This window comes from Pinus tabuliformis, chromosome 6 (assembly GCF_031772625.1).
Source record: "Pinus tabuliformis cultivar Carrire ecotype Pingquan chromosome 6, CPIR1, whole genome shotgun sequence".
NCBI classification, from domain to species: Eukaryota; Viridiplantae; Streptophyta; class Pinopsida; order Pinales; family Pinaceae; genus Pinus; species Pinus tabuliformis.
Genome location: NC_142292.1, coordinates 1284532600 through 1284676778, shown reverse-complemented (window position 1 = coordinate 1284676778; position 144179 = coordinate 1284532600). Strand labels below are relative to the sequence as shown.

The 144179-nt window shown below is 34.6% G+C and overlaps 1 long non-coding RNA gene and 1 pseudogene across 3 annotated transcripts; both read right to left on the bottom strand.

The window, feature by feature from the left end:
- Window positions 1–52161: 52161 nt before the first annotated feature.
- Window positions 52162–132953, bottom strand: LOC149263326 (uncharacterized). Of its 3 annotated transcripts, XR_016259253.1 has the most exons (5): window positions 132031–132953; window positions 131553–131859; window positions 131300–131369; window positions 128778–128910; window positions 52163–52528 (listed from the first exon to the last, which is right to left on the bottom strand). It is a non-coding gene; the product is annotated as an uncharacterized LOC149263326 (long non-coding RNA). The 3 variants fall into 3 exon arrangements; XR_016259251.1 differs by having other exon boundaries at window positions 52162–52528; window positions 131300–131859; XR_016259252.1 differs by lacking the exon at window positions 52163–52528 and having other exon boundaries at window positions 128468–128910; window positions 131300–131859.
- Window positions 75972–76994, bottom strand: LOC149263327 (uncharacterized; annotated as a pseudogene).
- Window positions 132954–144179: the final 11226 nt, after the last annotated feature.

The window sequence follows — 144179 nt, the reverse complement described above, 5'->3', positions numbered from 1 at the left end:
TAGGAGAGCACCAACAACAATAGCAGTAGAGGGTAACACACCTACAAAGGCAGAAAAAAGGCAGAACAAAGCTACAAGTTCAAAGCAAACCCACTTGTGGAGAAAGCATCTTTAGAGATAGAGGCGATGAGGAAACAACACGACTAGAGGAATGTGCTAAGGTAGAGAGATAAACAGAGGATGGAGGAAACAGTGAATGAGTTGCAAGAGTTAAAGGAGCAACTACGGAAAGAACATGAGTTGCGCAGATAGGAGAAGGAAGCATAGCAGGGACAGACACAACAGGGGACACAACATGCACAAATTGATGAATTTTCACCCATACAGGTAGTAGACTCATTTGATCAACTGGCACAAAGCAGATAGGGTGAGCAGTCGCAGGAGTAGGAATTTGCTGAAGAGATTGAATGAGTACTTGAGTAGATGGATACATAGATGGAGCAGCCAGAGTTAGAACAAGACATTGACCTCATGCCTTACCACCAAGAGGTCGACCCATTGGCTTTACCGAATCCAGAAGCAAAGCAAGTCTTGAGTGACCAAGGATATACTAAGATCCTTGGAGACAATCCGAAAGAAGAGATGCACAACATATCATTCAACAAGTCACATCATAGAGTTGTGCACTCGTGCAAAGTGTCTACTTCGGATGTCCACACATCTCCTGCATAGTTTGAGGAACGAGTGATCGTATCCGATGTGCGCATGCATCCAACAATATTGTTTAATGCTACCAGGGCATATGCGGAAGCCACTAGCTTGAGTGTTCACTTCTTGATAGCAGAGAATGAGCGAATGGCTAAGGAGTTATAGATGACCAAGCAAGGAGGAGAACTAGTTAAAACATCCACCTGAGCAGAGTTGAAGAAGGTGATATTAGATGAACTATCATCTCTTGAGACAGTCATGCAGATGTTGTATTCCATATTTGGTACCGTGTATAAGGCAGTTGTCCATCTCAATGGTTGCCAGTAGTGTTGTGCTAGAAGAGCATGTATCTTGTTGAATCTGCATACTATCGTCGACTGCATGAAAACATGGACAATGAGATACAAGGGAGCCTCATTACACTTGCCTAAGATGATGAAGCCCATGCCAGTTGAGTTGAAGGCACGCATCCGGAGTCAAATCCGGAACTATGAAGAACTCCTGCAACTCATCACTAGTTTGTAGCCTTCCCATGTGCGGGTGTTTAGAAGCATGGATGTTGTTGTGCGTGCACATGTGATCCAATCTATTGGGAAATTCACTGAGGCAAAGACAAAGAGTCAAGTCCTACCGGAGTTGGACATGTACTTTGACGAGTTGATGCGCATAGCCACCAGTGTAGACTTGGCGATCAGTGCAAACACAATGCATCAATATGTCGTTGGTCTAGACACACTCAAGACAATGATGTGCATGTTATCAGATGAGTTGGATAGAGGATCCAAATAAGTGTACCCGGATGCAACAGAGGCAAGAGTTTGTTAGGAGAAAGATGTCACCACAGAGTACACAGACACCATCGTGGACTACCAAGCTTGGTATCAGTTCGCCACCATCAACCATCATGAGGATGTCGAAGAGTTCATCTTCCCACACTTGTCCGAGTCATAGTGATGTCTTACACAAATTTCTCAAGCCTATTTTGTCTCACATGGGTACATGTGTAGATTGTATGTAACATCTTGTATGGTGGAAGTTCAAGTGTCAATAGTTCAATATAATAGTCATAGAGTAGTTGAAGAGTCATGAGGGTAGGTGAACAGTCACAAAGGGGAATGTCAAGGGTCACCCCACCCATTTCTATTTATAGTACCTCATAACTCATTATAGAGGCTTTTGATCAACCAAGCTTCTAATAGTAGTATCTAAGAGAAAGCTTGGAGACTATTGTAATGAGCCTTGGCTTCTCCACAGTGCAGAGCTAGTACATCTCTTAGGAGGAGCAGGCGGCAATGACTGTAACGTTCCATTATCGGGACTAGTGGTTGGTCATGGTTGTACTTTATGATTGGAACTTTCACTTCTTAACATAACAGAAGCAAAATGTTTCATGCATATGTTGTTATTGTATCTCAGTTAACTTGTTTACTCTAATGATATATGTATCTATTTTCTTACTCATGTATGTATAGACTCTTTCACTATATGTATGTATGAATCTTACTAAAATGTGATGTTGGTTTAACCATCACTTTGGATTGTTGGTTCACCTTCCTTCCAGTTTGTGATGCATCTTTGCTCGTGTGTTCCCTTCCAAGTTCCATGTTTACACAGGTTTCCAAGGGGCACACTCATTCCACCTTCAATGTGTTAGAACCATTCATGCACCTTCCTTGGCTTGCTTCGCATGCCACACCCTTGCTACCAACAAGGACATATCACTTACCTCTACGTGTAACCGTGGTCAAGATGATATCGTACGACCCACTGTTAGGACTCCTACACCAAACGATCTGAGGTCTAGTTTGGACTTCTTACCGGGGAGATCCCCTGACATGTTGGTGGGTCCAGCACCATCATCACTCTCCAAGTCACATAATCCACCTAGGTTAACTTGAGTATGTCCTCCACAGGACCATTTCCTACTTGTCACAAGGAAATTTCAGCCATTGAACCATTCTTTGACCGATTCCATGTACTTGACATACGATTGTTAGTCATGGCCATAGTGTATGACTCAAGAATGTATGTCCAAGATGCTTATCCAATCCACCATTATCCCTAATTGTGCCCATGTATTATACTTTTGGCTACCAGTCCTAGTCACAGTACATGACACATGGAGAAGCAAATGTCCAACCTCACTCCCTCTCATCCTAAGAGGAGTAATCCACAAGTCCAAGCTTATCTTGGAAGTCCTCATACTTGCCTTACATTAGCTACTTGTTCATCCATGGAGATGTGTTGTAGCATCTTGGCTATGATCTACATCACATCTCAAACCGCAATGTGCTTTGACCTTCGATGAAAAACCAAGTTCTTTGGAAATATTCAAACAACTTCGATCATTACAAAATAGCATGATCGACTTCATCAAACAACCCATCGAATATTTTACAGAGCCAAACTCCTTAACTGCACAAAGTTACATATCTTCTTCCTCCTCATTGCTTAGTTCAATAACATCTTGCTTCATATTCTTCCAAGAAACAACCACCAATAGTACTTCTTTCATCACTAGTACTTCCATCCTAGTAATTCAATCAAATACATTAGAGAACCAATCAACTCCTATCATTCAAATTCTAGGAAAATCTTGATCTCATTCTTCCTTTTACTGTGGAATTTTTTACCAAGTTTCTACCAAACCTCAAGTCTCAAGTAGTAGTGTATCAATCCAATATTCTTTATATTGAGTTCTGCTCTTAGCTCTCTCTGAAGGCAACATCTTTTCCTCTAACTCTTATCCTCAAAAAAAAAATCATTAAGATAATTCTTAATCAATCAATCTCAAGAAAAGAAGTATTATTCAGTCATGAGGTGCTCTCAAAATCCATGGGTGGCTCTTCCGACTGAGATGAACATCTTATCATGAACCTCTCCATCTTATTGGGAGAACCTTCTAACTTTCATACTTCCATTTTTTTCATGCTAGATTTTTTACTTCTCTAATGCATACTTCAAACTGCTTGCTCTTTTTTCATTCTCGTTCTTCCATAATTCAGGAAATTCTTTTTTTCTACATTCTTCCATTTCTTTCTTCTTGCTTCCAAATCTTAGGTAGATCTTGCCATTGACCTACAATCCTCACTAAGAGGTCATAAAATAACAAATACAATTAAGCAAAGTATATATAAATAAGAGACTATTCAAATTTACAAACAACAATAGTAATCAAAGAGTAGGGTCTATAAAATACTTACCTTTTGAGAAAATTCAGCTCCTTAATATGTGGCCTTCTTGCATACATCTGCAACTTTGTCATCTCCATCCAGCATCCATCTTGTAAGACAACTTCATTTGCATCCTCATGCATAAGCTAGGGTTTCTTATTCTTTCAATAAAAGTAGTCAATCCTACAGTACAAACCCTAGACATTTCTTGTTCAAACTCTCACTAGGTTTTATAGACGAACACATTGATTGTATATTTTTCTCTTCAGATTTTTCTCAACTTGTTAAGGTTTTGTAAAACCTAGACTCTCAATCATTAGGGGAAAGAACTTGATACTATGCAAACCATGTCACAACTAAGCTTCAAAAGAATTACGATCAATTTGACATATATGCCACACTTTAAGTTGTATTGTAATTCAAGTCAAACCAATCTAATAATTTTTTCACATTGTTTACTCATTAGAGGAAATTTAAGCCTAAAAGTTCCCATTAAACTTTCATGTACATAATATGTAAACCAATCAAAATCCTTTAAATTTAAAAAATGGTACATGTAAATATTTTTGGATGGAAAATAAAAAGTACTTTTTCTAATTGTATTTTTATCTTATATCCTTATAGGTTTACCCAAATTTCAAGTGTAGACACTTGTTGGATGTAAAATTAAATTTCACATCCAACGAGTACCTATTATGCATACATCTGAAAAGACCCACATTGATAAAAATTGAAGATATATTAAAAAAACATGTTGAATACATTTTTTAATGTATCTTCAAGTTTTATCAATGTGGATCTTCTCAGAACTATGCATAATGGGTACTCATTGGAAGTGGAATTTAATTCCGCACCCAATGAGTTTCTACACTTGAAATTTGGGTAAACCTATAAGGAGATAAGCCAAAATTACAATTAAAAAAAAAAAGTTTTCTTCTTTTCCCTACAAAATTCATAACTCTAATTTTATTATTTTTCTATTATTTTATTATTTTTACTTAGCAGGCCACTTTTACGGTGAAATTTCCTCTAATGTGAAGGAAACATTAGGTCAGCTCTCTGTAATATATATTTTGTCTTTCTAAAAAATATCATAGATTTGTAACCTTCATGAACATGTGCCACATAAAAAGAACTTCAGAGATGAAGAGCTTCAGATACTTGTCATGTCCACTATAATTCAGATATTATGGATGTAGCTAACTTACATTCCAGGAAGGTAATAAATGCAATATATCCAAACTTGATTATTGTCTAAGAAGCTCGGATTTGATTTTAGTTTCTATAGAGACTTTTGAGTGTCAACAAAAGATTGAAATTTAGATTTCTAAGGCTGGGTCTCATCATAATTCCACAGAGTTGTCATACACTCGAATCATTATTAGTTGATCACTTCAGAGGTAGTTCGGATCTCATAGAAGGCTTGCGTTTTATCTTGTGAAACTCCAAAATTGAACTTTAACTTGGGTGCCTCAGAGACTACTATTTCAATTTGGATGTTATGTACCATAGATAGAACTTGGATGCCTTAAGGAGCTCAAGAATGGACCCCAACATAGAGATGGATCTTGAACTTTCGACAATTTCAATCTTAAGACTTAAAGAGAAACTCATCCTCACTTTCACTATGAAATTAGCTTCAGAATATAATATTCTTTCAACGTTCAATCTTGAGCTATCTTTGAGCCTTCAATTTTCATGTGACTTCTTAGCTTCAACATTCTACCAACCCTTTGACATATATTTGAATGATTAGTAATGAACTAATTTGAGATAGAGTAATATTTTCACCTTGAGTAGATCATGATGTCAAACCTTGCACTACATCACTCTACAGGCCTCATGCACATATTTATTACTATAAGTGTTTTCATCACAGATGAGGACTCCACCTTCAAGACTTTCCAATGATTTTGTATAGAGTATTTAATGGTGATAGGATATATCTCATGGCATTGTTGGTTTAACATATAGATATGTTTTACAAAATTCCTTTCAACCACTTTCAAAGTTACTTAAGCTTGGCTCCCTTAATTTATCCTTTCAATGGTTCTTTGTTAGATATTTAAAGAACATAAATATATTCTTTTTACTTCAACTACAATTAACATGATCGATCGACCATATAGATTCAACAATAAGGTTTGGTTTGAGATTTTACCTTTGTACCTTCGGCCTCCTACAACCTAACAAGATATATGAAGTTTTCAACCTTCTGAGGTCATCCTTAGGCGTTCTTGGCCTTTTTCAATATTTTTGTCTCAGTACTGAGACAAGTTCTAATACATAGAGTTTAGGGCTTCGGCCCTCTTTAAAACTTTTCTTACACCAACACATTGTTGACCTTTCTTACTGGTCTAGAACATGGCTACTCTAATATCCTAACTCCAATATCATGTTCAAATTTGTTTACAAACTAGAATTTTCGATCATGATAATTACTTGTGACTATTACATATGTTTCCTTTTATCATTTACATCATTCAATTAGGTCATCAAGCAATTATACAAGTACAATGCACAAAAAGACAGGAGACACCAGAAATTAGGCCAATGCCCAGGGAGAAACCCACAAGGGGAAAGCCCAACAATCCTTTCCTTATAGAATTTGTAATAAATAAGATAAATCCAACTCATAGATAAACTAACTAGTAACCCAAGTGCCAAGTCAACCCTCCACTTGTGTGTGTGTGTGTGTGTGTGTGTGTGTGCACGTGTTTGTGTGTGTGCGTGTGTTTGTGTGTTTTGGCTAGCTCATAAAATTCCTAACACTACTCTGTGTGTGTGTGTGTGTTGGGACATTGGCTAGCTCATAAAATTCCTAACACCACTCTGTGTGTGTGTGTGTGTGTGTTGGGACATTGGCTAGCTCATAAAATTCCTAACTTCACTCTGTGTGTGTGTGTGTGTTGTGACATTGGCTAACTCATAAAATTCCTAACACCACTCTGTGTGTATGTGTTGGGACATTGGCTAGCTTATAAAATTCCTAACACCACTCTATGTGTGTGTTTGTGTCTGTGTTGGGACATTGGCTAGCACATAAAATTCGTAACACCACTCCGTGTGTGTGTGTGTTGGGACATTGGCTAACTCATAAAAATCCTAACACCACTCTCTCTCTCTTTGTGCGCGCATGTGCATGTGTGTGTGAGAATTAACTTGATAAATAAACTGCTTGTGCTCATATTGATGATATTGAGATATTAGCTAAATAGTTTTAGCTAGCTCATAAAATTCCTAACACCATTATGTGTATGTAACATGTTAAAGTTTAACATAAGAAAGGTCCCTTAAATAAAACCACCCTACACCCTTATGTTCTAAATATAAAACTTAACGAGACTATCAAACATAGACCATATTAAGAAACTACTAAAACTAGTCTTAAGGGATGGCAAAGAATTATTAAAACTAGTTTTACGAAAAGGGGATGTTTCACTGAGAAGAGCACTTGAAAACAAAACTTTGAACCCTAAGATAAAACGAAAAATCAAGTTGTGTTTTGTGGAATTGAAAACTTACACTTTTTTTACTTTTTATACTTGTATTTTGATATACAATAATGGGAATTTTTTTAAATATATATAGTTTTTTACCATTAATGTATTTTTATATATTTATTTTACAAAATTTGAACCTTAAATTTAGTGAGAAATAAATTCTACACAAATCAACTTATTTTTTATCTTTGTTTTATAGGTGAAAATGCTTTTAAAAAGTAGTTTGTATTCTTTCAATGTGATTTTTTAGAGTCCTTAGTAGATTTCTGGCGCAAAAATTTGTAGCCAAATCCTTATTTGTGTTGTTTAAACTAGCTTTTTGATTGCATATATGGATTTAGCACACTCAAAAACCCATTGGGCACTTCTATTGTGAAGGGTTCACCTGTCAATCTTGTGATTTCAATGAATCCTTGAAAGAATCTAGACAAATTAGATCGGAAAATAAACTATAAAACTTCCAAAAAGTAGCATTTAAAGACTACTCTTTTTTTTATGGTGGTGAATCCATATATACAATGAAAGAACCACTTTAAATAACACAAATCAAGATCACAAATCAAGATTTTGCCACAATTTTTTTCATTTTTAGGGTGGTGAATCCATATATACAATCAAAAAAACACTTTAAATAACACAAATCAAGATTTCGCCACAATTTTTTTCATTACATTGGAATCAAAAATCTACAAACACACTTAAAAACTACTCCAAAATACTTTTTAATCTTTTAAAAAAATCACACTTAAAAAATACTACAAGTTAAAATCTTCTTTATTTGCAATGGTAAAAATTGTTCTTCCGATATAAAACCTGAGTATTGAATAAAAATGATTTAAAATGAATTACGTCCGATAAGGTTTCCATTTAGGAAAAAAAAATGAAATGGCTTAATATAGTTACGCAGGTTAAAATTCCGAGACAGTTTCTCCATGTTTCAAGGGATTTTAAACCTTGAAAAGACAAAGCTGGGAAAATTTACAACCATAAGATCCATAAATGTTTTGCCTAACAAGATTCCAACAAAAATCACTGTTTACCAAGCATAGACAACGCCATCAACCTTTACATCTGAACTTTCAATGGAAATTCTGAAAAGTAAAACGCTTTTTGGCGGGTGTCCAATTAATGCTTGTCTTTCGGTACTGCCATATAATTAGTTTAAAAAGGAGTAAATTGCGCGGGAAAATAATGGATTTTTGAGTAAGATTTTAGTAAAATCTGGTAAAAAAAAAAAAAAAATTTCCAAACGTAGAGTATATTTGTTAAGTTCAAGGTTTTGAGTGTTTATAAAATTAATTTTTGATAGTATTGAATTAATTTTTACTATAAAAACAAAATTCAAACACTCTTATCATTAAATAAATTAAAAAAAATTCAAACACTTCTATCATCAATTAAAAAAATAAAAATAAAAAATCGCCCTATTTCAAACCAAATTTACTAGATCAGTAGACAACTTCTAAGCTCTAACCCTAACCCTAAAAAGTAACAAACCGTTCTCTCGCGCCTGTGACGCAATGAGGTTCAGCAATGACTCTTGCAGGGATGGAATCACCGCTCTAACTGTTTGTTAGGAAAACCTAATGCTGATGGACGCTAGCGGCCACTGGCAGCGTTCTCTCGTACTGACTGACTGCTGAGCAACAACATTTCAATACTGCCAGCCCTATTTCGAACATTCAATATAGACTAGATGGGCAACAGTATAATGCTGCGAGCTGTCGACAGGCTCGAGAAGCCCATTCTCTGAAAGAGATAATATGCAAAGCGACTGGCACTGTACGTATGAACACAATATACGGCCATCTTTTTGACCTGATCTCGTTCATCCGTTCAGCCCATCGTGAGCAAAAGTACACTCAACATCAACATTTCTTGCAATTTCTGATACGTAGGGTTCGCTGCAATTTCTTCTGCCAATATGTGCAATGATACTTGCTCTAGTAGGAGACTGAACGTCACCATTATTAATTGACTAAATTGAATAGACCTTGTGGGACCTCAATATCCATTCACCTTGTGTACATACCACTTTATTTCGGAATAGTGTAGTGTAAAGAGTTTGCAAATTAGTCTCAAAAATAATGGGGGTTCTTATAATATTATGAAATAAATTTGACAGAAAATTTTGAAAATTTGGGTTACAGTTGTCAAATTTTAGGATTTCTGAGCCGCAAAGATGCTTGATAGTGTTGAATCCTTTTCCACCATAAAAAACTAATTCAAACACTTTAGCATTATGATTTTTTGAAAAAAAAATTAGGAGATTCTTGCTAGAAATATGTGCCTAATTTGTGGTCTTCGGAGGGTTTTCATAATGAATCGTTAGATTTTATCTAAATATATTAGAATATTGTTAGTAGTATACAAAAATCAAAATTCTATTTTCAACCCAATTATGTCAATTTTGTTATTTAAATAAAATTAATTAATTAAGAAGTGTCATATGAAATGGCTCATGGAATTTTTTTTTACATATAGTATGTGATATTCATAAACTATGGTATTGACACATAATATTGTAACAAAATTATTTACAAATTAATTTTTTCTATAATAAAGTGAAGATAAATTTTAGTAAATAAAAATCTTGTTCTATATTTTTTAAATATATCTATATTATAATATATATTAATTATTATATTAATTAATGATAATAATAATGTATGTATTAATGCTATATTATCAAATTAGTAATATTTTTTATTAATTTAAAAAATATAATGAAGTAGTTTGATTTTTATTATGAATATCATGAAGATATTTGTAACATTCCCAAATGCAAACTTATTTACTTCTTAGTTTTGCAACTGCTGAGATGTTTCATGGAAAATATTAATCACTCTGTATAATGCTGCGAGCTGTCAACAGGCTCGAGAAGTCCATTCTCTGAAAGAGATAATATACAGGACATTGGGCAAAGCGACTGGCATTGTACGTATGAACACAATATACGGCCATGTTTATGACCTGACCTCGTTCATTCGTTCGGCCCATCGTGAGCACAAGTACACTAAACATCACCATTTCTTGCAATTTCTGATACGGAGGGTTCGCTGCAATCTCTTCTGCCAATCTGTCCAATGATACTTGCTCTAGTAGAAGACTGAACGTGACCATTATTAATTGACTAAATTGAATAGACCTTGTGGGGCCTCACTATCCATTCACCTTGTGTAGATACTACTCTATTAGTGTAGTTTAAAGAGTATAAATTAGTCGGAAAAATAATGGAAATTCCTATAACATTATGAAAAAAATTTAGCAAAAAATTTTTAAAATCTGGATTATAGTGGTTAAACTTCATGATTTGGAATGCTCCAGAGCGTTTGATGGTGCTGAATCTTTTTCCACCATAAAAAATTATTCAAACACTCAGCATTCTTTTTTTTTTTTTGAAAAAAAAAATACCGAATTCTTGCCAGAAATATGTGCCTAATTTGTAGCCTCCCAAAATTTTCATTACGAATCGTTAGATTTTATCTAAATATATTAAATATTAGTAGTATACAAAGATCAAAATTTTATTTTCGAAGTAATTATGTCATTTTTGTTATTTAAATAAAATTAATTAATTAGAAAGTGTCATATTAAATGACTCCAATTTTTTTAGCATGTAGTATGTGGTATTGATAAACTATGGTATTGACTTATAATATTGTCACAAAACTATTTACAAATTAAAATTTTCTATGATAAAATGAAGATAAATATTAGTAAATAAAAATCTTATTCCATATTTTTTCAAATATATCTATATTATAATTAATAATAATGTAGTATTATATTTCATTTTAAATATATTTAACTTATATATTAATTATTTTCATAATAAATAATAAATTAAAATAAAATTATATTTTTAATAATTTTAAAAATATTATATAGTAATTTAATTTTTATTATGAATTGATACTTATATACATTTACCCACCATTTTAGTTTTTATCCTTTATGATATTCATTAAAACAAACTGCCAAGGAACCAACCATTCAGTTCCGGGTATTTCAGGTTATAGTGGAAGGAAAGTTTTTATTGATTTTGACATAAGAAGAAGTATGGACTTATCCATCCTGATTGTTTGAATCCCCTTGTTGCATGTGCCACGATGTAATTTACATATGCGATGTCCAAGTTTGCCGCACAATTTCCACAAGTTAATTATTTCATTGCACTGACGGCCGGCTTTTCCTGATAACGATGAAAACGTTATCTTTTTTTCCTGCATTTCTTTGGCTAATGTTCACAGCTTGAAATAATCCCTGAAATCGCCATCAGAACTAATTAAAGCTCATTGTTTATCAATTATTAATATAATATATTTTTGAAGATATTTGTAACATTCCCAGAGGCAAACTTATTTACTTCTTAGTTTTGCCACTGCTCAGATGTTTCCTGGAAAATATTAATCACTGTGTATGGATTAGTTTACTCTTTACATCTGGTCTATAAAATATTATTTTATTAATATTTAAAAGCAATAAAATATTTAATGATTAACTTATTGCAGGGTGATTAGCTAAAACTTTACTCATCAGGGATTAAAAATATATCACTTTTTTCTTAATACATCCTGCACTTACAACGGCAATAGAACAACGGTTGCCCAGGATCAAGAGTCAAAAAGGGAAGTGAGCAATAATTTTCCATTACCCATTCAACTTTCCTTCCATTATTCATTAAACTTTCCTTCCATACAGCCTGTAGCTTCCGTTGAATATACAATCACGAGGCTTTAAGTACATCTGTAGCTACAAGTACCAACCCATATGGTGCATTCGTCCTCTCACAGTTGAATCCTGCTCAAAATTCGTTAATCCGTCACAACAGTACCTAAGAAATATCGAAAGGAAAGTGAAATTTAAACAAAAGGAATGGACCTTGAAAACCAGATGGCAACCTACTCCATTCATGCCCTAATCAAAAGACCAAAGTGCATTGTCTGTGTTGCACTTATCTCCATCATAAGCAAATTTAATATAAACCCAGAAATAAAACTGAGATAGGAATAAAAGATCAAAAAGTATATGCATTCTTGCTTCGTTATTGATAAAAAACGAAAAATATTGCATGGATAGGGCATCCATAAAACAGTAAGACACAAAATCAAACTAATAAAATGTGCGAATACATTTCCGTGTTTAACGATTTTCAAAAATAAAATGAAATTAAATATTTTCAAACATCAATATTTAATTAATTTAAGAAAAAAAATTACAAACAACAAAGGGGTAAAAGTATTAATAAATTAATGTGGAAATTTAATATTATTAACATCATCCATGTATTTAATGTGGAAATTTAACATTATTAATATCATTTAACACTGTATTTAATCATTTTTCTAAGTGAAAACATTATTAACATTATTTAATCCCTAGCACCAATTTTTAAAGGGGTAGTCTAATTTATAGACCAAATAATTTGTATGACGAGTTGATTTTAATTAAAATTAGACAGAGATTTTTAAAAACTTGAGTTTAAATTGTTTAATCTATATATTTCTAGTCCCCATGAATCCAGTATGCATTCAAAAATGTATTTTAAACCTCAAAAAAATTTGAAATTATATTGCCAGATTTTGGTGAATTCCGTTGAAAAAGACTATTTCATCTATAAGTTAGAATACCCCATTTTCAAATACTAACAACATCATTCAAACACTTACACTTCTTTTTCTCATAAAAAAACCTCATGAATTTTGTAAAGTTTGCCATCTCTTCTATTAAGCAAAGATTTCATTTGCAAAACTCTTCTAATATAAAAGCCAACAATTTTCAACACTATCAACCTCATTCAACCACATGCACCTCTTCCTCTTGCGAAAAGCCTCTAAAATTTTGCAAAACTTACCATCTCTTCCATTAGTAAAAGCAAAAATTTGTAATTTGATCATCACTTCAAAACTCACCTGAGATAAACCTTCGGACACCCAAAATGATTCTCAATTCCAAGAGGTAGACAGTAGTCCCTTCTAGAAATGTGCAGTATCAAAAAGCTTTCCAAATGTGCATCACTGAATACTTTCTCTCACCTCAAAAAAAACTCGTCGCTTCTAAATTTTGACAATGAAACTTTGTCCAATACAATTTTGGCTACTAACAAACAAATATGAAATTAAAAGCAACTCCTTCACAAGCATATTACTCTGCTTTAGCAGCCAGAGGACATTTTGTTTCTGCACCTTAACTGTATGCAAGTCTTCCAACGCTGCACCATCACAGTGTGATATCATATATGCACAGAAACAGTGATACACTATCATGTTTCATTTTCCATTTAAATTTTATGAGAGGGTTAGCCCAGCTGATGTCATATTACATAATAGGAAAAACAATGAAGTTGTGGCACACCCACAAAAGACAAGAAAATGCACAGAAATAAAATTGGTTACTCGATGACTTTACGATGCCACACAAACAGAACTATATAATCCATGAAATGGTGTACAACTTTCCATGAATAACAAGCATTCAGTGTTCAACCATATGAACAAAATAAAATAAGATTTAACTATAAGTTAGATTGGAAATAAAATAAGATTTAACTATAAGTTAGATGTCTAATCGTTTTAATTTTCAACACATTTTTCGGATTTTGTTTATGGATTTGAATTATTATTTCAATTCTTTGACTTTTTATTTTTTTACCTATATTTACTCACATTATATTGGTCAGTATTTCAAATTTATTATTAAATAAATTTATTTTTAACTCTAAATTTATTGAATAATTAAAATGGTTAAAATCATGTACTCAAAATATTAATAATTAAATAAAATTGAAATAAATTTATATTTTTTTTAATATTTATTTCATTAAAATCATGTTTTTATTATTTTTATTGGTTCCATTAATAAGCTCCACTAATATAGTTCATCTCTGCTTTGATGTTAACAATTTGCTGACTTAGCATGGCACGCCTCATATTCTTAATATCTACCCTTACTTGACCTAATCATAACTGAAAACTATCTACCTTTACCTGGCCCAATCATAAATGAAAACTATGGACCTGGCCCAATCATAAATGAAAACTATGGACTATGGAAAATCATATCTGAAAATAGTTCTAGTAAATTTTGTATCCCTAAAGATGTAATATTTTGTTTGGAACATATCACAGGAGTCCTATAAAGTAAGTTTTATCTATAATTTTACCGGAAAAACCAAGCAAAATGAGATATAAAAACATGTGAAGAGAGAAACATAACATATGTACTCTCTTTTTATTTTAATGACAAAAAAAAATTCTCTGCTGAGAAAAAAGGGTAACTCCACAGTGAATATCTAGATTTTATATTGACTTTGAGCTTGAACATACCATGATCATCTATATATGCATTAACAAAACTTTCTGATAACGTGCCGCATCCTTGATACTTCAACCCTACACAATGGCGTCTATACTAGAACCCCTATCACATACCAATCACTTTCTCCTGAGAGGAATATCCAACTAAAATAGGGCATTCACCTCCATTAGACTACTTTTTCGCTTCAAATTATCAGAAAAAATATTTAAACTTACAGATGTATAGACATTCTCTTGCATGCCACTTACGCTTGAGTTATTAATGGAAAAACAGTGCTGTATTAAAGTTGTCAAAATATCCTATAATATCTAACATGTGTACTCATTTCTGGTCAACAGGCCAACATATAATTGAGCATCAGAACCACAATATGATGAAAACTAAACTTGTTTTGTTATTCTTTATTAAAATTGACCATTACTGTATCCTTCTTGTTTATGATATTTCTTTCAGAGTTTCATAGAGCGCATTTCATATTTGTGAGCTAAGTACAAGTCCAAATATTTATGGCATTAATAGGCTTAAATTTTCCTCCTTATTTCCTCATCCTCAAAGATAGAGGCATATAAGTTGCATGCTTGGAAACATTATTTGTAAGATGGGATCAATTTAGGTTGTCAATGTTGTTAAAGAAGGAATTCTAGGACATTTATACAGAATCTTTTCCACCAATGCAAATTTTTCTCTCTCCAGTGCCAATGTTGGTCAATAAATTTGTTAGTTATTCATTCTATAATAGAATTTAGGCTTCTGTGATCCATATCAAGTTAGAGAAGATTCTTCGGCGAAAATCTTCTCTTATTCATTCTATTTTACTATTTTTCCACCAAAGCAAAACAATCTCCTAAAATTGAATTACCTTTTCTGATGTGGCCTCATTATTGCAAATTCGATGAAAGATTCAGTCTTGCACATTGTAAAAACCCTTTGAATATCTACGCAAAAGAAAAGATTTGTGATGCATACTCTCTTGAAAGAAATATTTGGCTAAAATCGAAAGATTTGTGAATAGGGTAAAGCATGCTTACTCTGTAGCATTGAAGGAAAAATAGTTGGAAAATTGGTCTAGATCAAGAAATAGGAGAAGGAAAAAAGTCAATCAAACACTGTTATCAATCATTTTTAACAGTTTTAAAAAAATAATTTCAATACAGAGACACGCCAATAGATGAAATTGTTCATAAATTAATAGAAAATATACCTCCCGCTCTGAATAATTTCCAAACCATAGTAAAAGACTGCTCCATAATAAGATCCAGCAAAGACAATAAAATTTATATAAACTGGATTTAAAACTTTAAGGAGAATGTGAATCCAGTAAAAGGGGAAGTTTCACTTCATTTCAGATTCTATTTCATCCAACTGTCACTTTCTCTGAATAAGACAGTTATACACAATATAAATAATTAATATGGTAATAAATTATGTTGGAACTAAATTAAAATATTTTAAATTAATTTTATTTTTCCTCAGTGAAAATATTTGAAGCTTGATTTTTAGATGGAATATATTTTAGCTTGATGATTTTGTTGTTGATGAGAGTCCACATGCTTCCTTCTATTATGGAAAAATGGATTTTTGGTCATTTTCATTGTTAATTCATTAGGAATGAATAATGAAGTTAGGGATTTTCGTATAGCACCTAGATTCTATAACATTCCCCACAGCGTAACAATTTCACGTGTTGCTTCGCAAGTTGAGATGTATTATGTCTCTGCTGAAGAAATTGCCACTATTACTTGCTTTTTACAATTCCAAAAAACTATTGCTGAACCCATGTTCATATGATGTTCTCTTATCAATATCACTTACAAAATCTGCATTTGAATGTGTGACGTGTAAAGTTGTTCTTCCTCTTGTAAAAAACCCAAAACCTTATGTTCCTTATATGTATTTGAGGACACTTTTTGTGGCTTTCTAGTGACTTTTGCCAAGTGCATGCATACTATCTAAAAAATACTCACTGCATATGAATAATATGGATGAATGCTAGTCTTTAAGATTTTGCTCCACATGATTAAGAGAGTGTTTGCAGTCTACTATGTCAAACTTCTTCAACAATTCCGTAGCATACTCGGTTTGACTAAGAAGATTTGATAATATTGATGTGAAACTTTTGATAATACCAAAGTAGCCTCAAATTTATCATGTTGAACCCTTATGAAGTTCATGTTTCACGTACTTGATGTAATTTTCATGATTTCCTATAATGATTAAGTCATCGATATAAAGAACAACGATGACAATGTTTTGACATTTCATTCTAAAATATAAAATAGTATTAGACTCATTGTGCCAAAAACCAATGTTTTTAAGGTATTCAACTATTTTTGCATGGCATGCCCTGGGCATTTGTTTTAAGCCATACAAAGCTTTGATAATTTTACAAACTTTATTCTCATTTCCTTCAACTTCAAACACTAGAGCTTGAGTCATGTAGACTTTTTCCAAATCACAATTTAGAAAGGAACTTTTCACATCCATTTGATGAAGTGCCCAGTCATATTGTTCAGCCAAATGATCACCTTTCTTATTGTGTTCCATTTTTCTATCGGGGAAAATGTTTCTTCATAGTCAATACCTTTTTTTTTTTAGAAAAATCTTTCACCACGAGTCTTTCTTTATACTTATTTGCTTCATCATTTTCTTTATACTTATTGCAGTAAACCCATTTGCAGTTGATTGATTTAACATTTTTTGGATAATCTACAAGTTTGATTGTGCCATTTGCAAGTATTGAGTCTTATTAATCCACCATGTCTTTCTTCCATTCCTTATGCTTCACTACTTCGAAAAACTTTTTTAGTTCAATGGAGTTATATGAGTGGCTAGGAAAAATTTTGATTGAGAGGAACTTTTGGTCCCTGTCTTGTTCTGTTCATGTTCATGAACATATTTTAATAAAAATGTGAGTCATTTTGGTCTGCTACGTTGTCCTTATGGAGAAGTTACAATAGTATTTCTATCCTTTGTGGAAGAATATTCATCTAAAGGGGTGATCCGGTGGATAAAAAATATGTTCAAAATTCAAATTTGTCAAAATGGATTGAAACTTGAATGAACGTGTAGATCTTGTCGTTCTAAATCCGGAGCAATTCGTTTCGTGAAAAACAGACGCCGTATGCTCCCAGAAACGTGTTCTGATCATTTTGGGAAATAGAGAAAATTCCAAAAAGGTAGCTTGCAGGGTTGCCCAGTCAATTGTCTGTACAAATGACTGGGCCTGTTAACATGGAATTTTCACTAGACTCCCTTAGCCAATGGTGGATCGATATGTGGTAGATGATTTGTTTTTGTGTAGCACAATTTGATTGTTTAATTGTTCGTTGAGGTGGACCAACGAGAGATTTCCACATGGCCCAACCAGAGGCTGCCACGTGGCATCCTGTGGCCACCAAAAAAAATTAAGAGCAGAATTGCAACTCTAATGGAGTTGAACTCATGACCTCCCACCAACAACCAAGGTCCAACAACAATAACGCTATTGTGTTTCTTGTTAAATCATATGGAAAAAACATTATGAAACGTTTTACAATGGCGCATTTGGAGGAGGGGGCCAACCCATGGTCATGACACTTCCATATGCCCAGGAGTGTAGAACCAGGCGCTAAGTAGCAATGGCTAGCCCTAGAGGGGCCAATCTAGGGTCATATTATCCTAATGTGACCGAGGGCGCGGAGCAGACAAGCGCCAGACAGAGGCCCCTAAAACTCGGCCCCCAAGCCTGGTCGCATGGGCGTCGCGTGACCAAGATTTTTGGAATAAGGGGCTAATGGTGAATTTAATGAGGCCACAAATTGCGGTGGTTGATAGCCAAATTGTCACTCCGTTAGCAATTTTTGGGGTGGATTTGTCAGACCATTTGTAGATAGGTGTGATTTGTAGAATGAATAATAGTAAAAACTTGGGGAGATCATAACTTTCTCAGTTTTTGGTCTTTTTGGGAGCAGAAAGAGGCTAGACAGGGGTTTTTGACAGTTTTGAAGCCATTGGAGCTATTTTTGAAGCCATTTGAGCACTATAACTTGATGTAAACACCATTTTATGAGCATAATGAAAGAGGCCCAACCATTGGAAGCTAGACCAGGGTATGTAGCCTAGGAGGGGTGAACTCCTTCATCATTTAGTTGTGTTGTGTTTGATGTTATGGTGATGTTATCTCATGTTTTATGCAAAAACTAAAGTTGTATTGCATTCTTATGTGTTTATGAATTTGACATAAGAGGCTTAAAACTCTAATTTAATCACTTGCAATTTATCATAATCCTCAAGCAATTTCATATACAGATCAGTTTGGTATCAGAGCTTAGGTTCTTTGTTGCTGTGAGGATTTAATTGTTTGCAAGTGTTTATGATGCTTACAAGGTTGAAGCTCAAGAGAGGAGAAGGAAAGCTTGTGGTTGCAGGTCCTCAAGTTGGGACAAAGACAAGGAGAGCACATTTGCCACAATCTCCACCACAAATTTCACCTCAAGTTGTACATGAAGCTTCAGTAAGCATGTCACATGAAGGAGGGCCTGATAATATGTCAGAGGATGAGAAGGCTTTTAGAAAAGCATTCTTTGACATGACCCAAATGGTGAAAGTTCTCTATGAAGAGAGAAACACAAGATTGCAAGGTGAGAGCTCCAAGCCTCCAAAGGGAGAGGGTTCTTTAGGAGGAAAAGGAGGAGACAAGGACAAGCCTCCTGAAGGGAATGGTGACAAACCACCTTTGATACCACCATTTTCTTCACCTCCATCTTCACCATCTTCATCTTCCACAACGACCCCTTCACAAACACCTCCACATTCTCCAAAGGGACATGGTAAAACTCCATTTTTGAAACTTGACATAAAGTTTGATTTTCCTTTGTATGATGAAAAGGTAAATGTTGAAATACTAGATAATTGGGTATGCCAGCTTGAAGTATATTGCAGGATACAAAGGATCAAGAACGACGACACCAAGATTCAGGTTGCCTCATTAAGGTTGGAAAGTGCATCTCTTATTTGGTGGGAAGCCAAAACACAGGAGGACATGTAAAAGCATGGTAAGTCTTAACCTCTTGGAATAATTTTGTTGTTCCATTGAGAAGACAATTTTATCCTTTAGCATACATGCAAAAACCTATAATGGATTGGAAAAATTGTAGGCAAGGAAAGGACAAAGTGTGCAAAACTATACTCAAGAGTTTAGGAGAAGAGCACTAATATTGGGTGTAGACTTGACATCTCAAGGAACTTTGTAAAATATATTGGAGGTTTACATAGTTACCTAAGACACACCATTCTCATGTTTAATCCCACAAATTTCCATTAAGTTTGTGTACAAGCCAGACATCTAGAATCAAGAGGGAAACATGTTTTAGATGAGAAAAGTGAGAGTTCCCTTGAAACTGGAGAAAAAGGAAAGGGTAAGTTTAAGGGGAAAGGGAAGAATAATGCTTCTATCAAAATGGAAAATGAAAAACGCACATGCAAACATTGTTTGAAACAGGGCCATGATGAAGGCCATTGTTGGAAACCTCATCGAGAGATGAGACCCAACAAACTTTAAAAAAAAGAAGGAGAAAGCTACTACAATTATAGAACATGACTTAGGTTCTGATTCAGGAGATGAAACAAAGATTACAACAATGGGTTTGAAAGGTAAGAACATAGCAAGCACTAGTTCTTCAAGTTGTTCCAATGATACTCTAAATGATGAAACAAGAATTGAATTTTTCCACATTAGAGTTGTTTCAAAGCATATTGAAATTGACACACTATTTGATAGTGGGTCACAAGCAAATCTGATTTCTGAAGACTTAGTCAAGAAGTTAAATCTAGAAACCATTCCACATCCAAGACCTTATCCTTTAGGCTAGATATGTAAGAATGCAAATTTGCAAGTGACAAGGAAGTGCATCCTTATATTTGCAATCACTGCAAACTTTCTTGATGAAGTTGAACTTGATGTAGTTCTGCTTGAGATTTCTGGTATATTTTTGGGAAGCCCATATCTTTATGATAGGAGAGCAATCTTTCATCAGCATGAGAATAAGTATAACTTATTCAAGAATGGGATTGAGTACATAGTTAGAGCGCATCATAAGAAGATGATTTTGTCTCTTATGCATGCTAACAAATGAAGAGAATTGTGAATGCAAGTCAAAATTTTTCTTTGTTAATGTTCAAACATCAAGATGTTGTCAATGAGGCCTTTCAAGGAGATGCATCAAATGAAAAATATAATTTCATTAAATTTGCTAATAGTTATGATAAGTTGTTTCAGAGATCTAATATGTTGCCTCCTAAAATAGGTAAACAAGATGAGGAAAAATTGCAGTAGCATAATAATTGTTGAACAGTGATGGGAACAAGATGTCAATGCTAAAGAGTGCAAAGGTCAAAGAGCAAGTGCCAAAGAAATTTGACAAATAGGGCATTGGTTCCACAAGTTCTTCTTGGGGGTTTCAAAATGGTGCATGGCGATGGTGAACACACTTGGTCAAGAGTTGAGTCAAGCACAAGGCAAGATAAGCTAAACATCGTCATGTTGACAATGTTTTAGGTGAGAAGAATTTCAAGTTGTTTAAGTTTCTTTTGATTGATGACCAAGGAAGGAATATGTTTGTTCCTTTAAGGACAATTTGTTGTTATGCAAATTCTAGGAAATTGCAGCAAGATGATATCTACAACAACAATACAGGGTATCCAAAATCAAGGAAAAAGATCAATTTTCATGAAAACCTCAAATTGTTGAATTCAGGAAAATTCCAGTGGGTTCAGACTGGAAGGATAAGGGGGTTGTACCCTCATCTAATTATTTAGTAATAAAGAGCTTTTGGGGTCCAAAAGCTTCCGGTGAGGAGGAGTGATCCAGTTGATAAAAGATATGCGCAAATTTCAAAGTTGTTGAAATGGAATGAAACCTAAACGACTGTGTAGAGCTCATCCTTCTAAATCCGGTCTAATTCATTTCGCATAAAACAAACATTGTATGCTCCCAGAAAAACGTTTTGATCATTTTGGGAAACAAAGAAAATTCCAAAAAGGTGGTTTGCATGGTTTCCCAGTCAGCAGTCTGTACAGATGACTAGGCCTACTAACATGGCATGTTAACTAGACTCCATTTGGTAATGGTGGATCAACACGTGCCAGCTAATTGGTGTTTTTGTAGCATGATTTGATTGGTTAATTGTTGGTTGAGGTGGACCAACCAGAGACTACCACGTGGCCCAACCAGAGGCTACCACGTCGCATCCTGGTGGCCACCAAAATTTTTTTAAGAGCGGAATTGCAACTCTAATGGAGTTGAACTCATGACCTCCCACCAGCAACCAAGGTCCAACACCAATAACACTATTGTGTTTCTTGTTAAATCATATGGAAAAAACATTATAAAACATTTTACAATGGCGCATTTGGAGGAGGGGGCCAGCCCACGAACGACCAGCTCACGGTCATGACACTGCCATACGCCCAAGAGCGTAGAACCGGGAGCTAAGTCGCAAGGGCCAGCCCACGGTCATATTACCTCGATGTCACCGAGGGCATGGAGGAGACAAGGGTCAGGCAGAGGCCCCCAAAACTTGACCCCCAACGTGGTTGCATGGGCGCCACGTGACCAAGATTTTCGGAATAAGGGGCTAATGGTGAATTTAATGAGGCCGAAAATTGTCGCGGCTGTTAGCCAAATTGTTGGTTCGTTAGCGATTTTTGGGGCGGATTTGTAGGACCATTTGCAGACAGGTATGATTTGTTGAACGAATAGCAGTAAAAACTTGGGGAGACCATAATTTTCTCAGTTTTTGGTCTTTTTGGGAGCAGAAAGAGGCTAGACAAGGGTTTTTGGAAGTTATGAAGCCATTGGAGCTATTTTTGAAGTCATTTGAGCACTGTAACTTGATGTAAATACCATTTTATGAGAATAATGAAAGAGGCCCAACCATTGGAAGCTGGACCATGAGATGTAGCTTAGGAGGGGTGAACTCCTTCATCATTTGTTTGTGTTTTGTTTGCTATTATGATGATGTTGTCTCATGTTTTATGCAAAAACTAAAGTTTTATTGCATGCTTATGTGTTTGTGAATTTGACATAAGAGGCTTAAAACTCTAATTTCATCACTTGCAATTTATCATAATCCTCAAGCAGTTACATATACAAATCAAGAGGAGTGATATCTATCATGAATATTCATACTAGGGTCTAAGTCTTTTTCAATCCAATTTGATTTTATTTGAGGAATTGATTTGTCTACTTTCTTTTCAAAGTGGCTGAGATGATTATCAAGCTCTTTCATGGTTTTACTTCCTTTTTCATCAAACAAAACATCCACATGAATAATAAACATTCCATTAGATAACAAAATGTATCCTTTCTTTTCATCTGAATAGCCAAGAAATATGCATTTCATGTGTTGATCTTCTTAGTCTTTTTTTCCTTAGGAAATAAGGCATAGCAAGCGGAGCCAAAAAGTCAAAGATGATTCATTTAAGTATTAATACCATACCAAGCTTCATATGGGGTTGATTCCATCTAAGGTTGATGTGGGTGATCAATTCCTTAGATAAAGTGTCATATGAACTTCTTTTGTGCAATACTTTATGATTAACCTGTTTAGGTGCATCATAGATCTAGCCATTCCCATTAGTGTTTGATTCATTATTTATGTGAATACATTCCGCTTTGGAGTATAAGAATTAGTCAACAATCTTCATATTCCATTCGTTTGGCAATTGTCCTTGATTTCCTTTAAAGTGAATTCACCCCCATTATCTATTATCAAAGTAGCAATCTTCTCCTTGGTGGTATTTTTAACTAATCATTGAAATTGTATAAATTTGTCAAATGCCTCTAATTTCTCATTGAGAAAATACACCCAAGTCATCCTTGGAAAATCTTATATGAAAATAATAAAATATTTGTATCCACCAAGAGAGGATTTCATAGGACCATATATGTCACTATGGATTGTTTGCAAGCATTTGTTTGCTTGCCATGTATTTGTGGGGAAAGGATCCCTCTTTTGTTTTCCAATGATACAAGCTTCAAATTTAGCAATCTCTTTTTTGAAATGGGACGATCCTTTAACCATTTCATATGCTTTAAGTTTACTAAAGCTATCAAAATTCAAGTGGCCAAATCTATGATGCCATAATCGTGGAGAGCTAGGTGATAATTCCATTGATTTGCCAATTCTTCTTAATGAGGAATCATTGTTCCTTGTAGCTTTAGAATTTGTCTATCTTCAAATCCCTTCATTATTGTCTAGAAGTTTTGTTTCATTGAATTGATTCTTATCCATCCTTCTTCCATAATGATTTGATGACCTCTTTGTCTAATGGGTACCAAGGACAACAAGTTTTTCTTAAATTTTGGAACATACCATACATTTGAAGTAACACATTTTTAATTACTAGAAGAGCAAAGTGGACCGGTCCTTGTCCCTGAGGTGTATGAGTTTAATTATCTGCAAAATAGATTGGACTTAATTCCACAGTTTCATATGTCCTAAAATAAACATTTCTATAGCACATATGTTGGTTAGCTCCTATATGAAGTATATAAAGCATCCAATCATCTTCAAATTCCTTTCATGGAAATTTGTTGGTAGATGTTGACTTTGCACATTCATTTTCTTGTGTTGCTATGAATACCTAATCATCCTCTTCATTCTCTGCATATTGTATTGATGTGGAAGCATTAGACCTAGAATTTTTTTGAAAAAAAAAATATTCTTTGCTAGATTCCTGTTTCTTATCCTACAATCTTCCATATGGCCAATGCAAAAACATCTTTTGCATTTAGGTTGAGTCATTTAATCACTTATTGAGATTTCCTGTAGTATTGCTATTTTTTAATCATTTCTTCCGCTTCTTTGGATTCTTCCACGACCAAGGCCATAGTCTTGAATTCTTCCTTTTCCTCTATAATTATCGTTGGAACAACCTCGTCCTTTCATTAAGTTGGTAAAGAGAATATATTCCCCTAGGTTATTCATTTTACTAAAGATATTATTATGTTGAATGAAAAAGTCACGATGGGGATCAAAATTTTGATTTGCGAATTTACGAGCGATTTGTAATGTTTCTAGAAAATGATTATATGAGGATGGAAAACCTTTCATCATAATGTTAGTCATTAAATTTTCTTCCACACATTTAAATCCATGTTTCAAAAGTTCATGTTGAATATTTTTAAAATGAGAGATGTATTCTATAACATTTCCCCCTTTAGCCAATTTTTTATTGAGAAAATTATTATGAAGCTCAATTTGTTTTGCTTCGAATTGAGTATCAAACATATTTTTAAAAATACTCCATGCAATCCATGAATCAGATATATTTTTAATATGAAAATATAGTTCATTAGTGACAAAAGACCTCAACAATGCAAGTGCTTTTTCATCTCGTGCTTCCCATCTTGCTTATTCTCTAGTATCAATGGGTTTAGTTGGAGTTTTTTCTCCATTACAAATATATTTCCAAAAGTCATTAGATATTAAAATGTTTTGCATATGATGATGCTAAATCATTTCTTAGATCCTTCCAATTTCTAATTCAACAAATAGATTGACTAACTTTAACATTAATTGTGTATAAAGTTCTTACAATTAAAAAAGTGACCCTCAAATAACCTCAATAAAAATTGTTAAGAGTATTTTACCTGATTTCATCAACATTTTTATTATAATTTACAAATAAATTTCATCAAGCTTTCAAAATTTTCCTCAATGATCATCCAAATATGCCCCCTTTGTTTACAATGAAAACCCATGAGCTCATAATAAAGCTCTTATTTAAGTGTTCAACACTTCGATTACAAAACAATAATTATACCCATTTAAAATAAAAATGTTTAATTTGCCCCTTATATATATATATATATATATATATATATATATATATATATATATATATATATATATATATATATATATATATATATATGTATATATATATATATATATATATATGTGTATATGTATATATATATATATATATTCACACAGTTTTCCATACAAGTAAATTCTAAGATTCTTTAGTTTTCTTAGGACCCTTCAACAACTCTTCAAATGTGCATGTAATTCACAAATCCTAAAATCATATATTTTTCCTTGAGTTGACCCATGTATATTTATGTGGTCCAAATCCTTTTTAAAAATCAAAGCAATAGCACATTAATCATGAGGAGATGCATTTAGAAAAACCCCGGTCAAATGGGTCAAGTCATCTTTAATACCTTAATTTAGAGGAGTGCATTTGAACTCATCTTCTAGGCACACCGAAGTAAAGGGGTTCAAATGTTTGACCTTGCAATAGCAGTAGAAACGGTAGAAGCCAAGCCTGTAGATCCGACCAATGTATAAGCAAAGGTTGTAGATATGACTAGTATAGATTCAAAAATAAAACTTGCCAGAGATTGGTCAAGTTTATCATTCAATTTAGTCCAAGTTGAACTCATAGATTTTTGCCCAGGTTTAGCTCATCGTATTTCTATGCCAATCTTCTCTGAGAAAGTAAATAAAAAGAAATTGATCTGATAGAAAGAAATAAATATAATATCAAATCCAAAATGATTGGATGAATTATCTAATAAAGTGCAATAAAAATTACATGGATATTAAGTACGAGTGCCTAATCCATACTTAAATAGAGCACTTTTTGTTCACTCTAGTATATCTCATTTGATTTTAGTTTCAGTGAGCCTATACTATCCATATTCTCATGGGACGTGTTGAGGAAGTCAACACACAAGGTGAAACTATCTGATCAGAGCTCATTGATAGCTTCTTTTCACGGAGCAAATACGCTCCAATGGACATGAATAAAGTAAAGGTTGAGTCGTATCGGGGGGTGGGGCGATTTGTCGGCATAACAAATGTGCTCCACACTTAACAATATTGATAAGGAGAAAATGGGCAGGGAGACTGCCCATGATTGTTTTTAGGTTCCCCCCATGATATAAGTAAAGGAAAAGTTGGTTTGTCGCATGAGAAAAAGAAGTGGTGAAATAAGTTTGGCCTTACTAATGCACCTTCCACATTTCAAGGTTTGATGAATTCAATTTTCAAACCCTTCCTTTGAAAATTTGTGTTAGTATTTTTTTATGATACACTAATCTACAACAAGTCTTGGAAGGATCATGTTCAACATATTGACAGGGTGCTCAAACTATTGGTGGAGAAACAATTAGAAAACCTCCAAATATTTCTTTAGAATACAAGAGATGGAATATTTGGGTCATATTGTATCTCATGAGTGCGTTAATGTAGACCCTAATAAAATCAAATCCATTAAGGAATGGAAAAATCCCCACAACCATAAATCATCTTTGAGGATTTCTCAGGTTGACATGATATTATCGCAAGTTTGTTAAGAATTACGGAAGAATAGTCACACCTATAATAACATTGTTGGAGAAAGATGCATTTTATTGGACTCTATGAGCAATTAAGACCTTTGAACATCTTAAAGAGGCAATTTGCCAAGCATCAGTCTTAACTACGCCAAAATTCACAAAAAGCTTTATTGTGGAATTTGATGCCTCAGGAAATGGAATTGGTGTTGTTTTAATAAAGAAGGAAGACTCATTGCTTTTGAAAGTCTTCCAATCAAAGGAAAGTATTTACACAAACTTATTTATGAGAAGGAAATGTTGGCAATACTACATCCCCTAAAGCAATGGAGACCTTACCTAATGAGAGGACACTTCAAGTTAAAAACAGGTCATGGTAGTCTTAAATACTTTTTGGAACAAAGATTATCTTTAGAAGATCAGCAAAAATGGGTGACAAAGATGTTGGGTTATGAATTTTAAATCATCTACAGAAAGGGGAAGCAAAATGTTGTTATATATGCACTCTCAAGAAAGGATGAGGATGTAGAAACGTTTATTTGTGTCATTTCTATTATCCAACCTAATTGGATAACTGAAGCAAGATGAATGGAAGAATGACGAAGAAGTGTGGATACTCATTCAAAAGTTGCAACAAGATCTCAATACATTTGATACATCTAGTTGGAAAAATGACTCATTATGGTAAAAAAATCACTTATATTTTTGTAAGAATTCCCAACTCAAACAAAATATTCTTTTGGAATTGCACATCTCCCCCTTAGGAGGGCACTCAGGATTTTTAAAATGTTTCCATAGGGTCAAGAAGGAATATTTTTGGGATGGCCTTAAATCTGATATTCAGAAGTTTGTGGTAGAATGTTTGGTTTGCCAACAAAATAAAGTTGCGACAATTAAGACCCCGAGTTTGTTACAACCTTTAGCCATTCCAAGTCAGCATTGGGAGGAGGCCTCAATGTACTTTATCACAGGTTTACCAAAGTATGAAGGAAAAAGTGTCATCATGGTCGTAGTTGATAGACATACCAAGTATGAACACTTTTGTGCATTATTTCATCCTTCTAAAGCTAGTACAATTGTTATTTGACTTATGGAAACAATTCAAAAACTACATGGAAATCCAAAGATTATTGTAAGTGACAAAGATCTTGTTTTCATTGGAAATTTTTGGACGGAATTATTTTCTTGTCTCGATACTCAATTAATTCATACTTCATCTTATAATCTCGAATCTGATGGGAAAACTGATATAGTGAACAAATGTTTGGAAGGATATCTTCGTTGCTTTGTATCGAATAACAAACATAATGGGTCAAGTGGTTACCTCTAGCTGAATGGTAGTATAACACTTCCTTCCATACTGCAGCAAAAATGACCTAATTTATGGCACTTTATGGATATCATCCACCATCCATCACATCATCTTTAAGAGGAAATTCTAAGGTTCAAGCAGTGAAATATCACATCAAGCATCAACAACAAGTTCTCCAACTCTTAAAACATAACCTCACTCCGGCACAGAATCGAATGAAACAACAGGAAGATCAGCATCACAGTGAAAGAAGTTTTGATGTAGGTGACTGAGTACTTTAACGACTACAACCATGCAAACAAATTTCCCTCAGACAAGTAAGATAGATAATAAATTATCACTCAAGTATTATGGTCCTTACAAGGTGTTGCAAAAGATTGGTATTATGGCATACAAATTGGAGTTTCCTGCATCTTCTCCTAGTACTAGAGTTTATGGAGAAGAATCAATAACATTAAAATATGATCATTATAAAGTACAAAGGTTGTCCTGCATATTCAGTTTATCTGCAAGCAATTTTACACAGTGAGGAGAAACGATAAACATAAGACTATGAATCATATGAATGCTTTATACCACAACATGTATACACAAAAATAAATCTAAATCAATGCAAGTGCAAATAAAATAAAATACTTTACAGCAAAAGATCATTTATAATGGGCCTTCCCATGATGGCTTTAGACTAAGCTATGACCTTAGGAAGCAAAGGATCACATGAAATAGAACATCAAACTCTCAGATTCTCCATTAATCAAAAGTAAGTTACATGAGGTATGTCATAATTTCTAAGTACAGAGTTGCTATATAAACCCAATCAAGGGATTGATTTTATATTCTTACTCTCCCACTAACTCCCTCAGCATCGAGATCCCTGAGGAAATTTATAGCGTTATTTTTTACATCAAAGATTGCATTCATCCCACATTTGGAAGGGCCATGCTTCGATTATAAAGTTCAATCCTTGGATCTGAGGGTAGGGATTTCTGATAATATTCGAGACATAACCAAAAAAAATTCCTCATCCTCATGCACACCGTCAAAACCACTGCAAGCAAGAGGTGATCGACTAGATCCAAATGCTTTGCAATTGTGATTCCCAAATAGGGTTTGAAGATGGTTGTATTGATGGACCATCCATACACTATTCTGACTTTGAGATTGTTGAAGAAGGATACGAGTACATGTTGGGAGAGTATTTTCCACGTTGTCACATACTTAACCAACTCATATAGTGGACCCTATGTGTGGAGAGCCATGAACACAATCTTGTTGATTCAATGATCCATTGATACCAAAACTATGATAGTGGTAGTAAAAGTCAATTATAGTTTTTTCATTAGTAAAAGCAACCTCAAAACATACTTAAACCTAATTAAAAACATGGAATTTTAAAAGATTAAGTAGTGAGTACCTAATCATACTATTTATAGGTACTAATGGTTAATATTATAGATTTAGGAGGCAAAAAGAGTGTGACAAGAAGGGAAATAATGTCCAAAAAGGGTAGCTAGGGATGACAATTTTTAGGTTCAACAGTCCAAGGGGGTGGGACGGATTGTTACAAAGTGGTATTACAACCCCAAATTCAACACTTGGATTAGATGGACTCAAAAGCGAGTGAAATGAAAAGCAAAGGTTTTACACTGGACATTTGGAGATAAAAATTTTGAGCTATGTTATAGAAAATGGAATTTAAAGGGTGATTGTGTGTTGTATGCATGTGTTGATTTCACAATTGTGAAATGAGAGGAACAAAACATTATGATATGTTGGTTTGTTTTCTCACTTGATTTTAAACTTGTGAATTTCATGACTATTATTCGTGGTAAAAGTGTTGATTTCAATCTTACTGATGATATGGTTATAAACATGTTGATATGAAACTTTTAATTTTTGGAATATGTGGTTGACACAAATTTTAGATATGTGAAACAACAACAGACAAAATGCTTCACGCTAGCATGCATAGTATTGACATGACAAGGTAATAATTTAATATTTTTATGGTTGATATAACTAACAAGTGTATGTGTGTGTAACAATACATAAGAAGACCCAAATGCAAAAAAAATAAAAGGATGGAAAATATTATGGCACAACATAGCATGGACCAAGCCCATCAAGATCAAGAAGGGGAAAGTTCCCATAATGGGATAGAAACCTTCGAAGCCTGAAAGCTAAGTTGAAGAGCTGCAAGGTAGAGATTGAAAGGCTCATTAGAAAGGAAAAGGAATAGGCAAGGCTAAACACAATGTTGCTACAACACGTGCCATACATGAAAGAGATGTTTCAACATGCATCAACCTCTATATCCTGATAGGGTTAGAGAGAAACCTTACAAGGATGGACAAAAAATAAAGTCAGTTTCATGTTGGAATTGTGGAGAGGAACATTTGAAAAAGGACTATCCTAACAAACAAGGAAAGAAAAAAAAATCTCATGCAACTCCAAATGCGTGAACCAAAATCCTATAATGCAAAAGGAGATGAGAGAGCATTCCCTTAAGCTCTCCGAGGTTGGAGAGGTACTAGAATTTTGAGGTTTCTATAAACCTTGGAAAGGAAACTGACTAATTTTTTTTGCATATGTTGGTGATGGATACATTGAACACCAGAACTCAAGGGAATTATTTTGTTGGGGCTAATGAATGATGTGAAATGGTAAAGTTTTACATGTTTTTGTTGCTATTGTTGGCTATAATTTTCTTTTTGTTTTCATTTGTTGAATTTGATCATGGCCATGTTGCTTTATATTTTTTTCATGTGTTTCTATTGTTGTCTTTATTTATTTTTCGTTCTTTCTCCTTGCCTCTGTGGTTTGGCCTTGGTGGTTTGTTGCATGTGGGAAAGGAAAGGAAAGGAGCCCTAGAGAAGAGAATAATAAAACCCAATAGAAAGGGAAAGACCATTATTAAGCCATGTACACCAGATGAACAATACTAGGGGGTAGAAGAAGATGACAAAACAACTATGTGGATGGGCTAGGTCTGCATGAACAAAATGGACAGTGACATGTCACATATGAAAATCACATAAGAGGAAGTTTCTTTAACTCAAATTGTGTGTGTCCCTGATACATATATGTTCATTCTATCTTGTATGAAAATTAGGAAGATGAGAAAGTGAAATAAAGAAAAATTATTCCAATTGGTCGAAAAGGTCATTAGTTAAGAACCGTCTAGTAGTAAGATAAGTGATTAATCTTTAAAAGTATGATCATTGTGTGAATGGTATGAAAATGGAATTTTTACTTACCATGTTTTGGGTAACATAATGATGTTATTTAATGGATTCCATGCCACAAGGAATACCCAGTGGGAATGTGTGCAATAATGCTTACTATTGATAATTATCATTATTAATATCTTATGCTTATGCTCCAAACATTTGTTGTGGGAACGAATGAAAGTGATAAAGGCTAGAAATTGACAACATGTGCATAACATGGATAAAGACATGCTTGAATTGGATACAAAAGAAAATGCATTTATGAATTTTTCATTGAAAATTATAAATAGCTAAATGGATGAATTTATGACAAAAGTGTGAGGTTGAGGCCATTTCTACAACTATTGAGTATTGCAATATCATGAATGTTATCAACCAACTGGTCCCTTCAAAAGGCTTCAACTGAAAGTCTTGGTAGTGACAACCAATAACACAACAATAAGACAAGGTAAAAAGGCGTAAAGGAAAGGAATTGGGTAAGAACTCCTTTAGCTTAATTTGAATACTATTGTTTCAAATTAATGCATGATTTGCATGGATATGAGGAAGTGTTATAGTGAAGGTGGGGAGCCTTTGGTATGAAATATCGCAACAAAGTTTGTAATGCTCGTTGAGTGAAATGGAGAATTAAAATGCTAATGAATTTAGAGATATGCATTTCTCATTTTTGACTCATTGGTTTGTTGGAGTAAATGTTTAATTGCATTGTGAAATGCTTGGAATAAATGTGATGCACATGTATAGTGTAATGACAATGTTATTTCAATTCATTTGAGTTTAGTTGAAGTGATAGAGTTATTACAAGTATAATAATTTTGAGGTCACTTTAGGTTGTGAATTTTTTCAATAAGGAGATTACACACACAATCACACACACATATATATGCACTAACAAGTGTTGGCTGATTGAAATATTAGGTTTCATGAAGAAAGTGTTGGAATGGAGCATGAGATCAAAGCCACCATGATAGATCAACACTACCTGCAAAAAAGCCCAACAACATGACTAAAATTATCATGCTGATGAGATACGGCTTCAGAATGAAGAAGAGTGGGGAAATTAGAATTTTTGGTTTGAAACGTTTTTTGATTATACCTCATGGAAAACTAAATGTTGTGACACAGGTGAAATGATGGAGCTAGGATCTCAAGAAGAATATTGTCGTGAAAACATTGCAACATGTGGCACTTTGTTTATCTCATGGGAGCAGGTCATAATCAATACCTTGATTATAATAATCCATGAGTAGTGAAGTGGAGCATGCCAGACAAGTAAGAATCCATGCACATGTCATTAGAGCATGCCAGGAGGGTGTGTGGAAGTAAGACTCTAATGATCACCCCATGCAGGAAAACCTTGGGACAAGTAAATTGCCTAGAATAGGGGTTTCCTGGGCCTGGAAGATGTGGTGATATTGGAGATGTGATGAAATGCAGGTGTGATGATATTGGAGGTGTGATGAAACTAGGTGTGATGATATTCCTATCGATAGTTGCCTACCTTGATGGTATATGATATGCCCACACTCATTGGGAGGTGAGCGGAGGGGGGGTTGTTTGGAGTTGTACGAAAATACTGTGTGAGGTAGTATATTGTCATTGAGTACTTCCCTTGGTGGTGAAAATACTCCATGAGCTAGAATTGAGGATGGAGTTGTACAAAAAGAATGTGTAGAGTAGTGTAACCACCATTGAGTGCTTGCTAGCTGGTAAACCACCTAGTGGACTAGATTTAAAGAGAAAGCTAAAGATTGTGTGGAACTATTGATTATATACACCACTAAGTGATTAGAAAGTCAAGGAAGCAAAGAGTAATTGTAGAGATAAGTATCAATTACGAGTTCGAAGAAATGATTTAATTTAATTTAAATTATTATGATGATGTCATAAGACTCATATGCTTAAGATGTAGGAAAGCTACCAAACTGTCTAGCACAAATACATGGGGCTGATTTCAAAGCGAACAATATCAACTTCAATCAAAGTATGCTACAAGAATATACATAGCTAAAGACTTTAAAAATGAGATCATTGTAGTGACACTGGAACCTTGTGATATGTGTTGATTTACATGAGGTATTCCAAGACACATGTGATGTGTTATTTAAGCAAGGCATGGATATGCTTGGCTGAGAATATTCTTCATGTGCTAGGAATCCTTACTAAGGGATGGATTTCCCGAGGGACTGAGGAAACAGAGAAGGGGATGCCTAAACTTGGAAGGTGAATGACTACATGGAACAAGAATAGGTCACCCGAGGAACTGATGAAGAAGAGAAGGGGATGCCAAAATTTGGAGAGTGAACTAGTTTTCAAAGAACCACATGCATACTCATTGGCATAAAAAAATGTATCAAGTGTGTCCTAGAAAAAAAAAGTTGAATTTGTTCCCTAAAGGAGCCCAAATCCACATTGCATTTTGGATTAGAGGCAGATCGTGCTCTTTAATCAAGTAATTGATCAGGTCAAGGTGCAATGGAAAAACATTGGACCATATGAAGCCACTTGGGAAATGGTTGATCATATGAGGGTATCTTACCCATTTTTGTTTATTATCTAAGTGAATGTAAAAGGGTTTTGTGTATATAAATCTTGTTGTTGAAATTTTGTGTTCTGTGTATAGAACACCAAGGATAATGTTCCTTTAAAGGGATGGCATTTGTCACTATTGGACTTGGCAATGCTCTTGATGTGTTTCACAACATGTGTTTGATTGCCTTTCGAGGATCTGTTAACTCAAGCAATGCATATGTTTACTAACACCTGCGGGTTTTGGTGTAATGAAAATCGTGATCCCAATAATATGTATCATAGCCAAAGGTATCAAGTTTGAAACACCCTAGGTCGCGCTAGGGGGGAGGTTGTTGGACTTGGTAGCACTCACCATGTGTTTCATAAAATGTGCTTGACCCCCTATTGAGGATTATTAACTTTGGTGATGCATCCGTTTACTAACACCTGTAGGTTTTGCTGTAACGACAATCATGATCCCAATAGTGACAACCCTTCTTGCTAACCCTCTTGTAAATATCACTATGTATATTTTTTCTCGTCAAACTATGTGAAAATATAAAATATGTTATCAAATCTCGAGGAGTGGACACAGATTTGAGACTAAGAAGGAGTTACTTGTGCTAAGTGTAAACCCAATCCACTGCATTTAGTTTACCACCTATCTCCCTAATGAATTAAATGGTCTGCTAGTGCTAGCATTGAAGTTTGGTATGGGACTCCCAAGTGAAGTATGAGCCCATACTATCCTTATTCTCGTGGGACGTGTTGAGGAAGTAAACATGAAAGAAAAGGGATGTGAAGAAAATAGGGACAGATTTGTATCAAGGGGGAATCATCAACATAACAAAAATGTTCCATGCTTAACAATATTGGAAATGAACAATTGGGCAGGGAGTGTGCGCATGATCATTTTTAGTTTTCCCCCATAATGTGAGTAAACGAAAAACTAGGTCATCACATGAGAAAGCGGAGTGGTGAAAGAAAAGTGTATGCACAAGAGTGGGAGCACTCAAGAGTAGCAACATTGAAGAATACACTAGGTGGTGAGATTGGGACATCATTCTCTGCATTTTGGTGAGACCTAATCTATGTATTGGTGATAATTTGACTGAGAGGTCTTGGGGAAACACAAATTCACTTGTTTCTTGTGTTAGGATGACTAAACACATTTTAGAGTGAGATATGGTTCCTAGACTAAGAGAACCTTCTCTAAATCTTGGTTGAGTCTCTATAATTGATTTCTGAGAGATGGAATCAGTCACTCTGATGTTCACTTCTTGGGAGTAGTTAATAAACCACCTAAATAGTGGAATCCTCTTGATTACATGTTTGACTGATTATTGGTTTGAATATTAGTCTTTAGCACATACCTCAGACTCTGAATCTGACATGGGGGTGGTCAACAACAAGAAATATTGCAATGCAGTTTACCAATGGTTGGAAAGAGAGTGGAAGTCCCTCCTTCAGTTTCCAACCATACCAAGTTACTTAGATAAGTATTCTTGATTATGAATGTTAAATTACATGTTGTAATATGCCTTATTGTGCTCATGGTTAATGATTGATTCTATATTATGTATGCAAGAATGATTGAGTCATTATCTAAGCAAGGACTTACCAACTAACTTGTGTATCTATGGTGATTATGAGATGACTGACTTATGTGGATGCAACATTCTTGGTCATTACAAGTGGATTAACCCTACCTCAAGAAGGTTGTTGAGGTCTTTGTGTGGACATGAGTCGTTTACATAAATATGCATGATGGTTTAATACGTCTCATCTAACCTGTTATGCATTTCTCATGGAAGAATGTGATATTCATGTTTGTCTATAATGAGATGCCCTATGTGCATATTTTGATGATGGGCTTGGAGGCCTTTGTGCTTGAGGTGTAGAGCTATTTACGTGGTGTTATGTGACTACTGGAAGTGCTTGACTAAACTATTGTGGATTGTGAATTCTATTATCTAATGAATAACATGACCACCTATTGTTTCAAGACTGTAATTGTCTTTCCTGAGAAAGAGTTATGAATGATGTAATGTGTAATATGTTAGTCGTTCTAATAGTATTGTGTGGGATCCATTATGTGGTTTAATATGATGCTACTATGGTTGAGCTCGTTGCACTACATGATTATAGGTTTGATTAGTAGATCCATTAGTTGTATTATAGCCATGTGTATTATCTGTAATGCTAATGTTGGAATGAAGGTTTCATTCTTGAAGGGATTAATGTTCTAAGCAACATTGGGCTTCACAAAAATCTTGGGAAAAGTCCTTGAAATAATTAGAATTTTGTAAGTCTGAAGCACCACAAAAGATCATATCTATATCTTCAGTTGGATGAGTTATTGGTGGGATATTTATATCTAAGTTGGATACATTGTAGGCCTGGTGGATGTATCTAGGAGTTTGGGCATATGGGTAGCTTGCACTTCTGCATTTTTTAGAATGCACTAGATTTGAAATGATCCTGATATCTTGAGAGGGAGGTAAAGCAAGGTTATATCCGATGAGGGGCCCATTTTGGCGAAGATGGATATCATAGTGTTGGCAAGTAAATATTAGATCTGAGAAATCCGAGATGGTGAGCATACTAGAAAAGTATTTGTAGGACTCGATGCACATGGAGCCAGATTCACATTCTCATGGATGTATCCCAGGTGGGGCCTAGGCTGGTGGAGTATTTGTGTGCACCCGGATTAGAGAGAATCCATATTTCACTGAACATGCAATGTGTCCATGGTGGGACTTACATGGTGAATTAATGTGCACAAGGTCAGATCTATTAGCTCATGGAAGTATTTGGGCATCTATGGTAGAGGCATGGAGCTACATTTGTAAGACCCTAGATGGTGGGTCAGGTCTGTATACACTTAAGGAGATGTGGTAGTCCAAGGGTCTGAGAAGTTTTCCATAGTGAAAATTCGATGCACACTTGGATATCCCCTAAAACCATATACAAATGAAATTGTTGACTTCCGCAAAGAATTTGGGCCATGTGGAACCCATGAGTTAAGCTGAGGTGGAAAGCACCATGACTACTCGATTATGGTTGTGTGGCAACAAAATAAGTGTTGAGGGTGACATGGAAGGTCCATGTGGGGCACACATGGGTGCTATGTGCCAGTGTTTGTCTAATGTGGCAAGACATAATTTATTGAATTTAAAAGGGACATAATTTTCAATTTGGAAGCTAGATTGAGGTAAAATTTATGTCATTGAAAAGGTCTCAATGAGTTGAACACAATGGTGATGACCAAAGTGAATTCCACAAACTTTGGTGAAGAAGGTTTTTGTAACCTCGTCTTCATAGTGAGGCCATGGAGGTTGAGTTAGTTTAAAGTAACACCTCCCACAGCTTGGAAAGTCCAACGAGGTAGGAGGGAGTATTACAGCCCCCCACATATTTGGATTTTTGTGTCAATGTAATTATGTGTTGGTTTCATACATTCCTTCTATATCTATTCATTCCTTGGCCCTCTTTATAGCAAAGATATCCAATTTTAATCCTGCCCACTTTGATTCCTAAATTCATCTTGAATCATCGTAGAAGGTCTTGAATTCTCACTAACCCATCATGGTCGAATATTTCAAACCATAATATGGAGCCTATATCCTTCTAAAATTCATATTCATCATGTCTCTTTTCCTTATCCATAGCCATCCATCTTGGATGAGTCTGTGCTCGTATGGAAAAGGAATGTGAAACCTTACAAAGATAACTCAGAACTGAGAAAAAAAAATCTTTTCTTTCTTCTTTTTTCTTTCTCTTTTTTTTTATTTAAAAAAAAAATATCGATGTAAAAATTTCCAGAAATACAAATTTACTTAAAAAAAAATTATCATTCTTCATAACATAGTAGATCTAGCAGATTTAAATCATATCATAACAAATTTCCAAATAATTTTATTGAAGACAAGTACCTTCCTAATGCAAAAAAAAAAAAAAAAACTTTGTTGATAAAGAAACCAAGCTGAGGAGTAGGAGTCTTCTTCCTCATCATGACCTTCCCATTACCATAATACTCTCATTATATGAAACTTTGACCTCACTCTGATACCATGATAACTTTAACGGAAATATCCTCAGACACATAATTTTATTAATCAGAAAATAAAATGTACAGAAGGGGTAAAAGACATAGCATATATATATATATATATATATATATATATATATCCTCTCTAACCTTATCTCAACATGCAATGTGTCATTGATTGATAACTCAAAGATAATCACTATAACAATGATATGACAAGGCCAATCTATCACCTAGGAAATACAACACTTTTAGAAATCATAAAACTAATATATTCTAAAATAACTTTATTTATCTAAAAAAACTAATTAATTAATTGACTAAATAAATTTTAAAATCAAGAGATTAACAAAAAAACATCTTTGAAATTAAATAAAATAAAAAATAAATAAAAATAAAAATATAATGAATGAATTATGCCGAGAAGGAAATCCCTGGAAAGTGAATGATAACAAGCGAAAATACAATTGTGACAAGGAGAAAGTGGAGTTAGCTATCCTCGTCATTTAGAATTCAATGAATTTTTAGATATCAATACCAAATGTTGGTTGAATAAAATATCCATTAAAGACTGGCCTAAAAAACAAGACCATAAGAATTATATTTAAAGTGATGTTACTTAAAGGCATCAAATGATATGCTTTGTTATACCTTAAAATTTAATCAAAATAACTAATGTACTTATACATACCTTTGATTTAAATTTAACTACGTTGAGAAAGTTATCAAGATGGTGATCTATTAGGTTATCTCTTAGTTTAATAGTGAAAGCCTTTTTATGAATTTATAAAGATTAGGGGATTGTCAAACAACTATTAATATATTTTGATCATTCGCGAATTGTCCATGGAAAACACAATTTTAATGGGAAAACTTAACGAAAAGTGTTAAATATGGAGTTGTCTATAATGCGATTTTTTGGAGATTCGGGTGACGGAATCCGGCGGAAGAAATTGAGGTTAAATCTTGATTTGTTGCAGTTAAAATGGTTTTTTAACTGCATATTTGGATTCAGCACCCTGGAAAACCCCTGGGACGCTTTCATTGTGCAGAAACTAGCTATCAAACTTGCGATTCCAATAAATTCCTGCCGGATTTCGACCGGAAAAACCTGCCGGAAAAGCTTTCAAAAAGTCGCGTTATAGACAACTGCGTTAAATATTATTATATTATTTTAAAATTTTAAAATAAGAGAGTAGACATTATTAGATGAGAGTTTTATATTAATTAGTGTAATAATACAAATATAAATATATGCATTAGAGAATTTTTGAGATAAAAAATGAGTTTCAAATAAAAAGTACAACAAAAAATAAACTTTATATGAATTAATAGGATTTAATATGATGATGTCTGATGTAGGAGTATCCATTTCATTGTATTTTAGTAGACATAGGGGGTCTTGTGTTTTCAAAGAAGTTGGTTTCCTGAATATTAAATTAATGTAATTATTAAGGTTTCTAAGTAAGTTTATGAGAGATATTAAGAATAGGAATTAATTAGATATTGTGAGGAATATTGTAAATGTTCTCTAATGTTGGAGAACATGAAAGAATTAGAATAGTTGAGAGATTGAGAGATTTCGGAGTTAATTGTAAATCTGAGATTAGGAATTGGTTTCACGGGTTGTGGAATTAGAGAGAATCCTTAGGGATTAGTTGAGTCAAAAGTGGACTTAGAAGATATTCAGGATTTAGTTCAAAAGATTAAGGATCTGAAACGAAATGGGTTACAGAACCTTTTGTATAAATGAAAGCCTAAAAGGCATAGAGAGAGTTAGTTAGTTAGAAAGTGAGTTAGAGTGAGAATCAGAGTTCAGAGATTAGATAGGGTTTGACTGTAAGCCTACGGGCAAGAAAGGAAAAAGGCCACTGATTAGAAAATCAAGCCAGAGAGAGATATTCATTATGTAAATAATTGTTTATAACGACAGAGAATTTGATTCCTGAGTTGTGTGGTATGTATTGATTAATGGAATTATAAATTGTGTGTGAATTATAGTAATTATGTGTAGTATATTTATGCAGGTGGAATTAAAGCAGAACACAGAGGTGGAAAATGAAGGATAGTGGTCTGATCATTTGAATCTGATTGAAGGATCAAAGTTGAAGTTCAAATGTGATAGCGCTTAAAAGTACGTAGAAGTAAGTTCAGGAGGAAGTTGTGTTGGAGAACAACCAAAGACCGGAAACCCTGGAGAAAACCTAAACCATAAAAGAACAGAGAGAGGACAGTGCACAGAGAAGGAGTACAGCAACAAGAAGTGTTTGAATAATCTCAGAAAGGATAGATGCATAAAGGATCATATAGGCGAGTGAGATGAATAGACCATAACACTGAGGAATTGCATAAAGACGAAGAAAGGAAAGGAGGAAGAAATGAAGTAACCGTGCACAATAACCGTTGGATCAGTCAGATCAATAGACAGGATTGATAGAATAGGATCGGTGGAGATCTTATCACGCAAAATAAAGTCAAGAAGTGAATGGATCATATTAAAACCATGTGTTAGCAGAAGGATGGAGCGGTCTTCGCAAGGGGTAAGCGGTATCTCACACGCCCTAAAGCTGTAAATGGTATTTTAAAATTTCACACGATGAACTTGAGGGGTTGACATGTAGCACAGGAAAACCACTTTTCTTGCGCGCTCTTGATCTAATATCGGTCGTGCATGTAATCACGCGATATGGCGTAATCACTGTTGGATTGAGGTAGGAGAAATAAATGGTGGAGATTGGCCAGGCTAGTTGGCGCGAGTTATGGCGCGATAACCGTCGGATTGATTAATGAGATCGACGGCGAAGATTTAATGCGCTAAAAGAGCATCGATATATGTGCAAAGGTTTGTGGAATGGAGGAAAGGTAAGGTTTAAGTGTGGTTTATGAAATATTTCTATTATATGGGAATTATAATATAAATAAGTGGGATTAATGTATTATGGTTTAAGTTGAGTTTTAACCAAAGTCTAAAATCCATGGTATGGTTAATATGCACGGGTAATAAGAATTAACCAAAGATTATGAAGGATTTATAGGGTTCCGCTCAAAGGTTTATAAAGGTCCAGACTTTGGATAGTTAAATAAAATGTTTCCACATAGAATTTATTGAAGTAGCATTAAACCTTGGTTCAAGAAGGTTTTACTAAGCAGGAATATTAAAATTCCTGGGACATAGTATGACATGGAATTTTATTTGCATAATGTGGGTAGATGCGGATTTTGCTGCATTAATGTCAACCATCTAGGATGATTCACCATTTTTGAAATAAAAAAGTTAAAAAAAAAAACAACAACTTGTATTTATATTATCTCCTACGATTTTACTCAAATTTCGAGCAAGAGCACTCTTTGGATGCGAAATTTAATTTTGCATCCAATAAGTATCCATGTTGCATACTTTTGATGAACCCTACTACATGAAAAATGTGAAATTCATGAAAAAATGTGATTGTCATCACGATCAAAGACCACCTCATACTTCCCTTTAAAAAAAAATTACGTGAGTGCAAAAAAGTGATCATTCACCCTCGTAAAAAAAATTGAAGTATCGATGCTATTAAAATCTCAAATAAGCATCATAATCCAGAAGAAACGTATGCTTTTTTAAACATTTATTCAAGTCATCTATCTAAATCTAAACAACATATAAATTCTTTGCTAAGATATTTAGGGTAATACTCTGTGATCCAAGTCTTGGGGTATAAAAATCACAAAGTTGATCACTTTGCGAATCAAGGCATCGATTTAGAGCCTATGACCTTTTACATAAATACCCACTCGTCTAATCCTTATGAATCATCGAATGGACTAGGCCAGTTGAGGCTGCAGTTGTCTATTGATGGCGAATGGCACTTGGAGCCATGTCCATGACACGAGCTATATCTCAGTAGGGGGATTATGCACTCTATATGTCTTAGCAAGGTGGCTACTGTTTTGTAAGTTCAGTTGGTACAATTGTGTTAAATATGGTATTTATGTGAATTAATGGCTTTGTTAGAAATATTTGGTAAATTTAATTTTCGTTTTCGCGGAGGGGAGAGGCAAAGAGTTATCACTTTCGAGAAGATACTTTCGCAAAAATAGGTTCACGCACCACGCAACTATTTCAGAGACTTATAAATAATATTTAGTCATGGCAAAAATGAGGAAGTAGGTTTTGGAGCAACACAATAAAAACTTAGTATTGAATTCTAAAACATGAAATACATTTACGTGAGACTGCCGCTCATTCACCAAGTAAAACAAAAGTTACAATGATTTAAACTTACGTGGAATAACACATAGTAAAACATAGTAATTGTTGTTTTCACGCGCCCACCAAAAATTGCTCCACCATTTTCTCCACAAAAACTTGCGCTCTTTTTCTTTTGCCCTCTTACTCTCTAACCTCTCTACACAGTGAAAATGAGTTTTACATTCATATTTAACTCAACATACAATTTTTACATTTAATTCATGACAGAGCAAAATAATTAATATGATGTTGTTGTTGAGTGTGTTCAGAATCGCGCAGGTGTTTCTGGAGTGTGGGCAAAGGTTGCTAAATAAATGCTTGCCCATATCTGTTTACCAAAGTACATAACTTCTTTAAATGTCTTTGTTGAGTTTCTGAATGGTTCGCGTCTGGCTTCAGTCCTTCTATCTTCAAGCAGAGATGCAACCTGCAAAAATACGTCTGACAGGTATGGCTACTATCAGGTTGTTTATTGCGGTGGTTGGGATTATTATTTCCAACACTCCCCCTTAATCACAACTACCGCCATTGACAATTCCCAAACAGTTTTTGAGATAAACAAAACTTTCACCTGCCAATGGCTTTGTGAAAATATCAACAAAATTTTCTTGTGACCTGCAGTGCTGCAACACAATTTCATCATTGTTAATCAACTCTCTAATAAAATGATGTTTAGCATCAATATGCTTAGTCCTTTTGTAGAAGGCAGAATTCTTTGACAATGCAATTACTGAGGTGTTGTCACAGAAAATAGTTGCTGCACCCTCTTGGTCATGACGAAGATCCTTCAACATCCTTCTCATCCAAACTGCCTGATACGTTGTTGTTGTTGCTGCGACATATTCATCTTCTGCTGTTGACAGTGACACTATTGGCTGCTTCTTGGAGGCCCATGAAATGGCTCCGAAACCCAAATAAAAAACATATCTTGACGTGTTCTTTCTGTCATCGACACTGCCTGCCCAATCATTGTCAATGTAACCAACTAGCCTGAAATCACAGGTTGTTGTGTACAAAATGCCATATTGTTTTGTCCCATTGACATACCTCAGAATCCTTTTCGCTGCTTGCCAATGTGTCTCCTTGGGTGTCTCCATGAACCTTGACACCAAACTTACTGCATATATTATATCCGGCCTAGTGGCGGTCAAATACATCAAGCTGCCTATCATGCTTTTGTATAATGTTGGATTGACATTGCTACTGCAATCTTCTTTGCTCAACTTCAACCCTATGACAGTTGGAGTTGGTGCGGACTTGTTGTTCTGCATTTTAAACCTCTCCAAAATTTCTGCCACATAGTTTGCTTGAGAGATAAAAATTTCATTTTTTGTTTGCTTCACTTCTATGCCCAGAAAATATCTTAGCAATCCCTAGTCAATCATTTCAAATTCACTCTTCATGACTTGTTTGAAATCAGCGATGAGAAAATCATCACTGCTTGTAAAAATCAAATCATCTACATATAAGACGACAATGAGAATCTTACCTTCGCTCTCTTTGATGTAGAGAGTAGGCTCACCATCACATTTGTCGAAACCATTGTCCAACAAGTAAGCATCTATCCTATTGTACCATGCGCGTGGTGCTTGCTTCAACCCATAAAGAGATTTCTTTAATCGATATACTTTGTCTTCTTGGCTTTCAATCTCATAACCAGGCGGTTGCGCGACATACACTTCCTCTTTCAACACTCCATTCAAGAATGTTGACTTTACGTCCATCTGATACATTGTCCATTTATGCTGCGCGGCAATCGCCACAACTGCGCGCACTGTCTCCATCCGCGCGACTGGCGCGAACGTCTCCACGTAATCTCTTCCATGTTGTTGCTTATATCCTTTGACAATTAGCCTTGCTTTGTGCCTTTCAATCTTTCCCTCAATGTTGCTTTTGGTCTTATAGACCCACTTCACTCCAATGACATGTTTTCCTTTCGGAAGGCTCACTAAATCCCATGTATCATTCCTTTCTATTGCTTCTATTTCTTCCTCCATTGTTGTGACCCATTTTTCTTCTTTCACTGCATCTTCAAAGTGGATTGGGAAATCTACATGACAAAATAATGCAAATAAGGAATTCAGACCTGCGCCACTATCAACTTCATCTTGCTCATAAATTTCATTTAAATTTCTGAACTTTGGTCTTCTTGTGCTTGTTGAAGATGGGCTTGACATGTCACTTAGTGTCGTGCTTCGCGGTGTGCTTGGAGAAGCACTTGCTTGGCTGCACGAAATTTTCCTATTATTTGTTGATGGTGTCACTTGTTGCCTGCTTTGCTGCACTTGAATAGGAGTAGAGGGAGTCACTGTTGAGGAATTACTTGCTACTATTAATTCCTCTTTGTCCTCATGTGGTATGCATGCTTTGACATTGACTATCTTTTCTAAACTTCCATCCCATGCTTCCTCTTCTATGAACTGCACATCTCTGTTGATTATGACTTTCTTGGTTAATGGATTGTAGAGTTTGTATGCCTTGGATTCATCGTTGTATCCAACAAATATGCATTTCTCCCCCTTGTTGTCCAACTTCTTTTTCAATTCATCCAGGACATGTGCATAAGCCACACATCCAAAAACTTTCATGTGAGTGACATTTTGTTTTCTTCCACTCCATGCCTCTTCAGGAATGATGTTTTGAACGCTTTTGGTTGGACATCTATTTAAGATATATGCTGCACAAGCGACAACTTCAGCCCAATAATCATTTGGCAAATGCTTTGCCTTCAACATACTCCTTGCCATCTCCATAATAGTCCTATTCTTCCTTTCTGCCACACCATTTTGCTACAGTGTATATCTTGTTGTAAATTTCTTATGAATTCCATGCTCCCTACAAAATCGAAGGAAGTCATTTGAGATGTATTCACCACCTCTGTCAGTCCTAAGGACTTTGATGAAATGTCCACTTTGCTTTTCAACAAGAGCCTTGTATTGGCGAAAGCGCTCAAACACTTCACTTTTCTGTTTTAGGAGAAAGACCCATGTCTTCCTTGTGTAGTCATCTATGAAGGTTAATACATAGTGACTGCCACCAATTGATGGTGTTTGCATTGGTCCACATAAGTCTGAGTGGACAATCTCCAAAGGTGCCTTTACCCTCACTGACTTTCCTGCTGGAAATGTCTCTTTATGTTGCTTGCCCAAGATACATCCTTCACCTATGTTGTCTGGTTTTTCTATGAGTGGTAAACCCTTCACCGTGTCTTTCCTGTGTAGCAGATTCAAACTTCCAAAGTTGAGATGTCCAAATATCAAGTGCCATAACCAATTTTCATCTTTTACCTCTGCTTGAAAATTTACTTGTGTGACAACTGCCCCTTTTCTTCCATTTTCTTGTGAGTTCATAGATAGTTGTGCTTGTGCACCTTCTTTCTACAAATCTGATATTATTTTCAGGGGAAACATTCTATTGTCTGTCATCTGAACCTTTGCAATCAACTATCTGCTTGGAGGCCTATCCAAAATTGTGCACACATCATTTTTGAAGAAGACATTGTAGCCTTTCTGCATGAGCTGTCCAACGCTCATGAGATTATGTTTCAGACCGGGGACAAAGTAAACATCAGAGATTTATTTCTTCTCCCCTTCTTTGTTAGGATATTAACTCTACCTTTTCCCATGACAAAGACTTTGCTATCAATCCCTAATGTCACTTCAGATTTCACACTTTCATCTAGATCAGAAAACATTTCTATGTTTCCTGACATGTGGTTGCTACACCCTGAATCTAGATACCATATATCACTCTGTTTTTCTTGTGCTACATTACAAGCTAAAAACATGCTATCATGCTTCTGATTTTCTCTTGTGAAATTTACACTTGGTTTGTTACTAATGTCATATTGCTTCTTTCTACATTCATTTGCATAATGACCATACTTCTTACAGTAATGGCATTGAACTTGAGATTTATCATACCTCTGACATTGTGCTTGATTTTGACTTGGGCCTTGATTTGGATTTTGATTACTGCCTCTTCCACTTGAGCTTGAAGGGCTGCTTCTTCCCCCTCTGTAAGGGCTTCTTCCTCTTCTTCTAGCATATGATCTTCCTCTGCCTCGACCTTGACCAAATGATACTTGTGTCTTGAAGGCATGCTCCAATGAGGAGCTTGCTGCACTATTTAGTCTATGTTCATGAAAAACCAATGATGCATTAAGCTCATCCACTGAGAACTGTGAGAGATCTTTTGTCTCTTCTATGGCCACAACAATGGCCTCAAACTTTGCTAGCAAACTTCTAAAAACTTTCTCAACTATTCTTCTTTCCTCAAGTGTCTCACCATGAGACCTGATTTGAGTAACCAACCCACTTACATGTGTAAAAAATGAGTTTATATTATCAGAATATTTCATACAAAGTGTTTCAAAATCTCTCCACAACATTTGCAGCTTTGCTGTTTTGACTTTTGCCATGCCTTGGTAGGACATTTGGAGGGTGTCCCATGCTTGCTTGGACTTCGTTGTTGTTGCAACCCTTGGGAAAATACTTTCATGAACTGCTTCAAAGATATAAAACAGGGCTTTTGAGTCCTTCTTCCTATTGTCCCTTAACACATCTCTTTCTTGTTGAGATAAGGCATTGTATGCTGCTGCATCTAGTGGTTCTTGAAAACCATTCTCCACCAAATCCAAAATGTCTTGAGAAGAAAACATGGTCTTCATTGTAATAGCCCAATAATCATAATTTTTGCCATTAAATTGAGGTATTTGAGGATTAGTCAAACTTGTGCTTGATGTTGCCATTTCTGAGCGTAAAAAGAAACTTTCTACATGGTAAATATGTTAAACACAATCCGCGCTCAAAACAATTTTCACTGTTAGTAAAAACACTTGTTTTTACACTAACAATATTTAACCTCCTCTAATACCATGTTAAAAATATTTGGTGAATTTAATTTTTGTTTTTGTGGAGGGGAAAGGCAGTGAGTTATCACTTTTGCAAACCTAGGTTCGCTCACAGCGAATGATTTCGCCGAGCTACCTTCGCGCACATCGCGAAGCTATTTTCCAAACTTGGATTTGCGCACCGCTCAACTATTTCAGACACTTATAAATAATATTTAGTCATGATAAAAATGAGGAAGTAGGTTTTGGAGCAACACAATAAAAACTTAGTATTGAATTCTGAAACATGAAATACATTTACATGAGACTTTCACCAAGTAAAATAAAAGTTAAAAATGAGGAAGTAGGTTTTGGAGCAACACAATAAAAACTTAGTATTGAATTTTGAAACATGAAATAGCTTTACATGAGACTTTCACCAATTAAAATAAAAGTTACAGTGATTTAAACTTACGCGGAAAAACATGAAATACATTTACATGAGACTTTCATCAAATAAAATAAAAGTTACAGTGATTTAAACTTACGCGGAATAACACACGGTTAACTATAGTTTTCAGGCGGCCACCAAAAATTGCTCCACCATTTTCTCCACATAGACTTGCGCTCTTTTTTTTTTTTGCCTTCTTACTCTCTAACCTCTGTACACAGTCAAAATGAGTTTTACATTCATATTTAACTCAGCATACAATTTTTCCATTTAATTCATGGCAGAGCAAAATAATTAATATGATGTTGTTGTTGAGTGTGTTCAAAATCGTGCATGTGTTTTTGGAGTGTGGGCAAAGGTTGCTCAATAAATGCCTGCCCATATCTGTTTACCAAAGTATATAACTTTTTTAAATGCCTTTGCTGAGTTTCTGAATGGTTCGCGTTTGGCTACAGTCCTTCTATCTTCAAGTAGAGACGCAACCTGGAAAAATAGGTATAACCGGTATGGCTGCTGTCAAGCTGTTTATGGCAGTAGTTGGGATTATTATTTCCAACAGGATCCCGTAATGTTGAAGGATAGAGGTTGCCGAAGGCCTATGAGCTGCATGCCCCCAATTCCTATGGGTTGTGGAGGGGTGTTTCACTATTTTCACAGTTCAATTTCACCCTTCATGGACATTATGTGAGGGAATTCATTGAACTCATGTGCTCGATTACTCCGTGGTTACACCGGCTGTGTGGGAAGTTACTCAGTCACATGGGGAATAGGTTATTCTAATTATGGAACTCCAATTGGTTCAAGCATTGGAAAAATTGGTACATTCAGCGTGAAATACTCGAATGATAAAGGGGCCATGGCTTCCCTGGTTCTTATCTCCAGTCAATATTCTGAATAGGGTACGAATTGAGTTTCTCCTTGCTTAACTCAGTTCGCTGAACAGAAAGCTTTTTTGTTGGGTTTCTCAATCTGTGCTATGCACTTTGGAGGGGGGACTTTTGGAATTGGAGCAAGGGTAACCTTCTCCTCATTCTTGTCTATTTCCAATACTCTCTTCACCATGAATAGAAAAACGTCGTGTCTACGGACTGGAAGATGCACCGTGGAGATGACCCGTGGCTAGTGGAGAAGGAGCTCCATTCACTGAGGAGATTCTACCACTCCAATTAAGATATAACCAATTGGCAGCTGGGCTAGCACCAACCATGGAGATTCTGGTGGACCATAGGGCACAGCTTGAGCAGGCTGATGATGATCAGAAATTAAATGGTGGAGTTATATAGCGAGGCATGACAAAAAGAAGCTGATTGTGGAGCTATCGCGAGGCATGACAAAAAGAAGCTGATTGTGGAGCTATCGCGAGGCATGGACAAAAACTTCTTCTGATAACTCTCAGTAGTCATAATCTCCTGGTTCACGTTCTGAGTGCAAGTGCTCCCTCTACGGAGCCAGAGGAGAAGTAGGGATAATCTCCTGGTTCACGGTCTGTGTGCAAGTGCTCCCTCTACGGAGCCGGAGGAGCATAAAGTTATTGTACAATTATCTCATAATCAGCTTGTATGGAGGAGCATAAAGTTACTGTACAATTATCTCATCATCAGCTTGTATGGAGGTAACATTTTGCTAAATCTTAGGCTTGTATTAAAAGGCTTTATATTCGTAGAAGTCATAGTAGGGTAGACCTTTTTAGTGGATTCTAGATAGACCTCAAGCTAGATGAAAAGATAGTGTTACTTGTCTGGACTCATCAATTTTGTATTCTTCATGCAAACATAGTGTCACTTGTCTGGACTCATCAATTTTGTATTCTTCCTGTGTTGTTGCATCTCCATTTTAATCTAAAAAATGTCCTATTTTGATTGAAGACGAATAATGTTTTTATTATTTTAATCATCAAACTAAACATGTGTGTTTTGTATTTAAGTAAAGTGTAAAAATGTGTGTTTTGTATTTAAGTAAAGTGTATGGCCTATGATCATTATATCGATTAACAGTGCCTACCAGAATCCACATTGTAAATATTTTATCATGTAAAAGTTAAGTATAGATTTCCATACATATACATATATAAGGTCTAGAGTAGGCTATGCGTAAAAGTTTTAACATCGAACAAGCCTGATATTATTAATTCCCAAGCTATCTAATTATGAAATGCACCGACGTCTTGTGCGTACATTATATATTGTGCACACCAGAAGTTTCAAGCAACCCTACAGTGAGAAATGCCATTTTAAAAATTAATGTATTACTCGACAGTGAGAAATGCCATTTTAAAAATTAATGATCAATGTATTAGGGCATTCTATAGTTTTTGGTTGTAACCTGGCAAAATAATTTTTTTTGTGTTAAAATCATTAATTTTCTTTATTTAAAATGTAATTTGATTGTATACTTGAAGTTTACAACTCAACAATTTGTGATTCTAATAATTGCTTCAACTCAACAATTTGCAATTCTAATAATTGCTTCAACTCAACAACTTGCAATTCAACTTGTGATTCTAATTCTAATAATTCTTGGTTGGAATTTTGCAAAATAATTCTAATAATTCTAAATCATTCATTTTGATTATTTAGTAAAATCATTCATATAATTTTCAAAAATCATTCATTTTTGTTATTTTGATTATTTAGTAAAATCATTCACAACTTGTGATTCTAATTTTAATAATTGTTGGTTGGAATTTTGCAAAATAATTCTAAATCATTCATTTTGATTATTTAGTAAAATCATTCTAAATCAAAATAGATGATTTAGTAAAATCATTCATTTTTGTTATTTAAAATGTAATTTTCAAAAACCATTCATTTTTGTTATTTAAAATGTAATTTTCAAAACACATTCATTTTTGTTATTTTGATTATTTAGTAAAAACATTCATTTTTGTTATTTAAAATGTAATTTTCAAAAATCATTCATTTTTGTTATTTGGTATTTCATAGTTTTTTTTGGAACTGGGCAAAATAATTTTAGTAAAATCATTCATTTTTGTTATTTAAAATGTTATTTTCGAAAATCATTCATTTTTGTTATTTTGATTATTTAGTAAAATCATTCATTTTTGTTATTTAGCATTTTATAGTTTTTGGTTGGAACCTCGCAAAATAATTTTTGTTAAAATCTAGCAAAACATTTTTTTTTAATTAAAATCATTAATTAAATTTTTGTTATTTAAAATGTATTTTTGATAAAATCATTAATTTTTGTTATTTAAAATGTAATTTTAATTTTTGTTATTTCAAATGTAATTTTGATTGTATACTTGAAGCTTACAACTCAACAACTTGTGATTCCAACCAACATCTTACAACTCAACTACTTGTGATTCCAACCAACATCTTACAACTCAACTACTTGTGATTCCAACCAACTTGTGATTCTAATAATTGTTGGTTAGAATCTTGCAAAATAATTTTAAATTATTCATTTTTGTTATTTAAAATGCAATTAACTTGTGATTCTAATAAAGTGATTCTAATAATTGTTGGTTGGAATCTTGCAAAATAATTTTAAATTATTCATTTTTTTTTTATTTAGTAAAATCATTCATTTTTGTTATTTAGTATAATTTTCAAAAATCATTTATTTTTGTTATTTAAAATGTAATTTTGATTTAACTTAGATTTAGTGCTCTGAAAAACTTACTTAGATGAAAAATAATTTTAAATCATTCATTTTTGTTATCTAGTAAAATTATTCATTTTTGTTTTTGTTATTTAAAATGTAATTTTGATTTTATACTTAGATTTAGTACTTTGAAAAAATTACTTAGATGAAAAACTTACTTAGTACTCTGAAAAACTTATAGATTTAGTGCTCTGAAAAACTTACTTAGATTTACTTAGATGAAAAACTTACTTAGTACTCTGAAAAACTCATAGATTTAGTGCTCTGAAAAACTGAAAAACTTATTTAGATTTAGTACTTTGAGAAACTTACTTAGATTTAGTACTCTGAAAAACTTATTTTTAAGAGCACCAGAAATTCACAACCCACTGAAAAACTTACAAAATCTTTAGTGTTCTGAAATTAGATTTATTTAGTATTCTGAAAAGCTTATTTTTTTTAGAGCACCAAAAATTCACAACCCACTGAAAAACTTACTAAATCTTTAGTGTTCTGAAAAAACTGGAAATTCACAACTCAAACTTGAATTTTTTTTTCAAATTTAGTGCTCTGAAAAACCTACTTAAATTTAGTACTCTGAAAAAGTTATTTTTTTAGAGTACTGGAAATTCACAACTCACTGAAAAACTTACTAAATCTTTAGTACTCTGAAAAAACTGGAAATTCACAACTCAAACGGGGGATTCTTCTTTTTGTTATTTAAAATGTAATTTTGATTTTATATATAGATTTAGTGCTCTAAAAATTTAGTGCTTTGAAAAACTTACTTAGATTTAGTACTCTGAAAAACTTATTTTTAGAGCACTGGAAATTCACAACTCACTGAAAAACTTGCTAAATCTTTATTGCTCTGAGGAAATTCACAACTCTGGAAAAACTGGAAATTCACTACTCAAACTGAAAAAACTGGAAATTCACAACTCTGAAAAAACTGGAAATTCACAACTTAAATTTGGGATTCCAAAAAATCTTAACCAAATTATGAACACTCAGAAAAACTATAAAACTTACAACTCAAACTTGGAATTCCAAAAAATTTTAACCAAATTTTGAACACCCAGAAACACTATAAAACTTGGAAAACACATTTCACTACTCAAACGGAAAAGAAAAACGGGAAATTCACAACTCTAAAAAAAAAAACTGAAAAAAAATCACACAAAAACTCCAAGACACCTCCGAGACTATTTCCAAGCATATTTATCGCGTAACTCCAAGCCATCAGCAGAGGGAAGAAAGGTCTTTTCCGTATACTCTCCCTGGCCATATCGGTTGCTATTCGTGGGACTTATGCGGTCGATCAAACCAAATTCTGAACACCCAGAAAAACTCTAAAACTTAGAAAACATATAACACACTAAACTTAGAAAACATATAACACACACAATGCCTGTAATGCATTTGACTTGTTGAGAATAATTATTAATATATTATTCTATAAACTTGCGGTAATCAGATTTGAGAGATATTTTCTATAAACTTGCGGTAATCAGATTTGAGAGATATTTGCTATGTGCGCAGCGTTGGAAATCTCGAGATGTTTTAATGGTTGAGTAATATTTACAAATTTCATATTCAATAAATTCTCAAGAAAAAAATAAAGTTAAACAGGAAGCTACTTGTTATCTTACATTCAAAAATATACAGTCGAAATGTACACAAGTGAACACTAATGTGATCCTCCACAACAATGACGTGTGTACGAAAAGTGAACACTAATGTGATCATCGACAACAATGACATGTACGAAAAGTGAACACTAATGTGATCCTCGACAACAATGACATGTATGAAAATTAAGCGTTGAACAATTTCGATAATTTTGCATATCGATGGCATCTTTGACAACCAGATATCCAATCACATAAAACAATCTCTGAATCATTTATGGTTCTTATGGATTATCTCTTTTATCTTATTTGATCAATCTTAATCCAGTTCTATGTCGTCACCAAAGGGAAAGGGAAGAAGCATAAGAATAAACTCTCATTATACTCGCAGCATATTTGTGTAATTGACAGCAGGAGAATGATATTCCCTAGCCGCTCAAGCATGACTCGCTTTAGTTAATGTAATGGAGAATACCATTTATATTCTTAATCCAGCTCAAATAAAAGCAAAACTTTGTTGGATTACATACATGGTCTATAAAACTAGTCAGCAATCTATATTTTAGGATCTCAACCCCTCAGAGAGTTTGAATCTTTATTTTCTCTCTCTGAAATACAGATTGGTCTATGTTTCGAGATGGGTGGTCTTTACTCTGGGTGGTCTGGATTAGTCTTATTTCTCTGAGAATTGAGTTGCTCTCTACTCTTCTTTGGGTAGTCTGCTATCCTTCTCGCTTCAACCCTTGGTACTACTCTCTTTGTTGTTGGAAAATTATGCTTCAAAGAGAAGGTTCGTGTCGTAGAAGGGGTTGTTGTGCAAATTTACGTTACTACCTCTCATTTCCAAATCGTAGCAAAGAATTTTGTTAATATCTATTATAGAAACAATCCTTGAGCAACCAAAGTGAAATTGATGAATGTTGGGTATGTGTTATAATCTTTGTATGACTATCTTGATGCATGGTTCGTTGCTTCAAGTGTAATGGGGGCTTCATAGGGCTGTCAGCAATCCCTTTGTTCGAGGGATCAAAAAGAAAAAAAAAACCCTTGCTTATGAAGTTTGCACGGAGGCAAAATCACCCTATATGTGGGGGCTCAAGGCAGAGCCCTTGACTGGTAAAGATAAGGACCTTAGGGGCTATGGTTCCCCTACGGAACCCTTACTTAATGAAGAAAGGAAGTATTTACCTACAATAAAATTCCCTATATGTGGGGCCTCAAGGCAGAGCCCTTGACTGGTAAAGATAAGGACCTTAGGGGCTATGGTTCCCCTACGGAACCCTTACTTAACGAAGAAAGGAAGTATTTACCTACAATAAATAACGTCCAATTGCCCTGCCTCGAGTAGTCCCAGATGGGCTTGGTAAGCTTGGTGGTCTAGGCTTATAGCTTATTATGGGCTTGGCTTCAAAAGAATTGCGTGGTTTTTTTTTGTCTATTTTTGGCAGTTTTCGACACAAAGTAATCACCTTAGCAGTTTTATGGCACATGGGATTTTTCCCATGGTTTTGTAGTTTTAGTTAAGTAATTACAGTTGCATTCTAATCCATGGTAAATGGGTTGGCGGTTTATGGATGTTGCGGGATAAATATATTGTATTGTAATGCTATAAAGAAGAATATATTAGAAAAATCGATATGGTTTTCTTGGTTTTGGGATCCCTGGATAAAATCTCTCTGTTAATGTGTGTGATTGCCATTGGATCATTTTTGTTTCATTAAGAACCTATTTGTAACAATTAATTGTGCACTTAGCTTAAAACATACATTTGGTATCATAGTAGTTTTGGCTTTAAGGGGATGCCTATGTGTCTAAGGGGTTTTGGTTGGGCCTGTGGCAGATCTTGTTACGATGGGAGATCCACAAAGTTGATTCTTGTGGTGAAAGGAAATGGTGAGAAATTCAAAGGCAGATATTGATAAATTCAATAGGTAGAGTTTTGAGTTGTGGAAGCTCAAAATGGAAGATTTTTGATGGATAGAGATTAGTGGATCGTTGTGGATCTGGGTTATGCATCGACAAGGATGTCGAAAAAATATTACACCAAGTTGGATCAAAAGGAAAAGAGCACAATATGGTTGTCTCTCTCAGATTCAGTACCACTGAATGTTTTAGGGAACCTACAACAACGGCTTGTGGAACAAGTTAGGGGTTTCTATCAGTCCAAATCTTAGGTGAAAAAGTTGTTCTTGCGAAAGAAGATGCATATTATGGTAAGTCAATGAATATCTTTTGAATTCCCTAAATACTGTGGTAAGTTAGCTATTATATTTTGACATTAAGATTTCAGATGAAGATAAGTGTATCAGTTTGTTGTGTTCTTTACTAGATTTGTCGAATAGTCCAGTTTTTGTCATAGATAGTAATACAACTACTTTAAGTTTTGATGAAATACTCTAATCATTGCTATAAGAGGTGATGACACGAAAAATAGGGAAAGTCCAAACACAATTTCCTTTCCATTGCTATAAGAGGAGATGACACAAAAAACATGGAAAGTCCAAACATAATTTCCCTTCCTGTAAGAGGACTGTAATACCCTTGCCTATTTATGATGTAAATGTGTGTAACAAGATATTAGACTAGTGAGTCGGAGTCACTTTTGTGGGTCTGAATGCCTATGTATTTATATTTTGCATTTGGGGGCTAGTATGCCTGGGCTCCTATGCCAATTTTGATTACATGGTTGAAGGGTCAGGATTGTAATATGATGTAACTAATGTACATATTTATAATGAATTAATATAAAATAGTATGGCTATAAAGTCCATTCCATAATAACAGTATGGGGGCTATGCAACTTCACAGTGACAAGGGACAATGTTGCGGATGACGGATCATGGATGATGAAATCATTTAGGGCCCACGAGGCTTCAAAGTGCCACATGGATGAGAGAGGACATATAGTTAAGGGCAATATATGCATACTTGTTTGTAGGCCTCATTATTATTATTATGATTATTATTATCATTACCAGGATGATTATGAGAAGGAGATGATGATTGGACTTCGGTTCAGAGCAATTGACTAGTGAACCTTGAGCTTGGGTTCTGGACCAGCTGGAAGTTGTGTCAGTTTATTCCTGGAGGGTGCCTGGAGCAACATGGCTATGGGTTGGCAGCATGGAAGTTAGCCTGGAGGGTGTCTAGAGACCTGGACAACATGAGCATTGAGTTGGCACCTTTGTCATGGATGCATGGTTATTTCTGGTTACAATTTCTCGTGGAGTTTCAACCCTAGCTCGAGGTTGACTTATGGTTGAAACCTATGAACCACGTGGTTTATGGCAGGGCAGAACATGGAAGGCCCATAGCAAGTCAGTATATTTTTACTGGATAAGTGTTCAATTTGTGTTGTGTTGGTATATGGTTTACTATTAAAACCCTAGCTTTGGGGTTCATGTGCAATTGTTTTTCATGCTTATAATTCCTCTGTGAAAATTCATTTATGTTCCTTATTTACTGTACATACTATTTACCTGTGTGCGCTGATGCATTTTATTCTTTGTTGTAAACCCAATTGGGGTTTTACGTTAATAATTTTCAATATTGTTAATTAATGGATAATTTCATTGTGCGATGTTATAAATTTGGTTCATATGTGTGGACAATGGAGTTATAAGCATTCTGGGACTCCATATTTATATATCCAATACTGTTGGGATGTAGAAATGGTTGTGTTACGTTTGGGGATTTTGCTGCCAAAGAGGAATTGAGTATTTTTAAGTGTTATGATTGTAGTAGTGTTTCCCAGTAGGAGGTTGGGGATGTTACAAAGTGGTATCAGAACTAGTTTCAACATTAGGCTTGATTGGGCCACAATTGGAAGCGAAATGACAAGTTGCAAGTTGATCACTAATTGTTTTATGGAAGTCACAGTAGTGGGTGTCTACCAACTATTTGACAAAAGTCAAAGTGATGAAAATTATTAAAAAAAAAATATTGACAAGAAGCAGTAGTGCCCAGAAAGGATTCAAGCAGTAGAATAATTGTGAATAGAGCGAAAATGGTAATTAATAGGTAAGATTGTAAGTTATAAGTATTCTTTGGAGATTCAATGAAAGATTATACAAACTAGTATAAAATAATATATATATATATATATATATAAAGAATTATTTTGAAGAATTTTGTAATGTTGTAAGAGACAGTAAAAATTATAAAATTTATAAATGTTTTGAACTCTAACATTCCAAACTAGGAAAATATAGTGAATAACAGATGCATGAACTAAGCTACAAAATACAAAATTTTGAATACACAAAATACAATAAGTAAACACAGAAAATGGGACCAATGTATGCACCATTGTATTAATTTGGAGAAAATGAATACATCAATGATAGAAATGGAACTCGGGGTTGCTACTACAAGTTATGACAATAACCTAGGTGAGAATACAATGCTCCAAGCACTAGAAAGGTCCCCAGAAAGAATTGCGCAATACCCAAGCAAAATTATTGTTACTGCTGGAAATGGCTCTAAGTTTCATCCCTAAAAAATGCTGAGAAAATTCTACCAAGTTAACTGGGGTCACCCCACACAAAACCCATAAAAACCTAGAAAGTGTTTGGGTTGAATCCAACATACCTGAGTGACCCCAAGAAATGCGTGTAGCTCTAACTAGTTGATTGAATGTGTTGTAGGAAGAAATCTTTTGTAGGATACTCAAATCAACTGCTAGAAAAATCTCCTCCAACACTTGCAAATCACTCCTCAAAATCTCCTTATTTCTCCTTAGCCAAACTCCCTCAAAATCTCCTGCTCTCAATGAATGCGTAGAAGAATGCCCAGTGACCCCTACGTAGACCCAGATTAGAATAATTAGACCCTCCAAGATGTTGCACTTTCAACCCTACAAATTACCAAGGGAAACTCGCTCTTCAGATGGATGAATTTCCTACAATATCTTCGGGCCAACGTCTACTTGTTGGCTCGACTCACCCAAAATTTCTCCTTCTGTGCCTTAAGAAAAGCATGCACCAGTTGATGAATGGTCTACAATGTAGCTCCTCAAATGCCTAGAACAATCTCCTTCTTACTCTCCTAGGGTGACACTTGAAGTTCATCGAAGGTAGAGGCAGAATTCCCACTTGGAAATCCCTTGTGCTAAGCAGCATTGGTTAACTTGGTTGAACAACTCAATAAAGCTCAAGTTCATATATCAAATTTCAAAAGTCCCAAAATAATGCCTTCTTCTTCTATTTATACTTGATGTCCCTCCTCTCCTTGTGGGCTCCACCAATTCAAGCTCCTTCCCTTCCCTCCTTTCTCCCAAATTCGAATTTCCTAAGGGGTAATAATTCCCCTTTTGGGTGCCCTCCACATTCCACCATCAAATCAAGTCTCCCTTTTCTCTAATGTTTCTAGCCTCCTATCTTCAAAATGAAAATGGGGTCTTCCCCAACCAACTTTTCCTAAGTTTATCAATGCCAAAATTGTCAAAATTATAAAAAGGTAATACACTTAGAAAAAAATTATTTATTGGGTACATCACAGTACTCCCCTTCCAAAGCTTTCTTGTCCTCAAGCAACTATAATGCTGGATTTTGCAATACATGTTCCCCCTCCCATGTGGCATCCTCTTCTGGAAAGTCTATGCATGAGACAAGGAACTCTCAGATGATTCTATTCTTGAGCTTCTCTTCCCTCACCTCTAGAATATCTTCTAGAACCAAAACCAAGTGTCCCTCATCATCCAATGGTGGTAATTTTGTGGCAACTATGGCCTGCAATACCAAGTCCTACTTCATGAAGGACACATGAAACACATTGTGTACTTTTCTCCCTAGCAGAAGCTCCAGCTCATAAGCTACCTCTCCTACTCGCCAATCACCCTATATGGTCCATAAAAGGGGCACTTGAGCTTCTTGAGCTTTTGCTTTAGCGTAGACTCTCTATATGGCTACAAACGCAAAAAGACTAGGTCCCCGACCTCAACTTGCCTCTCAACTCTATGATGTTTTTCATACATCTTCTACTGGTCCTATGCAGTCTGTAAGTTATGCTTAAGAGATCTAAGGATCTCTTGGCTCTCTTGTAACAATTCCTTGGCCCCAGTGACCCTGCTGTCTGTTGTTGCTTTTTCTGGCACCTGTAGCACAAGTGCTTCAGGAGACATAGAAACATTTCTAAAAATAGCCTCTGAGTTAATTGTAGACCAGTGCCTAGTACATCTTAGATAGAGGAGTTCTTTGGAAGATTATCAGTGAGGTGTTTCAGCAACACTCCAATTGTCACGTTATTAAAAAGATAATAAAAGGAGCTTGCTTGAATCAGCCTTCATGAAGGTAAACTCAAGCCAATACATGGGTCCATATGCTCAGAGGGTAAATTGGGCCAACCTCAAAGAGAAATGCCTGGTTCTGGTGGTCGACACACAATAACAAGTAGCTTAATATTGATGTTGTAGTAAAGCAAAGAGGAGGAATGGGAGGACAAAAATCAGTGCGTAGGGCTAATTGCAATGCAGAATCCTAAGCCATGATATTCCAGCAGAAATATAGAAGAGGGAGAAGGTGAAGGAGCGGAAAGAGTGGAGCGCTAGTCAAGGTTTCAAGCCATATACCTCATGGGCACATTTGTCACCAAAAGCACAAGTAAATTTGTGCACGTTACAGGTACTTAAGTAAATCTATAGCTAACACAAATACTATTGCTACTTAGTAACAAATATACAATCATGAACAAGGTTGAAACCTGCGGCTTCACCACGCTATTTTATAGAAATAAAAAAATATATGAAATGAGATTTACAAAGGGGAAAACAAACTGCATGTTGCCACGATTGGAATCACCAAAGAGTTTCATTAATCTTCAAAATGAGTCCCATTCACCAGTCCATTTACATTCGGCAATCTACAGCTCAAGTCCCTCATGAAAAATCAATTAGAACCAAAATGTAACCAAAGAATTTGGACCACTACGGGTGCAGAATTCTGGAACCTCTATTAAGTGTTTCTCCCCCTTTATTTATAAGGAGAAGGGGGGGCTTTGAATCAACATTTACAAAATATCTCACTCAAGGGCCAGCAGTCCGGTTGACCAACTACCTTGGCCTACAATAGCTCTATTGCCCATAATGATTTCTAAGGATTTGATTCCTTTCTTGAAAATAAACAGAAATTACAGAATAATGAAAAGAAAAGGAAAACGGAAAGACAATGGAGGAAGTATCCCTCTGTCGTTCTGTGAAGGCCACTGATTAGGCCACGTCTCTGCCTGAATCGCCCATTCTCTAGAGCTAGGAGTGGTTCAACTGTGAGTTTTATGTCATGGTATAGTAACAAAGGCCATCTGGGCAGTACTTTGTCTTCCCTCTGCATGGACCTCCATGCTGAATCGTCAAGTCCTCCTGAGCTTCCATACATTCATTTACTCACAGGAGATGTGTAGTGAAGCAGTCGAATCCATTTCTGCGGCCCTTATAGTCCTTGGTTTCTTGTTGCAGGGGCTTCTACAAGATTAGCCCATATCGATTTGCCACTGCTCCATACCTCTATTAACAGTCTCAACTGATGTCCCATCCACCTTTAAAGCTCTGTACCACGCTATCAGAACATTACTACATTAGGAATTTTATTCTAGAGGACGTTACAAACAACAAGTCCCAATGCTCCTTAGGTCCCCTTTGGTTAACCCCCCTTCAGTATTTCTTCATCATAGGACCAGAGGCTATGACCGGGTGCTTAGCCTTAAGGCACTAGGGCCTTTAGACTCATGTCGAGGGTCGTTTTCCTTTTATAAAGCGTTCTTTGCCCCTTTCCTTTAAGTCTTCATGACCATGTGCCCTTTATCGGAGCTCCTTTCTCGGTGGAGCGCAATCGGGGTTTTGAGTCGAGACTTTTACATTGCAGCCATGAGGTGCTTGCAATCCTTTAGCACTCAGCCCCTTGGTTCCTTGACTCTTTATGTGATCATGAGCCAGCCCCCCTTATCGGAGCCCCCCAATCGGAGGTTCGCAATCAGAGATTCCTTTTTGATGCAAAAAAAAACCACCGATTGTTGATCACCCTTCATGCTTAGCCCCTGGATCTTTTAGCTCTTTATGTGACTATGGGCCAGCCCTTGTATCAAGACCCCTTTATTGCACTTTCCCATGTGCGCACTACTTTAGAAAGTGTCGATAAGCCTCAACCTCTTATTTCTGATTGCTGATGTGACGTCATCACTGCCACATAGCACCTCCTCAGTGGCGACACGTGTCACCCGAATATGCCCTCTTTGGACCTTTGAAAATGTCAAATCTGCATGCCATGTGTCCTCTGACTGCCATGTCATTCTAACATCAGTGCCATAGTGTCTTTACCAGATCCAATAATATTCTGCCACGTGGCCTCCTGGAGGAGAGAGAAAAAGGCCCGCCTACCCCTGGTTTTGCGTTGATTTCCTTTGTTAAATGTTTTCGGCCCTCCCAACTCTTTAACACTATCGACATTTGTTGATCACAACTTTGTTAAGGTTGACGCTTTGAAAGCGCTGATAGTCGATCACCAATACGCCCTGGACCCATCAATTTACAATTGTCAATCTATCTTTGTTGTTGCGATCGTCGATCGCTGATTCACCGCGCTGATATAGGACCTCTAATATATCGGACATCTGACATGTGGTGTGCCGATATGCGCTTAGTGCCACTGACGAGAAATCATCGATCACCGATTTGCAACGTGGGCGATCATTGATCGCTGATTTCACCCCACACCTGCTACTGCTTTGAGAAAACCCCGATTGCGATTTGCGACATGCTCCTGGACCTCTAATATGCTCTTCTCCCTTATTTCAACAGTGACAGAACCCTTAACTTTAACAGGCCATATCTTCTGATTCCGGGGTCCATTTGAGGAGTTCCATATACCGTTGGAAAGATTATTCCGAGCACTATCCAATGGAGAGGGTCCAATTTAGCTTTGAGAGCTTCTATGGTTTTGGAGATGGCTGCAACTTTTCTTCTCTTTTGCACCCTTTTGACAGTTGAAAACAAATTTTGCAGTGAGTGACAACATTGGCTCCAACTCAGGACAGTGCCTTGCTGGAAAGGTGTTGAACACCTGCAGGCTAGTAGCCTTCACCATTGGGAATGGAGTTAAAAATATAATGAACTTGTACAACCATAAAATCTCCATGAAACTTTGTTTGTAGGGAGTCCTTTCCTCATCAAACTGAAATGCAGAAAAATAAATTCTACCAACTGGAAAAAAAATGCTTAGCTAGTGAGCTTATTTATATACAACTCTTACCTACGTATAGGGCTCAATTCACCTAAGTGAGTTCAACCCTCCAATGGAGCCATGCCAGCATTTGGCTGTTGGACATAATGCCTCCTTGTTGCTTAAATTTAAAAATTAAACTAAGCATGCACCATGAAAAATCTTCAAAGAAAAAACTCGATGCATACTCCAAAAACAACCATTGATACTGACCAAAGAATGTGCTCATGTAATCAGCTATAGGGTCATAGGATCAGCAAGAAGAATTTGCAACTGCCTTATTTCCATTGATTTTTTTTTTACCGATATCTTCTCGGTCAAGGCAGCCACAAATACTATTCAACTCCTCAGCCTTAGATTTTTTAAGAAAATCTTGTTGCTGATCTTTTTCTACCCATTTGCCAACGGGCCAACCCTCTTGAAAATATGCAATAGAATCTTCAGTTTCTGAACTATAAGAATCATAGATTGGAGGGCCTACTGAGAATTACCAGTAGGGACCTTTATGTAATAAGTAATCACAAACACTGCTCGGTCCTTCAACTTTGGGCTCTTCTTGAAAAATTTGTTGCTGGGAGCCTTCTCCCCACTTGCTGGTAAACAACTCCCTTTGAAACTCTGTGACCGTCTCATCCTCCTCTGAATAATATGAATCATAAATTGGATGAGTTTCTTGAACTTGTTCTCCAGGAGAAGGCTGTGAATAGTGGCCTCGAGCCTCTTCTTTTTGTGCATCTTCCCATGACTGGGACTATTGTAGTTCTGCATCGCTCGACTTCCCATCGGACTCATACTCATCATAAGAAGGAGAATCATCAAATTCAATAGAATAAGATTTCTAGGGGTTTATTTGCAGCTTGATGATGTTTCCTTCTTTGATTTCTTGATCATTGGGCAATGCTTCCTTATGTGAGTAGATATCTTCTTGGAATGGAGTCTCCCAAACATTTTCAGTTGGATCATTACCCTCAGGGATACTTTCAACATTAAAATGTGTACAACAATCTTCAAACAGAGCATTCGGTGGATATAATCTTTTGCAATGATGATGGAATGCTATATGAAAACATTTTAAGGAGGATATGCTGCCACGAGGTATTGTTTTGTACCAATCTTTAAAATCTTCTTCTAAAGAGTACATGAACAATTTCATTTGTGCATCTTTAAATATAATACCCTATTTCTCCATTCATTCATGAAAATCTTTAAGGCATTGGTGAAGCCTTCTATCTATGTTCCCACTGAATCTAGGCAAATAGATATTCCATTCATGAAATGAAGGGACATGATTGGGATAACCAGCAATAGAAGAAAAATCCAGTGGGGAAAATTGGTTGGCTAGGAATGCAGGAATGGCCATTTTGAAACCCCTTTAGGTGAGTGAGCTCAAGTTCAAAGGTAGGGGAAAATTTCAGCTGCTTTAGCATCAGAGTGAGTATGAGGCTACTTAAAAGCCAGGATGATCAGATAGAGATGGATAGTAGAGTTTCCAGGATGTTTACCATAATATTGAAACAATGGAGTCGCCAAGGTGAGATATCTTCAACCCACACTTCCCTTGCTCACCTAACAGAGGGAATGTAAAAATTTGTTGTACCCAGGGAATAATATTCTAATCTGTTCCCCAATAACGACACCAGAAATATGTTGTCACTTTTTCTAGCACCTGCAGCACAAATGCTTCAGGAAACATATAAAGATTCCTAGAGACAGCCTCTAGGTTGATTGTAGACTAGTGCCTAGGACATCTTAGATAGAGGAGTGCTTTGGAATATTATCAATCAGGGGTTTCGGAAGCACTCCAATTGTCACGTTATTAAAAATATAATAAAAGGAGTGTTTCAATCAGCTTTCATGAAGGTATCCTCAAGCCAATAAATGGGTCCAAATGTTGAGGGGGTAAATCGGTCCAACCTCCGTGAGAAATGTCTGGTTCTGGTTGTCGACACACAACAACAAGCAGCTTAATATTGACGTTGCAATAAAGAAAAGAGGAGGAAAGGGAGGAGGGAAATCGGTGCATAGTACTGATTGCAATGTAGAATCCTAAGCCACCATGTTCCAACAGAAATATGGAAGAGGGAGGAGGTGAAAGAGCAGAAAGAGTGGAGCGATAGTCAAAGTTTCAAGCCATATACCTCATTGGCACATTTGTCGCCAAAAGAATAAGTAAATCTATGCACATTACAGGTACTTAAGTAAATCTGTAGCTAACACAAGTATTATTGCTACTTAGTAACAAATATACAATCATGAACAAGGGTGAAACCTGCAGCTTCACCACACTATTTCAAAGAAAGAAAAACATATATGAAATGAGGTTTACAAAGGGGAAAACATATTGCGCGTTGCCATGATTGGAATCACCAAAGAGTTTCATTAATCTTCAAAATGAGTCTCATTCACCAATCTATTTACATTCGGCAATCTACACCTCAAGTCCCTCATGAAAAATCAATTAGAACCAAAGTGGAAAAAAATAATTTGGACCAGTGTGGGTGTAGAATTCTAGAACCTCTATTAAGTGTTTCTCCCCCTTTATTTATACAGAGAAGGGGGGGCTTTTAATCAACATTTATAAAATATCTCAGTCAAGGGCCAGTTGTCCAATTGACCAACTGCCTCGGCCTGCAATAGCTCTACCACCCACAATGATTTCTAAGTATTTGATTCCTTTCTTGAAAATAAGCAGAAATTACAGAATAATGAAAAAAAAGGAAAACAGAAAGACAATGGAGGAAGTATCCCTCTGTCGTTCCTGTGAAGGCCCCTGATCAAACCACGTCTCTGCCAGAATGTGTACCTCTAGCTGCTCAGTTGGTCCCTGTCGCTTTCGCCTTAACTGCCTGAATCGCCTGTTCTCTAGAGCTGGGAGTGGTTCAACTAATTTTTATGTCACAGTACAGTAACAAAGGCCATTTGGGCAGTACTTTGTCTTCCCTCTGCATGGACCTCCATGCTAAATCGTCAAGTCCTCCTAAGCTTCCATACATTCATTTACTCACAGGAGACGTACAGTCAAGCAGTTGAATCCATTTATGTGGCCCTTGTAGTCCTTGGTTTCTTGTTGCAGGGGTTTCCACAAGATTAGCCCATATCGATTTGCCACTACTCCATACCTCTATTCACAGTCTCAACTGCCGACCCATCCACCTTTAAAGCTTTGTACCACACTATCAGAACATTACCGCATCCGGACTTTTATTCTAGAGGACGTCACAAACAGCAAGTCCCGATGCTCCTTAGGACCCCTTTGGTTAACTCCCTTCAATATTTATTCATCATAGGAGTAGATGCTATGACCGGGTGCTTAGCCCTAAGGCTCTAGGGCCTTTAGACTCCCATCAGGGGCTGTTTTCCTTTTATAAAGCGCTCTTTGCCCCTTTCCTCTAAGTCTTCATGACTATGCACCCTTTATCAGTGCTCCTTTCTCGGTGGATCACAATTGAGGTTTTCAGTCGAGACTTTTACATTGGAGTCGTGACGTGCTTGCAATCTCTAATTGCGATAGTCCTTTAGCACTCGACCCTTTAGTTCCTCGGCTCTTTATGTGATCACGGGCCAGCCCCCCTTATCGGAGCCCCCCAATCAGAGGTTCGCAATCGACGATTCCTTTTTGGTGCATAACATAACCGCTAGTCACTAATCGTCGATCACCCTTTGTGCTTAGCCCCTGGTTCTTTTAGCTCTTTATGTGACTATGGGCCAACCCCTGTATCGAAGCCCCTTTTTCACACTTTCCCATGTGCACACTGCGTTACAAAGTGCCGATAAGCCTCAACCTTCGATTTGTGATTGTCAATGTGACGTCATCACTGCCACATGGCAACTCTTGAGTGGTGAAATGTGTCACCCGGATATGTCCTCTTTGGACCTTTGAAAATGCCAGATCTACATGCCACGTGTCCTCCATACTGCCACATCATGATGACTTCAGCACCACCATGTCTTTACCAAATCCAATAAAATTATGCCATGTGGCCTCCTGGAGGAGAGAGAAAAAAGCCCACCTGCCCTTGTTTTTGCGTTGATTTCCTTTGTTAAATGTTTTCTCAGCACTTTAACACTGAAGGAACAATCCTGACTCTTTAACATTATCAACGTTTGTTGATCGCAACTTTGTTAAGGTTGACGCTTTGAAAGCACCGATAGTCGATCGTCGATATGGCCTGTACCCGCCGATTTGCGATTTTCGATTTATCTATGTCATTGTGATCGCCAATCACCGATTCACCCCACAAATACATGATCTCTAATATATCGAACATCTGACTTGCGATGCGCCGATACACACTTAGTGCCACTGACGATAAATCTCTGATCACCAAATTGCGACATCGGCGATCGCTAATCGCTGATTTCACCCCGCACCTACTACTGATTTCAGAAAACCCCGATTGCGATTTGCGACATGCTCCTAGACCTCCGATATGCTCTTCTCCCTTATTTCAACGATGACAAAACCCTCAACTTTAAAAGGTCATATCTTCTGATTCCAGGGTCCATTTGAGGAATTCCATATACCGTTGGAAAGCTTATTCCAAGAACTATCTAGTGGAGAGGGTTTGATTTAGGTTTGAGAGCTTCTGTGGTTTTGGATATGGCTACAACTTTTCTGCTCTTTTGCACTTTTTTGACAGCTAAAAGCAAACTTTGCAGTGAGTGACAACATTGTCTCCAAAAACTATGTCAACAAAAGACAATGCATCATAACCATATAAAGGATGGAAAGGTGACAAACCTATAGACATATAGTATGTGGTGTTGTAGCAGTACTCCCCAAGATGTAGCCACCTCACCCATGGACATTTATGCCCTATCATGTAGTTCCAGAGATAATCCTCCTTCCACTTGTTCACAATCTCAATTTATCCATTGGTTTGGGGGTGATAATGGGTACTGGGAGTGAGCTTTGTTCCCACACCTAAACAATTTCTGCCAAAATGCACCCATGAATATATTGTCCCGGTCACTAACAATGATCTTTGGAAGACAATGCAACCTGAATACTTCTCTGAAGAATAGCTTCGCTACCTGCGAAGTTGAGCACCAAGATGGAATACCAAAGAAGTGGGTGAATTTCGTCAATTGGTCCACCACCACATAGATGCAGTCTTTCCCTTGCACCATCGGAATACCGATGATGAAATCCATAGAAATAATCTCCCACTTCCTCTCTATAATAGACATAGGCTAAAGGAACCCTGTAGGATGTGTTTGCTCCCCCTTATTTCGCTGGCATACATCACACTCTTGTACATCCCTGATAACATCCTCGTTGAGGCCCCTCCAAGCGAAGCTCTCCCTGATAGCCATGTATGTCTTGAGAAACCCCTGATCCCCAGCCAAGGGTGATTCATGTGCTTCTTACATGATCCTCTATCGCAATTGTTATCCCGATACCAAATAGATCTAGTCCTTGTAATAAATCACCTTGTTCATAACCATGTATTTGCCATCCCCAACAGTGTCATCCAAGATCTCACATGCCTACCGATCCTTGGAGTACTCCACTAGCGACTGCGCCCTCTAGTCCTAAGTGATGTCCATAAGGGAGAGTGTCATGGGGCTCTTAGATAATGCATCTACTACCACATTCTGTTTTCCCTTGACATACTCTATATCAAAGTCGTATGCTTGGATCTTGCTAACCGACTTCTGTTGTTTCTCATTCAACTCTCTCTGCTCCAAAAATAATGGAAGATTATTGTGATCAGTCTTCACTCCAAACTTGTTACTCACCAAATACTGTCGGAATTTGGCCAACATGTGCATAATGGCCACCATCTCCTTATCATATATGGAATATAACCTCTCATGACTCTATAGCTTTGGGCTCTCGAATGAAATTGGGTGTCCCTCTTGCATCAAAACTGCCCCAATGCCCTCTCCAAATGAATCACACTCCAAAACAAAGGGTTTCATAAAGTATGGTAATGTTAGAGAAATTTTGAGGTCTAAAATGGGCCTCCTAAGGAATAATATAAAATAATAGTGGAAATAATAAAATAAGATTGAATTGCCTCATCAAATTTTGGATGAAAAAAAGAAAAACTACTTTTTCAACTTACACCCCTATAGGTTTACTCAAATTTGAAGTAGGAGAAATTGTTGGATGAATAATTTAAATCTACATCCACATAGTACCCATGTTACATACTTTCGATGGACCCTATTACACGAAAAATGAGAAATAAATGAAAAAACATGATTGCAATCATGTTTTTTCATGTATTTCCCATTTTTCGTGTAGCAGGGTCCATCGAAAGTATGCAACATGGGTAATCATTGGATGAGGATTTAAATTATGCATCCAACGAATTCTCCCACTTAAAATATGAGTAACAATTTGGGGAGATAAGTTGAAAATACGACTTGAAAAAATAGTTTTTATTTTTTTGTTATTTTATCTTTTTACCTTTTTACTCCAAAAATGGTGAATCATCCCCCATCGTTAACATCATCATCTTGAATCCTATTAGTTCTTATAAAGTTGATTTTGGTTGTACATTTTTTACCTCAAATTTTCTCTAATGAGCCAACACCAAGCAACTGCTCATCACTCTCTTGAGGCTCCCAAAGGTCTCTTGCACCACATCCATCCACCCAAAAGCCCCCTTCTTCGTCAAATCTATGAGGGGTGCTACCAGCTGAGAAAACCCCCTCACAAACCGTCCGTAGTAGGTATATATACCCAGGAATTCCCGCAACTCTGTCACATTCCTAGGTGTAGGCCAATCACAGGGACTTCACTAGGGGAGAAATACCATACCATGTGGGCTCATATTGGGGGATATATAGGGGGTAATGAGTTTTATATTGGTGGGTACAAAAAATGGAGCTCAAATTTAATGAAAAAAATACAAAGGTGTGTAGAAAATGTTAATGAAAAAATGGATACCTATAGTATATAATGAAAGTAGGGGTTTTTTAAATTGGGAAGGTGTATTGGATTTGTATTGGTAGGGGGTTAAATAATGTGATTTTTAGAGGTATTTTCCAATATGTAGTCAAATTAGGGGTATTGTTTAGTATGCCACGAACACACATGATATGTCAAAGGTTCACTGAGTGAAGCCCCATGAGGCCAATCCAGGATGGCCCTGATCTTCTCCTGATGTACATGCACCCCATCCTCATCGATCTTATGGCCAAGATACAACATCTCCTCAGTCAAAATTCACACTTAGGCATCTTGGCATATAGCTATTGCTCCTCTAGGATGCATAGCACCTCCTCCAAGTGGCGCAAGTGCTCCTCCCAAGTCCTGTTGTATGTCATGTCGTCAAAGAACACTAGCAGAAATTTGCATAATTTCTTGTGGAACACATGTTTTATGCAACACTGGAAGGTTGCTGGTGCAGTGGTTAGCACAAAGGGCACCACCAAGAACTCAAAGTGCCCATAGGGGCACCTAAATGGAGTCTTCGGGATCTCCTATTGTCTCACCCGAATCTAATGGTATCATGAACAAAAATCTATCTTAGAGAAGTATTTATCCCCTCTAAGCTTGTCCATCAACTCGTCATTTTTCATAATCGAGTACCAGTTCTCCATTATTTACAAGTCTCTCTCTTAATGGAAAAAGGATTAATTTCCACACCTAATATCGCGCTAAACAAATCAAATTTTATCTTCCCAAGAGGCTTAGCGAAAATATCAACAACATTTTCACAAGTATTACAATATTCAAGAAAAAATTCTTTGGATTGTATCTTCTCTCTAACAAAATGAAATTGAGCATCAACATGCTTTGTTCTTGCGTGATAAATTGGATTTTTTGCAACTTGATTGAGCTCTAGTTGTCACATTTGATCATTGTAGTCTTCTTTTGTTCTTCTCCAACATTTTGAAACTTAGAAAATAATAGAGAAACTGTAATAGTTAAAATTATGTTTGTAATTAGGTAATAGTTTCCTATTTTCTAGTAGGTTGTTTAATCTCTCTAACTAAAAGCTATTGTATAAAACTTGCATTAATTGATTTCTTAATTCAATGAATTGAGCCCGCTAAACACTATTGTATAAAACTTGTATTGATTGATTTTTTAATTCAATGAACAATAATAGAAAAACCGTAATAGTTTAAAAAATAAGATTATGTTTGTAATTAGATAATAGTTCCTATTTTCTAGTAAGTTGTTTAACATCTATCGTATAATATTGGAATTAATTGATTTCTTAATTCAATGAATTGAGCCAGCTAAACACTATTGTATAAGACTTGTATTGATTGATTTCTTAACTCAATAAATTGAGCCAGTGCAGCGTCAAGGTCTCCCAGGCTGAGGACTGCCAGTTTCACTCATTTGTATTTTGTCATTTTGTCTTCCTATTTTTTTTTGTGGTTGGTATCAGAGCAGGTGAGCTGTTTTGTTGTGAGAGGCGTGAGTTGTGAGCGATAGCTCCATTTGAGACGTTGGTATGAGAGCAGGTGAGCTGGTTTGTTGTGAGAGGCGTGTGTTGTGAGCCATAGCTCCATTTGAGACGACGACCTAAGGAGGAGGTCCGCACTGTGCCACCGTGGATTTATTGAGTGCTTTGCTGGAAAAGAAGCATGGTTGTGGCGATCAGCCCCTCAGATTTGCATCAGTTGGAAGAATCTTGGTCCGACCTGCCGGATGTCGAAAGAGCTACAGGTGAAGTTGTCTTGAGTTACGTATACCTTGATGTTGCAGAGAACTTGTGAAGTTGTGGAACCTGTGTCAGAGCCCGTGTGATAAAAAAAATAATCTCATTGTTTGATCATCGCATTTAGCGACTGAGAGATCCTGCGTTGACAGAGGTAAACTTCTGAAATTACAATTTTTGGGTTGCAGCGCTCCCCTCCTCCAACGAAGAGCGCATTGGTGATTTGTCAAAGCGCAAGTTGGATGTGACTGTGATGGCTGGTCTTTTTTGCGTCAGTTCGAGGGTATTCTGATCGTTTCCTGTTGAGTTTCTTCTCACGACGGGCTTCTGTTGAGCTACCTCCATGAACTGGAAGTCATTCTCTTTTTCCTAGTAGGCTGGATGTTAGCCAATTCCATCAGCAACATTCATAGTGCCGTTCAAAATGAGTCTCAATGTCTCAGGTTTAAGTCTCATGTTCCCTGTGAAAAATATGGCAGTCGTTCTAATTTTCATTTGATAGCTAGTCTTCAAGTTCGAGGGAAGAAGGCAGTTTTTTTTGGCGTGGAAAACATACAAAAAGGGAGAGGAAGACGTCTAACTTCCGTGATCTTGGGTGATCTTGGGCCGCAGTATTTTCAGTGGTTCAGTATCTTTTAATTCTGTGATATTTTAATCTTGGGCCGCGGTATTTTATAGTTCATCTTTTTTTGAGCGCCCATGTGAATGGTTGTTTTAAAATATATATATATATATATATATATATATATATATATATATATATATATATATATATATATATATATATAGATATATATATATATATATATATATATATATATATATATATATATATATATATATATATATATATATATATATATATATATATATTAAATGAGGGGAGGGCCAGTTGGAATTCATTAACAAAAGGGGTTTTGATATTTTAAAGAGATTAAAAAAGGCTTTTATATATTTCAAATCGGGTGCTTTATTTTCGGGTTGTCCAATTTTCATTAAAAAAAAAATAGCTTTCATTTAAATTTATTTGAAGGTTTTGGAAGTGCTTTTGAAAAGTATTGAGAGAGGATGGTGAATCTATTGGGAGAGACATACTTGAATGAAGTAGAGAAATTGGATGGCACAAACTATGTCAACTGGAAATTCAAGCTGCAAACATTGTTGGAAGGTTATGGCGCTTGGACCATCACAAAGGGAGAAGAAGTGAAACCTGTTGCAAGCTCAACAACTGCATCAATTCAGGACTCGGAGAAGCAGGAGAATAAAACAAATGTAGTATTAAGGGTGTTTGTTAAAGATAATGTAATCCATTATATTCATGTTGGCGAACTCCATCAAGTACTGCAAGGATCATTGAATAGTGCAACAATTAATAGTCCCATACACTCCATAGCAGAACAATGTTGCAGAAAGGAAAAATAGGACAATGGTGGAGTGTGCACAGAGTATGATCAAAGGTAAGCACCTCTCAAATGTTGTTTGGGTAGAAGCCATTAGTAATGTTGTTTATTTAAAAAATAGAAGTAAAACCAGGTATCTTGATTTCAAGACTCCATTCAAAGCCTTATATGGTTTTAAACCAGTATTTCATCACTTGAGGATATTTGGATGTAAGACCTTTGCACATATTTGAAAGACAATAGAAAGAAGCTTGATGCTAAAGCGATTAAATGAATTTTTGTAGGATACTGTTCAGAATTTAAAGCATATAAAATGTTTGATCCATTTACTCATGAAGTATTTGCGAGTAGAGATGTAATTTTCCATGAACAGGCAGATGAAGGGAACAAGGATAACAACTATGAAAGACGGCACATTCTTCCTGGAGTTTAAGACAATAACGTAGAAGTAAAAGCAGAAGACAGAGAGCAGCAAAATTTCGGGAAGAATCCAGTGATGTGGATATCACCAACAGTTAGAGCCCAATTAGAAGTGGAGAAGTACTTCCAAAGAACATAGGTGAAACCAGTGAAGTACGAATGAAACCCACTTGGAAAATTCGACTACCTGAAAGGTATAAGGACTATGCTCTCATGACTAGTGTTTTGAATGTCATAGAACCCATGAATTTTAATGAAGCTAATGAACATGAAGAGTGGAGAAAAGAAATGGAGGAAGAATATGAATCTATAATAAAAAAATAAAACCTAGGAATTGACTAAACTGCCTAAAGGAAAAGAGCCCATAGGATGTAAATGGTTGTACAAACCCAAGTTTAAAGCATATGTTAGCATAGATAAATATAAAGCTAGATTGGTGGAAAAAGGGTACTCACAAAGGAGGGTATTGATTATACATAAAAATTTGCACTTGTAGCTAAACTAGATACCATTAGGTTGTTAATTGCATTAGCTACAAACTACCATTGGAATTTTCACGAGTTATTTGTAAAATCTACTTTTCTGAATGGTGATTTAAAGGAGGTGTATTTGACACAACCTAAAGGGTTTGTCGAAAAAGGGCGGGAACAATTAGTTTGCATATTAAACAAACCTTTGTATAGGTTAAAGTAGGCACCTAGGTCATCATATGAAAAGATAGATTCTTTCTTTCTTCAGCAGGGTTTTATGAGGAGTCAAAGCGACCCAAATATGTATACCAAGTTTGATGAAAATGGGCATGTAGTATTGATTTCTTTGTATGTTGATGACTTAAATATTATAGGAAATTCAGTCAAACTAATTGATAAAATTAAGGTGCTGTTAAACACACATGGGAGCAAGAACAATATGAAAGATGAAACATGCAAGTACAATTTTTATTAACAAGAGATATACATTTATAGTACATTATGTGGCCGTTGGGTTTCACATCCAAAGGTCTCTTGGACTCCTTTTGTCCATTCGGCTTCCACACTAACCCATTGAGGATTAGGTGTCCAACATTCCCCCCCCTTAATCCGAAGGGTTATGTATGAGTCCAAGAAGAGAGATGTAATACAAAATGTGCAAAAAATGCATGGCAACACTAGGCTGAATGTGCTCTATGAAATGTTGGTATAAAGGGCGGTGATTTAAGGATGACCACCAACACTGGAATGCTTAGTGCAGTTCCCGGAACTCTTCCAAAACTGGCAAGAAGCTGAAATCTTCTGCTAGAGGAAGTGTTCCTATTGTTTTGAAGAGGGAAACCTTCAACCATGAAAGGGAGGTCTCACCCCGCATAAAAGGGAGAACTTCAACCTGAAAAGGGAAGTCTCAACCTGTGATGGTTTAAGGATGACCAACAACTCTGGAATGCTTAATGCAATTCCTGGAACTCTTCCAAAACTAGAAAGAAGCTGGAGTCTTCTGCTAGAGGAAGTGTTCTCAATTTTGTTTCTAGAATTCTTCCAAAACTGGCAAGAAGCTGAAGTCTTCTGCTAGAGGAAGTGTCCCAGATTTCCAACTGAAGGCATGCTCAGGGGCATCTTTGTTTCTGGCTACAACTCTGAAACTAGTGTGGCAGGTTGTGGCTCAGGCTCGCTTAATGTAACTTTGAAGCTTGTAGATGACCATCATTTCCCCCCCTGTCAGATACAAGGTGAGATGATGGAGAAAACTCAACTGCAAGACTGTTCAATACTCTAGAACAAGTTCTGACATGTGTTTGGAATATCTTCTTTGCTGTTGATGCCCATTGCCAAGAAGCGATCCATCCAAGATGAATCTTTGTTCTTGCAGGACATTTATTTCTGAAGCATCTATGTGAAGAATGACTGGTTTTATGACAATGCTTACATGGATTAAGATCAAAACAGTGATCTTTCAAATGGCCAACTCGGTCACAGTGTTGGCATTTCACGATCTGTTGTTGTTGTTGTTGTTGTGGAAGAGGGGCAAAATCTGGAACAGCTCGATATGAACTATCATGAGGAGCAGCTAAAGTATCATGAATGAATCCAGCACTCTGAAACTGAATGGGCTTTGAGTAGTCTGGAATATCAAAGGACAAGTCCTTGTCATATCCAAGACGAGTTCTGTGCTTGTTGTGGACAAGATATTCCCAAGGTCTGATGATGGGCTTGGGAAGTGCAGACTGAGTTTCTACATCTGCATGTACAACTGCTGCTTTATTTGAATGAACGGTAACATTATTGACTTGCTGCTGATGGGTGGTTGTCTCAATGTTCTGAACAAAAACAGGTTCAAATGATGTCTATTTTGATGTAGCTCTTCTTGTTGTAGCTGTGATTCAAGCTGCAAAAAATCAATCGTTTCCTATGCATTTTGTAGATAGACCTGAATATCTGTGAGAGAAACTTTGTTGACTTTTAATGTATCATGAGTAGTAGATGACATTAGAGTTTTGAGGAACTCTAATACTTCACTGATTCTAGCCATTTTTTTTTCAATGTCAGATTTACACCTTACAACTACTACTCAGTGGAGAAAAGCAATACCTACTCACAGTACACAGCAATATCCTTTATACATGTGCAGCAAATGATCAGAGTTCAACCAGCAAGCATCGATTACAATCCATTACATGAAAATAAGAGTTTACTCATGACCAGCATTATGTTCTGACAAAACAACCGACAAAACTTTTCTCCATAAAAGATTACAATCAGCCCACCAAACTCTTTATACAACAATTTAAGCAAGGAATTAATGCACTATAATGAATTTTAAATACAAAGCCACACTGGGGCAGCAGCAACTGCAAACTTGCTTGAATCCTTCAAATACGCCTTCACTTCCTCGGCCAGTGGAAAAGAATAGTCAAGTTCAATAGCGACTGTAACCATTCATGATAACATGTGGAACAGCTACAATTGTGGGATTACAGATTCCCAGAGAAATAATTGTACATAATCTCATAATCTTATGTGGAACAATGCAGATATATAAACTAAGTCAACATTGCAATTTCAAGGGTTTCATAGTAGCACATGCATATGAACATGCATCTCGTCCTATGCTCAATCAGTATCTCAATGTCTGGCAAATTTCTACCACCGACAATCTCAATTAATATGTGGAAGCTTACCTTTCAATTCCTCGCAAATTCACATTTTATCATTTGCATGCGGAAGCTTATCAAACACCTGTTCACATATTTCATGGTTCATGAAAACTCAATAAAAATCAATCACTGTATGTGAAGTTTCCTTCATCCTCATTCATATTTTAACTATCAATCCCATCAACTTCGAATGCTCTCATAATTCAGATTCATTACCACAATTACATTCACATATGCTAGATTCAATCAAAAGCTTGGCAGTTCATTCACTCTGGGCCATTATCCATATGGTTTCCATTTCACATTAAATTGCACAAAGTTTTGTCTCAACCAAACCTCAATACAATAGCCCTTTTAATTCATACAAAGAAACAAAGCTTAATTACAAAGGCCAAGAATATTTGCATTAAAAATGCACTTATGCATGCTGTAATCCATTTGTCATTTCCACTCATGCAAGATCGCATATTCAGTGCTACAAAGCTTGCTGCCGCTAAGCCAGCAAGAGCAATAACAGTCCATCTTAAAAACTCAGTTGGGAAGATTAACAGAATCGAAGCTGGAATGAAGATAAACAGAGAATATCCATAAAGACACCACAGCTGCACCAAGGGTGTTGATATGCCCAAGTAACGGAGGAGGAAATAAAATCCGAGGGGTACCAAACAGATGTATCCATAAATCAAGCACGCAGCCCAGCTCATATAATTAATGTCATAATGCCAGTCAATTTTATCTTCACTCTTTATGGAAGACAAATAGGAAGCATAATTTCCCAGTGCCGTTACCGCAAATACAAGAGTTGTGGAAATCCAAAGAGGCCCATACCTGTATCACATGTCAGGATTATGTTGAACCTTTTCACAAAAGTCTCCACGGTGGGGATATAATGTGAACATACTTCTGCCTATACCATGTTAATTCAACGCATATGCAAGCGTTGTATACCAAATCTCATTAGACAGTGCATATAAAAATGCATTCAATACCATTAGACAGCGCATATCAAAACGCATTCAATATTCAAACTCAAATGCTATGTCAAACAACAACATGGCATTTTAATACCATATATACGCTGGACCAAATAGCGTTAATATTCCAGATTAAGAGAGCCGTGGAATCCATGGTATTTTAGTGAGTAAACCCACAGCGTTAATAGGCATTCAACATTCAATACACCATTAAATAAACCAAACTTTGATACTATTGATTGATACTATTGGACAGCGTTAAAACTAATACCAAAGTCGTTTTAACGCAGATACAAATTCAGTTCAAACTCAAACGCATGGGCATATACCATTCAATCGTTAAAGCAATACAAACTCAAACGCATGGGCAGTGTTACGCATACCATTCAATATCAAACCATAACGCATTCAATAGGAGCTGGACCAGCGTTCAATTATCAGCATGTCAGGCCAGTTCAACGCACAGCATTAATATTCAAACGCATTCAACTGTTATGGGACAGCGTTAATATGATATGGACAGATGTGCAGCGCTGGCAGAGGTAGGTTATTTCAGGTATGAGGGGAATAAGGCAGGTTATTATGACGGAGAAGATTCAGAACGGCAGAGAGAGGCCAAAAATGGCGCTGGAGAAATGACAGGTTAGCTGAGAAAATATTCATGAAATGATCTGCACATACACATAAGGGCCATAAAACAAATGGCTCAAAATAATTATGCAGGGCAGGAATACGCCTACTCTGATACCATGTTAAACACACATGGGAGCAAGAACAATATGAAAGATGAAACATGCAAGTACAATTTTTATTAACAAGAGATATACATTTATAGTACATTATGTGACCGTTGGGTTTCACATCCCAAGGTCTCTTGGACTCCTTTTGTCCATTCGGCTTCCACACTAACCCATTGAGGATTAGGTGTCCAACAGGTGCAGATGTCACAAGTATTTGATATGAAATATCTTAGTGAATTACATTAATGTCTAGGTCTTGAAGTGTGGAGAGATGCAGGCAAACTTTTGTTACTTAGGGTAAGTATCTCAGAGAAGTACTTAAAAGGTTTAATATGGATCAGTGCAAATTTTCTTTTGTTCCAATACAGTAGAATGTGAAACTTCATTTCGATGATGGCTCAAAGGAGGTAGATGGTACATTGTATAGAAAACTGGTGGGAAGCTTGAATTATCTTACTACAGCCATACCTGATTTAGCATATACTCTGTTAGTGTGTTAAGTCAGTTTATGGAGAGACCTCTAGAAAGCCATTGGAGAGAAGAAAAAGGAGTGCTCATGTATCTTAAAGGAACAATTGATTTTGGTCTTAAATATACTGATTCATTTGATGTTGAGCTGACAGGTTACTCAAATTCAAATTGGGCCGGTAATACGAATGATATAAAATCTACAACAGGTTATGCATTCAGTATTGGATCCAAGATTGTTTCATGGAGCAGCAAGAAGCAACCTACTGTATCTTTGTCATCTACAAAGGCAGAGTATAAATATTTGTGTGCAACAACTTGTGAAGTTGTTTGGTTGAGGCGAGTTCTTCAAGATGTTGGAGAAGAACAAAAGCAGGCTATAGTGATCAAGTGTGACAATGAGAGCTCAATCAAGTTGGAAAATAATCCAATTTTTCATGTAAGGACAAAGCATGTTGATGCCCAATTTCATTTTATTAGAGAAAATATATAGTCTAAGGAATTTTTTATTGAATATTGTAATACTTGTGAAAATGTTGTTGACATTTTCACAAAGCCCCTTGGGAAGGTAAAATTTGAATTGTTTAGGGAGATGCTAGGTTTGGAAATCAACCCTTTCTCCATTAAGGGGGAACTTAGAAAATAATGGAGAAACCGTAATAATTAAGACTGTGTTTGTAATTAGGAAGTAGTTCTTATTTTCTAGTAGGTTGTTTTACTCCCTAACTAAATGCACTGTATAAGAATTGTATTGATTGATTTGTTAATTCAATGAATCGAGGTAGCACTGTGGGCATCCTCAAGATCTCCTCACCTAAGGACTACTAGTTTCACTCATTTGTATTTTTTCTTCCTATTTTTTTCTAGTTTGAAGAACTCTCCTCAACCAAACAACTTCACAAGTTGTTAATAAAAAAGCTTTATACTTTGCCTCAATGTATGACAAAGATACAATAGGTTGCTTCTTACTACATGAAACAACCCTGAAGCCAATGCCAAAAGCATAACCTGCAGTAGATCTCCCATCATCTGGATTATCAGTCCAATCTAAATCTGAGTACCTTGTCAGCTCAACATCAAATGAACCAATATACTTAATACCAAAATTAATTTAAGATACATGAGCACACCTTTCACTGCATTCCAATGGCTTTCTAAGGTATCACCATAAATTGACTTAGCACACTAACAGAGTATACTATGTCAGGTCTGGTTGTAGTAAGATAATTCAAGCTTCCCACCCATTATCTATATATTGTACCATCTACCTCCTTTAAGCCATCATTAATATGAAGTTTCACATTCTATTGCATTGGAACAAAATCAACTTTACACTGATCCATTTTAAACTTTTTAAGCAATTGTCTCACATAATTGCCCTGAGAGACAAAAGTATGATCAACATGTCTCCAAACTTCAAGACCTAGATAGTAATGTAACTCACCAAGATCTTTCATCTCAAATACTTGTGACATCTGCACCTTAATTCCATTAATTAGTTTATCATAATTCCCTGTAATAATTAAATCATCAACATACAAGGAAATCAATACAACATGCCCCTTTGCATCAAAATAGGTATGCATATTTGGATTTCTTTGACTCCTCATAAAACCCATGCCCCTTCTTTATCCTGCTAGAGAAAGAAGGAATCTATCTTCTCATACCATGACCTAGGTTCCTACCTCAGCCCATACAAAGCTTTCTTTAATTTGCAAACTAAGTGTTCCTACCCCTTTTTCACAAACCCTTCATGTTGTGTTAAATATGCCTCCTCCTTTAAATGACCATTCAGAAAAGCAGATTTTACATCTAATTGGTGCAATTTCCAATGATACTTTGTAGTTAATGCAATTAACAATCTAATAATATTTAATTTAGCTACAAGTGCAAATGTTTCTGCATAGTCAATACCCTCTTTTTGTGAGTATCCTTTTTCCACCAATATAGATTTATATTTATCTATACTGCCATCTACTTTAAACTTGGGTTTATAGAACCATTTACATCATATAGGCTCTTTATCTTTAGGCAATTCAATCAATTCCCAATTTTTGTATTTAATTATAGAATCATATTCTTCCTTCATTGTTTTTCTCCACTCTTTATAACTTAGCTTCATTAAAACTCATGGGCTTTATGACATTCAAAACACTACTCATGAGTGCATAACCCTTATACCTTTTTGGTAGGTGAATCTGTCGAGTAGATCTCCTTGGAACTTAATTGTCTCCATCCTTGTTCTCTGAAGGTCCTTCTCCACCTCTAGGTGAACTCTGACTGTTGGTAGTATCCATATCAATGGATTCTTCCTCAAGCTTTTGCTACTTGCTATCTTCTGCTTCTTCTTTATTGCCTTCAAATTCAGGAAGTATGTGCCACCATTCATAGTTGTTGTCCTTGTTGTCTTCATCTTCCTGTTCATGGAAAATTACATCTCTACTCAGAAATAATTTGTGAGTATATGGATCAAACATTTTATATGCTTTAAATTATTACCAATATTCTACAAAAATACATTTGATGGCTTTAACATCAAACTTCTTTCTATTCTCCTTCGGAATATGTCCAAAGGCCTTACACCCAAATACCGTCAAATGATGAACTACTAGTTTAAAACTATATGTCAAATATTCGAATGGAGTCTTGAGATCAATATACCTTGTTGGGCCACTATTCTCTAAATAAACTATAATACTAATGGTCTCTACTGAAAAGGAATTTGAGAGATTCTTACCTTTGATCATACTTCGAGCACACTCCACCAATGTTCTTTTTTTCCTTTCTACAACATCTTTCTGTTGTGGAGTGCAGGGTACTATAAATCACTACACTATTCCATGATCCTTGCAGTACTTGATGAAGTTCCCCAATGTGTACTCTCCCCCTTGATCTGAATGGAGGATCTTTATGAAATTCCTTGTTTGCTTCTCTGCCATGTTTTTTAATTCTTTAACATACTCAAAAAAATCACTCTTTTTCCTAACGAAGCACACCCGAGTGTACCTTGCGCAATCATCAATAAACAATAAAATAATAATAAGCACCTCCTAGGGATCTTGTTTGCATTGGTCAATAGACATCAGAATACATAAGTTCCAATACATCTCTTCTTCTCCTATTAGAATTAGAGGGGAATTCATCTCTGTGAATTTTTCCTAATGCACAAATTTCACAAGCAACATACTCATTCTTTAACATAGGGAGTCCTTCAACCATTCTTTGTTTATGCAACAATAACAAATCATGAAAATTGATATGACCATAACTCTGGTGCCAAAGACTTTATGTTGACACAATTGTAGAATTCAGTGCTTGATGACTCTTATTGGTGACATCAAGTTTGTATAAGACTCCAACTTTGACTTCTGCAACAATCGATTTACAGTGATCTAACAAGTCCTTTACTATGCAATGTGTTTTGAAGAATTCAACCTTCAGATTCTGATATGTGATTATGGACACAGAGATCAAATTTTTCTTGATCTCGGGTACATACATAACATTATGAATGCGCCTGACACTGCCATTTGGTAAAGTCACTGGAATATCACCATATCCCTTGATCTGATGTGCACGATCATCTCCAAGATAAATGTTGCCACCATTTCTTATTTCCTTGAAGTTCTCATACCAATCCTTATTGCATGTCATGTGGATTGAGGCTCCAGAATCCACAAACCATGCATCGACATCATCAATTTCAATAGACAATGCAACATTAGACACAAACAACTTAAGATTCTTAAGATCAAAATTAAGGGCTGCTCCTACAAAGCGCAATGAATATCTTCTATGTTTATGTCTCGGTTCATCATTTTTCTTCGTATAACAGTCTCTCGAAAGATGCCCACTTCTACCACAATAAAAATATTTAATTTTAGAATCATTTCTAGTAGGTGACATACCTTGATTTGACTTTGGAGATGGCCTCCTCTAAAATGGGCTTCCACCTTTACTTCCTTCTCCTTGTTTTCCTTTGAAGAGTTTCTTCTTCGCAACAAGTGTTAAGCTTGGATTCTAAGGCTTGAAATTATTGTGCCTCTCTTCTTCCTGCAACAATCTACCTGCCAATTCCTCAAATGTGGGAGCTTTCTCCCTTCTTGCAAGACCTGTAATAAACATCTAATAGTCCTTTCACATTTCATTTAAAGTGATTGTCACAATATTATTACTAGGTACTGATTCTCCAATCTCTCCTAGCTTATCTTTTAAGTCTTTGATTCTTGAAACAAAAGCACTAACTGATTCATATTCTTCCATTTTAATATAAAGGAGCTTACTTTTTAGGAAGAGGACCCGAATTGTATCTTTAGTCTCATAAAACTCCTTTAGCATATTACAAGTCTCATTAGAGGTCTGACAATCATGAATATGAGGAATTATATTATCTTTCATGAACATTTTTAATAGCACCTTTTCTTTATTCTCTTGCTTCTCCCAATATTGGATCGATGCAGTTGTTGCACCTCTAGCAGCACTTGGTTTTGCTTCTTCTCCCTTTGTCATTGTCCAAATGCTATATCTCTCCATTAGTGTTAGCAACTTGAATTTCCATTTAACATAATTGGACCCATCCAATTAACATGATTGGATCCATCCAATTTATTAGCCTCGTTTAGATATGTTCCTGCAAGGGGATTTTTCATCTTGTCAGGAAGACCCAATCTTCAACAATTCCATGCTTCTTGCTCTGTCCTTCACAAGCACCACCAACATCTCCCAATATGTTTGTAGGACGAATCTTTGTCTCATATAAATGCACACCATGCATACATTGTACACAATTCTAAAATTAAAATCTCATTAAAAATCCATCCATCACTTTAATATGGCTTATCACACCCTTAAAACCACATATATGTTGCATTGCAAAAAATATGTTAAATTAAAAAAATGGCCCCATATTACGGACACCATACCAACGCTCTGAAACCACCATACCGACCTGTCACACCCCTCGACGCTAAGATTGTGCATTGTATTGGTTAATTTTACGATTTCATAAGTTTGAGGTACTTGTTGCATTTCATGCTTAGTGGGGCATGCAATAGTCAAACAAAACAAATAAAAAATTTAATCACCACATCAATCGCTAGGCTCAACTTTATTCCGTGCAATGGCCCTCCTTCCACTCTCACTGCACTACTTCTACGACAACTATAAAGGCCCTACAACGCTATTAACTAAGCTATATATTGCTCCCAGTGGGCAAAGAGAACTCTTACATTGACAAATACAATGAATCGATGGCTCTTTAGAACATGCCAGTGAACATTGGTTCTTCCATGGATAGATACAAAGGAACGTTGGCTTGATGGCTCTTCATTGTCAGTACCATCCACACTCTGATCACAAATCACAAACCATGTCACAGACCACAGAACATGCACTAGTCACAGACCATAGACCTTGTCTTAGACCACAGAACATGCACTAGTCACAAGACCATGGACCTTTGATCTAGCTGATCCGATGTACACAAGGCTCGCAGTCATCAATGACTCTCCATTACTCAACACTGGTATGCGTTAGGAGTGTTCGATGCTCACCAATGGGTCTTTACACTCCACAAAGAGACAATCACCAATGACTTTGCAATTGGCTCACTACGGGTCAACTCGACCCACACAAGTTGACACAAAGCTTTAACGAGGACCCAAATCTTCAACACTAGCCCTCAATGCTCCACGACAACCATGATACCACGAATCTAAACTGAGGCTTCAATACATGCACGCAGAATCTCTGATGCTAATTTGAAATTAGGAAGACAAATTTATTAATGAATGAATCTCACAGCTCTCAGGTGAGACTAGCTACACCTGGAGGCTGCCTAGAACAATGTTGTCACTTCAACGAATGAACAATTGAACATTACATATCTTATAGGATTACAATTAGTTAGGGAGATCAAACAAACTCCTGGAAAATAAGTTTTGAATCCTAAATACAAACATAATTAAAAAAATACCAAATGAATTATTTTTCCATTACTTCCAAGTTTATAGAAATTTTGTTTTGTAATCTCATTTTTATTTATATAAGGTTGATTTACATTATCATTTTATTATATTATCATGTGATCTCACATGCTCCCCATTGTAGAAATTTTTGTTTCTTGGTCTCATTCTTATTTGTATAAAGTTGTGAATATATGCATTTAATAGTTGATTTTAATGTGTGATTACTAAAAAATTATTTTTATTGTTTTTTGTATTTTTGTTGATTTCTAAATAAATATATTTATTGGAAATAAATTCATGTTAGTTATAATTGATGTTATTTAGTTTGATAGATATATTTAAAAAAGTCTTCCTATTGGTTGTTTCTTTCATTGGATGTTTTTATTGATTAAGTTACCAAAATTACAACCAACTAATTTACTCTTTAGAAAAGTATTTAAAATATAAATTTCATTAAATATAAAATAATTAATACAAACAATTAATTTTATCCAAATACTTAATTCACTCTGATTTAATAATTTATTAATTAATAGCTGACTATTATTCATATTCTATATAAAAACATTGTAAAAGCATTTTATAGTTGTAACTTTGAAATTTATTTGCCATTTTTTCTCTCACCTTATATTTTTGTGATATATATGCATTCCTTTTACATTAATTATATTATTGTAACAGATATGAATTCCCTTTTACATTAATTAAGGTTAAAGTTATGATGTCAAATGCTTAGATGATTATAATTGATAGTGTATAGAACTCTTTGTTTAAGATCTAAAATTACAAACTTATTTCAATTTTCAAGTATAACTAATCCAAGATAATATGACAAAGTCAAGATGGGATGAATATGTATAGATTAAGATAATAAAGTGAGAATTGGATGAATATAAATATGTTCGCATAGAGATACATCATAGAACTGTCGAAATGAAAAGTAAAACTTATTGCACAATTACAGGTGGTATAATAATTTATTTATATCACAATGTATGGGTATATTTTTAATAAAGTAGAGGTGAAATTTTAAATTTAATACCAAAGAAATTAACAACTTAAAATAAATAAATTAGAGTTGAGAGACAACTTCTTCCTACATTTAGGAATGAATGATATAAACTAAAAGAAGATAGAGAAATTTTGACACAAGTATACATTTTATTGTAATTTGTTTTTTTTAATGATTTTAAAAGGGGAGGATTTTATTTATTTATTTATTATTTATTTATAATAAAAAAATATATAGTAAAAATGATTTATAAATTATCATGGATATTTTATTAAATAATTCGTCATAATAAATTAGTAAATTTATTGAATTTTTATTGTTAAATTTTTCTTTATATTTTATATTTTTTAGTTAATTTATTTTCTACTTAATTAATTATAGTTGAAATGTGAGAAATAAAAAAAACACAGAAAAATCCATAATAGATGCAAATATTTTTCATGAGAAAACCTTATGAAAGAAAGTTTATCTAGAAGGTGAGGCTTCTGCCCTCTCTTTTCTCTTGTATAGAAATAGCATAAAATGGGACCCCTACTCAAAAGCTATCTAGAAGGTGAGACTCCTCAACTCTATTTTCTCTTGTATATAAATAGCATAAAATGGGACCCCTGCTCATGCTAGTGGTCGTATTTGACATAGCTCAATAACCAACAAGGAGAATGGTTTGACTCCCTCAACCCTCAACTAAAGTTACAGGTTTGAACATTCTAGAGTCTTCTTCAAAGTCCACCTGTGGCTAGTCCCATATGCATGAGTAACATGGCTTGAAGTGGCATCCATTAATACCATAGTGGTCAACATGATAGATAAACTTGTCGGGGGCATAAATTTTGCAAGAAATCGTGATTTTTATATCGTTGGAAAGATACTTGAGTATAGAATGGTCCCTAGATCCAACAAAAAAGAGGGAAATTTTTTACCCCAAAAACATAATTTAATGCCTCAAAATGACTGAAATATTTTATACCCCAATTTTCCAAACTAAAACCCACTAATAAAAAAGACCCTGCAAATTGATTCCTCTAATTTTTTATTGTAAAAAATTTTCGATATATAAAAAATAATATAATAATCCAATCTCAATAAAAAATAAAAAATACTTACAGGATACTAAATTAATTAATTCAAATATACGTTTTTTCCCTTTAAAAACAATTAAAAAAACATTCAACGAGGTCTCCTTTATGAAAAATAATGGGCATTTTTGCAAACCAAAAGCAAACATTTTCCTAATAAAAATGGATGAAGCTTTCTTACCTGCTGAGATTTCAGTTCACTTGATCAAATGCAAAGTGAAAACCCAAATGCCTTAGAGGTTAGCAAAAAAGGTTCTTTTAACCATAAGTGCAAATCCAAAGAGTTAAATTGTGACAAGTGTGATAACAACTAACGGAAATTTAATTTAACGAGTTTAGATGACTCAACAATTGACTCAAATGATGAAGGTGACACTTTAGATGACTCACAATCGAGTCAGATGATGAAGGTGAGTACGATGTTGCAATTGACGTAGTTTTACGAAACAAAGATTCCACCCAAAAAGTTTCAATGTTATACCTCACATGCATTCACGAACCTAGTAATAATACAAAATTAATTGGGAATACAATTGAAAATCAAAACGGTTGAAAGGTTTTCTATCTGCATTAAAAAAAAAATAAAGTGGGGTGGGGGGGTGGGGTGGGGTGGGTGGGTGGGGTATAAATTGCATTTAAAAAAATATAAATATGTTTTATTTCGGTGGGGTGGGGTATAAATTGCATTTAAAAAAATATAAATATGTTTTATTTCATATATTATAGTTGGATTGGATTGGATTGGATTGGATTGGATTGGATTGGATTGGATTGGATAGGAAATATAAATATGTTTTATTTCATACATTATAGTTGGATAGGATAGGATAGGATAAGATAGGAGTGGAGTTTTAATCATAAATTGGTTTAGATTTATTTTAATTTTAGATTTGTCAAGTGTAAAAGGGATTAAATATTTCGGATGTAATTTTTTTTAATACAAAATTTAGGAAAGATTTGCAATTTGACAGATTTAATTTTTCTCTACATTTGGTAAATCCAAAATTAAAATAAACCTAAATAGTTATTAATAATATTATTTATATTTATATAAATTTCACATCTTTATATATAAATATTCTTATTTTTTATTTTATTAAAACTTTGATAATACACATATTTAGAACAACATTTTTTATTACAAATATTGAATTTTTATATACTTATTAACTAAATTTAAACGATAGAGTTCTAAAATATAATAATTATGATTATGAATCATAGAGTTCTAAAATATAATAATTATGATTATGAATCATATTTTTAATTTATTAGGGTTAAATAGACTTTGAAGCCAAATTGCAAAAGTGCTATGACCAACAATTTTTGTCTCTTTTTTGTAATTACAGCCCCGTGGTTGCTAAGTTGTATGTTAACTAGTTTAGAAATGGTTTGGTCCAGGTCATCAAGACAACAAAGGCGCATTGGGAAGCTCCATCATGAAGTGTTTTGCGCTTAATTATGTAAATATGTTGGTAATCAGTTCTAGTAGACTTCTAAACTTCCAATAGTACAAAATGCCAAAAAATGAACAGTTTCACAGATGGTCTGGAATCAGATGGGCCGACCTGCAATGACTCTAATGTATGTAAAAAAAAATTTGACGTAATATAATTTCCCATTTGCAAAAAAATTGGTAAGTTAATTTTTAATAATTAAAAAGGTGTTAGGAAAAATAAGTAGATGTTATTTTTGGGTTTAGAGTAAGTTTTAAAACTGTTTTTGTTTGGTTAAAAGTTCGTTTTTTTAGAAATAAGAAAATGGGTTAACAGTTCAAAATCCAAAAGCATTTGGTAAGAGTGAAAATTTACCCCTTACGAATCACCGGTGGATAATTCTAGGTGATATGTCTTTCTTTGCATGATAGTAATAGTAAACCAATATTAATAAATAACAGATAGTGATAATTAACCCAACTACTTATTTGACAACAAAATTATGATAGATTTTTTTATTATTAAAAAAAATAAAATACACATAAAAAATGATTAAAGTGAAGCCCATGTGGCCTAATAAATTAACTGAATGGAAAATTAGTGATAGGAATGCCCAGTCAACCTTGGGCCTTAACACTTTTGTTAAATTCTAATGTTTGTTTCATTTAAGCAATAATAAATGCAATGCATAAAAGTCATGTTACGAAAATTAATAACATTTAAAGGAATGTATTCAATAATCGTAAAGTTATAAACCATCTTCTGTCTTTCTTTGGAAAGAGAGGTAATGATAATATTAAAACTTTAAAATGAAAATATTGTAATGTTTATTTTGTTTAAAAATAATAAATATAATGTTTAAAAGTTTTAAGGGTGAAAAATATGTTATATATAATTAATAATATTTAAATGAATGTATTCAATGAAAATAATAATATATATATATAAATAATTAGATTTTTTATTCGATAAGATGAGGAAAGAAAGATTTATAATAATAAAATTTTAAATATATAATTTGTTTAGCATATGCGCATGTTTTAATATAAATAGATATATTTTAACATTAAAACGAATACATATCAGTTATATAAATCAGTAAGTAGAACATTTATAATTATTATAAGTAAAAATGCAATTTTTTTAATGAAAAATTTCAAATAGTGCAGATATTTAAATGGAAAGATGAAGTATTACATATTGATAATGAATATCTTAAATTTAAATTTTTTATAAAAGATGACAAAGAGGAGTAAAAGACAAAGAGAAGTAGAAAGTCTATCACATATTTTAAATGAAAAGATAGATGCAAGTTAAATAGTTCTAGAAAAATGTTATGATAATTTTAGATGTATATAAAACATTAACTTTAATTATATTTTTTGTGGTGAAGAAGGAAACCAAAACTCATAAATTTCAAAGATTTTGGTTATTTGGCATATGCACATGTTTCAAATAAAAATAAACATAAATTAAAAACCAAAAGTAATGTCTATTTATTGGATAAACATTGAATTAAATTCAATAATTTAAGCCAACTTGAATCAATAAATAAAAATATTATTAGGAGTGATGTGATTTTTTATGACAAACCATTAGGAGAATTGAGGCCCTCAAAGCAAAAAATGTACTAATAAAATCAATTTCCAAAAGAATAAATAAAATTAGACATGATGATGTCATCTGAGTAAAAAAAATTGAAAGGAAAAAAAAAACAACTATTTTTTTAATTGTATTTTCAATTTATTTACTTATAGAATTACTCAAATGTCATTGGCAGACACCTGTTGGATGAAAAATGAATTATGCATCTAACAAGTACCCTCTTGACATAGTTTTTAGTAAATTAACATCAATAAAAATAAAATAAAAATACACAAAAAAATGTTCTTCTTCGTGTATTTTCAATTTTTTTGGTGTGGGTCTACTCAAAAGCATACAAAGTTGGTACTTCATTAGATGCAGAATTTTAATCTACATCCAATGGTTACCTACATTTGACATTGGAATAAACCTATAAAGAGATATGTTGGAAAAAAAAAAAAAAAAATCTTTCTTTTCCTTTAAAAATCCCATAACTCTTATTCTATTACTTTAGTTATTACTTTATGATTTTCCTTATCAAATCCATTTTAGATCTCAAAATTCCCTAGTGCAAATATTTAAATGGAAAAGTGAAGTTCTACACATTGATAATGAAGAGATGGTACTCAAAATTTCTATCAAATATAGGAGGACAAGAAGAGAATAGGACAAAGAAAAGGAGGGAAAATAAAGTAGACTTAGAGTTGGAAAAAAAAGATGGAACTTAGTCAAGTAGCTCTCAAGAAAAGGTTAAAATAGTTCTATCAAATGTTTCTAGGTGCAAATCTAAATGAGATGCAACAACAAAGGAACAAGGTCACATTCCCCTTATGAAATAAATGTAATCTTGTTTTACTTAATGAAATTGTGAATTCATACAATTTAGTTTATTTTAATATCTATCAATTAAAATAAATAAATAAATAGATACATACCATGCAAGTAGTAGTAAAAGACTTTTTTTTTTTAATTATTTATAAATAATAAATCAATAAACTAAATAGATATATCAAACTAAGAAATCAATAAGCTATAAATAAGTATATCAAACTATCTTAAAATTAATTTATTTTAATATCTAAAAATTAAAATAAATAAATAAATAGATACATACCATGCAAGTAGTAATAGAAGACAATTTTTTTTTTATTATTTAGAAATAATAAATCAATAAACTAAATAGATATATCAAACTAAGAAATCAATAAGCTATAAATAAGTATATCAAACTATGTTAAAATTATATAATCTAATTGATAAATATAAAATTATGTTAATTATGAAAGGATATGCATAAAACTAAAGGTAAAGACTCTGAGGAAACAAGTGTTACTATTGAAAAAATAATTACAATCAAATGGTTTGTCATCACTTGTAGTGTGATTTGGGTATAATAAAAGACAATTTTTTTTGAATTATTTAGAAATAATAAATCAAGAAACTAAATAGATATATCAAAACCAAGAAATCAATAAGCTATAAATAAGTATATCAAACTATGTTAAAATTATATAATCCAATCAATAAATATAAAATTGTGTTAGTTATGAAAGAATATGCATAAAACTAAAGGTAAAGACTATGAGGAAACAAGTGTTACTATTGAAAAATTAATTACAATAAAATGGTTATCATCACTTATAGTGATTTGGATAGTAAATATATCAAAAGAAAATTCTTAAAAATTGAAAACAAAAGGGTATATGGAGTAATTTGAAGAAGAATAAAAGTTCGCACAAAATTTGATAAAGAATTAAAGAGATCCCCTTAAGCTTAGTATGAAATATTTTATAGATACCTCGAATTAGGAAGCTTCAACAAAAATAATTTTGATTTTTTTTGTAAGTCAAAGAAAAAGTGAACTTATGACGTATACATTAATTAGTTAATAATTATATGTAATAGTCTTAAATTTGATTAATAAAGAAAAATTAAATATTTTCAAAGCATTTGATAGGATTGAATTGGGTTGACTACATGTTTGTTTTGGGAATGAAGATTAATTAAAAAGGATTTTCATCTCAAAAGAAAAGATGCTTTAGAATTGTTAAACAACTATGGAAAAGATGCTTTAGAATTGTTAAACAACTATGGAATGGAAGATTGAATCCTATGAAAACATTGATTGAGGTAAATTTAAAACTTTTTAAAGATGATAAATTAAAGATGGTTAATGAATTTATATATAATTAACTTGTAAGATGAATAATGTCTTATATCAACGAGTTAAAAACAATATTTACAATTGGTATGTTATCAAGACTTTTTTTTACTATCTCAATGGATGCATTGGAATGCAAATAAAACCAAGCTTATCTGTATTAATTAAAGTTAACTCAAAATTTGGTATTGGCTTTGAGAGGAATAATGATTTCATGTTGAATGGGTTTTTAGATATAGATTAGGGAGGTTTTATGGATGTGAATATTTACAAAAGATTATAATTTTATTTTTGTTAGTGAAGTGATTTCATGATAAGTAAATAGGAACCATCAACAAATAAAATATAAAGACAAAAATAAATAAAATATAAAGCAAAAATGAAAAAAAAAAAAAACAAGTCATTATGGTTACATAAATTTTATGTTGTTTGAAATAAATTTTTTAAAACAATATAGAAAAAATTACAAAAGTGGTAAATAAATTTTTTTCCTTAAAGTTTCAATTATTTATAATTAAAATAATTTCTAAATTGTCATACTTAAGTTGTTGGTAAATTAGTAAACTTTAGTGCAAAAGTAAAAAAAGAGATTGTGAAAACATTAATAAACTTTGGTGCATGTAAACACACACCTTTGAAGAGCGTGCCCACTATGCTAACCCAAGTTCCCGGTGTAGCTAGAGAAACGGGGTATGCGGTAAAAAAAAATTGTAATGTTCTTTGGAACTTTCAAGAATGCAGTTTTGATGTCCTCATCATATTTGTCTCAGCAAGACTTTTCCAATGATATAAGTTTTGTCCAATTTAGACTCTAGGATTTCAAATTATGACCTTTCAAAGCCTTATTAATTTAAAAGAGCCACCTCCCCTTTCCTTTGACACCTCTCCTTTATTTCCACATGGCATCTCTCAAACCTTATACTGTGTTTTACCTCCACCATTACTTGTGGGCATGACATACATGGGGAACCACTCAATATATATATATATATATATATATATATATATATATATATATATAGGATTGGTTCCCCTTGTAAGTCATTACACACACACGCACATATATACATGGGAATTTCCCATCAACGACCTATGTTAAATGATTTGATCCAATCACTCTCATTCAATAGCGCACGGTTCTAACTTGGAGATTTGACAGTCCACCGTCACCCGGTTAATCCAGCGGCTGGCAAGACCTCATCGTCCCTCTCTAACATCATAGGGGGAGAGACCCCACAAACATTCTAACCGTTGGTTAAATTACAACTCTGCTTTAGACGAGACTCACCCCCTCTACTTGTTCACGTTACAGGGAGGATGCCCCACAATTGCTTCTATTCGTTGATATCATACATCAATCCCCTTCGTTTGTTAAATTTGGCTTCTGCCATAGATCCATGTGGTTATATGTAATAACTCACCAAGGCTTCACATGACCCACATTATCACATATGCTAGGCATGAAGGCTAAGTGGTTGTGGGCCCCACAAAGGCCACTCACCCTAGAGATAACCATATCAGGAGAAACCCACGTCTTAGAAGAAACTCCCTTCTCAAAAGAAATTTCTTGAAGGCGCATCCCTTCCTGGAAGAAACTCTCGTCTCAAAAGAACTCCCTTCTTGAAAGAAAGTTCTCAGAGGAAACTCCCTTCTCGAAAGAAACTTCTCAAAGGAAACATCTCGGAAGACACTGCTATCTCAGAGGAAACCATCTCGGGCATAAACTCCTATCTCAGAGGAAACCATCTTGGGCATTTCTCTGAGAGACTACGCTTTAAGTCGTCGAGACCGAGATTTTTCCAGTGACTGACGGATGAAGCATCCAATACGGAACAAGATCACCCTCCTTCCCGATGTTTCACAAGTCATGGCGCAGAGATAGAATTTGAAGCACAATAATTGATGAGAATCTTTTCCCATGTTGGAACATACTCTCAGATGTTATATCTTGGCCAAATAATTTCGGAAGCTTGGGAGGAGCAGCACAGCAAGAACATGTGAGATCCAATATTATGAGATCTTGCTCATGAGGAAAGGGTCGCATGAGCTGGTGTCTCAAAAGTGTCGAGGGCTAATAATAATGGGGTTGCACCTATTATAAGTTATATAGGTTCAAAGAGACTCAGCCCAAGTATCGACTGCAAAGGTTCTATGAATAATTGGGCCTAGCTCCAGGGCTTGGCCCGTCGCCCTTAAGGTTTCTATAAGGTTCTTTTGGTGTTATCCCTCTTGAGCTTTGAAATAATAACACAAGGCTTAATAGCCAAAATGGGACAAGGCCTTTCCCATTCAAAATGCCTTAAGAACAACAAATTCAATATAATGAATGTAAGGTTAAGCACCACATGTATATAAATAGCTCCTCACACATGAATTCATCACATTACACAAACACCATTAAGCACAATATTGACAATCGCATCAGTCAGTTATGTAAACAACAATTTTTCAGATCATGCCTCATACATCGATGGCATCAATTCAGCGTAGTAAACATAACAAACATTCATTGTTACCAATGAACATAATAGAATATTATCTTAGAATCTAATTGGGCAATTGAGTTTGTGACCACAACTTTCCACCCAACCATAAACAATTACAATCATCACTTGCAGTTTTCACCCCTGAGGTAGATTCCAGAGACAGAGGTGGTTCTCGCTCAAGGGATCAAACTCCAACTGCTAGTTGAAATAGGGACTCCAGAGGTTCTCCCACCTCCATCCACAAGCTATTTAACAATGAACAAAACCATAGGGAGTCTAGAGGCCTATTGCCTCCACCCTTCAGCTATTAAACATCCAGTGATTCTAGGGAATCCAAAGAATTATCCTCCACCTTAGAATGTCGAAGGAGTCCAGAGATGAAGATCTCCACCCTTCAACTACAACAAGGTGGCTCCACCCATCTTAGGGGCTCTGAAACCAACTGCAAAGCAAACACAACAAGGACTTCAAAAATTCTCCTTTGAGGAATCCAAGGGATAATCCTCCACCCCAGCCAGCAAGGGATTCTAGAGAAAACCATCTCCACCCTCTGAACAATAGGGAATCGAGAGGTCATTGTTCCTCACCTAAGATATTTTTTCTCGTTCCTTCTTGCTAACAAAAATCTAATATCCCAGTTGCTTTCCTTCGCTATAATACTTCAAGTTGTTATCTCTATTTTGAACCTTCAGGGATTCTTTTCTTTGTTCCCCGAAAACGCAGAGACCCCTCTCGCATGTTAATCCACTGGTTGTGCCTCCATTTTTTTCATCAACACCAAACTCCCCAATTTTTTTTCTTTCTCTCCTATACCAAAAATTGTTTTAATGAACTGCTTCTGTTGATTTCTCTCCCACCCCCAATGATTCTCCCTTTTTGTCTCCTTTCTGTGGTTGAATTCACTTGTTTTTTTCTAGCTTCCCATGCCTCATAATTTTTTCATCCTTTTTACCTTGTCAATTGTTCCAAAGTAGGCATAGCCCTCATCCTTCTTCTTCAGCTCCATTAATTCAGAATACTAGTCCATTTAAGACATGTCAACAAACATTCAATGGCTGTCAAAACAATTCATATTTCTTGCTACAAGGAAACCTTAACATCCCAAATAAATAACCTCCTCAACTTCCATAATTCATGTCCCTGGACTCAACCCATTTTTTTTTCAATATTTATATTATATACATAAATAAGAAATAACCAAAATTATCACAATACAAAACTAAAAAATATATAATTTACCTTTAAATTACAATAATATTATTTTTATATTAAACTATATATCTTAATATTCTTTTATATCTTTTAATATTTTTTAAATAACATGATATCATCTCTCTAAAAAAAGATTGAAAATCAAATAAAAAAGATGTCGAAAGTGTTCTCCATCTAGATAATGCCCTGCTTACTAAAAATCAAATAAAAAAGAGGACGAACAAATAACCAAAGAAGTTTGAATATCAATATTATAATTTTTTTTATCACATACCATACAATGAGGGGATGTTAAGAAGGAAAAACAAATCATTATAGCATAAATGTTATAAAGGAAGAGAAAATAATTAAAGAAGTTTGAGTATCAATATTATAAAAAAATTATCACATAGCACACCGTTAGGGAATGTTCAAGAAAAATAGAATATAGCTCTAATTATTCAAAGCTCACGAGTGGAGAATCATTTAAGTTTGACTAAGCTCACAAGTGGAGAATCATTTAAGATTGAATATGAAGTTAAGAAGTATGACAATGAAGAGTGACATTGGAATAGAAGAATGATTACTTGTTTTGAGTGATTGACTATTAGATATAGGGGCAAATTTAAGAAGTTTTTGTTTTGAGTGATTGACTATTAGATATAGGGGCAAGTTTAAGAACTTTTAAATTGATCTGGGTTATTGTCCGGGTAAGTGTAGGAGTATGAGAAGAGTACGAGAATTCAATAATGCAAGAGGGTGGGAATTTAAAGAGGGTGGGAATTTAATAATTTTAAGAATTAAAATAAAATTTTTAAATTTTAGGAATTCATAAATTTAAAAGTGGGGAATTTTAAGAATTAAAACAAAAATTTTAGATTTTAGGAATTTATAAATTTAAAAGGTGGGGAATTTTAAAAATTTAACTTTTATAATGGTGATGAGTATGATAATTCAATAATGTAAGAGGGTGGGAATTTAATAATTTTAAGAATTAAGAGGGTGGGAATTTAATAATTTTAAGAATTAAAATAAAAATTTTAGATTTTAGGAATTCATAAATTTAAAGTTGGGGAATTTTAAAAATTTAAGAATTTAATTTCAACAAAGGTGATGAGACAATATAATAGAATATCCACAAGATTTTAAATTGGTAAAAAGTAGTTTAAAGTAACAAAATTGTTTTATACTTGATATTGGGTATAATTTTTTATATATTAAACAATATAATCGAATATTCACAAGATTTTAAATTGGTAAAAAGTAGTTTAAAGTAAAAATATTGTTTTATATTTGATGTTGGGTATAATTTTTTATATATTATAAGTGGGTTTTATGGTTAAGAATATGTTTTTTCTCTTTTTTCTCTTAGGAGATCATGCTTTCATATTCATAGGGGAGTAGAGTATGTACACATTTTAGACTTTTAAAACTCAATTGATAGACATAGAATAATTATAATAAACATTAAATTTAACATATATCATTAATAAAAAGCAAATATGTGTTCAATGACTTTATTTTTAACTAAATATTCATTTTTTTGTCATATGATGTGTGATAAATTTCACACCACCCTAACAAAGAGAAAACCATAGGTTGTCAAGGAGCAATGATTTGAACAAGCCAAGCTCTATACACTTGGACAAATATTTTCAACCTCTAAATACCAGTATATATCCATCTTAACTCCGGATCTACCAAGCGTCAAGAGCAATCAAATATCTCAAAATGCAAACCTATTTTTGAGTGCAAAACTTGAGGAAAAGTTTACACTTTTGAGAGATTTGATTCCTCTCGACTCTTGGTGAATCTAGAGCTAAGACAAATCTATGCTAGTTTTGAGAAACACACTAGTAAAATGTTTTAAGTATAAGAAACATTTTATTTCATATATTTTATATAATATTTGCATAGTTGACATTGAAATATTTTATTTATGATTTAGATTCTCCAGGTTAAAACATTTATGCATGCCCTCCCCCTCTCATATTCGGAAGTAGAAAACATATATCTATTAAAGATTAAAATTTACAAATCTACCTAGTACCATGAATTAAAACACACTTATTAATGGAATAACTACTCTCTCGTTCTTTCTCTCTCATTTGATGTTACAATCTTTTACGCAGAACACACATTGAAATATTTGATTGACAAGCCACATTATTATTTTTTTTGTTATAATATTTTTTAAATGTTATATGTCAACTTTAGAGTGAATGGAATAAGTTACACATCTTCATTACAATAAAAGTGAAAATATAAGATATTTTTTAATTTAAATTATTTTGTTTTTCTCTATATAAAGTTGATATAAAATTATGTTATTTAACATGGACATTGAAATATTTTATTTATCGCTCACAATTATATTTATATATATATATATATATATATATATATATATATATATAATTTTCAATTACTTTATTTCACTATATAAAATTGGTGTAAAATTAAAATGGAAATTAAAAACTTTATTTATAGTTAATTGATTTTATTTATTACTATTTTTTAATATAAACATTATTTTATTATTTTTAAATATAATGATATGTGACAATATTTGCCTTATATTTAATTGTATAACCCCTCTCAATGCAACAACCTTAACAACAAATATTTTTAACTAAAATTTTGCTAACAATATATTAAATATTTAAAATACAATACTTGGAAAAAAAAACCAATGGTAGAAATTCTAAGGGAATATCAATAAGATTACAGTGGAAATGATTGTGTAGGTATGATTAGCAAATCCATATAGATCTTGTGTGCTTCTACGTGATTTATGGATTATAAAGGAAATTATCGACTTATCAATTATAAAGAAAATTATTGACGAAAGGTTCACATATAAGTAGAGCATATAGCATATTTTGTTTCAAAAAATGTAAAAGAAAAAAAATTAAAATTTTTTGGCAAAATGTAAAGGGAAAAAAAATAAGATTGGAAATAAAGTTAATGGTAGAGAACCTAGGGACCTTTATATCAATAAAAAACCACAGTTTTTTTTTTATAATAAATATGTTAAAGAGGAGATGGAGATGGAGTCGAGGGTTTCAGATCAGGATCCATTGCAGTTTGGGTTTATTCAGGTTCCTAAAGCACAAAATTATTTTCAGCTATCATAACAGTACCTCGCTGCATCTGCTAGCCCATACGCCTCTGCTGTTACCTTTTTCGCTGCCGACAAACTATCGCGGTTAATACCTCCTCTTCATCGTCTTAGCCTTCCCTTCCCCTCCCTGATCGCTACCATTCTGGTTTATACAGCGACGGGCTCCCCAACACTCTGAAGGCAGCTGGCGCGGTTTTTTAGTGACAGTTATGGAGGACTTAGTTGATTATTCAATGGACCCTTTGGAGGGGGTCTCTATTTGGACACATCCTCATTCAAACCCGACAGGCATCTTCTCCTTTGGCTGTGAACTTTCTGATGCTGTCAAAGCACTGCCATCAATCTCGGGATCCAAGAGCTCGGTTATTACCCTCCCGGAGGTCAACCCTACCCTACCAGACCTCACAACACAGCCTCTGTCGCCTTCTACTCTCTAGTTTGTGGAACATCCTCTGAACCCCAGCAGTGAAACCCTATCAGCGGGCCTTGCCCCTTTTCCTCCCTCGGCTGGCTCTCATGTCCCCTCGGCTACTCAATCCTGTGAACCAGTGGCTCATGCTATCGACCATCAATCCTCGTTGCCACTTGTCGCTCCCCAGTCTGGTAACCTCACTGGGATTTCTCCCTTAACTGGCGTCTTCACCTCAGTGCCTATCTCGGATTCTCCTATCACTGGGACACTTCCCCCTTCGACCGACCCACAACAACCCTCATCTGATGATAGGACCAGGGCATCTAAAAAAAAGAAGTGTTTGAAACCTAAGGCCTGTGAGGTTTTCCTTAGGTTAACCGAGGACACAATTGTGCGACTCCATGGACACAATAGATCGGGTCTTGGTGGGCTACATCAAGGGACACAACTACAGTGCATCAAGGCTAAAGCAATGGGCAACTAAGGTATGGGGTCATCACCTAGCTGATCCTCCATTTGTGCAAACTTTTGTTAAGGGATGGTTTTCCCTACACTTTGCCAGGGTCGAACATACAAATTGGGTGCTCTCAACCGTCTGGCATATAGAACAGGCATCGGTGCTCCTCCGCAGATGGACTCCCCTTTTTTGACCCTAAACAAGAGCAGCTTGAAGCTGGCCCCCTCTGGGTCCGTCTTCCCGGGTTACCATTACAGTTCTGGTCTGAGGATGTCTTTAGACGCATTGGGAATGCACTTGGCACTTATTTAGAACATGACAAATCCTACCTCACTACAGGGAAGATGGCCTATGCTAGGGTCCTGGTACATTTGGATACCATTGATGGATTATAGGAGTTTATCACTATACAATGGAGGAATTCCTCTCGGTGGTAGATGTTGGATTATGAAGGAGTTCCCTTCAGATGCAGAAGATGCCATAAGGTTGGGCACCTATATCGGGATTTCCCTCTTAATGGCAAGGCTAGTACAGGGGATTCAGGAAGGGCGATCCCACCAAAGTCACCACAGAAGCAGGGGGAACAACCCCCTAGAGTTGACTCAGAGGTACAAGTGGATCATGTTTCAGTAAAGAAGACCCCCATGCAAGTGACCCTAAAGAAGCGCGACAAACCACCTATTCGGCCACCCTCTCCTCCTCTCACAAGGGCTAGGGCGACTGTCAGGGCTACGGATGCTTCGAGTAAGAACTCTCCCTCTGCTAATCTTTCTCATTTTCTCTCTACTACCAATTGTAATGTTTTTTCTGCTTCTGGCATTGTTCATGGCTTGGTTGGACTCTCTCTGCCCCCCATCTCTTTGACCTTCCCCCTTAACCCCCCCCATCTACTCTCTCTACCATTCCTCATTCGTTCCTGGATCCCCCCCCCCTTGATCACTAGTATGGGCCTCCCTTCCCGAGATATCAGACCCGATCCAAGGCAAAAATACAGGCTTTGGACCACATTGGATTAGACCTGATTACCTCCCCTTCCCCCACTAAACTCCCTCGGGGTCAACCCTCGTCTCTCTCCAAAGCGCAGAGCCTAGTTGGAGACGAGATTGCTATTGGCAAACAAGCAACCATTCATGGGGCACTTAGAGCACAGATTCCCTTGAAGGAGCCCCCCCCTAATGAAGATATTCTCCTTCAATTGCAGAGGGCTAGCAAGGCTCGAAAAAAAATTAGCACTTCGAAGAATGATTGTCGCAGAACCGGTAGATGTCATTTTTTTACAAGAAACATTAGGAACAACTGAAGCCATCTCTCACCTACTTGAATCGATGCTCCCCGGTTGGATATTTCTTGGCCTTGATGCTAATGGAAGATCTGGTGGAATTGCCTTGGGCTACAATTCACACACCATAAACCTCCGCAACAGTTGGGGTGGATTTGGGCATATTGGGGCAGATTTGTTCATAGTTGATCTGGGAATGGAGATTCGGTTTTATAATGTCTATGGGTTGTGCCATCATCGGCCTGAATACTAGGATCACTTCTTGAGCTCTGAGCTACTTCAAAAGGAATACCTTATCATGGGAGGTGATTTAAATTTCTCCATAGGCCATTCTGAATCATGGGGTCACCGAGCACATAGGGACCCCCTATCTAACTATTTTTAGAATGCCTTGGAATCACTCAACTTGATTGATATCCCCTCTATAAAGTAGCAACCCACCTAGAGGAATAATAGGATTGGGGATGATAGTCTAGCTCGAAGACTTGATCGATTCCTGATCAAGGAAAGACTACTTGACCATGGTCTTAATCATAGACAATGGGTGGGCTCTGGAGGCATCTCTGATCATTTCCTAATATACATGGAAATTTACGTAGGGCAGGGAAAACCCAAGGGTCCTTTTAAGTTTTTCTCTGCATGGTTAAAGGATGCTTCGTATATACGAATGGTCACAGATTTTTGGAAGACAAATCCCCTAGTTGCTGGAGGAAACATAGCTAAAGGTTTTTCTCACAATCTTACCGAGCTGAAGAGGCTTTCCAAAATATGGGCACATAACAAAAGGGTCAAGGATGATCAAACCCTGAGAAAGGAAGAAAGTGAAATAGCAGAATTTGAAAATGATCTGGGTGGGGTATACAGCTCCATAGAACACAAGGAAAGAATCTCATCTTGCTATGCAGCTAGAGGGAAAATCTTAAAGGACCGTGAAGAAGCTTGGAGGCTGAGGAGTAGGGCGATCTGGCTGCAAGAGGGTGATGATAACACAAAATTTTATCACAAATATGTAAATGGGAGGAAAGCAATAAATACCATCTGGCAGCTCTCGGATGATCAAGGCCTCACTCTAAACAATTTCCCTCAGTTGGCATCATTGGCATCCTCTCATTTCAAAAAGATTTACAGAGCTCCCCCCGATGTCAACCTTGCTGAAATAATACAAGTGGCTCAGCTCTTTCCATGCTTTGTGGAATAGGAGGATGCTAGGGAACTGACTATGGAAGTCACTCTAGGGGAACTGGAAGCCACTCTCAAGTGGTTCAAGAAAGATAAGAGCCCTGGGCCGGATGGTTGGTCGATAGAGTTCTATCTAGCTTTCTTTGAGATTCTTGGTGCAGACCTCCTCAAAGTCATTGAGGATTCCAGAAATAATGAAAAAATGCATGCTCCTTTCATCTCAACCTTCATTATGCTCATCCCCAAGACTGATAATTCGACCACCTTTGATGACTACAAAATGATTTCTTTGTGCAACTACATTTATAAGATCATGGCTAAAATTATAGCCAATCGACTGAGGCCCATCTTATCCAAACACATATCTCCGGAGCAATTTTCCTACCTACAAGATCACCAGATACATGAGGTCGTGGGAGCAACTCAGGAGGTATTGCACTCTCTGCATGTCAAGAAAATCAAAGGTATGATTCTTAAGGTTGATCTCACTAAGGCTTTTGACAGAGTTTGTTGGTTGTACTTAAGAATGTTATTAACCCACCTGGGGTTTCCTTTTGTTTTCATTAAATGGATTATGAGTTGCATCACTAACATACCATTCAGTGTTCTGGTTAACGGAAGCGCTTCTCCTTTCTTTCATTCTGAAAGAGGTCTCCGCCAGGGCTGTCCTCTGTCACCATTACTTTTTCTCCTCATTATGGAAGGGCTCAGTAGACTAGTCAAAGAAGAATTTAGAAGGGGCAGACTGCAAGGCATAAAAATCACAGATGAATGCATCTTGACACATCTGTTATTTGTGCACGATGTCTTGATATTCCTCAATGGTGGCATTGGGGACTTGACGAACATGAAGAATACTTTCTCTTTATTCACATCGGCTACTAGAATGACTATAAACTACACCAAGTCTACTTTGACAGTAGTTGAATGCTCCCAACATGAGATTCATTATGCTCTTCAAAGATTTCGATTCTCCCTCCTGAGACTGGAGGAGGGTCTCAAATATCTGGGATACAAGCTGAAGCCCTTGGGATACAAAATAACAGACTGGACTTGGCTTATTGCAAAGATGGAAAAGCAACTCAACATCTGGTATTATAAATATCTATCCAGGGCTAGCAGACTTATTCTCATTAAAAATGTACTAGAGGCTACTCTGGTCTATTGGATGTCCCTGGCATGGATTCCTAGGGGCATCCTCTCCAGGATACAGGCCTTATGTTGTAGATTCCTTTGGAAGGGTAGACAAACGAGAAAAAATTTGCATGGGTCAAGTGGGAAGCTCTAAACTTGCCAAAGAAATGGGGTGGTTGGGGCATTAAGAAGTTGGAGGATTTCTCCTCAGCACTGGCAGCAAAACTTGGTTGGCAGCTCTTTGGAAAAAGGTGGTTGTCTCTAAATATATCGCCCCGTTGCAAGTGATGGATTGGCTAAGACTGCCTCAAAGGCTCTCCACTAGGATATCGATCATATGGAAGGCTGTAATCAAGTCTCTGGACTCCATCAAAGTAGGCATTACTTGGAAAATACAATCTGGATTGGCTGTGAGGATTGGGTTGGATCCATGGATTGGTTGTGGGAATGCTCACAAGCTACCAATTGAGCTCACAAACCATCTCAATGCAGCGAACATCACTCACATTTGTCACATTGCAGACTCTGAGCATACCACTTTATTTCAGCAAGCATGGAAATTGGCCCACAGTTTGAACATCCCTCATCGATGGTCTCAGATCTGGAATGATTATATCGAGGCCCTTACAGAAGCACACATCCGAATAAGTGAGGGCGAAGATGAGGTAATCTGGGCACTTTCGAAGACCGGGAGATACTCACCTAAGGAAGGCTACCTTGTGTTGGTCGAAGCTCACCGACCTCAAGCCATTGAGTCATGGTGGAAGAACCTTTGGAAGCTCAAAGCACCTCCCAGATGTAGATTCCTTATGTGGAAAATATTAAAAAATAAAATCCCCACAGGAGAGAACCTTCTTAAGCGTTCTCAATATGGTCCATATTGGTGTTGTCTTTGTAAATGCTGCAATGAATCATTCTCCCACCTTTTTATAGATTGTATAGCTACACAAGAACTATGGCAATCTATTCTAACATTGGTGGCACCACAGTGCAGGTGGACGGGAGCATCTATCACAGAGGCATGGTCCGATTGGTGGACTATTGCTATTCCAACCAAGCTTAGGAATCTACCACTCCTCATTAGTTGGGCACTCTAGATCGCGAGGAACAAGCTCACATTCTAGAATGTCGTCCCGCATTGGCCCTCCATTGTTGCCCGTGTTTTGACCGACTTTGCCCTCATTCCGGATGACATTGAACCCTATCGACCCCGCATTATAGTACCGGAGACCATTAATCACCGGATACCTTGGGCCTATTTTGACGGCTCCGCCCAGGAGGGAGGATGTGGCAGAGGCGCCATACTATATATTTCTGTTTCCCACCTATACAACATACAAATGGGATTAGGGAGGGGAACAAACAACTTTGTTGAATTAACCACCACAAAATTTATCATTCAATTCGCTTTGGATAAACATTGTAGAGATCTACAATTATTTGGGGATTCTAAAGTTGTATGTGACTGGCTAAACAAAACTACAAGATGCTTTGCATTTTCATTGAGACATATTCTGGATGAGGCTCTGCGACTTATCTCTTTTTTTTACTCTTTTACATGCCATCATATTTACAGGGAACAAAACGCAACTGCCGACAGATTATCCAAAGAGGTTGTGGACAGGCCTCCAGGCACTTGGTTAATACAGGAACAAAGGGATGGTGCTCACTATCAGTACTACCATCGGCCATATATGGATATCATTGTATAGTTTCGGCTTATTGGGAGCCAGGACATATTTACATGTTTTTTTGTTAGTTACTCCATCTGTAAATATACATGTTTTTAATTAGAGCTGATCAGCACTCTCAAAGTGCTGGACTATTATCTAGTAAATTATTATGCAGTATATCACCTGACATTGATGCCTCCCTGCATGGACATAAGGCATCAAATTTTGAACAGTTATATTCCTGAACCTTTATTTTTGGACAGGCAACACCTCTCTTACAACATATGCATCATGCATTTACAACATTTAATTTTCTTACTTAATGAAAATTACGAATTTTCCACGGGGAAAAAAATAACCATTGAATTTTATAAATAGCTGAAAATATATTCTAGGGTCTTCCTTACAAATAAGATGGTCATTAGGTTTTATAAATGGGAAAAAAAATTGTGTATGTGATTTCTTATTGTTTACCTCCACATCCTTTATCGATTATAAAGAAAATTGTTGACTAACGGTCGACACATAATTTGGTAAAGCATATAGTATATTTTGATTTGATAAAGTTGGAATAAATGTAGAGAAAATGGAAAATCTATATAAAACAAAAAAAAACAAAAAATGTTTTCTTTTGATTTCCATTGCTATGAAAAAAAACCCAACCAAAAGGTATACCCTCCCCTTGAGGTTGGCAATTAAGAAACCCCGGTCCAAAGTAAAACATTCGGGATCATGCATCATCTCTTCCATCAAAGGAGTTGTTCTATGATTGACTCAATCAAATTAAAAAGGAGAGCAATATACAAAGATTATTAGAACAACATGTTCGATGAAAATGTCCAACAACTATACGTGTGCAGTTGAACCTCAAATATACCAGGTCAAGTGCAATGACAATCACAAAGCCGATATTTCACACAGATAGAATTGGAGTTGTCTATCATGCAACTTTTTGGAGATTCCGGTGACGGAATCTGGTGGAAGAAATTGAGGTTGAATCTTGATTTGTTGCAGTTAAAATGGTTTTTTAACTGCATATTTGGATTCAGCACCCTGAAAAACTCCTGGGACGCTTTCATTGTGCAGAAACTAGCTATCAAACTTGCGATTCCAATAAATCCCTGCCGGATTTCAACCGGAAAAACCCGCCGGAAAGACTTTCAAAAAGTCGCGTTATAGACAACTGCGATAGAATTTTGTTTAACAAAGGACTCATTTTGAATTAAAATAATTTGATGGGATATCCGATATTAACCTGTGAGGAAATTAACTTAATACAAAGGCTACTAGGCGAGGTGTGACGAGAACAAAGCATGAGTGTAATGAATATATGTTTGTAAAAAAAATGGTTATATATATATATAAATAAATAAAGAGTATTTTTATAAGTCATAATATTAATATTTAAGTTTTAATAAATAATATTTGTCATAAGTTAAATAAGGCATTATAGTTAAATAGCCGTAATTTGTGGTTAGTAATTAAAAATTAAACAAACATAACATTTACAAAATAAACCATTATAAACACCAATAATATAAGTTATATAATGTAGCTTGTAAAGTAAAAAGAAAAATTGTTATACTATCTATTTATAATTTTTAAACCATTCATCACAAAAAAGTTTTAATTTTTTCACTCATGGCCTAGTAGTAATAATTATTCCAACAATAAGGTATCATTTTGGGAGTGTAGAGAATTATTCTAAGAGCTCACTTCCTTCGAAAGTGAGCTTCAAAACTAGGGAAGAAAGTTCTAATTTCTTCACTCATGGTCTAGTAACAATAATAATCCTTCCAACAATAGATATCATTTTGGGAGTGCATAGAATTGTTCTAAGAGCCCACTTTCTTCCAAAGTGAGCTTCAAAACTAGGGGATAATTCCCTTGAAATAGGCTTAACCCATCTGTAAGAAAGTAAGATAAAAGGAAGAAAACATAGTCTTTCTTTCCATCCACTTCTCCCAAACAATGCCAAACTAGAAACTCAATAGAGCATGGCAGTAACAAGAAGAAAAGGATAGGCCAAAATGATGATAATGAAGAAGATGACAACTTATAAAAGACCCATTTTGATCTTTCCATATATTATGAAGACTAAGTAGGAGATGAAAGGACTTCATTGATCAAACAAATGAAACCAAAAAAATTATAAATGACATTTCCATAGGGAAAGAAGGTTAACAATGAAAGAGTTTCAAAATGATAACTATCATTGATTGAGAAAGCTTGACTCCAGATGAAAATGATGTGTTAGTAGCTCAAATTGTCCTTATTCAAGTTCTTGGGAATAATGAAATCACAACCCAATAAAATTTTAAGAAAAGTGTAGATAAATAGGGTATAGAAAGCAAAAATTGATAGATAGAAAAACAAATAATGAAAAAGAAAGAACTGGAGGAATACAAAAATAGGATAGAAGTAATTCTAAGAAAATGGAAGCTATAGCTAAGGTTGGGGAAGATACGGTGATCAAAAGGAAGCATGAAACTAAGAAAAAGAGAAAATTAAAAGAATTGGAGATGGAAAGATGAGAAGAATAAAAAATAAAAGGGAATTAGAGAATTAATGTCTCTATAGAGCCAATGGGAAGAAGAGGAAATGAATGTCAATAAAGTAAAGATAAGGGAAGAGGAGGACCCACAAAAATAGTTATAAGATTATGCTCAATATAAATCCCTAGAATAAGATACTAGACAACAAAGCTATAGAATACAAAACCCAAAAAACATCCATAATATAGGGAAGGGGCCAAAAAGAATTTGATAGGAGGAGAAAGCTCATGAGAAACTAAAATAGGAAAAATAAATATTGGTACAAGACTAGTAGGAATATAGGTAGATGAAAAGTTAAACAAAATAAAAATAAAAACAAAATTTAAGAAATAACTACGAAAAGTGATGTGTCTATACATTTAACAAACTCATTCAATGAAAGAATCTACAAATTTGACTACTTCATAGGCTCAAGAAATGGCTTTGACTTTCCAGGTATTGATACCAATTTCCTTTACAATAATAAAGTTTCTTTGAAAATGTAGTGGCCTTTCGAGATGTCAAGTGGGTAGGAAAACACTTTATCAAGTGACCACAATGACAGCTTACTAAGTGACCATGATTCCCATTAATCAAGTAGAATGACAATATAGAATTGAGTGAGTGTGATAATACTCATATAAGCAAGCTTGAACCACAAAACATATATAAAATTTTAAAAAAAGGAATTGAGGAATTTCTTATCAAATGTTAAACATTGTAGCAATTCTTCTACATCCCCAAGAGAAGAAGAAACCCTACAACATAGAATGAATAGGAGAGAAACTGACATGTGACAAAATCCATCTATAGTGTCATCTCTTTCACCAAGAACAAAAGTATATTCTACACATTCATAAGTATATCAAGGCAGCCTATGCACTATAGGATTAAATATAAAACAACAAGGTAACAAATTTGAGAAAAGAAAGAAAAAAAAATTATATCTAGAGAAGTTAGTCTATGGTCCTATGGTCCTCCTCTCTAGCACATTAATTACTATAGGGAATTGTTGATGTTATTAATTTACAAGGTAATTATCTACAAACTTCTTCAATATCAATTGAATGAGTAAGAAACAATACAATTGAGGAATGAATCCCATTGTTAGTGATTTGGATAAAATGAGGGAATCTACAACCATGTAACTTGAGAAGATGAGAACCCAAGAGAAGTGATGAGAGGACGGAACAAGAATTTTTAACATACCCCACACAATTGATGAATCAAATCGAAATTTCTTCCATTAAATATATCTCTATCAAATTGGTCAACAAATATGAAGAGTTGAGTAACAATACCAATCATAATGGGTTAAGGATAACGAGGTTGCAAAAACATTTCAAGATTTAATAAACATTACTTTATTTTTCTTTTAAAATAAAATCATGGTTGTGGTAAAAGAAAATATATTAATTATTTTACCAATGTATCATTTAGATAATTTATGCATCATTAACAATAACATTAAACTAGATCACGAGATCTAATTCAAAGGTAGGATTTTCACATCACGCTGACATAGGGAGATAAGAGAAAAAGCCACAAATTTCAACATATTTTCTCTGCGCATTTATATAGAGAATTCAACACTAAAGAAAATCTACTGGCAAAATAAGTTAGATAGGGAATACTAGGTACACTTCACATAAAGCTCTACATTAAAGGTTTCTCTCTGTAAAATTAGAGTTTTATTTTGACAATGTATCATGAAAGAGAAGTTTTTTTATGTAAACAACTCCTCCAAGGGAAACTTAGAATGATCAAGTAGGTAGTTTTGTTTAAATTAAGTTAGCACTAGTATAGAACTTTTAAGTGAAATAACTTTAGACACTAAATAGACTAAAAAAAGATATATAAGAAACTCTAGATAGTATCTACATTAAAATATCTATGTGAATACTCATTTAATAATAAAATTAAAAGATTTTTCTCATTTCAAGAAAAAAGGAAGAAGAGAAAGACAAACCCAAACAAGAAGATGTAAGCCATTGAGAAAATCCACTTAATTCTTGCAATAGCTAAAGATGAAAAAGAGGCTTGTGACAACCAATTTAGAAAAATTTGGAAAGAAGAGAAAATTAGTGGTACGAGGAAGAGAATGCCTTTGTGAAGTAAAGTTCAAGCACCTAGTATCAAAACATGTGAATAAAAATAATATTCTAAGGAAATTAAATGTAAAATGTAGGATAGGTCAACATTAATGTTGAGAAAGTAGTTACGCGTCTCATAAATTAAGCAAGACAAAGAGAAGGTTTCCTTGACATATTTTCTTAAACCAACATAGATCCATTTTAAATACGGATCTAATATGAGCCGAGAGGGATCCAATTTATTCATGTGCAATTATTTTATGAACTGACATTATTTAAATATTTTGTATAGTTTATTATTTTTTTTTATTTTTTTTATTTTTATTTGGGCCAACATGAGTAAAATTTCAACTTTGATGATGGACAAACTTGATGACGGACAGACAGGGTTAGATAGGGTTACACATCATACTAGGCTGTAGAATGATCCTCTAAACTCAATAATTTTAGGCCAAATATCTATCAAGGTGCCTACTTTCCATCATATTTATGTTTAGACAATGCCCCCTCTTGGCATTGGCATGCTTATAGAAATAGTTTGCGTGGCCAACGGTGATTAAGCAATGGGTACATCAACACCCTCTTCTATGGGAACGTTAGGGATAACCTCTGCAACGATGGAGAAATTGTAGAGTGATCTTGTTCATACATAAGACATTTGAGACATTTGAGGAATTTTTTAATACATCACTTGTGTTGAAAATTCTCTAATGAGTTTGGACTTCTTGTAATAATAATCTTCACAAGGAAGAAGACTTTACAACTACGAAATATGTTGTGAAGGGTGAATTTGTAGAACAATTTGTTTTAGCATCCTTTTTGTATTTGTATTATACAAGAATTTGTTTATTTAATTATCAAATTTAGTATGTTTGCTTTAAAAAATAAACATTTTAGAAATGCAATGTGTCAAATTTAGAAAAGGCTAGTTAGGTATATTAATTTATGTTGAATAGTATATTAGTTCACACCCCATTACAAGTCAAATTTTATATAAATGAATTGTAAGGAAATTTTATATTTGGTGTAGGTGACTAACATTTAAGACCTATTAACCCTTTTGTTGTCATTCTTGTCATTTATTTAATAGTTTTTTATTGATGTGTGTTATGTTTTTTTTTATGTTATATTATGTTCTCGATGGGGTGGAAAGTAGTGAAGATCGCAAGGGTTGGGGATGAGTCTATCATCTCACTGATGAATGAATTATTAATGTATGGGTGGTGTGTCCAACCCCTTGCATGCACAAGCATGTGAACCCTTGCCATAAATTTAAACATGCTTTGCATCCCTCTACTTCTTTGTATGAGCTCTGTTACTTGGTTTCAGTGCCAAAACAAAAGGAAAAAGTATGATTCCCCACTATAGGGAGGATCGCTCAAAGAAATTGGGAGCGAGGAAGAACCAAAGCAAGTCTATTCATAGATAATTTTAGTAAATTCTTTCTCATCCCTTCCTAGTATGATTTTAGTGGAAATTGTTTCCAAATGCATGGTATCCTCTGTCTGCGTGGGTGCGAGCCTAACTTTGAGCTTGTGGAGGACAAGGAGATTGCAGTAAGATTGGAAGGGTGGTTACACTGCAAAAGATGGTTGCTCGCAGTAGAGTACTCATCGAGTTGTTGGGTCATTGGTGTTTTCTCTAACCCTTCAACGATATTGACATGATTCTTCAACTAACGCCCTACTTGCTTCCTCCATTTGTATTGTCAATTCATATTTCAATAAGTTGGTTGGTCCCTGTTTTCCAGGTGTTTTTGTTCTTGTGTGTCTATGGTCTCCTGGTAAGTGGCTTAATGCCAACAACTTGATGTTTACCATGGACTATGACAAAACTCTCCCTCCTTTGGCTAATAATTATCCCGCCTCACACTGGCCTTTTGATGACTACCTCTTGACTTTCCTCTTGCAACACAACCTGGTTAATCTCTGCCTCCATTCCCCTTCCTTTAGTAAATTCTATGTGAAACCTTGGTGTGTGATCCCTCTATGTATGGGGTGTATGTGACCCGTAGGGTCAGCACAGGAAGTTGCTATAACTTACCATTCTGTTGTTCCACCAAAAAACTCACAACGAGATCTGGAAACTTGAATCCCTAGTTGCTATAGATCGTCAAGATTTTTATAGTTCAGAGATACTGGAGAAATTTTCTCATTGAGTTCCTCACCCTGGTCACGCTAGGGGAAGAAGGAAGCATATATCTTCAATAGCAGATGAAGACTCCACTAAGCAAGGGTCCTAAAAGACAAATATGAAGAAATGTAAAACATCTTTTCTACTTTGGAAGACATCAAATGTGCACAAAGGAACCAACGATTTGTTTGGAAAGATTGAATGTCAGGCTAGCACACTTAGAGAGCCACCTCCAATGTGAGTTTGATCATCTAGCTTTAGGTTCCAATGCCAAAGACCCTTTCACATGTTACCACCTTTCTAGCATGTCTAATGGTAATATAGTGGTGGATATGCTAGTTTGGTGAAGATGCTAGTTTTTTGGAAAAGTTACTGATTTTGTAGGTGGTTAAAATTACATGGTTTACTGTTGGGCAAATTGAAAACACCTACGGTGAACTTGCTTAAGCTAGATGGTTGTCTAATGCATTTTGATTTTATGATGTTTCGAGGCAATATAGAAATTAATTTACAAAAAAAATGTTATATTATGTTTTATGTCAAATGCATGTGATGCGTAAAATTAACAATAGTAAATTATCTATCTAAGTTCTTAGATTCCTAGAGTAATGAAATCTACTTCATCAAAACTAATTAAGAATAGGTGAATTTTGGGTTTGTGTCTCCACAATCATGTTCTTCAAGTTCCCTTGATTTGTTGTTATATAATATGAGTTTGTTCATAGAATCTATCCTTTTGGTTATTCATTTTGAATATTGTTCTGATTTTTCATCTCCCTCTTCCCAATTTTCCATAATGACTAGGATCATATTCTCCCATTTTCTTTTTCTCGCATTTTTTTGAACTTCTCATCATGTCGTGGTGTTTAAGAGATGTAAGTTGTAAATTCATCATAATCTTTAGTGAAATTTCAACCCAATCTTCAATATGTGGATTTTCTAAGAATTTTGGTAACTAATGTGAATTTTGTTCATTGATGCCAAAGTTTTCTATAAGTGTCTTCAAATACTTGTTTCTAACGAAATCGAGTTTTATTTGCTCAAAGTCATTTGTCACCATGCTTCTTTAGTAATTCGAGTTCTTTAATGTTACAAGGAAGTGAATGCATGTGCCTTGAGTTTGATAATGCGTGAAATTAATCTCATATGAAAATAAATTAAAATTTAAGTTTTACTATATGCCACATGTATCCACCAAAAGTATTCGATTAAATAGTTCCACATAGTGAAATTTACTTTAACCATTTTATTTGAAATCTTTAGTCACTCTACCTCCATCTTCATCATGGGCTCCTATTCCTAACTTATTAAGCAATTGAGTGGTCTTTCTTACTAGCATTTAGAGAAATTTACTCTTATTGTTGCATATTTACTCTTAAGCCCATATTTTTACCTAAAATTCTTGAAAATGTGAAGGCCTTGTTGAGTGGTCTTTCTTACTAGCATCTAGAGAAATTTACTCTTAAGGCCATATTATTGCATATTTACTCTTAAGTCCATATTTTTACCTAAACTTCTTGAAAATGTGAAGGCCTTGGTAGGAATATTATCTTGTAAGTTTTCAACATGATTTAGCACTTCAAAATGGACCCACTATATTCTGTTTCTTAATCTCTAATTCACCAATATACAAAAATGGAACAAAAGGGACATTTTTCTATATGATTGGTAACAATATAGTCTACTAATATTACATTGAACCAAAAATGAAAATACATCTTCCATAAGAATATCTTGAACAACCTGTCTACTTTCTTGCCAATGTCTCAACTATCTAGCTAATTAAATCCCTCAAACGATGCAATCATGTAGTTGATTTGAAATATTGGTTTTCCTTTTAGTCTTTTCCACTACATTGCAATCATCATTGTTAATGTATCATTTCAAAATGTTTTACCTTATTCGAAATGCATCATTCTTTTAATTTTTCTACTTAAGTGCATTTTTTTTACAATCAACCTCACTTCTATAATGTTTTCCTTTTGTCTTATGTAATCTTGGTTGTGACCAATCAATCCCCCGATCGGGGTGAAAGAAGTGGAGACGACGTGTGATAAGATGATGAAGGAAGGAGGGTGGAAAAGCTGGCCACCATACATCCTAATAATTCTACAGGATGAGGGGGCAGCATGCAGGAAGGGTAGAATCTCGAGGCGTGGGGGTGACAGGGAAGTGGAGGAAGAAGAAGGAGGAAACGGCGGCAGAAGGATGATGGGACGTCAGGTAGGTGGAAGGAGGTTAACAAGGGTGGTGAAGGACAGAACCAAGGTTATCATGCAGCAGGGGAAGGAGACGACAGGAGCTCGATGCGAACTAGTGTTCTCTGCAACTTGGCTTAGGACAGGGTATGTATTCATAAAACCAATCCTTGCATTTCTTTTAATCTTTTGCAATATTAGGGAAGAGGGGGGAGAGCTAGACGCTGCAGAGGGAAAGAGAAGCGAGAGGGGTGTGGAATTCTTTCCTGCTACAAACAATCAGAAGGCAGAGGGTGGCAGGATGAGAAATGTTGGGGAAGAATCTAGTAAGGCTGGGAGCTATGCAGGCCAAGGTAAATGCATGTAGGGATTCTATACAGATAATGATCAGGGGCAGTTTGAGGAGGTAAAACAGGTGGTCTGGGAGGTCGAGAAGACTCCCGAGAACATTTACCAACCTTATCTCAAGGGAGGAAGGCTGGGGAATAACCTGACCACTGAAAAAGTGCGGCAGGGGGAGGGTAAGAATTGGGAGCAGGAAGCAAAGGAGCCTGGAATCAAAGAATTTACAGAGAACATAACATTTGTTGTTGGCCAGGGTAGTCAGGTGGTAGTTAAGAACAAAACGACGCGTCCAGGTAGGGGAAGAGGGTGTAGGGGCAGAGGCAGACATAACGAAACAAGCAGACAGGAATCAAAGCCTTCCTCTCCAGCATGTCAGAGACACAGCCGAAAAGCCATGAGACATACTGTGCAAGAGGCAGTAAAAGCTTACAAAGAAGGAACTGACAAAGACATATGTAATCTTATTCAGGAATTGGAGGCAAATGTAATGGAAGAAGACTCGGATCTTGAAATGGAAGAATGGGGTAACCTCATTCCTGACTCGGGCAACACCAGGGACGCATGACCTTATATAAGCAGGCTTTACACATTTATTGGGTGCTAAAACGGTTACTGGCAAAGGTAATGGAGCAGGTAGCAGAGGAAATGGCTGAGATGGCTCAGGGCATGCCCAATATGAAGCAAGAAATGAAGAATCTCCAAATCACTATGCTCATGCAGGACAGTAAGCTGGACGAAATTCAGCAACAGTTGAAGAAGTTTGCTCCAACAACGAGAGATGCAGAAGCACCTCCTGAAATTGTGGAAGATTAATCCTTTAGTTTGAATCAATGGTTTACCATGTTTGTTCCTTGAGAATAGTTTCTCCTTTTCTTGTTAGTAGTTTTTAATGACTGTCTGGAACCAGATTAGTAGTTATTGTTGTGAAGTTTATTTAGCATGGATTCATAGACTTATTCTTTTTTGTTATTGGACAGCTTATAAAAACTTACGGTGGCCAACAGATCCGGTTTCCCATTTGCGCAGGTTGAGGCCACCAAACGTTGTACATGTTTCAACCTGTTTTTGATATAAATAGAAAAAGAAGGGTCCTACTGTAGCTTACAAAAAAAAAATCTTGGTTGTGACCAAGTAATTATTTTAACTAGAGTATCGTTGACGAAGTTTGGAGTAATCTCTTCCCTATCTCCTTGCATATTATGCTTGTTCACAATTTTGGTTGCAACTAATTCATTATGAAGGAATAGGGAAATAAAAAAAAAAGGTCATACCCTTTTCTTTTTGGTATATGTGTGATTTCTTTTATTGTATTTTTATCAATTTGATCAAGTCTTCTAGATGTGGAATTTCATCGCCACATGATGACTACAATAGATATAACAATATTCATATGCTACAAAATTGATACACCTCAATAGTTTCTAAAGTATACAAATATTGATACATTTCGGTTCTTATGTAGATAACAAGATAATTTGATCACTAGTATGATCTAGAAATTATAGGATGCAACTGTAATTTGATGATGAGACATCTCTTAAACTTCCTTCAACTCAAAGATTTGATGATGACTTTAAAGTTGGATTTATATTTAATTGAGATTTCTGGAAATTTCATCTTCACCTTCATTTTTATTATGGATTTGAGTTGATCTAACAATCATATATAGCCTAAAATTTATTAACAAGTTGTAGACACCACATTTCTCACAATAATGATTATGCTTCATTGTTAAAAACCCTTATGGACCCATTAAATATTGAATCACTTTAAAAAATACTTATAATTCCCTATAGCTCCCCTAACCAGTGTTGTAGGAACAGTCCCCCCACCATGCACCCGACCCCAAAAACATGCATCATGCAGAATCATGGTTAAAGCATCCCCAGAACCATGCTTCCACAAAATAGAACTATGCTTTGAGCTCAATTTGCATGGTACCTACAAATTCAAAACCACCATGTGCCGAACCATTCTCACATGTGTCAATATATGCTCCTACCATGTTTCCTAAATGCTCACTAGGTCTCCCCAAATGCTCCTTAGATGCTTCTTAGATGCTCCTTAATGGTAATGTTAAATTATTAACTAAAAGAGACATTATCTTTTATCCTTCATTTTCATGCTTTTAGTTAAATTTTTAACATTAAGTGACTCAAGATTCTTAATAGTAGTTTTGAACTCATTAGATTTCATAGGGAGAAAGTAGAATTTTATATCCCACTCAAAATCCAATAGACCTAATAGTTTTTAGGATTTTATGATAAATGGAATTGCAACATTTTATTAGATTCTATTACGTATGAGGGAATGTAATTGTCATTTAATGAAGAGAACCAACCCGCATATGTACCCATTGTTGGTGATGTTGATTTAAAAATTCATTTGTCACGACCTTAGCAAAATTGTACCTTTCACTCAAACCAAAATCATTGATCAAACATGTTAAGCTTTTTCTACCATATTTCAAGGCTTAGATTAGGCAGTTTGATCATAATTTTGTGGTGTTTATTGTTTTCCTTAGAGAATCAAGATAAAGACAAAGGTTGAACTAGAGGAGAAAAATGAAGGGTGATACTAGTGATGAGGATCTTGATATAAGTGATCACAATAGTCGTGATCATCCCCAAATTTTATTGTCACAACTATCTTTTTATATAATACGCTATGCTTCAAAATATAAGGCTAACAACTCCAAATATACTCAACAATGCTATTAACATAACTACCTACTCATATCTCCAAATTACAAAAATTACTCAACATAGAAATTTTCTTGAACTCTATTAAATAAGTTAAAGAATGGCTTGAGCCAACGAACATTAAGACCATCTTTCATACTGCCTTTCATGAACACGGATGAAAAAACTCTCTTAAATAAGTTAAAGAATGGTTTGAGCAACCGAACATTAAGACAATCTTTCATGAACACCCCTTGAAATTCTTTCATCATGGTGACCATTAAAGGATATCATAAATGACATGTGGACAAAGCAATCCCATCTTCAATTTTTCAAACTTGGAAATAAGTGTGTGTGTGTGTTTCAAACTAAGTTGAGCTTGCTTATTGGATGATTGAGCTTGCTTACTAGATAGAAGAAGAATGATCAACCTATAATGGGATGCTTATCACTATTGTGCAAAGCTCGATCGAGTTTGGATGCCTCTTTGAATAATTTTAATTCCCTTAAAAAAACTTCCATCCTCAATCCCTCTCCATAAAATTTGAAACTAAAAAACTGATAGAGACTAAATCCTATACCTACCATGCCAACTAATCATGCCAACTAATCAAGTAAAAATAGATATATTATCGTCTAACAAATATTTCTATTTCAACTCAAAATACTTTATTATAATCTCATTTTTGTGCATGCTTTCTCCCTGATACTCATTAGTTGACGTCAATTTATCATAATTCAAGTTTATTTTAGTTAGTCTTGTTTGACCATTCACTTTAGTGATTCAAGTTCATTCCTCTATGTCGCAGTCTCCAATGTCAACACATGTGCTAAGTGTAAAGGTACGACTACTTCAATGCTAACAACATGGTCTAGGAAAGCGTAAAGGCACAACTACTTCCACGCCAAATGTCGTTGGAATGGACTTCCCGGCAAAGCTTTGAAAGTTGTTTTGTTCTGTTATCTCAATTATCATGACTATCATTACATATCTTTTTCACCATTGTTTCTAAAACATTACTAAATGTTTTGATTGTATCACTGGACTAGATAATAAGGAAAAATAATTATAATGCCGTATCACAAGAATTTTGCAAGCTAAACTTGCACAATCTTATAAATTAAGTGTTTCCATTGATCACTCGTGAGACTCTTGGTATATCCGTAACTTGTGATGGCGTATTTGCAATAAAAATAACGATGGCTTATTTGCATAAAAATAACTCAAGTACTTTAATAGAAAAAATCTCATTCCACCATCACTTCCATCCCACTGTTAGATGGTTGCTGCTAGCAATAATATAATTGAATTCACTTCACTATGATGAGGGTTTAATCGGTCGAATTATGTGATCAACCATTTCTCAAATAGTTCTTTGAACAACAAAGCCTTTAATGGCTGCTTCTTATCATAGTGCGAGAGGTTCCCAACCCGGCAAATATTGTAGTTCTTAGAAGTATATTCGACTATTAAAAAACAATAAAATGACCATACCAGTCCACACTACGACATTTTATACTTTATATGCAGGTATATTCGACTATTACTAAACAATAAAAATGGCCATCCCAGTCCACACTACGACACTTTATAAGTTTGTTATGACATTAGTGGTTGTTAGATATGTCATCACACGCTTCCCATTTTGTCATGCTCATGTTGGAGTACGGTCAAACTATATTATCAATTGAATTTTATATTTTTTCCTTTTAATCGAAATAAAATAGAGTTCCCTTCACAAGCAATTATCTCTTCTATTGAGAGGCTATGGTTTCAAGTGCAAATCTATTTGCCAAAAACATTACAACCTGGCTAAGTTTTAATTTTAAATAGCCATTTTTATCTTGATTGTTGATTTGCTGAATGTGATAATTAGATGGACATGAGCATGGTTAATTACTTGACCACGCCTATGTCCATCTGATTACCAAATATTTGGCAAATCAGCAATCGAGATAAGTTCAGGGAGTTCAAATGGGACTATCATCCGTCTCAAACGTGTGCATATGGAATGTCATTATATCCCTTTTCCTTCCTTACTCAAATAGGATTTGCGACAGATGATTCAATCCCACGTGATACTTTTCAAGTTTTGACACTACCTTAAGATCAAATTCTTGTAATATGTGCAACCACTTAAAAAAGAATTCAATGTAAAATGGATTTATCACAAGATCTTTTAAGGCCATTGTAAAATATTATTTGGGGCATCAAAGAAACAACTCATTGAATAGATCAATTAATAGTGTAGAGATTTCAATATACTCCTAATAAACTTTGATGGTAACATGTATGTCACAGTACTTGGAAGTAATGCTTTTAAATACCATATAGTGTCCAATAATCCAAATCACCCTATGAGATTTTATGTATGATCAACTTAAATGTATTCATAAGCATTCCCGAGGATGTGGTCAAAGTATTCGTCTGTTCAAATATTAAGAAATAATGAATAATCTCCTCACACTTTGTTGAAAAGCTTTCGCCTTTCTTAGTATCCTCCTTAATGATACGCACTTGGTAATATCTTTCCATCCAGTTAGAAATCAATAGTGTCCACAACCAACAATGTTCTATAACATTTCCTCAATGAAAGGTGCGAGCAATGATCATGTACACAAGCATCATTCAACCATAAAAAAATATACAGAAATTCTTGTACCTCCAAATTTGTAGTATGCATGACCACCAGGATATTCCATGTGTTTCTTTAACAAGGAAACTCAACGCAGTTACCAGAATTTTCCCAATTTCACGTTTCACCCATGTTTTCAGGTTTTAATTTAACTTATACCTTGTTGCCAATATTTTTCCAATTTCACGTTTCACCCATGCTTTCAGGGTTGAATTTAACTTATACCTCGTTACCAACATTTTTCCAACTTCACACTTCACCCATGCTTTCAGGCTTAAATTTAACTTATATGTCTCTTAATTAGCTTATCATCACATTTATATAAAGATTCATTATTCAACAGATTTAATGAAAAGAAAAAAAAAATATTTGAATAAATAGGACTTGATAATATGGAAGTAATGTGCCCAATTAAGTTACGTCCTATTTAAACCAATAATATTCCAATTTTGCTATCTTCAAAACTTTCTTAAACTCAAAGTTCACCTATTTTCCATTTAGTGATTGATTAATCTATCTCTTTCCATATATAATCATCATTATTCATCATAACTACTTGAATCTTGATTCTTCTTTCTCCTTTTGTAGCCTCATTATTCAAATGTCTCCCGTACTCATCATCTTGTTCTAGTTTCTCCACCTTATAACAGGGAATAGAACCTTTCACCACCTTGTAATAAGGAATAGACACATTTGGTTTTAGTTTCTCCACCTTGAAATAAGGAATAAACTCATCTTATTCTAGTTTTTCCACTTTCTAGTTTCTCCACCTTGTAATAAGGAATAGAACCTAACATAAAAAAAAATTAAGCCTATCTTAATTTTCTTCATAACTTTTCATAACTTTCTAGTTTCTCCACCCTGTAACATAAAAAAAATTAAGCTCGTCTTAATATTTTTCATAACTTTCTAGTTTCTCCACCTTGTAATAAGGAATAGAACCTAACATAAAAAAAAAAAAAATTAAGCCTATTTTAATGTTCTTCATAACTTTTCATAACTTTCACCTTTTCTTTATGGTCTCATGTTCTTCATAACTTTCTAGTTTCTCCACCTTGTAATAAGGAATAGAACCTAACATAAAAAAGATAAATTTAAGATCTTTTTCTTTATGGTCTCATTTGTCTTATTGAGACCTATTTTATACCTTTTCTTTATGGTCTCATTTTTCTTATTGAGTCCTATTTTATGTAAGTTAGATTTTAATGAATTTTCAAAACAAATTCTTGGACATATGAGACCTACTTATACTTCTAGGTTTTTAATGAATTTTCAAAACAAATTCTTGGATACATGAGACCTACCTATACTTTTAAGTTTCACTCTCGATACTAATATGAAATAAAATAGACCTTTAATTACGCTGTAGTTATTATTTTAACTCTCATTTTAACTTTGGATCTACCAAGCACTAAGAGGGATCAAATCTCTTTTCCCTTCAAAAGAGGTTTGCATCTCAAGAGATTTGATCCCTCAGTTAAAATAGATCTAGATTGGTTTAATTTCCCCCTTTACATAGGTTACATTTCACATGAATATCATGGGTTCTCATACCATAAGTCAATATTATGAGCAATACCATAAAGTTATTTTTATTTTAACATTTTTATTATTATTTTTATTAAATAAAATGTTTTCACGTTATTAATTTTAATTTTAATTTCTATATAATTTGATTGAGTCAAAATGTTTACAAAACAATAAATAGAATAAGATAAAACACAACATTACAACCTCTTCTATGCTAAACTAGAAAATATCTCTCAATACAATAAAATAACATAACTTTGATGTTACACCTAAAATATAATGCTGGGTCGAAATCTTTTAGTTCAATTAGAAACATTCTTTCGGATTATCCATGTGTAGTCCACTATCACACAATACTACATATATGTGCATCCAACCCATTCACTTATTTTATGTGCATCCAACCCATTCACTTATTATCTATCAATTTGTTATTCATAATGGCCTCCAAGTCTCCAATTTCATCCAATTTAGGTAATCGTACAAATTCTCGAAATTAAGAGATTGATTTACAAATACTAATACAACTTCGTGTAAATACTTCAAGCTTTTTGTTTCCATCTATATAAATAACACTGTAATATTAATTTCCCCACATGGGAAGTGCCATTCCAATTCAAATATATATTTATAGAAGGGTATATGGGCTGTCATATTTGTAATCATAATATTTAAGTACTTTCCAATAACTTTTTCTAATGCAAGTCACATGACACAAGGTCATGAAAATATAAGTTTCATTTAATGCAAGTCACATGGCACAAGGTCATGAAAATATAAGTTTCTGACACGTGCAAAAATATGACAAGGAGGTGTTATAAATTAAAAAAATATAACATATAAAAATAGTGAATTACATATTTTAAAAAACAAATATATAAAACATTTAGAGGATTGTAATACAAATTCAATTACATAATTAATACATAATCAAAAATCAAAATAGTATTAAGTGAATTTATCTTTAAATTAAAAATATAATAAAAAGAGTTTAAATAGTTTGTAGAGTCTAAAAACATTCATGCTAAAACAAATAACTAATACTACATATTATCAAAATCATTTCCAATATCAAGTTAAAACAAATAACTAGTACTATATATTATCAAAATTATTTCTCATATTGTGATCTTCATTATCAATATCACTCTCTAAGTACTAAGATAAGATACAAAAATGTGAACGTGTCAAATTGATATTTTATTTTAGGGATGGGTATATTTTACTAGGGTCATGATAGAAGAGTTTAACAATCATTTTCACCAACATCGAGGTATATAAATGGCTTGGTGCTCTTAATAGAATGTTAGTTCTATACCCTCAAACATGACAGAATCAAGAATGGAAACATTGCAACCCCACCAAATCTTGAAGTTTGAAAACTGTTGAGTCTCATGGTTTTAAGTGGGTTCTAAAATTCTACTTTCGTCATATAAAATCCAATGAGGTTGGAACCTCTCAAACATCCTAAAACAATTAATGGTCATGTTAAAAAGTTATCTCTTTTACTTCAAAATTTAATATTTAACATTAATTACATAACGTTAGTAGCGCCTAGAAAAATCCACTTCACAACACTTGGAATATCTTCTAACATTTCTTAATCACCCTCAACTACACTCTGAAACCTTTAAGAGCTCCAAACCTATGACTAAATTACGTGAGGCTGAGACAAAAAATCTATTTTAAGATACTTTTTCACTCGACAAATCTAAATTTCAGGACACTAGTAGGACTTGTGTCTGACACCAGTCAATTTCATGTACTGCAAACAAGGCACAAGTAAAAATCATGTTGGACATGTGTCACACATGTCATATTTGACACGTGAAATACATAACATGAGGGGCAATGCAAGGACATGTTGTGTTACTTAGTTTTTTTTTATGTATTTTCATCCTTTATCATCCTCCATAAATTAGTGGCCATCACCATAATCCATTGTACGAATCCCCTTCTTATCCTTACCCTTTAACAACATCCTCCCTAATTCAAAGTGAAAAAATAGGTTTGACCTCTCTTGCAAATAAGTGACCCTTAAACGTAGAATATGCATCATCATCATCAAGGAATTTAATTGAATACAAAATTTGTCCTCTTGAAGACATTCAAATCAACCAAATCTCCTCTCATACTTCTAACAAGATATAATTGTAATATGTTTTTTTCCTCAAATATAATCAATAATCAACCAACTTTGGATGACCCGCAACTTCCCATGTCTCTTTCGGTAGAATCAATTCTCTTGCAAATAAGTGGCCCTTAAATGTAGAATATGCATCATCATCATCAAGGAATTTAATTGAATACAAAATTTCTCCTCTCGAAAACATTCAAATCAACCAAATCTCCTCTCATACTTCTAACAAGACATAATTGTAATATGTTTGTTTGCTTCAAATATAATCAATAATAAACCAACTTTGGATGACCCGCAACTTCCCATGTCTCTTTTGGTAAAATCATTTCACTTATGCAACCAAATTCAAAACATACTAAATGTTGAACTCGTCAATGGTAAAATCTAAATATGCTTCTCCATCATCTTCCTTACCTAAAAAATTACTATGTTATATCTCTCAATCATATATATTGTTCACAAACTTCAATCTCTTATATTTTTGAATCACATTACCTTTTTCAAAAATGCTCACAAGTTACTTCTGCACATCCACTAAGATGGTATATTATTCACAAACTTCAATCTCTTTGATTTTTGAATCACATTACCTTTTTCAAAAATGTTCACAAGCTTCCTCCACACATCCACTAAGATGGTATATTGTTCACAAACTTCAATCTCTTTGATTTTTGAATCACAATACCTTTTTCAAAAATGCTCACAAGCTTCCTCCACACATCCACTAAGATAGTATTTCTAGATATCCTCTACTTTTTTGAAAGTAGAAACATCAAATGGATTAAACATTCTTCTAGTTTGAATGGTGTTATTCTTTTATTCAACTATATCTACATATGGTCATTGTACTTATGATTTCAATAATTATAGTCATTTAGCTAGTTAAAGTGATAAATAGCTACTTAATGTAATAATTTTTTATTAATGAATTATTCGTGTTTTTCCTTACCAAGTTTTTTAACTGGAGCTTTGAAATATTCAATTTTATGTTGTCTACAAAAGAAAGAGCAAACAAGATCAATATATGTGTGCACTGTTTGAGTACCACCCTTTTTATTACATTTTCACTTGCATGCGCATATCGCAATCTTCCATAGATATGTTGTTGACCTCTGATTCTAACAAAGTTTGATGATTTGTTTCTTTCTTTCCTTATCAAAGTTTTTCACTAGAGCTTTGAAATCTTCAATTTTATGTTGTCTACAAAATAAAGAGCAAACAAGATCAAGTATATCTGGGCAATCTTTTACAAGAATGTCTAGCTTCACAAACTTGAAAGTAATCAAACATTTGTTTTCTTATATGAGCACTCCAATATCATATAGCAAGACCAACACTAAAAAAACAAAAGGTATTCTTCAGTTATCCAATTTAGATGGTTTCAATACTCGACATCCATGTATATCCATGTACATCATTGATAGCATAGTCATGGAAACAACCCTTGTTAAAGTAGTTTTCTTCATGTGTAAGGTCTCCGCACACAAGTCCATATCAACCTTTTAAATGTACGAATCTACCCTATATTTTGTATCAAAATTTCTACTTAGAAATTATCTTATCATTCAACATAATAGAAACTCATTGCTTTTAACTAAAGCATTGTTCTTGAAGTTGTAAATAAATGTCATCATAATATGGTAAGAGTGGTGGGTTTTCATGAGCAATTTCAATAAAGGAATAAATGCCTAAATTCTAACGAAATACCCTAAAGAGATTTAAACTATGCAATCTAATATCCACCCATGCACAAAATAAATAAGGGCCATAAAATACATTTCACACAATACTTGATAAGAAATTATCTATGTTGAGAAAGTCTATATAACATATGGACATGATAGCCTCTGGGGTCATCTCAATTGGCGATTGTTGCGATATTGAAGTGTTGTGTACTAGGAGATTCGAGGTTCAAATCCCCCAATTAACCTGTGGGTCGCATGCTATTGTGGCTTGGTTAACCTCGAGATATAGTGGTAGTAATCAAAATCAACCTTATTTTATGCAAGTACGGAAAAAGCTTAGTTTTTTATCCCTCTAGTAAAAAATGAAAAGAAAAATATGGACATGATACCCCATAAACAAATTATCTATGTTTAGAAACCTTACACCTAAATATTTGTATGTATATATGCATGTCAATGTGTCAATATGGAATATTTATCTCAAAGATATTGATTTTGATGTTTACAAAGGGATGTCATCATCCATTTGTCCTTATATATCAATATACCATATCAACCTTGTTTCTAGTGATACATCTATCATTTATGTAAATGATAGTAGTGCAAAATTCTCTACATGGCTCTCCCATCTTACATTGCAATCTTCTTTTATAACTCGACCTCCATTTTTAGGCCCTATCTATCAATGATGGATTCAGTGGATATAATATTTTATCTAAATGGGTGCATATAGAGGAGGTATATGTATGTTTTCTATAGTTACACTAGTTTTTGCACCTATCCATGTTTTTAAGAAGCTAGGGTTTGAATGAGAATGAATCCAAAAAAATATTTATTAGAAGTATCAAGGGATATTTGGGAATCCAAATAAACACAAACTAAGGGCATGGCCAAGTTTTCACAATCATGGTCGTCAACTACCTATTTTCTCAAAGTGTTGGCACACCATGGAAACAAATTTGGGAAACTAGCCATGACTATAGTTGATTTAAATGAAGGAAATGAAATAAAATTGAGTTTAGTGACATTTATGTTGCAACCTTAATAATAAATCTCTCTAAGGGATATATAAATATCTAAAATACAATTTGTTATGGATTTACTCATTATTTGCATGGGTTTGTGGGCTCTATGCTTAGATAGGCATGCTTTTTATTTATGAGTAACATCTTCTCCAATATAGTATGGGTCAGGCTTTTGAATTCATATATGAAAGAACGGTCATCCTCTTAAGCATAGGATCAATCCCTTGTCTAAATTAAAACATTATAGAACTTGGTGGAGAGACAAGGCTAAATATCTTTGAAAATGTAATTACTCATATTCATTCCAATGGAAGTGGACTATAACAATTACAAAATTGGAGAAATGCACTAATACTCAATTGGATTGTTAATATTTGATATGTGCCCACCTCATTGAAGGGAGTTTCTAGTAGATACAACATGGTAAAGTATTTACTTGAGGGCTTCTAAGCCTCTTCACAAGACCAAGTGTGTTTCCATGTATCATCAACAACTATTCTCCTATATCATTCATTTTGCAAAGACAAACTTCAAATCGGTATACGTAATCAATAGGGTACCAAAATGAGCTTGTTATGTGTACGTTTTCTACACAGAAGTCCACATCATGCTTTCAACTCTAAGATTCTGAACTATTTTTTGTATAAAATTTCTCATTATAAATTAGCTTATCATTAACACAGTAACAACTCAATGAATTTAACTAATAATTGTCTAATTGTCATATTTTGTCCTTTCATTGTTCCCTAGTAACCCATGCCTTTGCTTCTCATTCTTGTAACCACATGAAGCCACAAGAAGCACTTGTCATTCATCAATCATACTAACTAAATCTAAGATGATATATTTTCTTATTTATTGATATGCATAACCTCCTATCTATCATATAAAGTACTTATCATTAAGATTGCACATACTCTAAACATCAGATGATATAAATTAGGTTGAGACTAGTCACCAACATACTAGCATCCATTGGGTTTCACTGTGAATTATAACATTAGAAGATGGTTAAATAGAACCACTTTTCAACCCCATCCTACATGTGGGGACACTTCCAAATCTAAATTACGTTGTAAATGAACACCACCATAATATATTCAAGAGTTTTTGGTTTTGAAATAATAAAAGCATGCCAAGAAATCCTAGAGATATATACAACATAGAACATTTTTTATTTAAAAAATAAAGATATAAAACATCTACATTCTAACAAAACATCCTAAAGATCTTAAATCTATGCAATATAATCTCCAACTATGCACAAAATCAACAATAACCATGAAATACATTTTACATAGCACCTATTAAAATATTATCTATGTTGAGAAAGGCCATCTAACACATTGTCATGGTACCTATAAACAAGTAATCTATTGTTTTAAATCTTACACAAAAATAATTGCATCTATTTGCATGTCAATACAAAATACTTAGCCTAAAGAGTTCTCAAAGATTTTTCTTAGAGGGGGATTCCTCATAAAAAGTTCTTGCAACCTCGTTGAAGCCGCTAGCCCTAGCTTGGCCCTATTGATATCTTTTACTATATATAAATCACTCTATCTATAATTAATGGTAAATTGGCTATTTCCATAAAATTGCTTCTACATCTTCTATTTACCAAGCTCTAGTTATCAACACTGACTAAAAAAGCATTTATCAACAAGATGGGGTGCCTTCTTTCAGTCAATCTCTTGGGAAGGACTCCTACATGGCACTAATTTATCCCAAGCCAAATGTGAAGAAGGTATTGTAATCCCTTCCAATTCCTTTCAAAACTACTAAGTACAAGGGTTTGAATCCACCAAACTTGGGCTTATTTATTTTGTAAGAAATGGTGGTTGGAGATAGATGTAATGATGGACCAAACCTTTCCTACTACTTTGAGAACTACCCATATATATGAGTTTGAAACCATTAGGCATGGGCTACTTAATCCTACGAGCTTGAAACCACTAGGCATGGGCTACTTAAACCGTAGGCATTGATGGTTGCAAATAGTTGTAGTAGTGGGCTTGACACAACAAAATCATTGTTGTTGGTAACACATGAACAAATGAAAGCTGGAAAAGTGAAGGAGCATTCATGAAAATGGAGGGGAAAGGGACACTAACAATGGACAAATGTCACTCTCTTTTGTTGGTTGATAGGCAAATTTGTAAAAGTGTTGTCATAATGTAATTTCCTTGAAACATAATTGTGATGATTGGAAATAAAGTAATTATGCATTAGGGATCATCAAACCTCCAAAAGAAAACCATGAACATAAAAGACAACATCAAAAGGAAAAATATTATAATGGTGGCAACATGATTATTAGCAAAAAATAGTGATGAAATTATAATTTGGTATGCCAATATTGTGAGTTATCAAGAGGAATATCACTAGACAATAATTCATAATTAATGTCTTTTCCAACAATGGTTGATATTGCTTTAAACAACTCTATTTCTTAAGAAAATATTTTCTATTAAAAGGAATTAAGATACCATTTTCCATTAGAGATGATGGAGAAAGTGAACCAGTATTGTAAAAGAGCTTAAAAGAATATGACATAAATCAAGGAGACTTGTCATGTTGCTCCACTTGAGTTCATGCATCCAATACTTTGGAAAGGCAATAAAATAGTGAGAAATGGTAAGCTAAGACCAAAAAGCAAAAGAAAATGCTCCATGTATTACTTCAAAGAACAAATAACTCCATTAGGATTCAAAATGGTATAGGGGTGCCAAGAAGCATTAAGCTACAAAAACTACGAGGCCATCAAATGAGCTCGAGTCCCCATGGAGAAGAACTCAACATCATATCAAAATTCATGTAGGTGAACTCACAAGAATAAAGACATTTCTGCCTTAAAAATTTACCGATCCCCAAGAGTAATTGGAGATGAAGAACCTAATTAAATATAACTATATAATAATGTTTCCACATAAAACCAATAGCAAAGCCAAATTAATTTGAAATTATCCCTAACCATCCAACTATCCCCGAAATGGCCCCTTCCATGGGAGGAGAGCTAGGAAAGGGAAATGAAATTCAAACTAAGCTATGCCCCAAATGCACTAACAAGTTGGCATTTCGAAGAACATGTTGAATTTTCTCACCCTAATGGCAAAATGAACATGTTGAATTTGTAAAGTCAACTTTGTGGCTTACCCTTGACATCCAATTCATGATGAAAAAGTAACCACCCCATACTTTAGGTGTAAATAAGGCTTGAACCTTTCAAACAAACACAGGCATGAGCCGTTCAAACAAACACCTAACCAATAGCTCCAATGGATCTTCAAGCCTCCACGTTTTGTTTAACCAAGTGCTCAGAGCAAAGGAGTGCCTTAACCAACACATAAAGACCCTTTGTCTCACCGTTACAAATTAGTTAACAAATACGAACAAACTAAATTAAGGCACATTAAAATGGTTGCACGATCAATCATATTATCCTTAGATAGAATGCCATAAGTAAAAAGGGGGAAACGTTGCACAAAGTAGCAAGACAAGGATCTCATCAAAGAGGTTTAATTTGAAGGGCATGAGACTAGTCCTACCATAACAGCATGATTTTAGAGTCTAGCATCACTTAAAACCTAAATTAGGCCTAAATTAGGTAAGCATATTTGCTTTGGAGTAGAGTTAACACCCTATATACTCGTTGTGTCCAGGTGTAGATCAACATTTGTAAAGGAATGGAGATAGCTACATTGCAAACTACATTACATTTAAAGTATCGGAATGCAATTTGCTTAATGGCAGCATAAATATTTGTAATTCTTTTGCAATTTTATCAAATTTGATTCTCCAAAAAACGCATACCTGAATGCCTGCATATATGATTTCGGTCATCAGCGGTTACTGAAAATGGCTCCCACTTTATGACATCTTCAATTAATTAAAGTAGGGAGTGCAAATTGAAAATGCTTTGACGCAGCCAGCATAATTCATTGACCTGCAAAAAGTCGTTCAGGATTTCGATGACTTCATTGGAAAACTCAAAAAAAAATACCAAAGAAAACAACAAATTAATTGGTGTATCTCGTGCTAGAATAAGGTCGAGATTATTATTATATGGTGATATAAACATATCTATGTTGCTGAGTCAAGCTAGTTGAGATTCGAGAGTTACATACAAATATCTAAGCAAAAATTCAGATGTTTCATTGACATAAAGATTGAGAGTGAAATTCTACATAACTTTGTGCTGGTAAAAATTGATTTATCTCATGTACAAGCATCTGTTGCTGATTCAAATCAATTGAGACTGGAGTCCCTCAGACAAATATATAGCAAGATGAAAGGTGAACGCAGTTTTAATAGCATAAATGTCCTAGGTGAAATTCTGTATTTAGTACTTGGGAATATCAAACTTATCCAAAGAATCACCAAGATAACCAATAAAAACTCTAAGCTGAATCCTGTGGTTTGTCAGACGGCTAGGCATATAAAAACTTGTACAAAAATCTGCAGGTGGCGGGAGATCAACTGTTAATCTGAGGCATTAGTTGGAAACAATATTCTTACTGCATATCCTTTGATTTAACACGAATTTTTTTTCACAGAGAAAAAACAGATACATTTTTTATTTAACATGAAACTTTATTTACGGCTTTATTGTTTATTCCAATGTGTCTGCAACCTTCGTGATTGATTGATAAGTGAGAATGGAGAACAAAAGGATAAATCGACGAGGACGAAAACAGTGATGAAACATGGATAACTCTGGAAAATGCATAATTTCTTCGAGCAGTTAAGGCGTTTGACCTACAGGACAATACATTTGGTAGTAAATTTACAATCTGTTGATTGAAAAATTGATATCAGTAACGTCGATGTCTAGACTTCTATGTTCAGATTAAAGTTACCTGGCAGAAAGTTCGAAGTATTTAGTAAAGAGTCTATGGTGAAATAGAAAATTGATGTCGTGGCAATAGTGGAAAACAATAAATAAGACCAAAAGGATCGAAACAAATAAATAAAAAATATAAAACAAGGAAGATACCAGTGTTTTATGAGCAAGCAGTTGACATACCTCTCCCTGGATTGCCACCTTACAAGGGACAACTACTACGACTACCTTTAGTTTGAAAATTTTGACTCTAAGGCGTAATAAACTAATGTGTGTCAAGATGATTTCACTAGTTTAATGCAAAATCTCAATGGAAATAGAACTTTGCTTTGCAAGAAAGTGAACGAATCCTCTGCTAGACAAATGAGTCTATGTTCTAACACTAAAATAGCGACAACTACTTGCATATGGTTTTCCAGAAAACTACGAGTAAAAGAAGCTAGGATGCGAGGAAATAAAAAACAATTGCGCAATTCTCTTATATCGAAACATCCAAGGATTTCGTCTCCATATTGACCTCGTTATTGGGAATTCTAGTGGTTTCTAATAATGACTTTTCAGAAAAATCAAGTTGGTGCCTTATGATGACGACTGATGGATGAAACAAGTAGCATATCCCGCACTCTCTTTTCAGAGACATAGACATCTATGAAAGTCACTCGACCTTAAATCTGTCCATAGGCAAGGATACAAAAAGTTCACTCACATTGACAGCACGGAATCGGATAGGGAGGAAAAGAATATTAAGAAATAGAAAAGGAAAGATTCCTATCATAGCTTAACAAGGATAGCCTGAAGTGATTCAACAAAGGCATAAATCCTGGAACGCTGTGAGAAGATTCATGCAGCCTTGTTTGACTCCAAATGTGATTCAATAAAGGCATAAATCCTGAAACACCGTGAGAAGATTCATGCAGCCTTGTTTGACTCCAAATGTTATTCCAAAGGCATAAATCTGCAACTCCGTGAAAAGATTCATGGCGCGTTGTTCGGCTCAAAATGAAAGCAGGCAAGCGGTCAGGTCTAGCTGTTTTTGTTTGCCATTTCCGAACCAAGTACATCAGTATAATAGCCATTGCAATTACATTGATCGATGCATGTAGGACTGTGATTTTGAAAAAGAAAAGCACGCTCACAGTGTGGAAAATATCAAGAACTGTGATATTGAAAATGATAAGCATGCTCAGAGTATAAAAATAAATTAAAAAACTGAACAGCAGATCGTGATATTCCACATGTCAATCATCGCTTACTACCCGCTTATTACCTATTAAGAATGTGACATACATTAGATTGTTTCCAGTTTCCAAAAGTATCAAATATACTTCCAGCGAGAATAGAAACCATAAGATCAGAACTTCTGCGTAAGCTGGAAATTTTCAGTTCATTTTGTCTATAGAAAGTAGAATCACGACAAGACCTTCTTACGGTCTTTATCAATTCAAATTCAAGGATGTAAATTCAAGGATATAACGATAAGAGGATATCATACCTACAGCGTTGAATGTCCCTTGTTTCACATGTGCATTCGCATTTGTCCTTGAGTGGAAGCTACTGCAACCCTAGCGCACAACGCAAACTCGTTACTTTTCCTCTCGGTAGAGTTTGGATGAGGTGAAGGGAAAATCGTCTCCAACAAGGCCTAAATGTATGCAAAATTAATGCAGCTGATTTGTTCTTTATCTAAATAGTCGGCAAAGAGACCACTCCGTGGCCAAAACTACAGCAGTTTTCAAGAATCGAACCTTTCTCAGCCAAGCTTAAAGATATCTTCATCAAGTCTCATCAAAATATCGATTTCTGTGCCGGTGCACCAAACGAGGTCGCGCATTTAATTCTTACTATATTCATCTAATTCTCCACTCCCCGGCCTAAATCATCCAAAGAAAACCGAAACAAATCGAAATACATCTGAGCAACCCGCCGCAGTCTTAAATGCTTAAATTTCAGAAGCCCTGACCGAGCTACCATGGATGGGACTGCAATACTTCACATGCAGAGACAGAAGATACGCCCGGGAGAGGATTTCCCTCCAACGGGGACCAGAGAGACCTGTATTCGATGATTCACACAGATTTGCGTGTTTCTTAGGGTAGCAGAAAGATAAAATAATATTAAGCGAAATTGTTATCTCTATGATATCAAGAATCTCGTGGCAGTAAAAACAAAAGATTTAAATAGCCTATCAGTCAAAGATTTGGAAGACAACGGTATCAGTATAACCTCAGAACTGAGTGCCATGGCCTTGTAGCAATTCGAGAAGCGTGCTTGCATCAATAATATCATTTCTCGACTCCCGATTCTCCCATTGTCTGGTCTTTTGCAGCAGAGGTCGCGTTAGTGAAGGAAGGGAACTTCCACGGGCTCTTCTTTTGGAATCTTGGCCACAGCGGCCGGCTGGAAATAGGGAAGGACACAAATGGCTTTTAACAAATTATTTAGGGCCACAGAAGGGGAAGGGACCTAAAGCCTGAGATCGCTCCCGAGGAGCCGCTGACAGAAAGAGACGTGAGCACGCATGGCTGAACTCATAATCTCATGAGCTCCTGCTATGTGTGCTCACTCTCTTCTGTCAGCACTCAACAGATCGAGGCGCGGCCTCTACAGACAAACAAAAAAATAATGGAAATAAACACTCAATCGGTGCATATAAGGTTCTGCAAAGAATCGATCATTGGATGTGCCAAAACTCAATCCGACATTAAGGCAGCAACAGCACAGAATCCGAAATTGCATATCCAAGAAAGAGGGCCTGCAGTGAAGATCTGAAGAAAAAGAAATGCACTCGTCTCAGATCTGGACAAATTGTGATGATAGACGGATTAATTCATGGCCCAAGAAAACGCGATTAGGGAATAAGGCAGAAGAACAAGGACGTGTGGGGTTAGCGGGGAGTAATAAGAGACGAAAACCCAGGAGAAACAGTGGGCGGACGACGGCCTTACCATGGCCACTTGCTATATGTACAGGACAGTGAAAAAATGAATGCCAGATCTCCAGCTCTTATCTTCAATACTGTTGGCGCGAGCCGTGCAGCAGTACCGCGAATAACCACAATTCTTCCAATGTGCCCATGCAATGCAATGAGGAAGAAACAACCCCTTCGCCTCTACTTATTATTGCCCTCTCTCTCTCTCCGGAAGCATCTCTTCTGTACATTGACAAAATTAGAAAGAAACACGGAACCTTAATTGCCCCTAAAAGTATATGTGCGGGTATTGCATTAATTGCCTGTAAAAGCATATGCGCAGGATTCACATGATGCCGCGGCTTGCGCGAGATGCCACACACCGAAAACCTAGACTTAATTCTAAGCATCAAGCATTCCTCCTCTCCCTCCCTCCCGTGTTTATGTTTTCCATTACTAAGCCCTCTTCTCGCTAAGCCATTTCATCTTTTCTTCCAGACTTGACACTAAATGCCGTGTCCTCCGGGTAAGGCATTTGACCTCTTTTTCCAGACTTAACACTAAATGCCGTCTCCATCATGATCATATTTAGACGTTAACATGTAATGCTTTATCACCGTAAAATTGGCACAAGCTCGTCTATCTTTAGATGAGGTGAAGTGTGAAACGTCTTATTCATCATCATGTTTACACTTTATAACACTTGCATGCTTATCCAGATAAGGTGACCTTTTCTTAACTGTAAATCATCATCATATTTAGACTTCCGCTAAATTAGATGACTCGACCGCTTGACCTTTTAGCCGTGAATCGTGACCATATTTAGAATTTAGCAACAAAATTGAAACAAGTTTGTTTAAATTAGATACGCTGAACTGTAAATGTTTTATTTTAAATTCCCCGTCACACATACAACCAACCACTTTGCTAACGAAATTAGCTTAATCATAAATGGCCAGATAATATTTTATAATGAAAATCACCCCTCAATTATTTAATCCCACATATTGCTATGCGACAAAATCAAATGTCAAATCAAGAAGACGATATTAATTTGAATATGATTATATGGAGCAGATCAAGCGGGCTAACCTCGGTGGGGATAACCTATTAGGGCATTCAATATTTCCACTTTTAGTTAAAAGACAACCTGTTGTTGGGAGACATTTTATGTATCGGTTATACAACTTTGTCTTGGTTATACCATTCACTTATTATTATTATTATATATGAGAAAATATTTGTTTAAATGTGTACACTAAAAAATTATATCGCATGCCATGCTTGCTATAGCATAGTAGGGTAGGCGAAGATAGACAATTTTTTTATATATATTTAAGAGACGACCTGAGATTTATAATAAATATATATTGCTTGGTTCGTACAAAAGCAAAAATCAAATATCACCCTAATATGCCCTAATATCAAATATCACCCTATGCACATGCCTCCAACCATTTGAACCAATTTATCATCAAATCACATTAATTACATGCCCTCTTTATAAGTTTGAATTGAGATTACAAATACTTTCCATTGTTAATAGTAACCCTAGAAAGAATAAATATGAGGCGGACACGTTTTACGAGCAGTACAATAATTGAGAAATTCCTAAAGCTAGGTGCCTAAAGTGCATTTGACTATACATTTGTGCTAAAAGATCCATCCTTAAATCTCCAGAATTTTTGGGGCCTGTACTTAAAATTAAGTCAAATACTTTTAATGTATGAGATTTTAGTACACTACACTTAGCTTATTTATTTACTGCTTGTATTTGTACGAGCTCCTCAATAAATAATTGTCAACTTTTAAAAAGTGGAATAATTGCATTCCATAGTGTGTAAATTTCTTATATTGAAGTTATGTTTATGGATTTGACATTAGGTACTAACTTCTGGTCAAAGCGATGGAGACACACATTTTGATGGCTCTCTCTCCTTGTTAACGCGGCTCTCTCAATGGTCAATAAGGGAGGAGGTAGTTATGGTTTGTTTGGATCTTGTGCTGGTCAATTTCCCTTTTCTTCTAACTTTTGTTCGTTTGGATTATATGCATAATGTTGCACTCAATTTCCATGTGTACTTATTTGTCTTTACAACTGCAACACCGTCCCTCTGATTTACTTCATCTACCACTTATTTGTCTTCACACCTGCAACGCCGTTCCGTGAGTAAGTTGAGCTACCATGTCCTTGATTATGTCAAGTGTCTAAGGTCTTTTCCGTGGTGATGGTTTTTTCCCTCAAAATAAATATATTATTTATTATTTAATTTTGTCCATAATAGGTTTTTCAGTGTTTTATTTAATTTTCAATAATTATTAGATAATTGAATGGTAAAATTTACCTTTTATAGAATATTTTAAACAATATACACAAATTATGGAATATTTTAGAATATTCTAAACAATATACACAAATTAGAGATTGAAATTTATTTCCAAAATAATTATACATTGTTCCCATTTTAATTAAATTTATTAATTAAAAAAATGTCATATAAACAAGCGTCATTCGAAATGAGTTATGGTTTTTTTGTGCATGTGGTATTGATGAGCCATGGTATTAGCCCATAGTATCGTAACAAAGCCTATTTACAAATTAAGAATTTCCATGGTTAAGAAATTTGTTATGTGATTTTTTTTAAATGTATATATGTTTAACTTATATATTAATTTTTTTCCCCATTGAAAAATCACATACTTACTATTCATATAGAATCAAAAGTATGCATAGACAATAAAACTTTCAACCTATTTCTTGCTCAAATATCAATGACCTATGGAATTTGAGAACATACATATTGTAGAACATGTGAGACTCAAAACCAAATCAAATGTATATTAATCAATCTCTAAGAATTATGTACATGTTGTACATATAAATACAAATAGGAAACAATTGAATTAGTTCCTGGGAGTTGTTGGACTCCAATAACTACCCAAACTGACCCAAGGTTAATCCCGAGGATTAGCTATCTAACATTCCCCCCTTAATCCGAAGGGATATACCAAAGTCCAAGAATGAGAGCTCAAAATGCAAAAATGCATCTCAGCCAAGAGTTGAATGTCTCTCAAGAAATGGTTTTTAAGGATGACCACAAACCAAGATGGGAGAACTCAAAGTCTCAACCAATACCAACTCTGGAACTTTCATAGTGGTTCTCAGAACAATAAAAAATGTGGTTTTAAGGTGACCACAAACTTTGGAACTATCACAGTAGTTCCTCGAACAATTCCAAACATGGAAGTACTCAATCAACTCGATCAATTCAACTCTGACACAGGCTCGCTTGACATCTTGAACTTGAACCTGTAGTAAATCATCAACAATTCCCCCCTTGTTGGATACAAGGTGAGAAGTACTCTTCGTCACTGCAAGGCTAGTCATCACTCTAGAACATATTCTTCGATATGCCCTATAAATCTTCTTGGATGTTTTGGTCTAACCAAAGAAGCAATCCATCCGAAATTTACCTTCTCTCTTGCAGTAGTCTTCTTTCTAGAACATATATTTGTATGATGATTTCTCTTTTCGCAATGCTCACACGGGTGAAGATCAAAACACTAATCTTTCATATGTCCAACTCTGTTACATTGTTGGCATCTATCAACTTGTTCTAGAACAACACCATCGAGAAATTCAGCACTTCGGAATTGTATCGATTTCGCAAAATCTGGTATGTAAAAAGATACATCCAGAATATCCTCTTTGTAACCCAAACCAGTTATGTGTTTATTGTGTCTAATCTCTTCCCATGACCATATGAAATTTTTAGGAATATCAGGCTTCTCATAAGAACTTTCAGTTGCATTTCCTTTTGAAACCACTACATTACTCTGATTCTTTTTTGATTGATGATCGGGCTCAAACAAATTATTATTCTGAACAAGAACAAGTTCATAATTCTTCTTTCATAGTTCTTCTCGCTGAAATTGGGATTCTAGCTCCAAAAATTCAATTTTGCTTTTCACATTTTGCAAATAGGAGTGGATGTGAGAAAGTGTATCCTTGCTGACTTCGACATTGTTATGAACTATGGATGACATTAAACTGCATAATAACTGCAACAGATCATCAACTTTGATCATGTTCTTTAGCAATCAACTTTGAAAAAAGGGTGTCAGCTACCACCAAAAATGCACCCAATATAAAAAAAAAAAAAAATTTACGATGAATTAACCAGGTGTCAGGTTCAACCGAAAATGCACCCGTTTACAAAGAAGATTCAAGAATAAAGAGATTATATAGCTACAACTACACAATTAAGAACTTTTATCTTTGCTCCATACAATGAATACCATGAAAACTCAAGTTTGTTGTGAGTTATATCCAATATGCATGAGTTGCAAATTTATCAAATAGTAACATGCTTAGCGTCACCAATCGATGGAAACTAAAATCATGTTCACAACCTCCAAAATATCGAAATCATGTTCACAACCTCGAAAACTATCTCCCAAAATTAGCTTTAAACAAATATATATATCTTTCAAAATTGTCTCTATAAAAATTTGAACTTGATACCTTCAATAGACCAAATAACTATATAAACTTCACCAACCACAATATCATTTTCCCTTCTTGATTTTATATCCATAAACTCTATCTCCAAAAATTAGCTCTTTAAAAAATATCTTTCAAAATTGTCTATATAAAGATTTGGACTTGAGACCTTTAATACACCAAATAACTATATAATCTTCACTAACCACAATGTCATTTTCCCTTCTTGATTTTATATCCATAAACTATGTTATTTAAACTTCAACTAAAACAAAATCAAAACTTGATGTCATTCCCGAGAAGCTCCTTTTCTCCACTTTCCACCAATAAAAATTAATCCATTTAATAAAAATAAGAGAAGGAAGGAGCAAGCCTTACCACTTCTTTTATCTTGGCTCCTTTTATGTAAAGTTTGTTGATTGACTTTAATATTTTTAATAGTGAATTTTACATGTGAACATTATGGCGGCATCCTGAGAGTTACTCCTTACTCTTTCTTTCTCAATTTAAAGAAAACTTTCATAGCTTTCTCAAAAATAAGTGTTCACATTATAAATTATTATTTAAATAATTTTCAATTGCACCACAATTTAATGTGAATTCCATTTCTTCCATGCTTACCGACTTCTTATACGTTATACCTCTCTCTATTGCAAGCTTTGCATAGCCAGTTACTCATTGGTCTGATATTTCGCTGCAAAATTTTCACAGTCCCCTTCCCACTCGGTTGCAACCTATGTTCGCCCAATATATAAACTGACAAAATCTCTTTTTTAAATTCAGGACAACCAGAAAATTGACCACTCTTCAATTAAAAATTTAATTCAAACCATCAAAAATATATATATCTTTCATTTTAAGTATCCTTTAGAAATCCTTCAGTAAAAACTTTGTATCCTTCAAAAATATTTCAGTAAAAACTCTGGTTTGCAGTAAATGTAAATATTATCCTTCAGAAACTTTACTTACTGTGATTAAACTCTTGTTTACTGTCGTAAATGCAAATACTATCCTTTAGACATTTTACTGTGATTAAACTCTTGTTTACTGTAGTAAATGCAAATACTATCCTTTAGAAATTTTATTGTGAATGCAAATACTATCTGTCATCAATTTCACCGAACTTAAACTCCCCTTTCACGCAGTAAATCCAAATAAAGCCTCCCAAAATTAAAATAACAAGTGGCCCTTGGGTGCATGGAACTTAGACTTTTAGCAAACAATCCAACAATTATTGGTATTCGACTCAGTATTGGAAATTTTTATTGAGAACAACAAGCACTCAAAACTCCAACATGTATTCTAACTTCCAAGGATATGTTAAAAAAAACTTTATACCACTGAATTTCTCCAATCTTCTTTCATTATGACGGAAAGTTATAAAACTTACAAAGAGTCAATAGTTTATGTGTCCCACTGGGCTAACCTTCTTTTGCATTCAACTATCCTCATAGCCTTCATGCTCCGCATCTCCTTTACGCCATAGACTTCAAATACATGGGGTTTAGAAACAAATCAATCAAGGCTCTGATAACATTCAAATTAACATCTGAAGTCTCATATTCATTCTATTTGATAGAGAAAACTAACCATTCTTTCATTCAATAGAGCATCTCACTCACTCTGATACCACTGTAGAACACATGAGACTGGAAACTAAATCAAATGTATGTTAATCAATATCTAAAGATTATGTACATGTTGTACATATAAATACATAAAGGAAACAGTTGAATTAGTTCCCGGGAGTTCTTGGACTCTAATAACTACCCAAACTGACCCAAGATTAATCCCAAGGATTAGCTATCTAACACATATATTGGTCTAGCAGTAATCCTTGAGTTGTGGCACAAAAATGTCACAAAACAAAAGATTTAGAATAACAGGAGCTCTCTCAAGTTATTGATGTCTCCCCAAACAACTCCTTTACACTCAAAACATCTAAATCCAATGAAAAAAATTCATAGAACAAAAATCGGCAAGCCTATTATGACATCTATGAATGTGAGAAATCCTGAGTTCGTGAAATCTCTCCTAAAGATCTTTGATCTTTTGTTGCCAGGGATGTAGAAGAAGTTGTAAACCAAAACCAGGATGCCCCCCATACTTAATAGTTCAACAAAATTATTTGTCCCCTTCCCTTCACCAAGGAAATGTTTAAACTAATGATTTTGATTTATATTCCTTCACAAGGAAAAGTTTAAACCAATGATTTCGATTTATAAACAAAATCATCTTTGCCATGAATTCGATTTATATCCCTTCACCAAGGAAAAGTTTAAACCAATGATTTCGATTTATAAACAAAATCATCTTTGCCCCACAATTTCCTGTTTAAGCTCGAACCATTAAAAAAAAACCCATGGTGTAGAGAAATCTAGCAATGGACCCTTCATTGTATTTACTCACAACTAGGCCTGTGACAATTTAAAATTTGTTTTTATTCTTGAAACTATTAGACCTGGAGTCTATTTTATATCATCAATTATCACCCATTTACGATGTAACTAGAGAGTCCACACTACAGTATCTTGAAGTTCAAATCAATCTGTCTTCTTCATTTTCTCTATCCATACCTGTAAACACCATGAAAAAGGTATGGTATCCAAGAAAGGATGGGCACTGATAGATAATAGATATGTTAGATCAAACCTCTTTTATAAAAGGACATTGAATGAAAATATGGTCTACATTTTCTAGTCTCTTTGACATAGAGCACACCAGTTAGGTCCACCCCAACCTTTTTTTGGAGACCAACCTCTTTTTTGGAGATTTTCTCTGGTTAGAATTATGTTATGACATGCTAAACAGATGATAAAAAAATTTAATATATTTTTAAATACATTTACCTTTAAAAATACATCATCGTCATCAATTATAAAAATATAATTTAGTTATCATCATCATCATCAATTATAAAAATATAATTTAGTTAATTTTTTTAATTTTAGCAACTTAAAAATAAGATTAAGTAAATATTTACTAGCAAACATTTCCCGACCATTTATTTTATATGATTACCCTAATCTATAAATAGCATCAAAATTAACAACTATACATTCATAAATAAAATAAAACCATAGCAAACACCCTACTATTACTTGATTTTAAAATTATATATCACTATTATTTTTTTATAAATAATTTTTTATATATAAATAATTGTTACTACAATGCATTTCATATCATTGAAACTTCTTAATACACCCAATTTCAATTTTTGGTTTGGAAGTCCTCGTAAATAAGAGTTTTCTCCCATTTAACTTTTCATTATAATAAATCACAATATTCCTCGACATTATTTTCATGGTCAAACACATTTTGATGATGATTTTGATTTAAAATGTTGGTCGAATTACCTTATCCAAGGCTGGTTTGATTTACTCCATGTGACATATGTCTAATATACGTCTAATGTTTGTCTGGACATATTTAAGATATATTATTATTTTATTACAAAAAAAAAGGTTAGTACTGGGGGTTTTGATTTTTACCATGGGAAATAATAAAATAAAAATTTTAAAGAAAAAAGAAAACATAAGTTTTTTCGTGTATTTTTTAGATGTGGAATTTAATTCTCATGCAATGAGAATATTCTATTTTTTTGGAAAAAAAACAAATTTCTTCATTTACTCTTTGTATGTGGTATTTAATTCAGCATGTAATGAGTGTATTTTGTTCTTTTTCATTCAAAATATTTTAGGGATGGCATATCATCTTGAATCTTTTTGGTTCTTTTAAAGTAAATTTTGTTCTTTTCCTTTCAAAATATTTTAGAGATGACATATCATCTTGAATCCTATTGGTTTTTTTAAAGTAAATTTTGTTAGTACCTTTTATTTAAGATATATTATTATTTTATTAGAAACAATCTTCTAGTATTGGGGATTTTGATTTCTACAAAGGGAAATAATAAAATAAAAATTTTAAAGAAAAAAGAAAAAATAAAAATAAAAATTTTAAAGAAAAAAGAAAAAATAAGTTTCTTCGTGGAATTTGATTCTCATGCAATGAGAATCTTTTGTTTATTTGGAAAAAAAACAAATTTCTTCATGTGCTCCATGTATGTGGTATTTAATTCAGCATCTAATAAGTGTATTTTGTTCTTTTCCCTTCAAAATATTTTAGGGATGACATATCATCTTGAATCCTATTGGTTCTTTTAAAGTAAATTTTGTTCTTTTCCCTTCAAAATATTTTAGGGATGACATATCATCTTGAATCCTATTGGTTCTTTTAAAGTAAATTTTGTTAGTACCTTTTTGTTTTGAGTCTATTTTTTACCTCAATATTCCCATAATGACAAAATCATAGATCAAATTAATTACTTGATACAAAAAAAAAACATCAATAACTTATTGAAACAACTAATAAATATGTTAATAATGTAAATATGTCACTAAATCCCATAATTATATAATTATACATAATTTTTTTACCTCAAATTATAAGACAAATGCCCACAAACAAAAGAGCTCACTAAATTCAATATATTATTATTTCTCTCACTAAATTCAATATACTATTATTTCTTTTAAATCTTATTTTGCATATTTTATTTATTGATATGTGTACGAGTTTAAATTATGTGATTTTTACTAAAAACATGAAAAATGGTACACAAACCATATAGTTAAATTTATTTATTAAGGTGGACATGAATCTCAAATATCCTTTGTTTTGTGATTTTTACTAAGGAACTGAGAAATGGAACCCATTCTATTTTCAGTGACCATTGAATTCATTATAATGTTCTTTCTCTTAAATCTAATTTTGCATATTTTATTTATTTATTAAGGTGTGTATGAGTCTCAAATGTCCTTTGTTAGTTTGATATTTACAAAAAAACATGACAAATGACTCATAAATAATTCTATTTTGAGTAACCACCTCAAAGATATAACAAGTAATTCATATTTGTAATCATTACATTAATTTGTCATAAGGTAATTTTAAGATTTTAGATAACTTTAAATGAATGACTATACAAAAACCTCAAAATACATTTTTTCAAAACCAAATTTTTCTGGTTAATGGAAGAAGGGCCAAAGTGTTATTATGGTGTTTCATTTTCCATTATTTTGAGTAGTAGAAAAAAGTCTATTTTGTTAAAACAATAAGTGTTTTTTTAACCAAATTTATCAAAAGTATCTCATTCTCTAATTATTAATTGTGGAGAAAGAAAATCAAAACCTTCCAATTATATTTTTGAAAACCAATTAATAGACTCCAAAGAACTCATCCTTTTGTCTTCAAATCAAGTTATAATAATTTTGAATGATGCAATTACAAATATCAAAAATTAACATTTTACAATTTGGTATTCAAAATTATTAATTATATTTGTAGATTGAATACCACAATTTCATCAGTCCAAAAATTCGAATTTGACAAAGACCCTCATTGGCTTTGATGATGGCAAACTGGAAAAGTTTTAATAATAAAATTGATGATTTTATACCAAATTTCTGTATACCTATTAACTTCCAATATTATAAAAAATCAAAGTTCATATTGATTAAAAAAACTCCAAATAACATTGTTTCCCCATATAAAACCTAAAATCATAATAAAAATTTACTCATACTTGAAATTTCTATATTAAAAATAAATTCATATTACTACAAAATTAATTTACTCCAACAATATTTAATTTTATCATTTTACATAATTATAAAATTAATTTACTCCCACATATTTAATCTTATCCTTTTACATCATCATTTTGAAGTACTTTAGTTTACAACTTCTCCATTCCGAATCCAATTTTAAATTATTAAAAAAAATAACCACCAATCTGTTGAACATCAACAACAACCACAACAATAATAATAATAATTATTATTATTATTATTATTATTTCCCCTAAAAAATTGACATCATTAATAATAATCTTTTCCGTCAAAAAAAATGTAAACACCTTATATAATAAATTAATTATATTACTTATATTTATTTAAGGTAGTCGTTATAAATGCATAAAGAGATGACATGTATTGCTTCACTGTAGCTCGCTCTTATTTTGTTATAAGAAATAGAAAAAGATACCGTGTTTTATTTTTTCATATTTCCTTTTTATGGGATATAATTCAACAAAGATGGCTCAATCTTTAGCTTCACTGTAGCTCTTACCTATTTCTTATAACAAATAGAAAAAAAAAACCGTGCTTTATTTTCTCATGTTTCCTTTCCTTTCCTAGAGATATAATTCAACTAACTAAGACTATCCAATTTTTCCATAAACTTTATTGAAACAAAATAATATTTAAGAACTACTATTTCCAAAAATATTGGAATATTAATAAAAAAATAAATTATTTCTATAAATATTGGAAGGAACTAGAGCTAGGAGTCAAGGATATACCATACATGTTACAAATATAAATCAATTTATGGACCCACGAATTAGAAAATGTCAATCAAAGACTTTACGACTTCCTCTCCATTACTTTTCAAAAATCATGCATAATGAGGCCAAATGAAAATGCCTGTGGCTCGTGGCTGTCGCAATGTACATTAAACTTATTGTTTATCCTTCCAATAATATAATACAATTCATTATGGCCGTCTTTCACAGGTACAACTGGACGGGACGGTGACGGTGACGGGGACGGGGACACTAGCAGAACAGTGAAGTTCCCGTGCAGGGTTGAAAATGGCTTTCAACTGGCCGCTGGAACTAGTGCTCCAAGTGGCCACCAACGACAATCAATATTGTTGAAGCCGCTTCCGGTTTTCTCTTCTGAACTGTGAATCGGGGATCAAGATGGCGATCGGAAAATGGTATGGTACCGAGTACCGACATCATTGTCTGCAGTCCGGTCTTCAAAAGGACAGAAAGGAAGTGGATGATGCTCGGGAATTTGTTAAAAATGGACACGACGCCAACTATGGTAACGACGAGGACGTGTCCAGGAGTGAGCTGTAAGGAGATGATATATTATATATATATATATATAT